The following is a 127,113-nucleotide window of genomic DNA, read 5'->3' as shown; positions in this document are numbered from 1 at the left end:
TTTAAGACCCGCCCTGATATTTTTGAGTGGGGACACTAGTTGTTAGGGCCTGGGGGGGGCAATGGATTCCCTTAATTTTAATAGATTTCCTCTCACTTCCTGTTTGGCTATGTGGCAGGAAGTAAAGGGAAATCTCCGCAATGAGACAGGGATGGTAAAAAATAAACTGACAGGGACTATAACCCTCCCTTACTATATCCAAAATGAAAAAAAAAAGTGTTTCCTATAGTTCTACCTTAAGCACAAATTTCTGATAATTTTATGGAGAAGACGAAGAAGATATAACCATGTCAATGGTGCAACAGAAAACATATAGCCCAGTGAGGAAGGTTTGTGCTCCAGGCTGATAGGACAGTCAAAATTAGAAGCAGCTTGCGTTACACTAACAGTGTAGCGCAAGCCGGCATGGGACTCTTTCCGTGCTGCCCCCCTGCAAAGTGCTGCCCTAGGCCTGGGCCTTGTTGGCCTAGGACAGGATACAGCGTTGGTATACCCAGTGAAGCGACTGTCCTAAGATGATACACAGAGATTAAAGCGGAGGTTCACCCATAGCGCAGACTTTTTAGCCTTAGGCCCCTTTCACATTGAGGAGTTTTTCAGGCGGTACAGCGCTAAAAATAGCGCTGCTATCCCGCCTGAAAAACTCCTTCACTGCAGACTCAATGTGAAAGCCCGAGGGCTTTCACACTGAGGCGATGCGCTGGCGGGAGACAAAAAAATCTCCTGTCAGCAGCATCTTTGGAGCGGTGAGAGGAGCGGCATGTATACCGCTCCTTCACCGCTCCTTCCCATTGAGAACAATGGGAAACCACGGCAATACCGCCCGCAATGCACCTCTATAGAGGCGCATTGCGGGCGGTATTAACCCTTTATCGGCCGCTAGCGGGGGTTAATACCACACCGCTAGCGGCTGAATCCCGCGGCAATCCCGGCGGTATAGCGCTGCTATTTTTAGCGGCGTTATACCGCCACCGCGGCTCCCGCCCCAGTCTGAAAGGGGCCTTAGATTCCTGCTCGTTTTGTCTAGGGGAATCGGCTATTTGTTTTAAAATATGAGCTGTACTTCCCCGTTTACGAGATGCATCCTCTCCGTCGCTTTCGGGTATGGGCTGCGGGAATGGGCGTTCCTTCTTGATTGACAGTCTTCCGAGAGGCTTCCGACGGTCGCATCCATCGCGTCACGATTTTCCGAAAGAAGCCGAACGTCGGTGCGCAGGCGCAGTATAGAGCCGCACCGACGTTCGGCTTCTTTCGGCTACGAGTGACGCGATGGATGCGACCATCGGAAGCCTCTCGGAAGACTGTCAATCAAGAAGGAACGCCCGCTCCCGAAGACCCATACCCGGAAGCGACGGAAGAAGATGCATCTCGAAAACGGGGAAGTACAGCTCATATTTTAAAACAAATAGCCGATTCCCCTAGACCGAACGAGCAGGAAGCTAAGGGGAAAAGGTCTAAAAATAAATAAATGGTTGAACTCCCGCTTTAAACAAATCCTCCTACATGAATTGTACCTGTTAGAAAAAGGAAGGTGAGCTGAAGTTACAATCTGCAGAGCTCAGTGAGGAGAGCTCTGAGAGATGATTAGAGGGAAGAGACACACCCGCTACATAGGAACAGAGATGAGACTGTCTATCAGCTGGAAGTCCCTCCCCGTCACCTTTTTTCTCTTGGTGTCTGGAAAACATGTTAGAAGTGATTCATGCTGATAGCAGAGGAATGAAGCAGCAGACAGAAATTACACTTACCCTTCATTTACACCTATACAGTCCATTTAACATGGTTTCCTATGGTACTAGTTCACATTTTTGGGTTTTGTGGCCGGTGCGTTTTTGGAAAAACTTTTTTCCTGCGATTTGCTGCTAACAGATTTCACTGGAGCACCAGAATAGCAAGTGGTGTGTTTGCGTTGCGATTTTTTATGTGTTTTGCGGTTCTTATTTTACCACTTTATGTATCTGGTTGCTAAGGAGGGGGCCGGGAAGCCAGCCGCCGCTTCCCTAACAACTGATGAGTCATCAGTTGTCAGCGGGGTTCCCGCTGAAAGCTGAATTAAAAATTTTTTACGGAATTTATTTTTGCTAAAAAAACTGTGTAGAGTTCCCGCCCCCAGGTCCTTCGTGTCTAGTATGGATTCGGAGGGGACCCCAACGCCAAAATAAAAAATCCATACCAGACCATTATCCAAGCATGCCGCCTGGTAGGTCAGAAAAGGGAGATGACATGCGAGACCCCCCCCCCCGAACGATACCAGGCTGCATGCCCTCAACATGGGAAGGTGGGGGGCTATGGGTGCTTTGGGGCAAGGGGGCTCTGTGTTTAAAGAGAAAAAAATTATAAAAATGCATGAAAACTGCATGCAAAAACGCATAAAAAACTCTTTAAATTACGGTAAGTGGCTATCTCTAGTCCTGTCCTCAACGATGCTCCCCTTTCCTGCCCCCGCCCATGATGAACATGCTACTGTGTCATTGTTACATTGCTCTTTTCGTTTTTTGGTTTTATGTTTTGTATATATATATATATATATTTCTTTCAATGAGTATGCAATTTTCCATTATGTGTTTTCTATTATGTATCTCTTTTGCTTTTTCGTTTTAGAACATGCTATGGTCAGTCCATCTAGATTACCCCTGATGAAGGGACCCTTAACAAGTCCCGAAACATGTCGGTTGGAATACTGACTGCATAAATTATCTCAATATTGTATATTGTTGTTTTTATGGTAAAATATATTGGTGGTGCTGTTCACACCTTATAAACTTGTTTATTTTTCATTAAATAATATCTATTAGTTAATCACTTTGTTTACATTATTTATCATTTCTGTTGCCTCAAAAGTCCTTAAAATTCATATCTTGGGGATATTTGCTCTTGTGTTGTACTTTTGGAAATCGGTGCGGTGCCACAAAGTCGGCATTGCACCGATTACGACAATGTCTGATGTGAACGTGGGCTTCATCTCAATGAAGGCCTACTTGTGTGTTTGGGACTAGAAGATATCTCTACCTAATAAATAAGGATGAGCTCCGGCGTGTTTGCAGAGCCCACGTGCAGAGCCCGCCAGGAAGTCGGCACTGCGCTGCGCTAATCACAGGCAGTGAGACATTGTCCCGATGCTCGGCTACAGAGATCGGGAAATGTTAAGGGTCCCTTCATCAGGGGTATTCCAGATGGACTGACCATAGCATGTTCTAAAACGAAAAAGCAAAAGAGATACATAATAGAAAACACAGCTCATCCTTACTAATAAACAATCACCTATTCCCTCTCAAAAACTCTTTGGTTTATGTGACTTTTAGCCCAGGTTCACACTGGGTACGATTTGCTTCGATTTGAGATGCGATTTCACTTGTGAAATCGCATCTCAAATCGGCGGCATTTGCTGGCAATTGTCGGCAATGACACTGTCCTAATCGGTGCGACACCGCACCGATTTCAAAAAGTTGTTCCTGTACTACTTTTTGCGATTTAGGGCCGCGATTTACATAGACATCTGTGCAGAAACCTGCACAGATGTCTCTTAAATCGCGGCCGAAATCGGGACTGCCGGCGGGAGTGAAATCGTGCGAGTTCAGCTGAACTCGCACGGCTTCACTCCCGCAGCCCAGTGTGAACCAGGGCTGAAGGTGTTAATTCAAACACAGAGAAACAAAATTATTTCAAATCTCAAAAGTTCATTTTAAAGCATCAAAAAATACATATACATATTTGGCCTCCTAAAGGCTGTTTTGGTACTTTGTGTATCTACAATGGCCCTGACATCAACATTAAAGTTGTTTCTAAACCGCAGCTGTTGTAAAAAAAAAAAAATCCCCACCTGCAAGGCAATGGCATAATGTGCTAGTATGCATCGCATACTAGCACATTATGAAACACTCACCTTGAAACGAAGCCCCCCAGCGATGTGCTGTCACCGCTGAGAGGGCTGACATCTTCCCCTGGTCTTATTAGTTTGCATGATCTGGGTATGTGTTTGGCCAGAGCAGCAATGACGCCCTCAGTCCTGGCACGTGTGCCGAACCTTCAGAGCGCATGCGCGGTGAGGTAACTGGCTGCATCCAGGGTTAATATCTCCTACACGGTGCCCGTTCAGAAGATATTTATCTTACCTACAGGTAAGCCTTATTATAGGTTTACCTGTAGGTAAAAATGACCAGGGGGGGTTTACTACCGCTTTAAGTACACATTGGCCTACACAGAGCTTAGGTTAAATACAGCCCTAAAAAAAAAATAACCATTCCCTGCTAATAAAAATCTGATTTTCCACTGGTGTCATTCTTGTCCTGTATGCCAGTTATGTGATGTGTCCCAGTCAGCTATATACAAACTGCGTTTTGCACCTTTTTTTTATCAGGTATCAGTGATGGCTTTATTATATAAAAGATAACAGACACGGAAATTGTTACGTACCAAAACTCAAAAAAATGAAAAAAAAAATACATAATATATTTATGGTTACATACATACATTAATAGTACAGTATTGACTGATGGATCAAGGATTAGAAACCTCGACCTTACCAAACCACCCCTCTTGGAGAGGAAAGCTATAGAATGGCATTGATATGATGACTCCGTTATTAAGTATTTGATATTGCACTTGTCCACAGCAGAAAAAAGTTCAGATTATCTGTTGACAACAGATATCATCTATATTATAATCCCAACGGGTAAGATCTGGATGTTAGGGATCATGCTTAGATAATATTTCATACACTCTGTTCTACACCCTGATGAAAAAAATGGTAAATGATTAGTATTAGACCTAGATCCTTGGTAAAAAAAAAGGCTCATGCCATTTAGGACTCTAAATTATGGCCCGGATTCACAAAGCACTTGCGCCGACGTATCTCGGGATACGCCGCGTAAGTGCAAATATGCGCCGTCGTATCTATGCGCCGGACTCAGAAACTAAGATACGCCTGAAAATAGGCTTTATCCGACCGACGTAACTTGCCTACGCCAGCATAGAGTGGGCGTATATTTACGCTGGACGTATTTGGCGCTCCCATTGATTTCCTATTCACATGTGCAAATGAGGGAGATACGCAGATTCACGAACGTACGTTCGTCTGACGCAGTGCGCGTAAAGTCATACGTCCGGCGTTAAGTTATGCCCCATAAAGGAGGTGTAACTCAGCAGCATCCATGCAAAGGGCTGCACCAGGGAACACAAGCTAACGTATTTTACGTAGGACGTGAATATGACTAGGCGTAGGTTACGTTCACGCCGTAGGCAGTGATCCGACGTATCTTAGGCAGTTGTTCCGACGTGATTGTGAGCATGCGCACTGAGATGCGCCCACGGGACGGCGCATGCGCAGTTGGCGATACGTATCTGTCTGGCGCTCGGCCCATCATTTGCATGGGGTCACGCCTCATTAGCATGGCTCACGCCCACTTCCACTTACGCCGACTTACGCCTGAGAAACCCAATGCAGAATTTGGAGGAAGTGCTTTGTGAATTCAGTGCTTGCCTCTCTGCGCTGCGTCGGCGTAGCGTAAAGGAGATACGCTACGGCGGCAAAAATATGCGCCAGTGTCTGTGAATCCGGGCCTATGTGTTCAGAAATCACTTTATATGCCTAGGATTAGAATAGTATATACCAATTGCATAGCTCCCAACTGTCCCTGATTTCGAGGGACTGTCCCTGATTTCGAGCAATGTCCCTCTGTCCCTCATTTTGGTCTGATCTATATAGCTGTATAGAAAATGCACTTTTTATCTGTCAAAAAGTGTTTCCCAGTGCTAAACCTTTCATCTAATTTCTAAATTGCTGCATCTGTAAATTCCAAAAGCCAATATAATGGAATAGTAGTGGTAAAAAAAGCACTTGTGGATTTAACCAATCTTATTTTTTTTACAATTCTCCTTTAAGGGGGCGTGGCAGGGTGTGTGTCCTATGCCTGCATACTTTTGCTGATAGGTGTCCCTTATTCCCATCTCAAAAAGTTGGGAAGTATGCAATTGCAGTGGTGGCTGGTGAAGTTTTAGGATGGGGGGGGCGCAAGACCCAGCCCCTCCACGTTTGGCCCCTTCCACTTCTCATAAGCCACACCCCTTATAGAATCCACCCACTCCGTCCCCTGTATTCCACTTGCTTCCACTCATAGTGTCAGGAGTATGTATACTCCTGACACTATGCTGTAGCTCAGCATCACAGCACAGAGTATATAGCCCCAGCATCACAAATCATGGTATATAGCGCAGCCTTACAGATCGGCGCAAACTAAAAAATTACACTGTTAGTAATGAAGGACTCTAAATGGGCATGAGATTACCAGAGACTGCGGACATACTGCACGAGATTACCAGAGACTGCAGACATACTGCACGAGATTACCAGAGACTGCGGACATACTGCACAAAATTACCAGAGACTGCGGACATACTACACAAGATTACCAGAGACTGCGGACATACTGCACGAGATTACCAGAGACTGCGGACATACTGCATGAAATTACCAGAGACTGCGGACATACTGCACAAGATTACCAGAGACTGCGGACATACTGCACGAGATTACCAGAGACTGCGGACATACTGCACGAGATTACCAGAGACTGCGGACATACTGCACGAGATTACCAGAGACTGCAGACATACTGCACAAGTTTACCAGAGACTGCGGACATACTGCACGAGATTACCAGAGACTGCAGACATACTGCACAAGTTTACCAGAGACTGTGGACATACTGCACGAGATTACCAGAGACTGCGGACATACTACACGAGATTACCAGAGACTGCGGACATACTGCACGAGATTACCAGAGACTGCGGACATACTGCATGAAATTACCAGAGACTGTGGACATACTGCACAAGATTACCATAGACTGCAGACATACTGCACAAGATTACCAGAGACTGCAGACATACTGCACGAGATTACCAGAGACTGCAGACATACTGCACAAGTTTACCAGAGACTGCGGACATACTGCACGAGATTACCAGAGACTGCGGACATAGTGCACAAGATTACCAGAGACTGCGGACATACTGCACGAGATTACCAGAGACTGCGGACATAGTGCACAAGATTACCAGAGACTGAGGACATAGTGCACAAGAATACCAGAGACTGCGGACATACTGCACAAGATTACCAGAGGCTGCGGACATACTGCACAAGATTACCAGAGACTGTGGACATAGTGCACAAGATTACCAGAGACTGCAGACATACTGCATGAAATTACCAGATACTGTGGACTTACTGCATGAGATTACCAGATACTGTGGACATACTGCATTAGATTACCCGTGATTCTGTGAATTGGGGCCCCCGATGACAGACTTTGCAGAGTGCACAGAGGACACAGGAGGTTGTATTTGCGTGCTAGCCAGCAGAGAGGGGGCAGGGCCGGGAGCTCCACTCGGAACAGAGCAGCTGTAGTGAGAGCCAGTGATCAGAGTGGGCGCATCAGTGGAGCTCCCGGCCCCACCCCGGACCTCTGTATTCCCCAACCAGTATAGAGGGGCGGGGCCGGGAGCTCCACTGACGCGCCCAGTCCGATCACTGCTCTTACTACAGCCGCTCTGCATACAGGCTACATGGGGCGGGGTCATCGCATCAGTGGAGCTCCCGGCCCCACCCCCTCACTGCTAGCTAGAGCCAGCCTCACGTGCCCTCTGTGCACTACTGCACTCTGCAAAGCCGTCATCAGGGCCCTAATTCACGGGTGGCACAGGGCCCCCTACAAATATTGGGCCCATGGCAAGTGCCCCGTTTGCCCTGCACTAAAGACGGCATTGACTAAATCGATGATCAGGTAGCAGCATTGATAAGGTGCTACAGACAACCTGAGGCCCTTTCACACTTGTGCGACTTGTCCTGCGACTTGGGACTGCAAAGTTGTATGACAAGTCATACCCCATGATTTCCAACAAGTTCATTTCATATCTGTGCGACTTCAAAGTAGTCCCTGTACTAATTTCGTCCGACTTTGATGTGACTTGAGGCAGAGACCTCAAGATTACACAGACATAACTTCAAGTCACGGCAAAAATCATGGCAAAATCACGTGACTTTCAAGTCGCACAAGTGTGAAACGAGCCTTAACGATTGGATTTTACTACCTTGGGTACTTCGCCCGTGGTAGTAAAATCTGATCATTATTTCTGCGCATGTGCTGTAAAGACTACTGACAAATCTGATGGCTAGCAATGTTAACTGTGCAGTTTGCTCATCAGAATGCAGTTCACATGCACAAAAACCCGCTTTTCATTTAGGCACCGTTTCCACTTGTGCAACTTGTCCTACGACTTGGGACTTCAATGTTGCATGACAAGTCCATGATTTCCAATGAGAATCGTTCATATCTGTGCGACTTCAAGTCACAGCGACTTCAAAGTAGTCCCTGCACTACTTTGGTCTTACTTTGATGCAACTTGAGGTCCATAGACCTCCAGAATACACAGGCATTGCTTTAAGTCGCATCAAAATTACAGCTGAATCGTGCACTTTTCAGGCTGCGTTAGCCTGAAAAGCCTGAAAGTCGCAAGATTCTGCCACAATTTTTTGCTGCGATTTTGCAGCGACTTGAAGCAATGCCTATGTATTCTGGAGGTCTATGGACCTCAAGTCACATCAAAGTGGGACAAAAGTAGCGCAGGGACTACTTTGAAGACTTGACGTTGCACAGATATGAACGGCTCTCATTGGAAATCATCGGGTATGACTTGTCATGCAACTTTCCAGTCCCAAGTCGCAGGACAATTTGCACAAGTGGAAACGGAGCCTAAATGAAAAGCGGATTTTGGTGCATGTGAACTGCATTCTGATGGGCCAACTTCACAGTTAACATTGCTAGCCATAGGTTTGTGGAAACCTAGGCTCAGGGCCGGTTCACACTGCTGCGTGGTGCAAAATCTCATGTGATTTGCACCGCACTGCAAATAACATGCGATGTCCATGCTGTCACCCAGCCCGCTTATTACAGTAAAAAAATGTATATGGAAATTCCGGCAATAATGGTGGCCGTCAGCACTCTTAATGCACTAAAAAGGTAATAAGCGGGGGGTATAGTTCTTGTTGAAAAGCGGCCATCCCACCCCTGGTTATTAGCTGAAATTTGTTTGCCCCAGTTTATTAACATTTCTGTTAATAAAAAAAGGTAGAAGTGGCCGGGGAAGGCATGACTTCTACTTTTTTTTAACAGAAATGTTAATAAACTGGAGGAAACAAATTTCATCTAATAACCAGGGGGGGACGGCCGCTTTTCTCCTAAAACTATACATATATAAAAAAAAGATAAAGATGGGGAAGGCATGGCTTCTACCTTTTCCAGATCCTCTCAGGCGGTGCGTTCTACTGAGCTGCAGAGCTGCCGACGTCACTTCCTGTGTTTGGAGTGGCACCCGGGCGCCCCCTATGGACGGGCCTGCCACTGTTTTATTTCAGCAATTGTTAGTTTCTGGATCCTCCCTATAGTAACAATTCTATGTACAGAGGGCCATATTCTCTCTAAATATCCGCCTGCTGCGCTTAGGGCACTTACACTCCGCTGTCCCAACTTACTGGAGCAGGTGTTGTATTCCCCAAACACTTGCTCCATAAGTTGGGACAGCGGAGTGTAAGTGTCCCGGCGTAGCCTGGCGGATCTCCAAGGGGGCGGCTTCTATTCAAATGAAGCGCGCCCCCGATGCGAAAGAACTGGGCATGCGCCGGGCTGCAAAAAGCCCAGTGCGCATGCTCCAGTTCTCGGCGGAAAACGTCAATGACGCCGAAGTGTGCGTCATTGACGTAAAGTCGTATTCAAGAACGACTTACGTAAACGACGTACCCGACGAAAAAACACGACGGGGACCCGACGCCATCCGTAACATGGCCTACGCGAGACTTGCGGAAACTTACCCCTCATATAGCAGGAGTAAGTTTCCGCTTACGCAAACGACGTTAGTGACGGTTACGCGACGCAAACTCGTTCGGGAATCGGCGTAGAAGGATCATTTGCATACGCAAATGACTCCTTCACGTAAATGCCATCTAGCGGCGGCCGGCGTCATTGCATTTAAGATCCGCCAGTGTAAGTGACTTACAGATGGCGGATCTTAAGTGTATCTATGCAAAAATGATTCTAAGAATCAGGAGCATAGATACACTGGCCAAAAAAGGGAGTTACGATGGAGTATCCTGAGATACTCCATCGTAACTTCTCTGAGAATATGGCCCAGAATTCCTAGGTCTATTTCTCTGCTATATACAACTATATTAAAATACACATATTCCCCTTAGCCTTCTTATTATATATCTAATAGGGCCACTTACAGATATAATTACCCCTTGTAATAAGGAGATCAGAAGCATCTATTCCATTCTCATACAGGTGTAGGTCCATAGATATAAAGAAATATATTTTCTTTGAGAGGAATGACAAGTATTACCATCTCATAGTCATTTATGTCCACTAGAGGGAGCATGTGAACCATACTGTACCAGTATCTCTCCATTCTAGCCTACGCACCAAACAAAGCCTAAAACAGCTAATCAAATAAAAAACTAAACACCTACAGCTGAACAGTTGCTTGTACATTATTACTTTCTAACTACATCCAATAAGTCCAGGTTCACACTAGTGCTGTGCGAATCTGATGCGATTTCTGATGTGACAGATGCAAATTTAGAAGCAATTTTTGAGTGGACTGGGCATAGCTGGAGATTAAATTTGCACCGCACACTCGCACAGGACACTTTTTTTAACCTGATCAAAATCTCACCTAATTGCAGTGAATGACCTTTAGGGCCGGTTCACACTGCTGCATGGTGCAAAATTGCATTTGTGATTCGCACTGCACTGCAAATCTCATGTGATGTCCGTGCAATGTAATTTCAGCCATACAAATAGTATGGCTGAGATCGCATTGCATTCGAACTAAACTCGCACAGCACCCCGTTTTTGGTCCGCACCAGAATCGGATTGCATGGGCGTTCACACCTATGCAATTTGATTCATGTCCGAACTGACAGTTCGCAGTGCGATATGCGAGCTGAAATGGGGGTGTCATTAACAATGTATTGACGCTCCCCAGTACGCAGTCACGCAACACGGTACCTATATGAAGTTTTTATTATTTTTTTTCTCACACAAATACAACTTTTTTTGGTGATATTTAATCACCACTGGGTCTTTAATTTTCTGCTAAACAAACGGGGAAAAAAATTCTTAGTTTCTGTTATAAAATTTTGCAAATACGTAATTTTTTTTCTTCACTGATGTGTGCTTATGAGGCTGCACTGATGGGCACTGATGAGGTGTAACTGATAAGCTGCACTGATCTGTATTTTGCAGGCATGTGGTGAGCTCGCTCCACTGTCAGCATGGGGGATGTAGTGATAAGCAGCTGCTCAAGGAATGTAGTGAGTCCTTTCCCTCTGCACCCTCAGGCAATCCTATGAACCGCAGGTTGCACCTTCTTAGTCTTTTCTCCCTATCGTCCTGTTTGGAGAACAACTGGTGAATCTGGCGCTGCATGCAGTCTGTGCTATCTTGCGGGGGGGGCAGCATCCTCCACAGAGCTCAGCCTGGTTTCAGTAGCTTGACCCGATCCCAGAGCTTATGTAGTTCTTGCCTAATCAAAGTTATGTCCATTTTAACCTCCTCAATCTGGGCTGTGAGTGGGGTACGACATAGGGTGATTGCTTCCAGCACCCTGTCTGTGTCTCTTGCCCTCTACTCTCCCCCCACCTTAATTGCGGCACTATCTTCGTCTGTCTTCTCTCTGTCCTGTCGGCGATATTGATCGAGTTTTGCCACAGCCGCAAACTTCTGGCGTTTCGGCGGACACATGCTGTTGGTGATCCCAGAGCGTATGCGAGTCAAGGCAGGAGTAATAGGGTCTTCTAGTGGTTACAGGATTTCGATATAGAAGGAGTTTTGGATGGAGCTCTTCTAGAATGCGTCCTACTCCATGCGGTGTCAAGCCACGCCCCCGCACTGATCTGTATTTTACCGCAATTTGTGATCAGCTGTGTCCAGCAGACACAGCTTTCACAGTGCGCCCAATGCACACCCCCAGGGGAATGCAGAAGGCAGGGTTCTGGTGGAACACCCATGGATGTTCTCCTATAAGGATGAGCTCAGGCACGTTCGAAAGTCCACGTGCCCGCGCCCGCCAGGAAGTTGACATACCACAGCGCTAATCACAGGAAGTGAGACAATTCCTGATCCGTGGCTGCACAGATCTGGAAATTTCTCACTGCCTGTGATTAGCACTGCGGATTGTCAGCTTCCTGGTGGACATGTGGAGTTGCAAACACGCCTGAGCTCATCCTTACTCTCCTAGAACTGAACAACCACACTGTAGCTGTCTTTCAGCTACAGCGCAGGTGGGAAGTAATTAATTTAGGGCTAATTCGCACCAGTGCGTTGATCTACATTTTAGCGCAGCGGTAAAACGCATGTCAACACAAGGACAGCTAAAAATAATATTTGTTTATTGTGTCCTGTTCACACTACAAAAGCTGCATTGACCTGCATTATGTTAAAATGCAGCATGTATGCATTTTATTGCAATGCAGGTCAACGTGTGTAAAACGTAGGTCAGCACAATGCAACTCGAGTATAGAACAAAAAAGTTTGCTTTGTGATTTATTGTTTCCCTGAGGCTAGGTTCACACTGCTGCTAATTCAAAATCGCGGTAAAATCGCGATTTTACCACGATTTCGCGGCTGCGGTTTTGCCGCGATTTTGCCGCTATTTCGGCCGCTTTCGAAATCGCAAAAAGTAGTACAGGAACTACTTTTTGAAATCGGTGCAGCGCCACAGATGCGGCGTCGCACCGATTAGGACGGTGTCATTGCCGACAATTGCCGCCGATTTGAGATGCGATTTGACATGTGAAATCGCATCTCAAATCGTACCAAATCGTACCCAGTGTGAACCTGGGCTCAAAGCAGTGGTTTTCAACCTCATTCCTCAAGTACCTCCAATGGACCATGTTTTGGGAACTTCCCTTAGATAAAATAGCTCTTATCAATACCATGTCATTGATATTGATTTAAAGCTGCTGTGCAAAGTAAAACCTGGTAACATGGACACTTTGGGGTACTTGAGGACTGAGGTCGAGAACCACTGCCTGAAAGTACCCATACCAGCGGCCATCTTGGAGAGTGAAGTGTGAGGAGAAGGAATGTGTGCAGAGCAGGTGCTTTCTAGTCAGCATTTATTGAATTTGTTGCCCATGTTTGGGCACACAAAATACCCCCCCCCCCCAACAAAAAAGGATCATCATAAAAAGGCTAGTGCAATCACATTGATTAGGGATGTTGTGCTAGACACCCTGTTTAGAAATGAAAAAGAAAACTGCGCTAGGTCCCAATATCATAAAGTAATCATCAGCTGCTAGCACTATACCTTAAAGCAGATGTGCCAGTAAAAAAAAAATATTAAAAGCCAGCAGCTACAAATACTGCAGCTGCTGACTTTAAATATTAGGACACTTACCTGTCCTGGAGTCCAGCGCCGTCCGCAGCAGAGGATGAGCGATCGCTCGTCTCTCTGCTGCTCCCCCCGCCATCCTCAGTGAGGGAACCAGGAAGTGAAGCGCTCCGGCTTCACTACCCGGTTCCCTACGGCGCATGCGCGAGACGCGCTGCGCCCGCCGATTGGCTCACACGCTGTGTGCTGGGAGCCGAGTGTTCCCAGCACACAACGGGGGACAGACGGGAAGTAAGGAAAAACCCGTCTTTTGCCCGAGCGTGTGGCCGGAAGTGGGTGCAAATACCTGTCTTTAGACAGGTATCTGCACCCCCCTCCCCCCTGAAAGGTGTCAAATGTGACACCGGAGGGGGGGCGGGTTCCGATCAGCGTGAGTTCCACTTTAGGGTGGAGCTCCGCTTTAAAGGGGTTGTAAATGTTTTTTTATTTTCTAAATAGGTTCCTTTAACCACTTGACAACTGGGCACTTAAACCCCCTTATTAATAACCAGACCGATTTTCAGCTTTCGGTGCTCTCACAATTTGAATGACAATACAACACTGCACCCAAATTAAATTGTTGTCCTTTTTTCCCCACACAAATAGAACTTTCTTTTGGTGGTATTTAATCAACGTTGGGTTTTTTATTTTTTGCGCTATAAAATAAAATAACTGAAAATGTTGTAAAAAACCCTACTTGCCCCCCGGGACGGCCCATCGTTAGTGGAATTGATTCCATTACCTCCCGGGTGGGCAAGTACATAGATTTTTATTTACAACCCTTGGTGCGCAATATGCCATCTTATGTCAAAGACACCCGACAAGTGATCAACTTACTTGCTGATTTGAGACCTTCTGCAAACCTTTGGATGGTTACTGCGGACGTTACGTCCTTATATACAGTAATTCCACATAGATTAGGTTTAGAAGCGGTGTCTTACTATTTGGAAAAGGATTCAGGCCTACCTAGTCAACAGGTTTCCTACATCATGGAGTTGTTAGAGTATGCAGCTACTCACAACTTTTTTTGGTTTAACGGTCGGTTCTACAGACAGGATAGAGGTGTCGCCATGGGGGCTAAATATGCCCCCAGCCTGGCGAACCTCTTTATGGCCAAGTGGGAGGAGGATGTTGTCTGTGTTGATTCTAGGCCCCAGATACTTCTGTGGGCCAGGTACATAGACGACATCCTCCTCCTGTGGGATGGCTCTGAAGTTGAGTTACAGCTTTTTATGGAATCCCTGAATGTGAATAACAGGGGGATACATTTGAGCCACGAGGTGAGTCAAGTCAGTATTAACTTCTTGGATTAGAACATTTCTGTCGATAATGGTCGGTTTAGTACGTCAACCTATTTCAAGGTGACTGACAGAAATGTGTTTATACCCAAAGATAGTTGTCACCATGCCTCCTGGCTCAAATCGGTGCCCAAGAGCCAATATCTTCGGTTGAAACGTAACTGCACTGAAAATGGCACATTTCTAGAACAGGCCGAAGTCCTCACCCAGAGATTTCTGGAAAAGGGATATACCACTGATTTTTTGTCCAACACTTTAGCCACTGTTGATGATGTGGACCGTAAAGACTTGTTGTCGGTTAAAACTAAGAGAGAGTCTGAGAATAAATTTCGCAGTCCCTTTATTACCAACTATTCATGCCAACACGCTAATGTTAAGCATATAGTGGGCAAACATTGGCATATCTTGACCAATGATAAAATCTTGAAGGACCTATTACCTAGTAGGCCTCAGGTGGTTTTCAGGGGAGCACCGTCTCTGAAAGAGAGGTTAGCCCCCAACATTTTAAATCCGCCTAGTATGGATTCGATGTTCTTTTCAGGCTTGACAGGATTTTATAAGTGCGGTAGGTGTCAGGTGTGTTCCCTTAACGGATGTGGATCAAGAAGAACCACTACGTTCAATTCAACCTGTACCTCTAAAAGTTATGACATCAAACCTTTTATCACGTGTTCTACCACTGGGGTGGTTTATATGCTCCAATTCCCTTGCGGCCTGCAATATGTGGGCAGGACTAAACGCCCCCTACAGGTCCGCTTAAACAAGCATATTAATAATATAAGACTTGGATATACTAAACACTCAGCGTCAAAACACTACTTGACTGCACATGCCAAAAACCCTCAAAATACAATCTTTTTAGGGATTGACAAATTCAGTCCCCATTGGAGGGGGAGTCATTTGGTTAGATCCATATCCAAACTGGAGATGTCGTGGGTGTATAAAATAAAATGTTACACCCCTTTTGGCCTAAATATTGATGTCGATATCAATTGTTTTATTGCTAATGCATAGACTTTTGATCATGTTTTCTTTTGGTCCCTTATAATGTTTGTCAACATATATATTTATTCTGTACTCAGCCCTACAAATTTGTTCTCACTGAAGATTGTATTTGTATGTACTCTGTTGCGGGCGAGATGTGGGTCTCACGCAGCCGACATTTAACATCTAAATTGGGATCTTATTGTATCAGTTTAACATTCTAGTCCAGTGAAGTCGCTAATTTTAGTGTTTTTTCATGAGACATATATCCTATGTGGGGATGCCGCAGGTTATCCCTGCATTTCTCCAACTGCAGGAGGAGGATTATTTCTGTTTATTTTTATTATTGAGACATCCAGTAGGATTCACTTTATATGTGTGTCACGTGTAGTTGCGACCTACAAGGGCAATACATGATAGATATTCACATATTTCTCGGCCATCACCTGACTATCAGGTATGGCCATAGATGATTTTCTAAAATATTTTTAACGTTTTTAATGTTTTTATTAGTTATCTGTATTTTACTTGTTTTTATTATTAAATATGAAATATTAAAAGTAAAATAATTTTTTCCTCCTTTCGATTTATATTGACTGGGCGGATGTTGATAACTTCAGGTTTGTCAATTTTTTATGGGAGGCAAACATGTATACTGTATTTATATATGTTTGTCTTCGTAACGTTATTTGCCGCCATGGATAAGTTTGCCCTTTTCCTATGATTTGGTAGTATTGCGCTTGTGTTCTAAACCTTTGGCCACAGCGCTTTTTCCAGCAGTTAAGATGGTGGGAGTAAGGCAGGGTGCGATCCACATCGAGGCTGCATCATGTGACTTCTATATAAATGCGGTGATTCAGAACGCCGCCCTATCCCGTGACCACGTCCCCTAGTGACGAAACGTAGGGAGGAGACGTTCTGACGTCACCGCGCATATCGTTGTAACCCGGAAGATACGGGCGTTCGTTTTTAAAGCTGGCCGGCTTGTTTTCATGTTGGATGCCTTGTTTAATCTGAATTGATGTAAGTGCATACCTATTTTTATCTATTAAATCGCGAGGATTTTACACTATTGTGAATCCCTCTTTTATCCACATATATCCTGTTTGGCTGAGATGACTGACCGATTCTGACAGCTTTGATTTGGATAAACTGGTGGGAATATCTGCTTTGAATACACCCTTACATGCTGTATTTGGTCTCCTTAAACAGAGACCAATAATATTCGGTAAGAGGCAGTGTTTGTCTTTGGTGGAAGTGCTTTCTCATCACCTTTCCTGGGATGTTTTACAATTTCTGCACTGGGGACATCTTCATTTGAAACTTCTGTATGGTGGACTTTTGGCTCACTACAAGATTCATCTATCAATATTTTTTTCATTAATATATTTTTTTCATTCACGTTTATATATATATAATTTTTTTTCATTCATGTGTATATACTTTTTTTTTTTTACTTTTCCTTCATTGAGGTATTTTTCACTAAGGACAATTTATTCATTTATCCATATATTTTTCACTGAATATAGTTTCACATGTCACAGCTCACTGTTTTTTGTTGTCACTCATATTTGATATATGATATTGCAGAGTATTGGCCAGGTATTGCAGTGTATTAGCAGGGTATTGCAGAGTATTGGCCGGTTATTGCAGAGTATTGGCCGGGTATTGCAGAGTATTGGCCGGGGGTATTTCAGAGTATTGGCCGGGGGTATTGCAGAGTATTGGCCGGGGTTATTGCAGAGTATTGGCAGGGGGTATTGCCGAGTATTGGCAGGGGGTATTGCCGAGTATTGGCAGGGGGTATTGCCGAGTATTGGCAGGGGTTATTGCAGAGTATTGGCAGGGGTTATTGCAGAGTATTGGCAGGGGTTATTGCAGAGTATTGGCAGGGGGTATGGCCGAGTATTGGCAGGGGGTATTGCCGAGTATTGGCAGGGGGTATTGCCGAGTATTGGCCGGGGGTATTGCAGAGTATTGGCTGGGTAATGCAGAGTTTTGGCTGGGTAATGCAGAGTTTTGGCCAGGGGTATTGCAGAGTATTGGCCGGGGGTATTGCAGAGTATTGGCAGGGGGTATTGCAGAGTATTGGCAGGGGGTATTGCACAGTATTGGCAGGGGGTATTGCAGGGATGGATGGATCTGTGACTCCAGTTGTCACAGATCCAGCCCACAGCGCTGCTGCCATCCGCTCTCTCCCTCTCACACTGTACAGAGAGGGGAGGGAGGAACCCGGCGTCATAAAATGACACTGGTTCGTTTACAAGTGATTTACCGCGATCCGTGACGGACACTTCCGTGTGCGTGCCCCAGGGCGCACAGGAGTGCGATTCTGGGAGAACGTCTATAGATGTCCTCCCAGAGTTAACGAACCACCCTGTAGACGTCTTTTGTCTATGGGTGGGTCGTTAACTGGTTAAGCTAGTGCATTGTTGGTTCACTAACCTTTTCCTTCGATTTCCCTTCTAAATGTTTTTTTTCTTTGTCTGAATTTCTCACTTCCTGTTTCTCCTCAGTAAGCTTGCCCCCATCATACGAGCTGCTCTGGCTGGGGGTTAGTCAGCCAGAACAGCTTACCGAGGAGGAAAAGGAAGTGAGAAATTCCTGAAAAAAGAACACAAAGAAAAAAACATTTAGAAGGGAAATGAAAGGAAAACCTAAGTGAACCAACAATGCACTAGCTTAAAGGAACCTATTTAGAAAATAAAAAACGAACCTTTATAACCACTTTAAGGCTGGGTTCACATATGTACCGCATGCGGCTCACAGCAGGCGTCTGATGACTCCTGGTTCACCGTTTCAGGTCTCATCTCAGCCCAAATTTTGGGCTGAATTCGGACCTGAAACGGACCAAAAGACCCGGTGCAAAACACACCGGACCTGCTGCAGAGATATGTGAACCGGCTCCATAGAGAGCAGGTCAAAATCTCTTGCTATTGCGAATTGGATGTAGGGAAACTGCATCCAATTCGCAATGGTGTGAACCAGGCCTACAGAGGAGCTCCAGTCGTTTCTATGTTTATTGAAAGTCAGTAGCTACAAAAAGTGTAGCTGGTGACTTGTAATAAAGACAGTACAATGAGAAAAATTGCGCTTATCCAGCTAAATAATTAATGCACATAAATTAATATATCACAAAAAAATATATAAACCAAAAGGAATATATATATATAATAGGGAAGGCAGCAGTTCTGGTGCCAAAGCACAAAATATATGAACAAGAAAAAAGGGGGGTTAGAACTGCGCCATGGCACCCAGACTTCGTGTATTATAAAGTCAATTTGTTAAAGTAGACATCAGGGTTTGGAAGGAAGAAAGTCCATAGGATTCTCCAGGGATTCCACGATCCTGATGTACGGAATAATGAATCCCACCCAGATGGTCCACAATTATTCCATATGTAACTTGACTACCAGAGTCATGAGCTGCTTACCAGATCATAGACTTAAATCAGCGGTCGACTGTGACCCAGCCGCGGCCTTTGAGGAAAGGAGGGGGGGGGGAGCCCACTTCCTAGATGTATCAATCTCTCCCCTGAGACGCAGAGTTTATGAGGGACGGTCCACCGTGATTCACAGCACACTAAGTGTGAAATCCCACCACCGATAATAGAAGCAGCTTACCAGAACTTCAATCATAAACCACAGTCGGCTGTGACCCAGCCGCGGCCTTTGGGGAGATCCCACTCCCTGGATGAAAGCACCACTTGCACCCTCGATAATATACAATGGTGTCACCGCACAAAAAAGAAAAATGGCAAATATAGCGTAACTCCGTGGGATAGGTTATTTAATAAAACAATAAAACGATAAAAGGTTTACTCACATATGAAGAAAACACAAGGAGCATTTGAAACGTAATGACGTCACCGCACGTCCTCCCAGACGCGTTTCGTCATTCGACGTTATCAATGGGATCCCATTGATAACGTCGAATGACGAAACGCGTCTGGGAGGACGTGCGGTGACATCATTACGTTTGGTATACGGGCTTCGCTCTGTTACATGCCGGCCGGCAATTTCAAATGCTCCTTGTGTTTTCTTCATATGTGAGTAAACCTTTTATCGTTTTATTGTTTTATTAAATAACCTATCCCACGGAGTTACGCTATATTTGCCATTTTTCTTTTTTGTGCAGTGACACCATTGTATATTATCGAGGGTGCAAGTGGTGCTTTCATCCAGGGAGTGGGATCTCCCCAAAGGCCGCGGCTGGGTCACAGCCGACTGTGGTTTATGATTGAAGTTCTGGTAAGCTGCTTCTATTATCGGTGGTGGGATTTCACACTTAGTGTGCTGTGAATCACGGTGGACCGTCCCTCATAAACTCTGCGTCTCAGGGGAGAGATTGATACATCTAGGAAGTGGGCTCCCCCCCCCCTCCTTTCCTCAAAGGCCGCGGCTGGGTCACAGTCGACTGCTGATTTAAGTCTATGATCTGGTAAGCAGCTCATGACTCTGGTAGTCAAGTTACATATGGAATAATTGTGGACCATCTGGGTGGGATTCATTATTCCGTACATCAGGATCGTGGAATCCCTGGAGAATCCTATGGACTTTCTTCCTTCCAAACCCTGATGTCTACTTTAACAAATTGACTTTATAATACATGAAGTCTGGGTGCCATGGCGCAGTTCTAACCCCCCTTTTTTCTTGTAATAAAGACACATTGGGTCAGATTCACATAGACGGGCGTATTTTTGGGTGGGCGTAACGTATTTGATTTACATTACACCGCCTCAAGTTTTTCAGGCAAGTGCTTTATTCACAAAGCACTTGCCTGTAAAGTTGCGGCGGCGTAGCGTAAATCACCCGGTGGAATTCAAATTCGGCGGGTAGGGGGCGTGTTTCATTTAAATGAAGCACGTCCCCGCGCCGAACGAACTGCGCATGCGCCATCCCTAAAAAATCCCGGCGTGCATTGCTCCAAATGACGTCGCAAGGACGTCATTGGTTTCGTCGTGAGCATAACTTACGTCCAGCTGTTTTCTGAATCAACGTACGCAAACGACGTAAAATTTCAAAATTCGACGCGGGAACGACGGCCATACTTAACATTGGCATGCGCCTCATAGACCCAGGGGTAACTATTCGCCGGAAAAAACCGAACGCAAACGACGTAAAAAAAATGCGCCAGGCGGTCGTTCGTTTCTGAATCGGCGGAAATCCTCATTTGCATATTCGTCGCGTAAAAAAAACAAAACGCCACCTAGCGGCCGGCCTGGAATTGCAGCCTAAGATCCGACGGTTTAACACAGTTACACCTGTCGGATCTTAGGAATATCTATGCGTAACTGATTCTCTGAATCAGTCGCATAGATACGACTGGCAGAACTCAGAGATACCACGGCGTATCAGGAGATACACCGTCGTATCTCTTTGTGAATCTGGCCCATTATCTGTCCCACGATCCAGCGATGTGCTCATCTGAACCATTGCTTAATCCCCCTCTTCTCTCCCTGGTGCCAGCATTTCAACTGTGAGCACCCAGCTGTGAGAGCTTGCGGCTTCACAGCCGGGTGCGCATGCGCGAGTCACGTTGTATGTCCTCAATGATCCAGCAGTCATCTGGGACCTGTGATGTGTCCCAGAAGACTGCAGGGAGGGATGGGGGAGAGGAGAACTTTTGCTCACATCCTCTAGGCGATCGGAGCGGAACACACATTTACATGCGCGTCAACACACAATAAACCGCGCATTAGCGCGAATCAACACATGTTAAAATGAACAATAAATGGATGGAAATGTACATCTATTTTCCCTGCATGTCAGTGTGAAGTCAGCCTTACCCAGGGCCATCTTAATGCAATGGCACTCCTGGGCACTGCCCAGGGGCCCCAGGTACATGGGGGCCCCACAATAATCTTGCATTACATCAAACTTGCCAAGTGTCCAGGATTTGCTGGGACAGTCATGTTTTTTACTAAACTGTCCCAATATGGTCATGCCCTCCTGAGCCCAGTATTGTGCCCTCCTGACCCCCCCCCCCCTACTGTGCCCTTTGTGTTAACTAGTCTTTGATTTGTGGAATGTTTTCCTTTTGTAAAATCGATTTTATTAAATATATGTGTAATTCTATCAACTATTTACACTTTATTTCTTGAAAGTAGGTGCGTAAATTGGGGCAAGCTGGTAGGGGCCCCAGCGCATTACTTTGCCTAGGGGCCCTTGATGCTTTTAAGACATTCCTGGCCTTACCAACTATGTAACTAGAAACACAGGGCTAGATTCAGGTAGCCGGGTGCATTGTTACGGCGGCGTAGCGTACGTATTTACGCTACGCCGTTGTAAATCAGAGAGGCAAAAGTTGTATTCACAAAGCACTTGCCTCCTAAGTTACGGCGGCGTATCGTAAATGGGGCCGGTGTAAGCGCGCCTAATTCAAATGAGGATGAGGGGGGCATGTTTTATGTAAATGGGTGGTGACCCGACATGCGCCGTCCGTGTACATATCCCAGTGTGCATTGCTCAAAAGTACGCCGCAAGGACGTATTGGTTTCGACGTGAACGTAAATTATGTCCAGCCCTATTCGCGAACGATTTACGCAAACGACGTAAAAAATTCAAAATTTGACGGGGGAACGACATCCATACTTAACATTGCGTACGCCTCATAGAAGCAGGAGCAACGTTACGCCGGATAAGCCTTACGCAAACGACGTAAAAAAAAATTCCGCCGGGCGCACATACGTTTGTGAATTGGCGTATCTAGGTCATTTGCATATTCTACGCCGAAAACTACGGAAGCGCCACCTAGCGGCCAGCGTAAATATGCACCCTAAGATACAACGGCGTAAGAGACTTACGTCAGTCGGGTCTTAGCCTAATCTTGGCGTATGTTGCTTTCTGAATACAGAAAGAAGATACGCCAGCGCAGCTTTGAATTTACGTGGCGTATCTATAGATACACCGGCGTAAATTCTTGCTGAATCCGGCCCACAGTTCTTTCAATTAAACAAGCAAATTTTATTCACAAAATTCTTCCAAACTGTAAAAAGATTTTCTTTTATTGAGTTAAATAGACAGCGATCTGATCCTGGTTGCTAGAGGCATTGTTATTGCAAGCGGAATCCAAAGACGTGTAGGAAGGTTTGCTAGTGGTTGCAAACCTTTTTCCTTGTTCGGAGACTTTACTCTGTTTGTTTCATCTGATGAAACACCTCCATGCCTGTACCTCACGGTGGCCATTTTGGAGAAGACCAAAAACAATGCTTGGCTATGGAGTGTCTTCAACTCTGGAGGCGGCCATTTTTGGTGTGTCGATATTTATGCCGGAGAGCTTGTGATTGGCAGAGAGAAGCGGAAAAGGGAAAGAGGAAGCTCACGTGAAAGAGAGGAGACTTGACTGCTGGAGCCAAGGTGGAAATTTGTATTCCCTTCTTGCAGAGAGGTAAAAGAGGGTCTGGCTGGAGTACTTCCAGTCCCGGGTGTGACTGTTGATTTCTAGGGGAGGAGAGGAACTACAAGCCCCCAGCCTGTCCCTAGTTGACTGCATTGCGTTTCCTAGAAGAGATACTCTGCAGGGTCCCTGGAGTGAGTGACTGTCTGTGAATAGTCTGCTGCTTCACCTTGAGGGGCTGAACCAGAGCAATGTACTGTGAGTGCTAATAGAAGGTGGAAATCCCTCCTAGCACAGAGATGAGGTGTCTATCATGACTGCCTGCCAGGTGTGTCCAAGGAGGGGCACATTTATTTTTGTTGGTTAAAATTCCACCCCAAAGGACAGGTTTTCTAGGCAGAAGTCATTTTTTTCAACTTTCCATCTATTAAATCTTCTACCCTTGTTGTTGTTTTTTAACTTTTGGGTAGTAAAACATTTTTTTTTTCTGCCAGTAAATGCCTTATACAGCCTACTTCCTGTTTTCTTGTCTGGTCATTAGCGAGCGAGAGAGTTTTCCAGGAAGGAAGAGGGGATGAGTCATAAGAGGGCCAATGAGAGCTGAAGGGTGTTTTTCTGTGTAAATGCAGGAAGTGAACAGGCAGCAGCTTTAGCTGCCCACAGTTAAAATGGAAGCAGCCAGACTCAGGGGAGGGAGGTTTCTGCAGCATATTTGGCAAGTACAAAATCACAGTGTGTGTATATATAAAATAATAGGCAACGTGGTTGGAGGGAAGCTTCAGAATGGCAGATATTTTTATTCCAAATTATGTGCAGTTCGTCTTTAAGGTGTGCTTTTTGGAAAGTGTCAACAGTCAAGGTGGGTGACCCTCTGGATGACAGCAGAAGTGTGTGTGTAGAACACCCCTATTTTTCTAGTTTTGATTGAAATTAACACTGCTTAACCCAGGGTTTGACAAATTTGCTTGGAATCTAGGAGCCAGCTAAAAAAGTTAGGAGCCAGAAAACGCACCCCGTCCCGACGAGCTTGCGCGCAGAAGCGAACACATACGTGAGCAGTGCCCGCATATGTAAACGGTGTTCAAACCACACATGTGAGGTATCGCCGCGATTGGTAGAGCGAGAACAATAATTCTAGCCCTAGACCTCCTCTGTAACTCAAAACATGCAACCTGTAGATTTTTTTTAAACGTCGCCTATGAAGATTTTAAAGGGTAAAAGTTTGTCGGTATTCCACAAGCGGACGTAATTTCGAAGCGTGACATGTTGGGTATGAATTTACTCGGCGTAACATTATCTTTCATAATATTAAAAAAAATGGGGATAACTTTACTGTTGTCTTATTTTTTTTAATTAAAAAAAGTGTGATTTTTTCCCAAAAAAGTGCGCTTGTAAGACCGCTGCGCAAATACGGCGTGACAAAGTATTGCAACGATCGCCATTTTATTCTCTAGGGTGTTAGGATAAAAAATATATATAATGTTTGGGGGTTCTAATTGGAGGGATGAAGATGGTAGTGAAAAATTACATTAGAATTTCTGTTTAACTTGTAATACCAACGGCCACCACCAGATGGCGCCAGCTCACACAAGGAAGAGCTGGGGACTTCACAAAAAAAATATATAATTTTTTTTTTTTTGCCCACCTTCCAAGCCAAGTCGCCAGGATGCTATTTCTAGTCGCCCTGGCGCCCGGGATTTGTCGAGCCCTGGTTTAACCAGTTCCAGTCCAAACCAATTCTAACATTTCTCTCCTACATGTAAAAAAAAAATGCATTTATTTGCTAGAAAACTACTTGGAACCCCCAGACATTTTATATATTTTTTTTAAGCAGTGGCCCTGATAAATAAATTGGTAGGTCTTTATTTTTTGTCACATATTTGCACAGAATTTTTCAAACGAAAAATACCCTTTTTAAAGTGGATGTTAATCCTCTCCTATACCCAGTGAAGTGAACAGCCTCCGCTGATACAGAGATGAAACAAATCTTCCTACATATGTTTTACTTGTATATCTGTTGTCGTCCCCTCTCTACGCCCTTTGAAAAGTGCAGATTGTTTCAAAAATCTGTCCATTATTCAGCAGTACTTCCAGATGGATGGAGAGACTGTATTTTCACTGTGTGAGAGCTGATTGGAGGAAAGGGACACGCCCCCCCCCTTCTCTACATAGGCAGAGGAATGAAGCAACATGTTGAGCTGTAGTCTAAATAGACAAGCTCTCTGCTTATCTCCTCTTAGCTCCCTCCTTCTACTGCTCCCTCCTTCTACTGTTCCCTCATGTGTCGGAGAACTTGTCAGAAGTGACTTTGCTGACCACAGGGGAACGAAGCATCAGAGAGAAACAGCACATAGAGCTTTGGAGGTAACACTACAATTTTATATATGCTTACTTCAATTTCAACCACTTTAATGTGCAAAAATGAAATATAATGCCCAATTGTTTGGTAAAAAACTAAATAAAAGATGTTCTGTTGAGTAAATAGATACAAGAACATGTCATGCTTAAAGGATCACTAAAGGAATTTTTTTTTTTTTTGCTGAAATTACTGTTTACAGGGTATAGAGACATAATAGTTAACTGATTCCTTTTAAAAACAATTACAAATAGATAAAAATCAATCATATAATGTGCCTCCTAGATGCAAAAACTAAACTGAAAGTAGTTTAGTCTTTGCAAGTTATTTCAAGCCTCTGTGCTGGACAGTGCCATAGAGAGTCATGGCTAGGAAAACGAAACTAAACGCTCCCATGACGTTTTTCATACGGAGCCAGACAACCAGGAAGTGTCCAGAACAGAGCAGTTTTACAGCAACATCAGAGCAAAAACGAGCAATGAGGACATGAAACCAGGACTGCAGTAAGGTAAAGGAAGCTATTTAGCTAAAAAAAAAATTCCTTTAGTGACCCTTTAACAATTCTGCACACCTACGTGTACCAAAAAAATATATAAAAAATCACGAAAGGTGACACTTTACAGAATTTACAGGTTTTCAGAGTTACTCAGGAGGTCTGGTGCTAGAATGATTGTTCTTGCTCTGATGTTTGCAACAATACCTCAGCATGTGTCCTGCGGTCGCCGTTTACATATGCATGCGGAACCTACATGCTCGTTCGCTCGTTCGCGCAGGGAGATTTTATTTTTAAAATTACATTTATTTCACTTTTTTTTTTTTTATATTAACTTTATTGCTAAACTCTAAAAACACATAGGTGTGAGCCTAGGGTAAAGGAGTAGTGTATGCACATATTGATTTCACTGTAATTTTAAAGGGACAGCACAACACATTTTCTGCATGCATGTCTCTAGGTATTTTGAATGCTAGTGAGTACTGCTGTCATTTTGAACTCTTCATTCGCTAATTATTTTAGGGGACACCAAGTGCAAATTTTTTTCACTGTTATATATATATATATATACATGCGTTTAATAGTTCATTATACTTAACATGGGTTGTTTTTGCTGCTTGTATAGTTTTGTTTATAGAAAACAATGTAATTGTCTGCTTTTTTATTTATTTTTTATATATAGGTACACAAGATGTTTACCATAAACGTTATCTGAATTTACTCTTCAGTTTTCAGACGGAGCACCACAATGACTTCAGCTTGTTGGATCCTGAAAGCCTGTACAAGGAGAAATTGGTGTAACGGACGAAGGTCTGCATTTATGTTTTATGTGCTTTTTGTAGGTCATCAATAATACATTGCTTGAAATTCATCTTTAACCCTAACCTTTTGGGTTAACTATGAGTTGGGCGACAAGGGTGTGTGTGTGGCAAGCAGAGTTTCATCCTCATCCGATGCCTGTCCCAAATGGCTAATGAAAATGAGAGCTTAGGACTTAGTACGGTGGGACACAACCTACTAGGGATCCATATTAGGGCAGCGATCGAGCATGCAGAGAATGAAAGTGCTTCCGTATCAACCCAGTGTGGAGGCAGACCTTCAACCATGGAAGTGCTAATTGAGCTATTTATGCTGCATAGTGGTAGGATGTAAAGTTGGGAATCCCTTGGCCTCAATAGTTTTTAGTAGGGTTGTCCCGATACCGGTATCGATACCGAGTATTTGCGGGAGTACTTGTACTCGCGCAAATACCCCCGATACCTAAATAGAATACTCCCCCATCCCCCCCCCCCGCCGCATCACGCCGCTGCATCGAAAGCCGCCGCATGGGTTAAACGGCGTGCGGGAACATCACAGCTTTCATTTGAATAGCTGTAGTGTTCCCGCGCGTATAGACACTCCCCCTTGCTCGGGATTGGATGGGTGATCGTGATCTGTCCAATCCCGAGCAAGGGGGAGTGTCTATACGTCTAAAACAGCTATTCAAATGAATGCTGTGATTTTCTCCATGCGGCTTTCGGCGGCAAAGGTATGGGGGAAATGGCTGGAGGGACATGGCTGCATATGTGGGGGACATGGCTGCATTTGGGGACACATTTAAAAAAAGTATCGGTATTCGGTATCGGCGACTACTTGAAAAAAAGTATCGGTACTTGTACTCGGTCCTAAAAAAGTGGTATCGGGACAATCCTAGTTTTTAGGGGTGTAAATCGTAAGCTTATTGCTTCTAGGACGTTTATTCCTAACCCCCCCCCCCATACAAAAACCAACAAAATATTTTTTTTGACATTCGGCCTGTGTACTGCTCAGACAAAAGCTGGCTTTTCGGCCAGCTTCTGTCCAAGGGGCACGACCAAAAAAGGGCCTGCTGATCATCTCTCAGCCAATGGCTAAGAGCGCTGACTAGAGTGTTCTGACAGGGGAAAATAAATTAAATCGGCGCAAAAATATATAAACAAACCCTTTTATAGCAGCTGAACACCAGGGTCAATAATCACAAACTCCCTATAGGTAAACAAATGCAGATGGTGCAGCGCTCAAATAAATGTAAAAGTCCATATAAAGTGCAGTACACCTCCAGTGAGTGGTCTAGTAGATGACGGACAAATACAGATATCAGTGACTCCACAGGTGCGTAACACAACTCTACCACCACATGAAATGGCCTCTCACCTAACCAAGTGCACCCTTTAGTTATGGAGGGTCACATGCGCTTCTAAGGTCCACTTGGTTAGGTGAGAGGCCATTTCATGTGGTGGAGTTGTGTTACGCACCTGTGGAGTCACTGATATCTGTATTTGTCCGTCATCTACTAGACCACTCACTGGAGGTGTACTGCACTTTATATGGACTTTTACATTTATTTTAGCGCTGCACCATCTGCATTTGTTCTAAAAGGGGGACTGCCCTTCCGCCAGAACAGGTCCCCCCCCCCCCCCCCCCATCAGATCTACAGTGACTGCACTTCCAAGTGTACTTGCAGTGCACAGTGGATTTGCCTTTAGTAAATAAACCCCAACGGCTTTTATGGAGTTGACTTTGGGAGCTTTTTGCCAAAGCTCCTAAACTCAACTTAAAGAGCGGCTAGTGTACATGAAGCGTAAAAGCGAAGGCGGAACTCCTGTGCTACCACTTAATAAGTAAATAAAGAAAATAAAAAATAAAAGTTCAATGAACAAAGGAATGGTTGCTGCAACACCTAAAGTGTTTCCACAGTGATCAGTGTATAATGCTCCTAATACTTTGTCATATTTTTTGCTCCAAGATGAACCAAATATTTTCAATTTATGAAAGAGGCTTTCTTGCATGGAGTATAACACTCTTAAATCGGAGGTTCACCCAAAAACACAACTTTGTACCATCCAAACTAGCATACTAGCATCAGCTACAGTATGCCTTTTTTTTTTTTTTTTTTTTTTTTGGCGCTGTACTTACTGTTTAATCCGTAACTTTCGTTTCAGACACCCGCGGGGAGTAGGCGTTCCTATGAAGAGTGGAACATGATTGACGGCCGGCTATAGCGCGTCACAAGTTCCGAAAATAGCCGGAGTAGGACTCTGCTCTTCACGGCGCCGTGAAGACTAGGAGCTGACTGCGCAGGCGCCGTATATGTTTGCGTCCTATTTCGGCTTTTTTCGGAAGGCATGACGCGCCATAGCTGGACGTCAATCATGTACCCCTCTTCATAGGAATGCCCATTTCCCGGCCGGAGTCTGAAACGAAAGTTACGGATTAAACCGTAAGTACAGGGAAAAAAAGCAAAAAAAAAAACATACTGTAGCTGATGCTAGTATGCTCGTTTGTATGGTGGATAAAGAAATTTTTTTTTTTTTTTTTTTTGGGTGAACCCCCGCTTTAACATTTGTTTTTTAACAATGTAATAAAACTGAACTTGCAGTATGTCTTTTATTGAACCCTTGCTGACAGGAAAGCTCTTATTGCAGGAGAGGCCATGGAATGTATTTGTAATAAAAGCTCTTGTATGTATTATAATGTTAACACTTTTTTTTGTTTTTTTTTGTTTAACCTTTTAACTTTATTGCTAACGAGCCTCCTAGGTCAGGGATATGCAATTAGTGGACCTCCAGCTGTTGCAAAGCTACAAGTCCCATCATGCCTCTGACTCTGGTGTCATGCTTGTGGCTGTCAGTCTTGCTATGCCTCATGGGAATTGTAGTTCTGCAACAGCTGGAGGTCCGCTAATTGCATATCCCCGTCCTAGGTGACAACATGAGTGGTTGACAGGTCTCCTGTTAAACCCTTATTGTTTCCCCTGCCTTCTACAACAGCTAATACCACACAGATAATGCTTGATTAGCTGCTTCCCTGGCTACAGGCCCTAGGTATGATGGCTCTGAATCTGGAAGTGACATAATACACGTCACTTCTGGGTTCATTAGTCACAGAATGTATGTTCCCCAATCTTCTGCTGTCAACGTTGCAGCACTTTAACATGGCTTAATGCTTCCCAGAGGGGTAGGAGAGCCTGGAAACCACTAGGTGTCGCTATTGGGGACGTGGGTCACCTTCAGCCTCTTAAAACTGATTGGTCAGCTGTAGTGCTGCCTAGCTCACTTTTTTACCTTTTTTAAGCCCGTAATCAAAAATGTTAAATAGATTAAAATTCATTACCAAGCTTTCTTTACTCTTTGAATATTAGGACCGTTTTTTGAACGTACTTTGGTAGGTAAGGGGTGAATGAAAGCGGCTGCGTTGCTGTATGTGTTTTTCATATTTACTGGGGTTCAGCTTTAAAAAGTTATTCCTTAAGAATAGTTGAGTGCAGTGTCGTCTAACTGTTAATTCCTTCCTATAGTTTTCTTATTGAACAAAGAAATGGATTCAGACGTGCACCAAAGAAACCAGAGGGAACGGAAACTGAGTTAAAGAATAGCCATGGTACCCCAAGTCGAAGTAGTTTTACTCCTCCGATCGCAGAACCAGTTCACCCTGCTCGTATACATATAGCGAAGCAACTTTACAAGCCGTTTCTATTTACTGTTGGGGTATGTTTTTTAATTGATGTTTTACTTTATATTGCTATAGAACTAGATATGCCATTAAAAGCAGTATTTTGTTGGGGAATTTGGTCACAGTTGTCCCCTTTTTGTGAAGGTTTTAGTGTGTTATGGAAGAGAGTGGTTTTAAAGTAGAATTCTGGTAAATACCCAGCTAATCTTCAAAATGCTCCCTACCCCCTCTTAAGACCTATGCTGACTAACCATGTTGGAAAGATTGGTTTACTTACCTATTTTCAGGCCACTCCAGTCCAGTGATCCAGTTTCCCTGTGGCAGCTGCAGGAGAAAGAGGGTGCTGACAACAGGTAGTAAGTCTATGGCAGCCGTTGTCAAGTGCACTCTCCTCTCCTCCTCTGTAAACATTGCTGGCTGACGCGGGAGATCGTCTGACCGTATCGCCCTGAAATAGATAAATCTACAGATCTTTTCCAGAGGTTGGGGTACTTTCACGCTGTGGCGTCACGGGCGTTGGCTGTAATGTGCCTGCTATTTTTAGCGGTGCTTTACAGTTTTTGGCGCAATTTTCACTCCCTAGCCAATGATGGCAATGGTCTGCGCTGTACAGAGACCCATCAGAGCTATGTGGAATGTCAGAGGCATGAGCCAGGCTACCTGAAGAACTGTTGCAGGAAATTCATTTAACCTTCATTCAAATAGCACTCGCACACATACCATACAAAAAGCAAAGTGGCTGTCAGATGACATCGGAATAGCCAAGCAAAAAAGCATCAAAAGCGGCAGGATGCAACAAGCTTGAATGAGGATTTCCAAGTGCACTACCTCTAGAAATGCAGAGAGCTGGAGGAGGACAAAGGCATCATCAAACACAAGCAAGGGAAAGAACTGTCTAGCGGCTCTAGCCAACAAATGTGATAATATGCAGGAGAGCTATATGCCATTCTTGGACAAGAAGTCGCATGGGTGATGAGGCAACTGCCAAACAAGGCAGTCCTAGGGATGGACACAACGCCTATGGATTTGCTGGGGCCTGTCCCTCCCAAAACCTTCACAGCCTTTTATCGGTAAGACCCCTTTCACACTGAGGAGTTTTTCAGGCGGTACAGCACTAAAAATAGCGCTGCTATACTGCCTGAAAAACGCCTGCACTGCATACTCAATGTGAAAGCCGGAGGGCTTTCCCACTGAGGCGATGCGCTGGCGTGAGACAAAAAAAATCTCCTGTCAGCAGCATCTTTGGAGTGGTGAGAGGAGCGGCGTGTATACCGCTCCTCCCCATTTAAAATGGGAACCGCGGCAATGCGCCTTTGCAGAGGCGCATTGCGGGCGGTATTAACCCTTTATCGGCCACTAGGGGGGGTTAATACTGCACCGCTAGCGGCCGAATCCCGCAGAAATGCCGACGGTATAGCGCCGCTATACCGCCACAGCGGCTCCCGCCCCAGTGTGAAAGGGGCCTTAATCCAGGAAACCAGCACGTGACCATGGGATTGGAGTTTTATCTGTGCAAATGTTGTCTCCCAGCACTGGGAGGAATGTGATTTTTCAGGGTGACAGTTAAATGCATACATGAAAGCTAACCACGACACAGGTAGACAACCAGTCACAGCTAGCTATAACAGTTACTAAACTGTACCAATGACATACTGAGGGGGACCGGTCAGGTAACACAGCTGAACATTTAGAATACCTGCAGAGTTAAAGCCATCTTGTTTGCAATTGTGCATGAACCTTTACTAATAAATGATCACTGCTTATATTGCTGTTTTTGAAGGATTCCACCAGAATCTCACATTTCTGTATACCTGTGCACTATTCAATTATAGATCCACACTGTTTAATTGCATTTAAGTTTGGTTGTTTTGAATACTCTTCAAATATAAACACTTTCATGGTTTAAAAAAACAAAAACCTTAACTTCTTCCCAGCATTAATGTACGTTGTATAAATGGTATGCTGTAAGAAGCCTGAGCAAAGACTGAAGTATAGCTCATTTCTGTAAAAATAAATTAAAATTTACTAGGGGGGGAAGCATTTATTACATACAGTGGATATACAAAGTCTACACACCCCTGTTAAAATGTCAGGTTTCTGTGATGTAAAAAAAATGAGACCAAGATAAATTATTTCAGAACTTTCTCCCCCCCCCCCCCCCCCCCCTTCTTCTTTTTATTTTTTTATGTGACCTATAAACTGTACTTGAACAACAAACTGAAATCTTTTTTAGGTGGAGGGAAGTAAACATTTAAAACTAAAATAATATGTTTGTTGATCTTTGAAGCACCTTTTTGATTTTATTACAAGTCTTTTTGGGTATGAGGCTGAGGCTATCAGCACGGCACATCTTGACTTGGCAATATTTGCCCACTCTTTGCAAAAACACTCAAAATCTGTCAGATTGTGCGGGCATCTCCTGTGCACAGCCCTTTTTAGATCACCCCAGATGTTTTCAATGGGATTCAGGTCTGGGCTTTGACTGGGCTATTCCAAAACTTTAATCATCTTCTGTTGAAGCCATTCCTTTGTTGATTTGGATGTATGCTTTGTTTTTTGTTTTTTTTAAACAATAGATTTTTATTGAAAGTATTTACTTAACAGTACAGATTAAAATTGTCACATTAATCCTAAGTAACCAACCGAGTTACCTTGGTTCATAAGATTGTTCTTATTGGATGTATGCTTTGAGTCGTCATGCTGAAAGATGAAGTTGCTCTTCATGTTCAGCTTTCTGACGGAAGCCTGAAGGTTTTGTGCTAATATTGACTGGTAATTGGAACTGTTCATAAATTCCCTCTACCTTGACGAAGGCCCCTGTTCCTGCTGAAGAAAAACTGCCCAAAGCATGATCCTGCCACCACTACGCTTCACGGTTTGTATGGTGTTCTGCGTGGTTATGTGCAGTGTTTTTGCTCCAATCATTTTTTGGAATTTTATGGCCAAAAAGTTCAACCTTGATTTCATCTGACCAAAACACCTTTTTCTACATGCTTTTGGGAGTCTTCAGATGTGTTTTTCCAAAATTGAGCCGGGCTTGGATGTTTTCTTAAAAAAAAAAAAGGCTTTCATCTTGCCACTCTACCCCATAGCCCAGACATATGAACAATACGGGAGATTGTTGTCGCATGTACCACACAGCCAGTACTTGCCAGATATTCCTGCAGCTCCTTTAAAGGAGTTGTAAAGGAAAATGTTTTTTCACCTGAATGCAATCTATGCATTAAGGTGAAAAAACATCTGCTACTATCCGAGCCCCCCTTATACTTATCTGACCCCTCGAAAGTCCCGCGATCCTCTTCGCCGCTCAGCCTGGTCGCTGATTGGCTAGAGCGGATGGATTGAGAGCAGCGCAGCCATTGGCTGGCGCTGCTGCCAACCACATCCAGTGACGCGGCGCGCCGAGGGGCGGGGCCGAGTGATACAGTGAGCGGCTATGGCCGCTCGCTGCATCACGGGAGCGCGCCTGCAATTGGTGACCATGCGAGCTCTCGCATGACTGTGGTGACTAATTGCGGGGAGGACCAGAGACAGCCGCAGAGACATGGATCGGGACCACTCTGTGCAAAATTAACTGCACAGTGTTGGAAAGTTTGAAAAAATGTCCTTTTAGTAACGCTTTAATGTTGCTGTGGGCCTCTTGGCAGTTGTGTGGTGTGTGTTTTTTTTTTTTTTTTTTTTTCAGTTGTGCCATATTTTCTCCCACTTAACTGTTGTCACTGTGTTCCATGGTACATCTAATGCCTTGGATATTTATTTTGTAACCTTCCCCTGACTGATACTTTTTTAACAATAAGATCCCTCTGATGCTTTGGAAGCTTTCTGTGGACCATGACTTTTTTTTCCTGTAGGATGCGACTAAGAAAATGTTAGGCAAGACCTACTAGAACAGCTGAACTTTTTAATTGGGGTTAATCTGAGCCACGTTAAATGATGGCAGGTGTGTACTGATTTAACACAAGTTTGAAAGTAATTGCTTAATTCTGAACTCTACTACATCCCCAGTTTTATAAGGTTGTGCACACTTGGAGCCGGTTCACACTGGGGCGACTCGTCAGGTGACTCAGCCGCCTGACAAGTCGCGTTCCATTCAATAGAACCGTTCTAATAGGAGCGACGCAAGTCGCTCCGACTTAGAAAAAGGTTCTTGTACGACTTTGGGGGTGACTTGCATTGACTGACTTCTTTACAGAAGTCATTTTGTAAGTTGCCTCTGAAGTCGTCTTCGGGACGCCTTGCCGAGTCACCCCCGAAGTCGTGCCGCCCCAGTGTGAACCGGCTCTTGTGCAGCCAAAAGATTTTAGTTTGTTTTTCAATTGAGTTGTACAGTTTTATAGGTCACATTAAAGGTGGAAAATTCTGAAATGATTTATCTTATTATATATTTTTTTTACATCACAGAAACCTGACATTAATGGGGTTTTTTTTTTTTTTTTTTTTTTTTTATATCCACTGTACAAGGAGAGGACCGCAAGAGTGTTTGTGTTAGGCTGTTTGATTTAAGTTTCTGTTGTAATTATGTATATAAGTTTTTACATATGTTGAATATGACTGATCAGTTTTCAGGATGCTCTTTTGGAATTGCGGCCATTTGGCAGTACGAATCCTTGAAAAGCCGTATGAACCATTACCTTGAAGATATCCGAGCAGATTGGCTAGAAAAGATAAGGCCTCCAAAACATGGGAACTTTAGGAAACAGGTAAAGTGGATCCCTCTCTAAATAGTGTTATGCCCCATGAGTCCAAGACTAGGAGTTTTATGTCTTTCAAATGTCAGGTGGTGTGTTTGGGTTGTGTTTGTTTTTTTGTTTTTTTTTTCTTCTTTGAACTGTGGTCAGAGTGAAGTCAATATTTTATTGGTTGACTAGACAGGAGAGAGATGGTTATTTTAAGACAAGGGTGAATAATCCAGGTTTGGTGGAGAGTTTCAAAGGTGATCATGTTTAAGTCCTAACATGCGGAGAGGAATCGGTCCGTAAGACATTCAGGTAATTTTTAGATTATATTTGTAGCAGAAGGTTATTGGTGTAGAAATGTTTACTAATAGTTTCTAGATTGAGAAGTTATTTTAGGAAGCAATGGCCCATTACTAAAATGTATGAGAGGTGATGGGGTGCATCCCTGCCTGGTCTCATAATTAAGTGGTCTTGCATAGCAAGAGCACTTATTGTTATCTCACATATATATTATTAACCACTTTCCCACCGGAACATTTGTCAGCCTTAAGACCAGAGGTGTTTTTACAATTTTCCACTGCGCTGCTTTAACTGGTAATTGCGCGGCCATACAATGTTGTACCCAAACAAAATTTGCGTCCTTTTTTTCCCACAAATAGAGCTTTCTTTTGATGGTATTTGATTGCCTCTGCGATTTTTAATGTTTGCGATATAAACGGAAAAAGAGCGAAAATTTTGAGAAAAAATGATATTTTCTACTTTTTGTTATAAGAAAAATCGAACAAACTCAATTTTAGTCATACATTTTGGCCAAAATGTATTCAGCCACATGTCTTTAGTAAAAAAAATGCCAATAAGCGTATATTTATTGGTTTGCGCAAAAGTTATAGCATCTACAAACTAGGGTACATTTTCTGGAATTTACACAGCTTTTATTTTATGACTGCCTATCTCAATTCTTGAGGTGCTAAAATAGCAGGGAAGTACAAAACCCCCCCAAATGACCCCATTTTGGAAAGTAGACACCCCAAGGAACCTGCTGAAAGGCATGTTGAGTCCATTGAATATTTTTTTTTTTTGTAACAAGTGATTGAATAATGACAAAAAAAAAAAAAAAAAAAGAAATTACAAAAAGTTGTCACTAAATGATATATTGCTCACACATGCCATAGTTATATGTGGAATTGCACCCCAAAATACATTCTCCTGCTTCTCCTGAGTACGGGGATACCACATGTGTGAGACTTTTTGGGAGCCCAACCACGTACGGGGCCCCGAAAATCAAGCACCGCCTTCAGGATTTCTAAGGGCGCAAATTTTTGATTTCACTTCTCACTACCTAAGACAGTTTTGAAGGCCATAAAATGCCCAAATAGCACAAAATCCCCCCAAATGACCCCATTTTGGAAAGTAGACACCCCAAGGAATCTGCTGAGGGGCATATTGAGCCCACTGAATATTTTTTTTTTTTGTACCAAGTGATTGAATAATGACAAAAAAAAAAAAAGAAATTACAAAAAGTTGTAACTAAATGATATATTGCTCATACATGCCATGGTTATGTGGAATTGCACCCCAAAATACATTTTGCTGCTTCTCCTGAGTACGGGGATACCACATGTGTGGGACTTTTTGCGAGTCTAGCCGCATACGGGACCCCGAAAACCAAGCATCGCCTTCAGGATTTCTAATGGCGCAATTTTTTTATTTCACTCCTCACTACCTATCACAGTTTTGAAGGCCATAAAATGCCCAAATAGCACAACCCCCCCCCCCAAATGACCCCATTTTGGAAAGTAGACACCCCAGGCTATTTGCTGAGAGGCATGTTGAGTCCATGGAATATTTAATATTTTGCCACAAGTTGCGGGAATATGACAATTTTTTTTTTTTTTTGCACAAAGTTGTCACTAAATGATATATTGCTCACACATGCCATGGGCATATGTGGAATTACACCCCAAAATACATTCTGCAGCTTCTCCTGAGTACGGGGATACCACATGTGTGGGACTTTTTGGGAGCCTAGCCGCGTACGGGACCCCGAAAACCAAGCACGGCCTTCAGGATTTCTAAGGGCATACATTTTTGATTTCACTCCTCACTACCGATCACTACCTATCACAGTATTGAAGGCCATAAAAGGCCAAGATGGCACACAACCCCCCCAAATGACCCCATTTTGGAAAGTAGACACCCCAAGCTATTTTCTGAGAGGCATTTTGAGTTCATGGAATATTTTATATCTTGCCACCAGTTGCTGGAATATGACAAACTTTTTTTTTTTTTTTTTTTTTTTTTTTCTTTTTTGCACAAAGTTGTCACTAAATGATATATTGCTCACACATGCCATGGTTATATGTGGAATTGCACCCCAAAATACATTCTGCTGCTTCTCCTGAGTACGGGGATACCACATGTGTGGGACTTTTCGGGAGCCTAGCCGCGTACGGGGCCCCGAAAACCAAGCACCGCCTTCAGGATTTCTAAGGGCGCAAATTTTTGATTTCACTCCTCGCTGCCTATCACAGTTTCGGAGGCCATGGAATTCCCAGATGGCACACAACCCCCCCAAATGACCCCATTTTGGAAAGTAGACACCCCAAGCTATTTGCTGAGAGGCATGGTGAGTATTTTACAGCGCTCATTTATTTTTGAAAATGAAGAAAGGTATATATATATATTTTTTTTTTTTTTTTTCTTTTTTCAATTTTCAAATCTTTGTGACAAAAAGCAAGATCTGCAAAATACTCAACATACCTCTCAGCAAATAGCTTGGGGTGTCTACTTTCCAAAATGGGGTCATTTGGGGGGGTTTTGTGCCATCTGGGCATTCCATGGCCTCCGAAACTGTGATAGGTAGTGAGGAGTGAAATCAAAAATTTACACCCTTAGAAAGCCTGAAGGTGGTGATTGGTTTTTGGGGTCCCGTACGCGGCTAGGCTCCCAAAAAGTCTCACACATGTGGTATCCCCGTACTCAGGAGAAGCAGCAGAATGTATTTTGGGGTGTAATTCCACATATGCCCATGGCATGTTTGAGCAATATATCATTTAGTGACAACTTTGTGCAAAAAAAATAAAATAAAATAATAATAATTCTCTTTCCTACAACTTGTGTCAAAATATAAAATATTCCATGGACTCGAGATGCCTCTCAGCAAATAGCTTGGGGTGTCTACTTTCCAAAATGGGGTCATTTGGGGGGGTTTTGAACTGTCCTGGCATTTTATGAACAACATTTAGAAGCTTATGTCACACATTACCCACTCTTCTAACCACTTGAAGAAAAAGCCCTTTCTGACACTGTTTGTTTACATAAAAACATATTATTTTTTTGCAAGAAAGTTAAGTTGAACCCCCAAACATTATATATTATTTTAAAGCAAAGGCCCTACAGATTAAAATGGTGGGTGTTGCATTTTTTTTTACCACGCAGTATTTGCGCAGCGATTTTTCAAATGCATTTTTTTGGGCAAAAATACATATTTTTTTATTTTAATGCACTAAAACACACTATATTGCCCAAATGTTTGATGAAATAAAAAAGATGATCTTAGGCCGAGTACATAGATACCAAACACGACATGCTTTAAAATTGCGCACAAATGCGCAGTGGCGACAGACTACATACATTTTTAAAAGCCTTTAAAAGCCTCTACGGGTTACCACATTAGATTTACAGAGGAGGTCTACTGCTAAAATTACTGCCCTCGATCTGACCTTCGCGGTGATACCTCACATGCATGGTACAATTGCTGTTTACATATGACGCCAAACCGACGCTTGCGTTCGCCTTTGCGCAAGAGCAGGGGGGGACAGGGGTGCTTTTTTTTTTTATTTATTTTTTTTTATTATTATTTAATTTGCTTTTTTAATTTTATTTTAAACTGTTCCTTACTTTTTTTTATTATTTTTATAATTTTTATTGCCATCTTAGGGCATGTAAATATCCCCTATGATAGCAATAGTTAGTGACAGGTACTCTTTTTTGAAAAAATTGGGGTCTATTAGACCCTAGATCTCTCCTCTGCCCTTAAAGCATCTGACCACACCAAGATCGGTGTGATAAAATGTTTTCCCACTTTCCCAATGGCGCAGTTTATATCCGGGGAGGGGACATACCCTCCCACTGCTTGTAAAAGCAGTTTAGAGGCTAATTAGCCGCTAGGACTGCTTTTACATGAAAGCCGACCGCTGGCTGAAAAGAATGATACCAAGATGATGCCTAAACCCGCAGGCATCATTCTGGTATAACCATTCAAAGTCCAGCAACATACCAGTACGTTGATGGTTCTTGTTGGACATGTATTGTAATCTTTTTTTTTTTTTTTTTCATGCAGCCTGTTGGCTGAACGAAAAAAAGATTGATCGGTGGGTATGCCCACCATTAGAATACCTCCCTTCATCCACCCACTTCTAATGATGGGCATACATGCACCATTTATATATGCCAAAGCATGGGGGCATCCTCCCGCAAAAAAGTTATGCCGCTCACACACGTATGTACGCCGCATAAAAAGTTATGGCGCATACACACGGTCGGACTTTTCCACGGGCAAGCTTCCGACGGAATTTCGACCGTATGTACGCGGCATTAGGAGCAAAATCGCTCCTCCGCCCCTAATGCCCCCATGCTTCGGCATATATGCTCTTTTTTTAACTGTGGTGGTGAAATCACCTCCCACAGTGTTGGAGTCGCGGCTTTATGTATCGTGGGAGCAAACGCTGTTGCTGTCACGCTAAATAAATCCGCGCTGCAACTGAATGGCGTACCTGCTAAGCAAATGATGGTTAACATTATAACAAAGTAACATTACATTTTAACAGTAAGATCTTACCATACCATACCTGCAAAGCAAATATCAAAAACAAAACAAAACATTTTTTAACGCAACCTGTGCCTAAAAAATATATATGCCGAAGCATGGGGGCATCCTCCCGCAAAAAAAGTTATGCCGCGTACACACGGTCGAACTTTTCCACGGGCAAGCCTCCGTCGGAATTTCGACCGTATGTACGCGGCATTAGGAGCAAAATCGCTCCTCCGCCCCTAATGCCCCCATGCTTCGGCATATATGCTCTTTTTTTAACTGTGGTGGTGAAATCACCTCCTACAGCGTTGGAGTCGCGGCTTTATATATCGTGGGAGCAAACGCTGTTGCTGTCACGCTAAATAAATCCGCGATGCAACTGAATAGCGTACCTGCTAAGCAAATGATGGTTAACAATAAAACAAACATTACAGTATAACATACCATACCTGCAAAGCAAATACAATAAAACATTGTAAAAATAGAGAGAATAGATATAGAACAATAGTGAGTGGACAGTAGAGAGTGAACATAAGAGAACAATAAAGAGAGGAGAAAAATACAACCACAACTATTTTTGGATTTTTTATTTTATATTTTTTTTGTGTTTTTGTGTTTTTTTATTTTTTTTCTACTTTTTTTTCACTTTTATGAAAACTATAAACTGAACGTTGCAGATTATGGTCTCTCAAAATGTGATGGCCATCACATATTCCGAGACCCTGTGTTGGTGTGCCTAGGACTGTGTGGTGCTGTACCCTACGCTAAAACTCAATTAGTGTGTGGTAGCGTTTGAAACATACACCAATGCAGAGACCAGGTTGGTCAGGACAGTCGGGACAATAAAAGCGGGTGTCACGCCTAAATCCGAGTTTGCTGCAGACACGACATCTTTTTTGGCGGGTTCTTTGGGTAGGGGTACCAGCGAGGACAAAAGGAAAATGCCTCTCATACAGCCGGCTCACTGCATTTGCGTTGGGAAGGTGGGGCACAGCACCATCTGGAAACAGAAGGGCTTCGACGATCTCTTCCTGGAATTTTAGGAAGGATCCAGTCCGTCCTGAAGCTCTGTATAGCACATGAGCGTTCAGCAAAGCCAATTGAAACAAATACACTGATACTTTTTTGTACCAGCGTTTGGACCTCCGGGCAATTAGGTACGGCGCCAACAACTGGTCATTGAGGTCCACCCCTCCCATGTTAAGGTTGTACTCGTGGATACAGAGGGGTTTCTCCACAACACCAGTCGCCGTAGGAATTTGGACTGCCGTGTCTGCGTGAAGCGAGGACAGAACAAAAACATTCCGTGAATCCCTCCACTTCACTGCTAACAAATTATTACACCGTAAGCAGGCTCTCTCCCCCCGACTAAGACGGGATTCTACAAGCCGTTGGGGGATGCCCCGGCGATTAGGTCGCACGGTGCCACATGCGCCAATTCCATAATCAAAAAGGTGACTAAAAAGTGGCACGCTTGTGTAATTGTCCACGTACAAGTGGTACCCCTTTCCGAATAAGGGTGACACCAATTCCCACACTATCCTACCAGCGCTCCCTATGTAATCAGGGCAATTCTCCGGCTCTACGTGACTGTCTTTTCCCTCGTAAACCATAAAGCTAGATGTATAGCCTGTTGCCCTGTCACAGAGCTTATACAACTTGACCCCGTATCTGGCACGCTTGCTGGGAAGGTATTGTTTGAATGACAAGCGGCCAGAAAACTTAATCAGGGACTCATCAACGCAGACAACTTGTTGGGGATTATACAAGGCTGCAAACCGTTCGTTGAAGTGGTTTACGAGGGGCCGAATTTTGTAGAGCCGATCGAATTCAGGGTCTCCCCGAGGACGACAGAGTTCATTGTCACTAAAATGCATGAACCGCAAGATCTGCTCGTATCGTGTCCTGGCCATGGAGGCAGAGAAAATGGGCATATGGTGAACTGGGTGCGTGGACCAATATAACCGCAGCTCACTCTTTTTAGTAATGCCCATATTGAGGGAAAGGCCCAGAAAGATCTTAAATTCGGAAACCGTAATTGGCTTCCAATCTCTGGCAAGGGACAGCTGGGGATTAGCGGCGAAGAATTGACCAGCGTACAAATTGCTTTGGTCCACAATAGATCTATAGAGATCTTCGGTGAAATACAGCGAATAAAAATCCAGTGACGTAAAATCAACTGTATTCACCTGAATTCCGGGTTGGCCAGTGAATGGGGGAAGTACGGGTGCTGCAGAAGTGGTGGGTACCCAATCAGGATTGGCGAATGCAGCAGGAAGGACACTATGGGGACGGGCCTGTCTTTGTCTTCTTCTTCTTGGTGGCAGCGGGACACTACTAGTGCTTGCCACCTCTCCAGCTTGAACTGCACTTATGGGACTCGCCACGTCACCAAGTGTTACTGCAGTGCTGGATATATGACCAGGATGTACTAGGCCGCTGGTGCTTGCCAGTTCACCAGAAGGAATAGCGGCGCTAGTACTTCTCTCCTCCATACGAGAGCCCTGCGGTTCTTGCACCTCAGCGACAGCAGAAGATCGGGGTCTGGTACGCCTGACCCTAGCAGGGACCACTCCGTCGTCAGAGCTATCTGTCAGGGAGCCACTGTCGTCTACAGGATCGTATTCTGAGCAAGAATTTGACAGATGCGTGACCTCCTCATCACTATCTGACAGGCTCATAAACAAGTAGGCCTCTTCATCACTGTACCATCGATTTGCCATTTTGGGCTCTAAATTTAGGGGTACAGTGGTGAGATTCACAGGCAAAAAAGCACCTGACCTGTTAGCGACTGAGTCAAGCGCTACCAAAAAAACTGTTAGCGATCGCAGAGATCAGGCCTGACTCTGCGAACGCTGCAGTTATGTGTTTTTGTGTTTTATGTCAGTGATCGATCGATCGATACTGCACTTCGGTGGGTTGGGCTGGGCGAAGGGGCTAAACGCAGGTGCTAGCAGGTATCTGGGCTGATCCCGCTAACAATGCGTTTTTGGGAACCCTAAACTGCAGGGGACGCTAGTATAGATCTGATCAGATCAGGTATCGATCCGATCAGATACTATACCACTAAAGGGAGGCGTATGGTGCGTGCGTGGGTGTTAGCGCTACTGGCACTAATCTGACGCTGCCTGGGGCGACGCAGACCCTATCTGGCGCTAAAACCAAACTTTTATCACACGCCGGGCGATCAGGGGGTTAAAACTTTATTTCAAAAAATATGGCGGGTGCCCTGATGCTATAGAAAATAAACTAAACTGCGTCACCTGTGACACTTATACTGTGATCACTGGTGACAGGGGGTAATGAAGGGGTTAAACCTTTATTGGGGGGGTTAGGGGGGGTCCCTAGACTTTTTATGGCCTAAGACTGATTACCTAAACACTTATTTTTGTCACTAATGACACTAGTACAGCGATCAAAAAAAAATCTGATTGCTGTACTGGGTGACACAGTGACAGGCAGTGAATGGGTTAATTTGGGGGGTGATCAGGGGGTGATCAGGGGGTTAAATGTGTGCCTATGTGACCTGGTGTTAGAGTAGTGTTGTGCAACTCACGTTTCAGATGCTCTCTCCCTCTCGGTCTGGAACGGAAAGACCGACACGAGGGAGAGAGCAGTACTTCCCCTGCCAATGTTTACAAAACATTGCCAGGGGAAGACAACCATTGGTTAGTGTGATCACCAGGTCCAGGCCAGATTTTATTGGCCTGGACCTGGTGATTGATCAGTTCTGAAACGAATCTGATCATCGGGAACGGCGGGGGGGCGCGCGCGCGCGCCCCATCGCCGGTCACGCGCAGGACGTATAGCTACGGGCTCTCGCCTGGGAGAGCCGACCTGCCGCCGTATTATGACGGTGCGCGGTCGGCAAGTAGTTAAGTGGTCTTGCATAGCAAGAGCACTTATTGTTATCTCACATATATATTATTATTATTCTTATAGCCAAATTTGCCCCCCCTAACTCCTCCCACAGTTTTTACACTACATAGACGAGTAATATATCGAATCGTGCGGATTGTTCCCGATCGGTGGGCTATTACTGTGTGGAAAATTTCGCCGAATCGTTCGCGAAATATTGTAATTTTTGCGGCAAAATTTTCCCATAGGAATGAATGGGGAGCGGTAGAGTGTGGGATTTCTAAAAATGAAAAATCATTACATGATTTGCAAACTGCGACCACACCCTCATTTTCAAGCCGACCTACACAAATCTTATATCAAAACGTTCAGCTATCCCTGCTGCCTCCACACGTGTTCACGGCTAAGTGATTGATCAAACCGTTTTCACAATATGATAATTTGTTTGCAACCTACGCCATCCATTATTTCAATGGAAGTCAATGGAGGTCAAAGTTTAGAAAACTAAAATCATCTTTGGAATTTGTAAACTGCGACTGTGCCTTCAATTTTATTATTTCAGAGACATACTATACATCAAAATGTAGGTCTGGGTCTTGTGATTCGTAAAATATAAAGATATTCGCTGTACGATTCATAGTTTTTAAAATACAACCATTTGAATAGGACAAGTATTTAAGAAAAATCCAGGATCTGAGTCTCTGCTTAGAGGCTGCATGCTTATGTTTACATTGGTTTCCTAGGAGACGCTGAGGTAATTAAAACTCCTCACGCACAGCTGTAAGGGGATTCTATAGCTCCTCCCACACAGTTGTGAGGTGTTTTCTGTGAGGTAAACACCTTCATACACACAGTTGTGAGGCGTTTTCTGTGAGGTAAATACCTTCATACACACAGTTGTGAGGTAGCTGTGAGGTGTTTTCTGTGAGGTAAATACCTTAATTTGAAGGACAAGTATTAAAAAAAAATTCCTCAATTTCTGCTGTGTTTACAGAGAGCCTGCAAACCAAACAATTGGTTTCCTAGGAGACGCCGAGGAGTTTAATAACACCTCACAAACAGCTGTGAGGTGAGTTGGCTCCTCCCACACAAGGCTGAGGGAACTTTCCTCTGCTTGCAAGGGTCTCAAACTGGTGGCCCTCCAGCTGTTGTAAAACTACAAGTCCCATCATGCCTCTGCCTGTGGGAGTCATGCTGGTAACTGTCATTCTTGCAATGCCTCATTGGACTTGTAGTTTTGCAACAGCTGGAGGGCCGCCAGTTTGAGACTCGAGTGTGTTTGCATATGTTTACATTGGTTTCCTAGGAGACGCTGAGGTAAAATCCTTCATACACACATCTGTGAGGGCTTTCTTTTTTTTTTTTTTTTTTTTTTTTTTTCATTCAAATTTATGTTTATTTTCAATAAAAGTACATACATTTGTACTAAAACAGCAGTATACCTTTCAGTAATACACAGTAAATAATAAATCCAATGCATTGCTTTACATAGAAGATGGTCTTGTCATAGAAACTGACTATCATATACAGCCATATCATATGCTATCACCATACGGTGAGAGTATAACAGATTGTAATAGTTAAAAAGAAAAGCTAGGTATAACCAATAATTTATAATTAAATAAATAAAAGGATATTTCTATATACTATATAATTCCTTAGGCTTATTGTTGTCACACAATAAAAAACCCCATGTGTGTACTGGGTCTAATTTCATGGAACTAATAAAGGACAGGATTTCTGTATAACAAAGACTTCTCTGACACCCCCACTGGGAACAGTCTGTGTCCAAGAGGTTAAGCAAACCTTTAAATCCCCCTTCCCTCCCTCCAATAATTATCACCAATACCACCCAGTCACTGTAAATATATATTTTCAAAACCCTTAACATACCTAACATCCCCAAAAATTTGGTGGAATCTTTTGATAACCCAAACATAGGCTAATACAAATGTTTATATATATCTTTTTTTTTTTTTTTTCTAAACATAACACTCTGAGAATGAGAAATAACAAAGATGTTATCCTCGTGTAAAAAAAAAATAATTATCAAATCAAATAACAATCAATGAAAAGAAGAGAAAAAAAGAGAAGAAAAGAAAGGAAAAAAAAAAAAAAAAAAGATCAGGGGAAAGTAAAAGGAAAAAGAGATGGCAGCCTGCCTGTCAATGAACAACATCGTCCTAAGGATATAAATATCACCACAGCCTTTATGGGATAAAAGATATTCCCATAAATTTCATCCACGGTTCCCATATTTCATGGAAAAGAGTAGACATATCCAACATGGAACAGACCCTCTTTTCTTGTTCCATAATCCATGTAACCTTTTGTTTCATATACCGGATGGAGACAGTAGATTTTTTCCACGCAGCTGCAATTGTGATCCTGGCACCTGTCAGAATGTATAGGATGAGTTTTCTAGTAACCTTGGAGGTTTGGGGTAACATCCCGTTAAGTAAAGCGATAGTGGGGGATTGATGCAAATTACAGCCTGTGACACGTCTTATTATGTTGAACACCTTATTCCAGTATCCACGTATTTTGGGACATTCCCACCATATATGTACCATAGACCCCAATCCCTGACAACCTCTGAAGCAAAGGGGCGAAATTGACGGATACATGGAAGCCAGTTTAACGGGAACTAAATACCACCTAGTATAAATTTTTACATTAGCCTCTACAAGGGATATATTCACAAATCCTTTAATGGATCTAGTATAATTACTGCACCAGTCAGATAAATCCCAGTTGTTATTAAGTTCCCTTTCCCAGGCCAGCATATGAGGTAATTTGGTGCAATTATTAGCAAGCGATTGATATATGATTGAAATATTCCCCTTCCTGATCAAACCCTGATCACAATTACTTTCATAAGGTGTCAATAGTCCAGAGATCGAGCCACTATCCCATAGGCTTTGTGCATAGTCATGTAGTTGAGAAAATCTTAATTTTTCTGAGACAGGAAGACCTAGCTTGTCAATGAAGTGTTGTTTAGGAAGTGGACCCGAGCGCGAAAAAAAACGGCCTATACGATGCAACCCTTTGTCATGCCACCATTTGAACGAATCTACTTCAATTTTAGAAACAAAGAGTGGGTCTAGAAAAATACTCGATAAAGGTCTGCCTTTAGAAATTAGAGAGGGATTGTTTTTAAGTGAATCCCATAAAACAAAGGTTTGAGAAAGAGTCGGAGATAAAATAGAAGGCCTATTCTTGGTAGGACTCCACATTAATTCCTCTATCGTTAGATTCGGGGTCGCCTGCTCTTCTATATCTAACCAGTCAGGGCGTTCATGTTTAAGAAAAGTTTCCGATAACTGTGCCAATCTTGCTGATTGATAGTACCATAATAAGTTGGGTACCCCCAGACCCCCCTGTTCAGGCAAGTTATAGAGAGTGCGAGATGGAAGGCGTGGACCCTTATTGTTCCAAATAAACTTGATAATCTTTCCTTGAAAGGATTTTAGATGACTTTTAATTATCGGTATGGGTAATGATCTAAAAAGATACAAAAGCCTAGGGAGAAGAGTCATCTTAACCGAGTTAATTCTACCAATCCAACCTATATTCTGAGTCCCCCAATCTCTCAAATCTTTCTCAAGTTTTCTATACATAGGTGGATAATTGGCCAAATACAAGTTTTGGATGTTGGGAGTCAAATAGATACCTAGGTATTTGATATAAGAGGTGTCCCATTTGAATCCATAATTTTCCTTTTAGTAGAGAAACCGTGGATTCAGAAAGAGAAACATTGAGGGCCCTAGACTTGGCCATATTCACAGTTAGACCTGAAACTATAGAAAATTTGTCTAAAAGAGAATATAATTCCGGTAGGGATGTATCTGGAGCGGTCAAAAACAGTAAAAGGTCATCTGCAAACAAGGCACATTTATGTTCCGTTTTGGCACATCTAACTCCTCTGATGTTTGTGTTCTCACGAATAGCTATAGCCAAGGATTCCATAACTATTGCAAACACCAGGGGAGACAGAGGACAACCCTGCCTAGTACCCCTATGAATCTCAATAGGTTCCGAAAAGATACCCTGAAAGCGTATATTAGCTTTAGGATGAGAGTAAAGTGCAGATAAGATTCCAAGAAATTTCGTGCCAAACCCCCAACGTTTCATCACTTCTAACATGAATGGCCATGATACTGAGTCAAATGCTTTCTGTAGATCAATAGAAAGAAGCATTCCCCTTTGATTAGTATCACCAGTCCAACCCGAGTTCAAAATGGAGATCAGATCCACAGCCCTCCTAACCTGATCAGGACCTTGCCTTCCAGCGATGAAGCCTACTTGATCTTTACTAACATACTGGCCAATGAAAGAGGACATTCTATTGGCCATTACCTTAGTGAGTATCTTAAGATCGTTGTTAATGAGGGATATAGGTCTATAGTTTTCCACCAGGCTATGGTCTTTTTCTGGCTTTGGGATAACCGAAATATAAGCTAAATTAAGTTGCCTGTCTATGGGAACTCCACCGGTCATGTGGTTGAAGAATTTAACCATGTAGGGTGTTAAAATGCTCGAATATGTTTTATAATAAGCACTTGAAAACCCATCAGGGCCCGGGGCTTTATCTAATTTTAGGTTTTTAATTACTAACAATACTTCTTCAGCTGATATGGGAGACTCCATCATTTCTCTATGAACTTCAGTCAATTGAGGTAGAATCAAATTGTCTAGAAAATCATCCATTCCCTCTGAAGAAGAATCATCAGTGGATGCATAAAGCTTAGAAAAAAAATCATGAAAGGCCTCCATTATCTTCCTAGGATTCAGGGTAAGAGAACCATCAGTCATCCTTATTTTAGGGAGAGACCGCGATTGAAATCTGGGTGAGAGTTTATGAGCTAGCATCGGGCCTATTTTATCTTTAAATTTATAGAAATTAGCTCCAGTCCATTTCATATCTTCCCCAGCTTTGGTGGTAAGTACCAAGTTTAGGGCAGATCTAGCTGCATCAAGTGCCTGAGTAGGAAAGTTAAGAGGATCAGATTTATGTTTTTTACGTAGCTCTATATAGTTGTTTTCCAGCTTCCTTATGTCTATGTTTCTTTGTTTCTTGAGGCCAGCGGCCACTTGTATAATTTTGCCTCTGATAGAAGCCTTGTGGGCAGCCCACAGAGTTTCAGGGGACACATCTTCTGTATCATTATGCTTAAAGTATTCTAGAAGAGATCGCTCAATATCCTTCATTAGGACAGGGTCCTTCAAAATAGACTTATTTAGTGTCCAATGAGACACTTTAGGAGAAGTGTCCTCTCTCCTCAGTGACAATAGAACCATCGAGTGATCTGACCAAGAAACATCAACTATATGAGACTTAATGGCAGCTGGGACGTGATGGTTAGAGATTAATATATGATCTATACGCGAATAAGAGTGGTGAGGGTTAGAATAGTGAGTATAGTCCTTAATTTTGGGGTTCATCTCCCTCCAGATGTCAGTTAATCTAGACTGATGTAGAATGCGTGCTACTTGTAGACTAAGTTTAGTCGGTCTGACGATTCCCTTGACAGAAGGTTTGGACTTATCCAATCCCGTGTCGAAAGCTAGGTTAGAGTCTCCACCCATAAGAATGATCCCCTCCATGAATGGTCGGAGGGTATCAAGCATCTGTGAGAAAAACTTTTTCTGACCTCTGTTAGGAGCATAATAAGAGATAAATGTGTATAGTCTGCCATCAAGGGTACCTTGTAACAATAGAAACCTACCTTCCGGATCTCCAAATTCTTTAGTCAGGTTAAAATTACAATACCTAGAAAACAAAATGGCCACACCCTTAGTTTTGTTTTCTGCTTTAGCTAGGTAAAACAATGGAAAGTGGGCATGCATAAAGGAAGGGTTGTATCGTTTAGGAAAGTGGGTTTCTTGAAGGAAAACCACATCCACACGGAGAGACTTGTATACTTGAAAGGCTTTGCGCCTCTTAACAGGAGAATTCAACCCCTGAGTGTTGTGAGTAACAACACTAAGGGGTTTAGATACATCATTCGATCCAGCCATAAGTCTTTTCTACATCTATGAACATGCGGGACCGTACAGATATCATCAATAGTCTCGCAAATACGAACAATGGCAGGCAGGCTGAAGAAACGAAGAGAGTATGAAGAAGAAAGAAAAAGGAGAGATAAAAAGAGAAAAATAAAAAAACATATGGCACAATAAACTATTAGATCGTGCAAGGTCAATTCGTGACCCAGAATGGGGGAAGAGAATGATTCTCCTTCCCTCATTCAAACAAGAAATTTTTGTATAGTCCCTGAAAAGGACTATATTCTTACCCATTGGGTCGACAAAGTGTCGACACAAGAGGTAAGTTGAGGTTCAATACCTCACCGTCGTCAGTTGCCGACAGATTAAACATTACACCTTAAAACAAGTTTAAGATAAAAGGCAAGTGAATCATAGGATGGCCCAAAAACAGTAGGAGAATAATCTAAAGAAAAACGGCATTAAACTAGACATGTAAACCCGGAATCTTCTTTGTTTTTAAAAAGCATCCGGGATAAAAATTCATCTGAATTAAAGATTAAGAGATACGTCCTGGATAAGTCTATTCAATATCAGGGTGCTTGGTCCCCTCCAATTTTCCTGTACTTGACCTTGTTCCAAGGATTTTGAGTCGGACTAGTAGGTGTGTTCCTCTTGGCAGATGGAAGTTGAGGCGGATTAGTGTCCATGACAGGATCAAGAGATATAATTTTCAGATCATACAGAAGTCGTTCACCTTCTTGGAAATTATGTATTATATGGTTTCTACCATTATAATTGAATTTTAAGGCGAAGGGGAAAGCCCATTTATACTTGATGTTTTTGTTGATGAGGGCAGACAATAACGGTTTCATTGCTCTTCTTTTCTGAATGGTATATGGTGAAATGTCAGAAAATATTTGTATATTAGTACCTTGGTATTGAAGATTCTCCTGTTGTCTGGACCGTTTCATAATGTCTTCTTTGGTGGAGAAATAATGAGGCTTGACCACCACATCTCTGGGCAAACCATCTCTTCTCATTGGACCTAATGATCTATGAGCCCTATCAATTTCCAATTTTATATCAGGTGCAGATGGAAGGAGGATTCTCATAATGTCTCGTATTGCTGAATGAACGTCCATAATGGACTCAGGAAGACCCCTAACCCTGAAGTTTTCTCTTCTTGACCTGTTTTCCAAATCGTCAATCTTAGTTTGAGCAGCCTCCAGTTGTTCTTGTAGGAAATGGATATGATCATCATGTTGTTCAGTTTTAGAGACGTTAGTGTCCAATTTATGCTCAACTGAGTCTATCCTGTTGCCAAGACATTGGAAGTCTGCCCTAATATCTTTAGTAATTTTCTCAGCCGTGTGAGCTAAACCCCTTTCCAGCATTTCAGAGATCCTGTTATAGAGATCAGCAACATTGAAAGAAACTTCTGGAGCAGTTTCAACGTTAGTAGTCACTTGTATAGGGTCATGTGATGGAGAAACCATAGGAATCCCATGATCAGCCATTATAGGTGTTATACCCTCCCTTACTACAGATGAAAATAAAGCTGAAGATGTAGTAGAACTTAAGGTAGGAGGTGATGAGGAGGGTGTCACATGAGACGAGAAATGTTCAGTAAACTTAGGATCCACCACAGGTACCTGAGGACTTGTATGAGGAGGGGTGTCCATATCAAAAAGACTCTCCTTGATAATTGAGTTCTTATTTTTTTTGCCCTGTTTCCCCTTCATATAAAATAAGTGTTATAGTGAATTCTTATCAGCAGGGGTAGAGTTGTTCTATATCGTAAAATCAACAGTTCACTCCTATATCAGCTCCTATAGGCATAACAGTCCTTATAACCACCATCTTACAGTGGGTATTGCTTATGTGAACTGACCAGGTCCAGATTTGAGCCTTTACAGTAAGTATTGTGAAAAGATCAGCATCATAAAAATGTCTCAAATTACGTATCATGCAGGTGTCATATTAGTGGATAGGTCTGCAGCTATCTTCGACTAACATCGGACGGTGAGTAGGAACCCCTCAGTAAGTTTCCATTGCAGGAATAATCATAGGATAATCCGATATTGTATAACGCAGGCCCTGGGGACCGTATCGAGTTGGTAACCAATCTCTGACTACTGTGATTAGTCTATTATTGCAGTCAGGTATCCAGTGTACAAAAAATTACCTCAGTGTAGAGAAGGAATAAATATAATAAAAATTCCAAATAGTGTGATATAATGGATTATTTAGGTTGCAAGATGTTACGGTGAACTGGGGATAAAATCCATCTACACTCTATCAGATCCTCGCAGTAGTTTTGCAGGATAATGGTCACAAGTCACCACACACTGAGTTTTAGTCACTGAGGTGGATTATAAGAGAAAAGTGTTTAATTTCAGCAGTTTTCGCCTCAGAAAAGCAGTTACACTTTTTTTTTTTTTTGAAATCTGTGGTAATATACTTGTAGGCCACAAGATGGCGGCGTTGCCTCCGCAGTTGAATTGCTTATGAATTCTGTGGTAATATACTTAGTCTACAAGATGGTGGTGTCACCTCTGCAGTTTAGTTATAAAATCTTTCCAAGGTATTTCATCCAGTTCTGAGGTGATAATTTGACACCCCACAGGGTGTAAGGATCACTGTCACAGTTTTAGCTTTCAATCCACATAACGATCGGAAGCTGTGTTCGTTTAGCCCGCTGTCACAGTACTTTAGATCGAGGGGTATAATGTTTACTGGGCCCCAAAATGGCGGCAGGTCTCCAGGTTAAAGATCTGCTCCCGGACCTAATAACCGCTTCAAATCGCCGCTCAGGCTTATGTCTCTGGGCCACCACGTAGATCGCTACACATATGAGGAGGATGACACTATGATTGTGTCTTTTTCTGCCGTTTTTACCTCACTTGAGCACGGCTGTGATCAAGGCTTCATAGGCCCCAAGATGGCGGCGGGACGTCTGCAATTGAACTCTGTCACGGACTGATTTACACCGCCGGCAGACCATCAAAAGGCACAATAATGGTATGGGGCTGTGCAGGGAGATTCCCCGAGTCAGGATGGAAGGGTTAGAAGTTTAAATTCCCGATCCTCGGTACCGGATGGCTTCGGATTCAGTTCAGCTAGGACGGAGCTCCCTCAGAGAGCATCCATTGCCATCAGCGTCCGGCCACGCCCCTGCCTCATGTACTTTTCAACCCTTCTCCTTCAGCTGAGAGCACAGCCAATCCTGAGCACTTGTATTTCCGGCCTTTACAAAGCGAACAATACAACATGATTACATTGTCTCCTCCAGCAGGGACAAATAGAAACCCACACACACGTCTCACACAGCTCTGAGAACCATACGGCGTGTATAGGAGCAGCTATATATCCAGTGTTGTTAAACAGCTGCAAACTCGGAGCTACAAAGAAAGGGACAGGCGGGGAGCAAACCACCACATGCTCAGCAGCAGCCCATTGTGACTGAATCGTGAGGGCTTTCTATAGCTCCTCCCACACACTGTGAGGTGATATGGCTCAGTTTTTTTTGGCTCTGCGTAACTTCTGCATGCTCTGCATATAGCAACCAGTCCATAGCAACCAGTCCATAGCAACCAGTCCATAGCAACCGGTCCATAGCAACCGGTCCATAGAAACCGGTCCATAGCAACCAGTCCATAGCAACCGTCCATAGCAACCCATCCATAGCAACCGTCCATAGCAACCACTCCGTAGAAACCACTCCATAGCAACCAGTCCATAGCAACCCTCCATAGCAACCAGTTTTTGATGGGGCAAATAGGATGGTGCAGTTTTGATGGGGTAGTTTTTAATGGAGCAGTTTTTGATGGGGCAATGGACCGAACTGGCTCGACACACTGTTGGATCACATTTACATCTCCAGGGGCACCGTCTCCAGTCAGGAGTATTGGTGGAGGCAAGACCACGCCGCACAATTTCCCCAGAAATTGTATCTTTTCTAGTATTATTATTATTTTTTTATGGAGGGTAGGTGGCTGTTGATGCCAGTCTGGCTGTGGGGTTACTATGCAGGGCCATCATTTTAAGCACAAAGATGTTACCCAGGTCTAGTTGGATAAGAGTGGCTTTAAAAAAAAAAAAAGAGAGATAGATATATATATATATATATATATATATATCTCTAACTCAACGTGTGTGTGTGTGTGTGCGTATGTATGTATGTGTTCCAGAATCACGTCCAAATGGCTAAAGATATTAACATGAAACTTGGCACACATGTTACTTATATGTCAGCAACAAACATAGGATAGGTGGTTTAACCCTTACCCACCCCCATTTGCCATGGTCGGGGTTTTCCTTTAAAGTCCCATTCAACTCTATGGGAAATACATGTTACTTCATAACTTCCAAACGGCTGTAGATATTTCGATAACACTTGGTCACATGTTACTTATATGTCCACTTAAACTATAGGATAGTTAATTTATCCCTTAACTACCCCCATTTGTGAGGGTCGGGGTTTTTGTTTAAAGTCCCATGCAAATCAATGGGAAATGTATGTTCCCACATAACTTCTGTACGCCTGGAGATATTTCAATAATACCTGGTACACATATTACTTGTATGCCAAATAAAAATGACAGTTAAATTAACCCTTACCTACATAACCCTTATATAAAAGATGGGTATATTTATATTACTATGATTTTCCTCCCCAAAAGGTTAAGATAGGAAGACCGGGCAACGCTGGGTATTCAGCTAGTATGAAATAAATGTGACTGTTGTAAACACTCCAGTCATTGTATCGTGATTTGTCCCAACCCTGCAGCTGCCAATTTTGTTGGACATCTGTTACAGGAGGTGGAAAAATAACATCTGATGACAGAACTGGTAATAAAACTGTTACAGGTGGTCTCAGAAAAACAAACTGCTGGCAATGCTGTCATTTTATTCTATTTTCTAATTTACCCATTGTTGCACTGTAATTCAAATTTACAGTACATGTATTGGTGTAAAATAAAATGCTTGATTACTTGTGCGATGTTAAAATTCAATGAATGAATAAAAAGTTTGCAAAAGACCTAGTATGTCAGATGTTTTGTTAACCACTTCACGCAAAATGACGTACTTGTACGTCGGTACTTTGACGCTAAATCCTGTTCTGGCAGGAGCTAGCTGCCATAACCCCGGTATTTTCGGGAACGCTGTGCGTTTCTCTTTAGAATAAAAGTGGTCTCCACATGGGCTGCCCGCTATTTTTATTATTTACGTGTCAGTATTCTGTAACACCAGAGCAAAGTAGTTGTAAGAGGACGGTAAAATGTCACTATTGGACATTCCATAATGAACGTTAACTGTAATGATGTATGTTATTACCTATTGTGACTTATTGCTAGGAGGCTGCGACCTCCACTGTTTGATGGCTACTATATTTTGTGGGCTTGCCCTATTTTAGAAAATTGAATAACTATATTTGGGGGGGAAAGTTGTTTCTGCAGTGGATTTGCTGCAAGATCACTTAGCGGCAGAGGTGCCCTCCCGCCACGCTCCGGTTGTCCGCTTACCGGAACCAGCGATGACAGTGGAGACTATCTCGTCCTTTCCCATGGATGCCTGGCTGCCGAGTTAGGGGAAGATGGCCCCCGCTCGGCTCCCTAACATGGGAGGGCGGAAGCGATGTCGAATGTCACTTCCGCCCATAGCTCTTAAAGGAGAATTTATTTTAGTGTAAATATGAGATCTGAGGGTTATTTTTTTTTATTTATTTTTTTTTTTTTACCCCAGATTTCATATTTAAGAGGTCCTGTCATGCTTTTTTTTCTATTACAAGTGATGTTTACATTCCTTGTAATAAGAATAAAAGTGACCCAAATTTTCTTTAAGACAGTGTCAAAATTAAAAAGTCAAATAAAGCGTCTCGTCCCGATGAGCTTGCATGCAGAAGCGAACGCATATGAAGACTGTTCAAACCACACATGTGAGGTATCGCCGCGATTGTTAGAGCGAAAACAATTCTAGCCCGAGACCTCCACTGTAACAACTGGTAACCTGTAGAAATCGCCTATGGAGATTTTTAAGGGTAAAAGTTTGTCGCCATTCCACAAGCGGGTGCATTTTTGAAGCCCGACATGTTCGGTATCAATTTACTCAGCGTAACATTATCTTTCACAATGAAAAACATTTGGGCTAACTTTACTGTTTTTTTTTTTTTTTTCAAAAAGTGTATTTTGTCCAAAAAAAAGTGCGCTTGTAAGACCGCTGAGCCAATACGGTGTGACAAAGTATTGCAACGACCACCATTTTTTTCTTTAGGGTGTTGGAACCCCCGATATATTTTTCTAAGTAATTTTGGAACCCCCAAAGCAAAAAAATTTACTTGTAAACAAGTGTCAGAGGCTCGGTCCTTAAGTGGTTAATGTGCTTTCATAAAATAAGCTGGAACTGTATTTAAACTGACCTTTATATTACCTACTATACATTGAATTATAGATGTAAAATTTATATTTCAGTTGTTTTGCATTATTTATATAATCTTGTTTGGATGAGAAATGGTACTTCAGTGGATTGTGCACATGTTTCCTTAGGTGAATGAATGGTGGAACAGTCTTAGCGAGGGACAGAGGACTGTATCAGGTAAGCACAAACATGGTTAACCAGTTGCTGATTGCCCCATGGCAGTCTTGCTGCTACAGGGCAGCCAGCTTCTGCTGTGATTAGTCACCACCTAAGCTGAACAGTGGGTGCCGACCAATGGATGTCTGCCGGCAATCGTCAAGCAGAGAAGCGATGATTTTCTTTCAGGGAAAGAAAATCCATCATATCCCTCAGTGAGAGCACCTCGCATAGTAAAAACAAACACTGGTTCGGTTTGATCGTCCAGGATGTTTAACCCCTTCCCAGCCAGTGTCATTAGTACAGTGACGGTGCATATTGTTAGCACTGATGACTGTATCAGTGTTACTGGTTCCCACAAAGTGTCAGATTGTCTGACGCAATAACAGTCTTGCTATAAGTAGCTGACCGCCACTATTGGTAGTATAACAAAAAAAACTTAAAATTCCATTAAATTTAATTTGTGTACAGTGTTGCATGACCACGCAATTGTCGGTTAAAGGGGTGTTCCAGTAATTTTTAAATGTTTATTAAAGTCAGCAGCTACAAAAAGTGTAGCTGCTGGCTTTTAATAAAACATACTCACCTGCTCCACGTTCCAGCGACGCGCCGGCCGGGGCTTCGCTTCTCTTCTTCCAATCAAGCCACCCCCCCCCCCCCTCTGGCCGGCGTCTTCATTCCAAGTGTGGGCTCCCGGCCGTGACAGCTTTCGGCTTCACGGCCGGGCACCCACGCTAGTGGCGCTGCGGCATCCGATTGGACAGGTGATCGCCTGGGACCTGTCACGTGTCCCAGGCGATCGCCTACATATGACGTATCGCCTTAGTAGCCCCTCGGAGGAAGTGGGACAGGAAGTCCCACTCCCCCCAAAAAAATGACATGCCAAATGTGGCATGTAAGGGGGCTTGGGTGGTACTCCGCTTTAAAGTAACGCAGTACTGTATCGCAAAAAATTGCCTGGTCAATGACCTTCATCTTCCATACCCAGCTCCACCAAAACAAACAAAGTACTGTGTAAATTAAAAAATCATAACTTTCAGACTTTTTCCCACTGGCGGGCCTTTCATTTTCTTTGCAACTCTCTTTTTAGGTATTATTGCTGCTAATGTATTGGTATTTTGCCTTTGGAGAGTTCCTTCCATGCAGCGAACAATGATCCGATACTTCACATCCAACCCTGCATCTAGTAAGTGTTTTTCTTGTTTAGTAGGAAATGTATATAGTATAAGGCTATACAGCCATTAGCAAGTATGTTCGTAGATATCTTGGTATACAGATCAGCCAATATATAGTGGTAGCAGGGCCGGATTAACATAGGGGCTATTGGAGCTGCAGCTCCAGGCCCCTTCCTCAAGATAGACCCATTTGCCCAAAAAAAAAAAAAAAATCATACCCTACACACTCCTCTCCTGTACATGCTGTAATCCAACCTTACTCTACATACTATCTTTCTCTCCACATTCCTCTCCTGTAGATACCGCCCCCCCATCATACTCTCCACACTCCTGTCCTGTACATACTGCCCAATTTCATACCCTCCACACTCCTCTCTGGTACATACCACCCTCTGTCATACACTCCTCCTCTCCTGTACATAGTGCCCACTGTTAAACCCTCCACATTCCTCTCCATCACCTGCACGCACATCTCAGTTTTATACCATCCATACTCCTCTCCTACGCCTCTTACCCACAAAAACAGTTCTTTAAAATTATACTGACTATCCTTAATATTACCAGCTTTAGAATAGGCACACTTTTGTTAGTTCAACTAAAGGAAATCTTCTCAGTCCTCATATTTGTTCTATAGAAATGAAAAGTTTGCGCCAATTAATTAAACTAAGTGTATAATTAATTACTAAAGTAAATGGGTGGAGCTGCTCCCTAAAAAATACAAAGTGCTGAATTTTCATAGGATGTGATATTAGGTGAGGGGCGCTACATAAAATTACAGTGCTAGATTATATGATAAAGAATACAGTAGGAGAGCAGCCTAACTGTATACACAATCTTGGTGCTAATAATCTAACATACCAGCTGATGATTAGTGTCCATATGTGAAACCAAACAATAAAATTAATTTAAATAATTCATTGTGATAATATGTCTGATGATTGAAATAAGTCCATGTACAAACTATTCCAACTAAACAGTCCCGATTGGATAAATAAAGTGCAACGTGCTCAAATATCTTCCAAATCCAGTGTGCCAAAAGGAAGTGGTCCACCTTCACCAATAGGTTACCAGAAATAAAGGTAGATGGCTCCTTGCCAAACGGTGTTGACCAAATTAATTAAAATAAGGTCAATAGTAGCTTGTAGTTATTATGGGTCAGCAGGATCTCTTATGGTTCCAGTGTCAGCAGCAGATAACGAAATGGATACCAAAAAGAAGAGGAAATGCCTCCATAGTGTAAAACGTTTATTTAAAACTTGCAATAAAATCAGTGCCGAGTGGCCGCTTACGTTTGTTGGTGCCCGTATCCCGGCACTGAGGCTGTACGCTTATTGGGACAGATGGTGTAGAGAGAGAGAGAGAGATGGTCGTTTCCTGGAGAGCTGGCGTGCGTTCCACTGCTAGCCGCTCTGTTACCAGTGAGACCGGAAGTGCGTGGCTTGTGCGTGCTCAGGTACTGCCTCGACGTACGTTTCGTCTAAAACGTCATCAGGAAGCGTACCTGGAGCACGCACCAGACGTTTGATATAGGTCTGTCAATTAGCCAATGGGAGGGGCGATCGGATCAAAAGACAGACTCTGTCCCGGTTACCAAAGCTGCAATAATGTTTACATTCGATTGCACAATTCCACTCTCGTGACATATAGTTATATTTGTACATTATCTGCTTCTATGCGTACTAGCTAATAGACATATATGTTAAATACTTGTGCAATCCAAGTTTTATATTGTGCAATCGAATGTAAACATTATTGCAGCTTTGGTAACCGGGACAGAGGCTGTGTTTCGATCCGATCGCCCCTCCCACTGGCTGATTGACAGACCTATATCAAACGTCTGGTGCGTGCTCCAGGTACGCTTCCTGATGACGTTTTAGACGAAACGTGCGTCGAGGCGGTACCTGGGCACGCACAAGCCACGCACTTCCGGTCTCACTGGTAACAGAGCGGCTAGCAGTGGAATGCACGCCAGCTCTCCAGGAAACGAACGACCATCTCTCTCTCTCTCTCTCTCTCTCTCTCTCTCTCTCTCTCTCTCTCTCCATACCATCTATCCCAATAAGCGTACAGCCTCAGTGCCGGGATACAGGCACCAACAAACGTAAGTGGCCACTCGGCACTGTGATTTTATTGCAAGTTTTAAATAAACGTTTTACACTATGGAGGCATTTCCTCTTCTTTTTGGTATCCATTCCGTTATCTGCTGCTGACACTGGAACCATAAGAGATCCTGCTGACCCATAATAACTACAAGCTACTATTGACCTTATTTAAATTAATTTGGTCAGCACCGTTTGGTAAGGGGCCATCTACCTTTATTTCTGGTGACCTATTGGTGAAGGTGGACCACTTCATTTTGGCACACTGGATTTGGAAGATATTTGAGCACGTTGCACATTGCACTTTATTTATCCAATCGGGACTGTTTAGTTGGAATAGTTTTGTACATGGACTTATTTCAATCATCAGACCTATTATCACAATGAATTATTTAAATTAATTTTATTGTTTGATTTCACATATGGACACTAATCATCAGCTGGTATGTTAGATTATTAGCACCAAGATTGTGTATACAGTTAGGCTGCTCTCCTACTGTATTCTTTATCATAATCTAGCACTGTAATTTTATGTAGCACCCCTCACCTAATATCACAACTCATATTTGTTCTGCCTATTATTAGTACTTATTTAATTTTGTGATTACTACTGTGATGTATAGAGGAACATCGGGGATCTCAGCTACTCTAAATATAGCACTTGTAAAGTGTCCCTTAAAAATATTTTTGAAATGTTGGCAACTATGCATTTAGGCACTGCCCAAGGGTCACCGGATCAGTAGGGGGCCCCATGAGGGGCTCCTGGGATCCTGTCATAATAAAGCGGAAGTAAACTTTGCTAACATTACTACCTTTTCTTTTCTTCACCCGGTCTTCCTTCTGGGCTCTGTGCCTTCGGTCACTTGCCTTGGCTGGGGTGCGTTGACGTCAATCCAATGCATGCTCATGCACATCCTCTCTCACCCCCCCCCCTCTCTTTCTCTCTCATCCTCCCTCTCTTTAATTTGTTATAACAAAAAAATTGTTTGTATATTTATTTTTTATAAAAGGCCCACCAAAATCCTCAGCACCAGGCCCATGATCTTAATCTGGCCCTGAGTGGTAGTATTCTTCCCCTTCCTTTTTTTTCTTTTTTTTTTTCTCCATTTTAGAGGTTTGTGATTTATATTGAATTGTTTGTGTTGTCCATGTTAGTCATTGCAGTCTATTTTCTACAGTGTCCACCTGCTTGCCAATGACTTTATCTACATTTAGCCACTTCTCCTTTTTCCATTTGGCTGCAAATATGTATGTCCTGTGGACATTTTCCTCCAGTATTGTCTCCATTCTGGGCCAAGAACAATTTTTGGCTGTCTATGTGTCGGCAGGTAAGAGTCCATGTTGTGTCCCTTCAACGTACGTACGTGTGTGTGTGTGTGTGTGTGTGTGTGTGTGTGTGTGTGTGTGTGTGTGTGGTTTGTTAATGTGAACATAAATGGTTAAAGTTTTGTGGTCCTCAAAATGCTAAATGTTGTGGGTGTAGGGGGCAAGCTGACTTCTCATCTAGGCAAGAATTGCAAAAGTGAAAAGAGGAACCTATCGAAAAAAGGCAGGTACCTGCTTTCTGAAAAGGGGAGGGGGGGGGGGACAACGAAATATGTTGGGAAGGTCTTAATTCCTGACACTTATGGTTTTTTTTTTTTTTTTTTTTTTTTTGAAGAAACTTATTTCAGCTCTGATTTTAAAAGCTGACTAAACTAATGTTTTTTAATTCCTTCCTGCTGGAAAACTGATTTAATGAAAACGCATTCATGCATGCACCAATAAGTTTAAAAAGAGCACATACATACCACCAGGAGCATCTATATAATTTTTTTTTTTTTTTTTTTGTAGGCAGGCATCCTGTCAACTGGTGCCTGATTGTCTACTGATAACAAATATGACTTGTATTTCTTATCTGTGTCATTTTCTGCCTGGAACTATGCAGGCCCATTCACACTATGGAAGTAAAGTAACGCGTACTTTACCACAGCACCTCTGAAATGCATTACATAGTTGCATAGTTAGCCAGGCTGAAAAAAGTCCATCCAGTTCAACCACAAAAAATAAACAAACAAAATAAAAAACACAGTACAATCCCATACACCCAACTCCATACCCACAGTTGATCCAGAGGAAGGCAAAAAACCCCAGCAGAGCATGATCCAATTTGCTACAGCAGGGGAAAAATTTCCTTCCTGATCCCCCGAGAGGCAATAGGATTTACCCTGGATCAACTTTACCTACAAATCTTAGTACTCAGTTATTTTATGTACATTTAGGAAAGTATCCAGGCCTTTCTTAAAGCAATCTACTGAGCTGGCCAGAACCACCTCTGGAGGGAGTCTGTTCCACATTTTCACAGCTCTTACTGTGAAAAAAACATTCCGTATTTGGAGGTGAAATCTCTTTTCCTCTAGACGTAAAGAGTGCCCTCTTGTCCTCGGTGTTGACTGTAAAGTGAATAACTCAACACCAAGTCCACTGTATGGACCTCTTATATATTTGTACATGTTGATCATATCCCCCCTTATTCTTCTCTTCTCAAGAGTGAATAAATTCAGTTCTTATCTTTCCTCAAAGCTGAGCTTCTCCATGCCTCTTATCAGTTTGGTTGCCCTTCTCTGCACTTTCTCCAGTTCCCTGATATCCTTTTTGAGAACTGGTGCCCAAAACTGAACTGCATATTCCAGATGAGGTCTTACTAATGATTTGTACAGGGGCAAAATTATCTGTCTCTGGAGTCCATACCTCTCTTAATACAAGAAAGGACTTTGCTCGCTTTGGAAACCGCAGCTTGGCATTGCATGTTATTATTGAGCTTATGATCTACCAAGACCCCCAGATCCTTCTCCATTACAGATCCCCCCAGTTGTACTCCCCCTAGCATGTATGATGCATGCATATTCTTAGTCCCTAAGTGCATAACTTTACATTTATCAACATTAAACCTCATCTGCCACTCAGTCGCCCAATTAGACAGAGCATTGAGGTCGGCTTGTAAATTGGCGACATCCTGCAAGGACGTTATTCCACTGCATAGCTTGGTGTCATCTGCAAAGACAGAAATGTTACTTAAAAAATAATAATTTATATATTATAATTTATTTATTTTGGGTACTTTTTTGTATAGTGTTGTCAATTTACACAGCGCTTTTACATCATGCAGTGACATTCCTTCGGAATGGTGCCTGAACGCACATATCATCCGTTGCATGTCTTGGTATGCCATTCTAAATGTCTGGCACCTCATTGCACCAATGTATGTAATGTGGTTGTTAAGCCACTTGGACCTCTTTATAAATTCTCTTTCCTAATGCCATGTGCCCCAGTCTGTGTTTTTATATAAAAAATAAAAAAGTAAATCTGCGCTATCAGGGTACAAAAGCAGCTACATACAATCCGGTGAAAATAGGAAAGAAATACAAACAAAAAATCCAAAAATGCAGCGCTAAGCAATGACTAATAAAGACAGTGATGTCTTATGTTGAACACACATATAAATAAACAAAAAAACGTGAGTCCATGATAGGTGTATAATTCATATAAATAAATAGTGTGATGAGACACCTTAGACCTAAGTCTAAATGTTTATAAAATTAAAAGTCCATAATGTGAACGTGAAATCAGAAATCAAGATGGTCAATCAAACGACAGTGATGAGACACCCACGGTGATTCTAATTAATCTGGAATGTTTATTTATATGTGTGTTCAACATAAGACATCACTGTCTTTTTATTAGTCATTGCTTAGCGCTGCATTTTTGGATTTTTTGTTTGTATTTCTTTCCTATTTTCACCGGATTGTATGTAGCTGCTTTTGTATCCTGATAGCGCAGATTTACTTTTTTATTTTTTACTTTTGTTCTGTGATTTAATTTTTGCTGCTATCTACTTCTCTGAGTCTACGTTCCACATGGATATATTTGATTATAGAGCTTCCCGTACGGTGGACACTGATGGGGTCTTCACCATTACGGGAAATGACTCAGAGATAGGAGGTTTGTTCACCAGACTTAAAAATGTCATGTCATCAGAGTTGCACCTTCAATGGGACCTTGTATTTTTGGACCAGTACATCACTGATCGAATGGTACCAAGGAGTCTCAGGTGGGAGGTTCAACCGCAACAGGGGGATCTAGAAATAGACTCCTGGTTCAAGTATTTTAATGATGCTGGAATAGCCTTTTTAGGCGTCTTACTCTCCAAAAAAAGGATTAGATTGGCTGCTCTTGATAAAGAGATAAAGGAGCTCAAGGAGAAATTGTTGTCACACAAGAAATCCTTAGAGTATATTTCCCTTTCAACCAGCCTTCAGTCCTTTTTAGAAAAAGAAGACCGAGATCAAAAACTAAAAAAACACAAAAAGTATGCCAGGGATGCAGGAGATTATAGAAATCACACCGTTTTCAACTGGCAAAAACGTTTTTCAACATCTTCTGGTACTGATATGGACTCCACTCCAGTCTCAGCATCTTCCTCTGGTATTGTTCCTAATATGAATGAAGGCCCCTCTACCAGTCAAAGTATAATAGGTTCTCTAAGAGTTCCATCTATGCAAGTGACCCGGGCGGGTGAGGCATGTTCCTCCCAACCCAGGGTTCAACATTCCTCCCCTTATGCCTCTGGCCAGCCCCACCGAGGCAGGGGCAAATACAGAGGCAATAGAGTAAGCAGAGGACAATCTAGAGGTAATTCCCATCAATCTTATCCTCAACACAATTATGATAACAGATTGTATGGACCTTCCCCCGCAAGACATAGGGAGAGACCAGGTCCATATAGAGAACCCTCTCCCTATTACGGGTTTCCACATATCCCTGTTCATAATAGGTTTTCTCCGTTGGGTGAAGTGCGTAACGACAGCTACTACAATCGTGGCTGGGACCACTATGAACCTCCTAATCGTGGTTTCACCCCAAACCATCATGATACCTATGTGGAACGGGATTTTCACGTGGAACGGGATTTTCACGTGGACCAAACAATCAATCCAAGGGATCCCGATCAAAGAGAGGGACCCGAGGGGGCAAGAGTTCAGAAGAGGAAAACGAAGGCGAACATAAAAGGACAAGGAGTTTTTAATTTGAGTACCAAAGTTTTCTCACAGGATGAACTATCAGTCTTGGATAAGGGCCTTAAATTTGCCCCTCCCAAACGTTTAGATAAATTTGGAACGTTCATCGATATCCAAAAATACATCCGTAAGATTAACATACAACGGTACTTAATCACTAACCCCATTAGAAACGAACCTAGAGTGGCTACATCTGGCACAGTACACTCAGGGCTAAAGAACCCCTCACTGTTCAATCCATCTGTCCCAGCTGCAGCCGCAGTTAATATTTTTAAAGATCTAGTCCTGAAAGATCTAGCAGAGATACCGGATAGACGTAACTCTCATCATCCGGTGTCAAGTGTCGGTTTAAAATCCTTATGTCAAAACAAGGACATCATTATCCGCCCTGCGGATAAAGGAGGTGGCATAGTCATTCTCGATAAATCCGACTATGAAACTGAGATGTTTCGATTACTTGAGGAGCCTAATACTTACCAAAAATTGGCCTCTAATCCTACATCCCGGTTTAAAGCAGAGTTGCAAACACTAGTTAATAGTGGCTTTGAAAGAGAGATTTTAAATTTGAAAGAAAAGAAATATTTAGTTCCTACGGTACCTAGAATACCGACGATATATTATTTACCAAAGGTTCACAAGGATCCTGTACACCCACCGGGTCGACCTATTTTAAGTGGGATCGACTCAGTTACCTCCAGGGTGGGTCGTTACATCGACAATTTTTTGCAACCTTTGGTACAACGCACTCCATCTTATCTTAGAGATACGAGGGCAACTATCAATAAATTAGACAATGTCGAGATAAAGAGTAATTTCATTATGGTGACAGCTGACGTAGCGTCACTTTATACGTGTATCCCTCACGATATAGGTTTTGAAGCTGTGCACTATTATTTAAAGAAAGATCATACATTGGCCTCATTTCAGACTGACTACATCATGGAGTTGTTAAAATTTGCCACCAAACATAGTTATTTTTGGTTTAATGATCAATTTTATTTACAACAGAGAGGTGTTGCTATGGGGGCAAAATATGCCCCAAGCCTCGCTAATTTGTTCATGGCCAAATGGGAGGAGGATGTCGTCTACACCTACAACACTACTTCATTGGTGTTTTGGGCTAGGTACATTGACGACATCCTCCTCCTATGGGATGGCAGTATGGCAACACTCGAGATTTTTATGAATCATCTGAATACCAATGACAGGGGGATATCCCTTACTCATACAGCCAGTTCAGATACCATCCAATTTTTGGATTTGGAGATTAGCATTGTCAACAACCGGTTTCAGTTTAAAACATTTTTTTAAAAAACTGACCGGAACAGCTTTATCCCAACTGACAGCTGTCATCATCCGTCATGGTTGAATTCTATACCTCGAAGTCAGTTTCTGAGGTTGAGAAGGAACTGCACAGATTTAGATACCTTTTCCATGCAAGCCAACATTCTCAAGCACAGGTTCATCGAGAAGGGATATGATCCTGCCAATATAGAATTGGCTCTTAAATCCTCCCTCGAAGTTGACAGAAGTTCCCTATTAGAGGTAAAACCCAAAAGAGAACAAGATGAAAGTTTCAGATGGGCTCTGCTCACATCATTCTCCACACAACATAAACTGGTCAAATCCATTGTTGCTAAGCATTGGAATATATTAAGAAATGACCGAGTTTTAGGAATCGTTCTACCTGAACGAGCCAAAATTGTATTTAGGGGTGTACCAACACTTCAGAGCAAAATTGCCCAGAATATCATCAACCCCCCTATACGTCCTTCCTTCTTTTACCAGTTAGTTGGATACCATCCTTGTAAAAAATGTACAGTATGCAAATACAATGTTTCAGGTAAGACCAAGAACCTTGAGTTTCGCTCCACCACAACTGGGAAAGTTTATCCTATAAAACAGTTCTGTACTTGTTCAACTAAGTTTGTGGTGTACCTCATTACCTGCCCGTGCGGCCAACAATATGTCGGTCGTACCATCCGGAAATTTTCCGTCAGAGTTGCTGAGCACATAGCGCTCATTTTAGCTGGCGATGTTTACCACACTGTACCCAGGCATTACAGAAACCATCATGCTCGGAATCCCGCTGGTACACAATTCCTCATCATAGACCAGTATGTGCCCCCTTGGAGGGGCAGCCCAAAAACTCGCGGGGTGTCACAACTCGAAACATTCTGGATATATGAATTGGGCACACATACACCATCAGGTCTTAATGTAGAGTGGGACATCAACTCTTTTATCAACAAATCCTAATAAGTACATGACGTCCCAATCCATGTTTTATATCTGTACATGTTTGGCATATTCAGTGTCAATTAGAAACATATCTGTTTTTAATTTATGTTTCATCTAATATGTTTCTGTGCGGTAACCTTAGCTTATTTCTTTTCTTTCAATTTTACATATATTTTTTATGTATATTTTTATATATATTTTATATATATTTTTAATCCAAAATCTCTATCTCTCTTTTATATATATATATATATATATATATATATATATATATATATATATATATATATATATATATATATATATATATATATATATATAATATATATGTGTAACAGAATGTATTGTATAATTATTTATCTTATAGCTTGTCATGGGGGTTCGTCCAGTGTAGAGTCACTTTCTGGACTTACTGTACTTTTTTGTTATATATATATATATATATATATATATATATATATATATATATATATATATATATATATATATATATATATATATATATATATATATATATATATATATATATATATATATATATATATATATATATATATATAGCTTAAATTTTTGATTGGATGCACATCCATTTAAGTGAAACTCATTTTCATTGACATTCTCAGTCAATATGTGTTTCCCCACAAAGATTCCCTCCCGCCCCCTTTTTTATAATTTTTCATAATATAATTAATTAGGCATGTCTTAATTGTTTTTAATGTACATAATCATATTAGCCTAGATATATTATAATCATTGGGTGGTAATTAATGTTTTACCCATCATTTCTTTTTCCTTCCTCCGCTGTTCAATTACACCGGATAATATTTATAAGGTCAGGGCTGTGAGGCAATGCACACATCCTGAAACGCAGAATGGAGCGCAGCGCTGCGTTCCATTCTGGCACGCAACGTGTGTGTACATACACGTGCACCCACGTGTTGAGGACCTTTATCATTGGTGGCGCGCTCATTGTGGGCGTCTTCCCACCAGGCTACGCCAGTCTAAGCGTTTAGGCTCGGCGGTGTATGGAGTGACGCTTTGTTTATGCGCCCTCTGTCAGCGTGGTCATGTGACCGATGGCGCTAGCCCACACAATACACGTCGAATACTCGGCTGATCTATGACGTTTCCCTTGACGTGGATGCATATGATTGGCCCTAACCAACGGCTTAGACACACATGTGACCCCACCAAGTCCGATCATTGCGGACTCCTTGCCACAGTCCACACACGGACCAGGTTAGTTTGCTTTCATTAACTATTTATTTTCAAGTGATTTTATTATTTATTTTTTGGACCTAGATTATACATAATTTGTTTCATACACTTAATTATTGTACTATACATCAGAGTGACCCGGAAGTGCATTCTCATTGGACGACCCCCCAGGGGAGTGATCCTAGGGAGGTCACAATTTACATTTAAGCATGGTGGCATCAGTAGAGTCTTACCCCAGACGATGCTAGTTGTAGCGAAACTAGTCGGGACTCTACTGCTGCCATGCACTTTTCCACATTGATGTCCTTTTTATCAACTTAATTTTTTCCAACTCCCATGAGTCATCTCCCAGCTGAGGTTATTCCTTCCACCTGTTACTAAGCGAAGATTCCATCGTTACCTGCTGGTCGCTCTGTTTGGTGTGTCCTGGTATATCTCTCCATCTCATATACAAAGCTTTACTGATCCTTTGGGCATAAGCTCACTTGGATCCATCGCATCTGGTAAGCCTTCCCTCCTGGTGGTGGGCGTTATCACTAACATTCCAGATTAATTAGAATCACCGTGGGTGTCTCATCACTGTCGTTTGATTGACCATCTTGATTTCTGATTTCACGTTCACATTATGGACTTTTAATTTTATAAACATTTAGACTTAGGTCTAAGGTGTCTCATCACACTATTTATTTATATGAATTATACACCTATCATGGACTCACGTTTTTTTGTTTATTTATATGTGTGTTCAACATAAGACATCACTGTCTTTTTATTAGTCATTGCTTAGCGCTGCATTTTTGGATTTTTTGTGTTTTTATATAAAAGTAAATTATAAAAAAAAAATGTCTTTACCTAATTTCAGAGTGGTGCTCATGTGACCGGCCGCCTCTGTCCCCTCTTGATCTGGCAGCTAGAGTGGGAGGGGCTGAGATTCCCCCACTGATGCCAGTCGGGAGGAGAGAGAGAGGGGGGCCAGTCACGTGATTGGCGCTCTAAAATCGGGTATAGCTGAAATATATATATATATATATATATATATATATATATATATATATATATATATATATTTTTTTTTTCTCAAATTCTACAAACAATACCACATAATGACAACATGAAAGAAGTTTGTTTGAAATCCTTGCAAATAAACAACGAAAAAAAAATCCAAGTACATAAGTTTTCACAGCCTTTGCCATGTCACTGAAAATTGAGCTCAGGTGCATCCTGTTTCCACTAATCATACTTGTAATGTTTCTAAAACTTGATTGGAGTCCCCCTGTGGTAAATTCAGTTGATTGTACATGGTTCGGAAAGGCACACACCTGTCACAGTTAACGGTGTATGTCGGAGCACAAACCAAGCCATGAAGTCCAAGGAATTGTCATCTGTAGACCTTAGACAGGATTGTATCGAGGCACAGATCTGGGGAAGAGTACAGAAAAATATCTGCAGCATTGAAGGTTCCAATGAGCACAGTGGGCTCCATTATCCATAAATGGAAGAAGAGCGGCCCGCCAACCAAACTGAGCAATCGGGGAGAAGGGCCTTGGAAGTGACAAAGAACCCGATGGTCACTCTAACGGAGCTCCAGTATTTCTCTGTGGAGAGAAAAGAACCTTCCAGAAGAACAACCATCTCTGCAGCACTCCACCAATCGGGCCTGTATGGTAGAGTGGCCAGTACTCCACCAGTCGGAATACACTCCTTAGTAGAAGGCACATGACGGCCCACCTGGAGTTTGCCAAAAGCCACCTGAAGGACTCTGACCATGAGAAACAACATTTTTTGGTCTGATGAAACAGTTGTCTTCGGTCTGAATGAACCTCTTTGGCCTGAATGGCAAGCATCGTGTCTGAAGGAACCCAGGCACCGCTCATCAACTGGCGAATACCATCCCTACAATGAAGCATGGTGGTGCAGCATGATGCTATGGGGATGTTTTTCAGCTACAGGAACTGGGAGACTAGTTGGGATTGGTGGAAAGTTGATTGCAGCAATGTACAGAGACATCCTCTCTGAAAACCAGCAATCTGGACCTTGGACTGAGACGAAGATTCATCTTCCAACACGACAACAACCTTGTTGTCGGCCAATAACTGGAGTTGGGAGTGAAGTGGATTTCTAGCGGATCAACTGGTACTTTTCTCTACTTGCAAAGTTTTTAAAGGCATAAAACATGGTGAAATGTGCGTGTATTGCCGAGATGTACTGCCTTTTTTTTTTTTTTTTTGCCCTGACATAAACTTTAATGTTTAAAAAAAAAAAAATGGTCTTCTGTTTGCTTTTAACAAAATAAGGATTACAGCTTGCTGACATGGTATAGCAGTACATATCTTTACATGGCTTCACTGATTTTTTCCTTTTGACCTTACAGGTGTTATAGCTTCATTTGCAAGCTATGTCTCCAAAGTAGCAACAGGACGGTTTGGACCATCCCTCGGAGCTGTATGTATTTTTATTTTTTTATTATGAATTTTCCTTGCTTTAAAATATATATATATATATATATATATTGTGAACTTTGGGGGTCTTTAAGCTCCGCGAGACAAGTGCGTAAAACCGTGTCAGTAAAGCAAAGGGTCTTTATTGGTGACCAAACAAAGCAAAATAAAGCTTTTCTTCAGCATCCAAAACGTCACAACAAAAGTCCTGCTTGTTTCCAGCATAAATGGGAAAAAAAAGTCTTTCTTCAGAAAAACAACCAAAAGAAAGGCACATACGTTTTTAGTAAGAAGTCCTCCAGACCTTCCCTGCAGACACAGCTTCACTTCCAAACTACTCAAAAGTCCTCTCTGAGCAGCTAGCAGACTTCCATCTTGTCCTCACAGGTGCACTCTCCCAACTCACTCACTCCAGCATCACTTACTGCTTTAATGGGTGGTTGTCTGAGAGATTTTAACCCCTTGTGCGCTGGCTTCCAGGGTTTAGGAGTGGAGGCTCCATCCCACCCAAATAACACTTTGGAGCCTCCAAAATTCCAGGCCCCAAACTACTTTATTAAGATAGAGAAGACTGCAAGCCAGTCCTCTCTGAATTAGCGCCTGCCTGGAACTTTTCACCCACTTTTGGGTGACCCCCTGAACCTTCTACCTCTATTTAAATGGACCATAGTCCAAACAGTGGTGCCGTATAGCACCCGTCCAGGACCCACCCCCGGTGTCCTGTACATATCCTCCCCCTCTGCCTCAACGCGGAGGTGTTGGAGGCAACAGTAGACACCATACAATGGACTCGGGAGAGGGCATCGGCATTCTGATGCTGTCTCCCGGGTCTGTGCTCTACCATGAAATTGAACTCCTGCAGAGACAGAAACCACCTTGTTACCCTGGCATTGGTGTGTTTGTTCTGTCTCATCCACGTAAGAGGAGCATGGTCTGATATAAGGCGAAACTTCCTACCTAGGAGAAAATAACGTAGGGAGTCCAAAGCCCACTTGATGGCAAGACATTCGCGCTCCACCACCGCATAGTTTTTCTCAGCTGGCGTCAGTTTCCTACTAAGAAAAACTATTGGATGCTCCTCTCCGTTGATTTCTTGAGACAGAACTGCTCCTAGCCCTTCACTTGAGGCATCTGTCTGCACTATAAAATCCTTAGAAAAATCTGGCGCCACAAGCACCGGATCCTGGCAGAGTGCGGTCTTAAGCATTTGAAAAGATTTTTCAGCCTCGGCATTCCATTTAATCATGACCGACTTTCGGCCTTTGGTGAGGTCAGTTAGCGGTGCCGCAATGGTGGCGAAGTTTGGGACAAACCTCCTATAGTACCCAACTAGGCCTAAAAACGCTCTGACCTGTTTCTTTGTTAGGGGGCGGGGCCAGCCCTGTATGGCCTCTACCTTGCTCATTTGGGGCTTCACTAACCCTCTACCTACAATGTATCCTAGGTACTTGGCTTCCTCCACCCCAACCGCACACTTCTCCGGATTGATGGTGAACCCCGCTCTTCTCAAGGAGTCTACCACTGCCTGTACCCGGGGAAGATGGGAATCCCAGTCCGTGCTGAAAATGACTATGTCATCCAGGTAAACGGAGGCATACCGTAGGTGTGGACGTAAAGTTTTGTCCATGGCCCTTTGGAATGTGGCGGGGGCGGAGTGAAGACCAAACGGCATTCTTTTATACTGGAAGTGACCTTCCGGGGTAGAGAAAGCTGTTTTCTCTCTGGCCTCCTTAGTCAGGGGAATCTGCCAGTAACCTTTTGTGAGGTCCAGCGTGGTGATGTACCTGGCAGGACCCAATCTCTCAATCAGCTCATCTACCCGTGGCATTGGGTATGCATCGAACTTGGAGACCTCGTTGAGTTTTCTAAAATCGTTGCAGAAGCGGAGAGTACCATTGGGTTTGGGCACCAACACGATCGGACTGGACCACTCGCTCTGCGACTCTTCGATGACCCCAAGTTCGAGCATCCTTTTAACCTCTCCAGACACTGACACTCTATGAGCTTCTGGGATACGGTAGGGTTTAAGCCGGATTTTCACCTTGGGCTCAGTCACAATGTCATGCTCAATGACGTTGGTGAGCCCTGGCAACCCTGAAAACATGTCCCTATTCCTTTGCAGAAATTCTTTTACTTGCTGGGTTTGGGGCCTAGTTAGGGTAGCCGCAACCTGCACCAGGTCGATCCCTACATGGTCCCCTGACTGTACCGCCACCACCGCGGACACCGGTTCTCTGTCTCTCCAGAGCTTCAACAAATTTATGTGATAAATCTGGTAGGGTTTTCTTTTTCCTGGTTGGTGTACCTTATAGTTTACCTCACCCACTTTCTCTACTACTTCAAATGGACCTTGCCACTTGGCCAAGAACTTGCTCTCCACTGTGGGTATTAGGACAGCTACCCTGTCTCCTACTTGTAACTGTCTCACTTTAGCCGACCGATTATATACCCTTCTTTGGGCATCCTGAGCCTTCTGCATGTGCTCTCTCACCATCGGCATCACTTTAGCCACCCTTTCTCGCATTTGAGAAATATGCTCTACCACGGTTTTGTGCGGGGAGGACTCGCTTTCCCACGTTTCCTTTACCAGATCAAGCAACCCCCGGGGCCTTCGTCCGTACACTAGCTCAAATGGCGAGAAACCCGTGGATGCCTGTGGTACCTCCCGGATAGCGAACAACAGGGCAGGGAGTAACATGTCCCAATCTTTCCCGTCTTTCTGGACCACTCTTTTTAACATGGACTTTAGAGTTTTGTTAAACCTCTCAACTAGGCCATCGGTCTGCGGGTGATAGACGGACGTCCGCAACTGCTTAATCTGAAACAGCCTGCACAAGTCCGCCATCACCTTTGACATAAAAGGGGTGCCCTGATCCGTTAGTATTTCCTTGGGGAACCCAGTACGTGAGAACATTTGAAATAACTCCCGGGCAATGGCCTTAGAGGACGTTTTTCTCAATGGGACTGCTTCTGGGTATCTAGTGGCGTAGTCTAGGATGACCAATATGTATTGGTACCCCCTTGCCGACTTTACCAGGGGTCCCACAAGATCCATAGCGATCCGCTCAAATGGGACCTCAATAATTGGCAAGGGTACTAGGGGGTTTCTATAGCGGGGCACTGGGGCAGTTATCTGGCAAACAGGACAAGACTCACAATATCTTTTAACCTCAGCCTTCACCCCTGGCCAGTAAAACCGATCGGTTATCCTGGCCTCCGTTTTCTCCGCCCCCAGGTGTCCTCCCAGTGCGTCGTTGTGGGCTAGATCAAGGAGCATCCGCCTATACGGTTGAGGGACCAGCAACTGCTCTATGGGTTCCCCTCGGCTCTCAGCCACACGATAGACTAGGTCCCCCTTCAACGCAAAATGAGGAAACCTCTGATCTGCACCTGGTATTTGTGAAACCCCATCAGTGAACGCTCGAGAGCAGGTTTCTGTCATTAAGGTAGGATCCTGTAACTGGGCGGTGCCAAACGCACCCCTGGGTACATCCAGGTCTGGATGCACTGGCCTTGGGGATGTTTCCCCCTCACCCTCCTCAATCGGGGAGAGCTCCTCGTCATCCTCCCCCAGCATGACTTGTAATGGGGAGACTCCCCCCCCCCCCCCTCAGAGTTCAACTCGGTTTTGAGACCTGACACAGGACCACTATTAGAACTAAGATTCTCTGCAACGTCATTATCACCAACAGGTATTTCCACATTAGAGGGGTGTGTTGTGGAGGTTTCAGGCCCGGATCCCCCGGACTCTGTCCCTTCCAAGCTCAGTGCCCCCAGTTCTCCTGGCAGACCCGTCTGTACCTGGTCCCATAGTTCCAAAAATAGTGGACAGTCCCGCCCCACTATGATGTCATGTATCAAGCTTTTTACCACGCCAACCTCCTGGGTAACCGAGGTATGGCCATAGGACACAGTTACCGGGACCAAGGGGTACTCCTTGGTGTCCCCATGGATACATACTACCCGTAGAGTCTTAGTTACTGGGCCTATCCTCCCAAGCACCCTGGCATGTACGAGTGTGACCATGCTGCCGGAGTCCAGTAGAGCCCTGGCAGGAAGGTGGTTCACCCACACTTCGCACTCAAACCGTCCTGCAGCCAGGTCAAGATGAGTGGTACACACACTTCGCACATAGAAGGAGCTTCTCCGACCAGTTCCGCACTCCATAGGCTCCTCCTGCAGTGGGCATTGTGCCCGGGTATGCCCCCAGGACCGACATCGCCAACATTGTATGTCTCCCATCTTTGGTACAGGAACCGACCTCCGTGGTTCTAGGGCAGATGGTGTAAACCTGCGGACGCCAACATCTGGCAAGGCTTCTCTCCTCAGGTTGGTGACTGGTCTGGGTGTCCTTGGCGTGGGTTCTCAACGCTTGGTAGGCCCAAGCAGGTCCTCCACCACGGTATACCGTTCAACCAGCTCGACCAGCTGGTCAGCATTAGTAGGGTTTCCATGGCTTACCCAGTGCTGTAGGTCATCTTGTAGGGACCGTAGGTACCGGTCCATCACCACTCGTTCCACCATTTGTGGACCTGACAACTTTTCTGGCTGCAGCCATTTTTTAACCAACTGAATTAGTTCATGCATTTGGGACCTGGGGGGTTGGTCAGGTTTGTACCGCCAGCGATGCACCCTTTGAGCCCGGACGGCTGTGGTCACTCCCAGGCGGGCCAGGATCTCGGTTTTTAGACGCTCATAGTCCCTGATATGCTCAGCTGGGAGGTCAAAATAGGCTTTTTGCGGGTCACCAGTGAGGAAAGGGGAGATGATGCCAGCCCATTGGTCCCGGGGCCACCCCTCTCTCTCTCTGCTATCCTTTCAAAGGTGGTGAGAAAGGCTTCCACGACATCGCTGGGCATTAGTTTTTGCAAAAAATGGCTGGCCCTCACAGACACTGGGTTGCTAGTGGCAACGACCGCTTGCACTTGTCCCTGAGCCAGCTGCTGTACGGCCTCCTGCAAGGCAGCCACCTGTGCTTGAGTGGACTCCTGCTGGGCCGTAAACTGGGCGGATAGCAGCCGTGTATTTTCCTGCTGCGCAGCTATAGCCTGTGCCAGGGCCTGCTGCTGCTGAGCCATCGCTTCTTCATGGCGACGGTTTGACTCTGCTGACGCTTGCTGTTGGGCCACAGTGGCTTGCTGCTGGGTCACAGTGGCTTGTGCCAAAGCCTTAACGACCTCCTCCATGCCTTTGTCTGCTGTTTGTAACGCCTGGGCAGACTTCACCCAAGACATGCCATAAGTATACTGTCTCTTTAAATGTCAGTTTTAAACGGTTTTTGCGCCTGCAAATGCACTTTGCCCGCATTCTCCACCAGTTGTGAACTTTGGGGGTCTTTAAGCTCCGCGAGACAAGTGCGTAAAACCGTGTCAGTAAAGCAAAGGGTCTTTATTGGTGACCAAACAAAACAAAATAAAGCTTTTCTTCAGCATCCAAAACGTCACAACAAAAGTCCTGCTTGTTTCCAGCATAAATGGAAAAAAAAGTCTTTCTTCAGAAAAACAACCAAAAGAAAGGCACATACGTTTTTAGTAAGAAGTCCTCCAGACCTTCCCTGCAGACACAGCTTCACTTCCAAACTACTCAAAAGTCCTCTCTGAGCAGCTAGCAGACTTCCATCTTGTCCTCACAGGTGCACTCTCCCAACTCACTCACTCCAGCATCACTTCCTGCTTTAATGGGTGGTTGTCTGAGAGATTTTAACCCCTTGTGCGCTGGCTTCCAGGGTTTAGGAGTGGAGGCTCCATCCCACCCAAATAACACTTTGGAGCCTCCAAAATTCCAGGCCCCAAACTACTTTATTAAGATAGAGAAGACTGCAAGCCAGTCCTCTCTGAATTAGCGCCTGCCTGGAACTTTTCACCCACTTTTGGGTGACCCCCCTGAACCTTCTACCTCTATTTAAATGGACCATAGTCCAAACAGTGGTGCCGTATAGCACCCGTCCAGGACCCACCCCCGGTGTCCTGTACAATATATATATATATATATATATATATATATATATATATATATATATATATATATATATATATATATATATATATATATATATATATATATATATAATTAGTTTTTTTTTTTTGTTTTTTAAATTGCGTGCATATTGGATGGATTTCACCTGCCAGTGCCTAGTTCTCTGGTAGAGGTGCACAGATTTCATTTCCTTTTTATCTACATGTTCTTTTGTTATGGCATTAATATTTTCTTCTTTGACATGCTAAATGTTTTGCCATTTGCTATCATTTCTCTACTTGATGTTCAACTGCTACTGACTTGTAAGTCAATTTATTGAAAGAGGAAATAAACTAAAACAAAAAATCTGATGCAAATAGATAAGACTGGAGCATGCTACAGCTTATCGTAAATGAAAAGCGCTCAGACATTAGTGGAACATGCAGCCAAAAAAACAGCTCTACATTACTAGTTTAGTTTAACCCTCTTTTTAAAAAAAATATTTAAAATGAAAATACGTAGTGTTGTTTTTTTTTTTTTTTCCAAGAGTCTCTTGTGTATAAAATCCGTAGGCACTTCCTTTTAATTTATTATGGTCATGCAGATTACATTTCATTGTAGATATTAGGAAGTACATCTCTTTTGGTGCTCCTGTTACATGTTTCCGTGAAGCTCATTGCCGATCGGTAGAAAATACACTGAATGGTAAACTCCTCTCCACTTGGCTGATTTGTTTGCTAGCACCTGTGTCTTTATCTACATTTGCACAGTAAAAAAAAAAAGGGGGGGGGGTGTAGAAAAATGAGAAACAGATGGCTGGGTTCAGCAGCTGTCCCTATACTGTCTGTGTTGGGTATACCCAGCTGCACATAGAGGGGTGTCAACCCCAGGGGATTTGGGGCTACAGATGCAGCTGGTGCCTTTCATCTGCTTCAGGGTTGTCCCTTCCAGTAAATACATAATTATGTCTATTAATGAAGAAACAAAATGAGGGTTAGAAAAGGGAATATATGTATTATAATTTTATAAATGTTAATTTTAAAGATTTTTTTTTTTTTTATCTTTAACCATTGATTTGCATGCCTTATGTTGTATGCCTGCAATGGATTGCTTGGATTTTTTTTTTTGGATTTTTTTTTTTTATGACAAAAAAGTTAGTAAAAATGTATGTGCTTTTTGCATCTTACACATTTTAATAGGTTAAATGATGCATGTATGAAAATATTTATTCTTATTCCCCCCCTCCAGTCTGGTGCAATCATGACAGTTCTAGCTGCGGTGTGTACAAAGATGCCTGAAGCCAAACTAGCCATCATCTTTCTTCCAATGTTCACATTTACTGCTGGAAACGTATGTACAATTTTTATATTCACTTAAGTTTTACCATTTCTACTGGCTTTTATACTTTCAACCAGAAAAGAGCTATTCTGAGCTTGTACAGTACATCTATTATAACTGTGGGTGATATCCTTAAGTGAAAGGTGCATGCATATTCGTGCTGACAGTACATGGGGAGACTAAATGATATTAAATAGTAAGTGCAGTTGAGTTCTATTTTTTTCTATTGTGAATAAAATAGGGGTTTGAGATTTGCAAGTCATCGCATTCTGCCTGAAATATTTCAAACTATAGCAGTGTATGCAAACTACAGATGTCGTAAGTGATCCATTTGCTCAAATCCTGAAGAAATGTACTACTCTACTGAAGAATAAAAATGCCTTTTAGCACTCATACCTTAATTATCTATTCTGGGCGCAGTTGGGGTCCAAAACTTGTAATGTATTGGAGGACCTCTTATTAGTATTTTATGATCACCATAATAATGGAAAATTATCTTAGTAACTTTGTTTTGCCTTTTTAAGTGTGTGTTGGTGTTATATTTTTTTTTGGGGGGGGGGGGGTTGAGGGGAGTTTAAGCTGTATACATGAGAAATACTGTATCTGATACAATCAGAAAGCTTTTTTTTATTATTCAGATGTTTTTGTGACTGGTCTTTTTCAGGCTCTCAAGGCTATCCTTGCCTTAGATGCAGTTGGTGTGGTTTTGGGCTGGAAGTTTTTTGACCATGCAGCACATCTTGGTGGAGCTCTGTTTGGAATGTGAGTAGTTAATGCCAGTACCCCCCCCCCCCCTTTTTGTGCCCCTTGACATTTGTTTTTGTTTTTTTTAATCCTACAGTGTTTACTTGTAACTAGTAAATTAAAAACTACTGCACAGTCTGTTTTAGGTTTTGACCATTATGCCAAACCTGTTCAAGATTCAGCTGTTCCTCTGGGACTCAAGTGACTACTAACCATTGTTACTTTTGTACATGTTAGGATTTAGAAGTGCTATGAGCTTCCATGCTTTTGGTTCTTTTTCTGCGGTTGATAAACACTTTTTAAAGGTATACACCTTTAAGCAATAACTGACTTAAATGGTTCTTGTTAAAGTGCATTTTAACTAGAACTAGTGTACCTACCCAATTTGTCTTCAAATTTGCTACAGTGCAGATCGCAGGCTTTTTCAAATCATTACAACTGTTTTATGCAGGTATCTGTTCAAAATATTAGACACTGACAAATGAGCTGCAGGCGCCTATCACTCCTTGCTAGTCTTTATATTTTTGCTAGTGTCCTTAGGTGCTGAACCGCTTCTCTCTGCTTCGAGAAACCTACCTCTTTCTATGGAGTGACCCAAACCTAGAAGATGCAGCACTGGCCTGTAATGTTGCTCTGCACTGGATCCTGCTGTGGACGCTCCTCTTGGCATGTAGTGGAGTTGGCCGCATGATACTTTACAGATCCAGCTCTTTGGTCTTCTTGATGTGAAGCTCAGTCTCTAAAGACCCCTGTGTGGGTATGCCCATCGTGGAAGGCAAAGCCAGCTACTGATGTGGCGAGTACAGGGCAGAGGCCCTATAAGCATTCATCCCAGGTTGCCCAGTTTTTCTCCTTTGGGGTGAGGTACAAACTGCTGTTCATTTTTTAAATGGCATTGTTGCTCAAAACTTTATAAACGTCCTAAAGTGGGTTTGGCCTATGTTGTATCTGAAAACTTGTTCTGATGGGTTCAAAAGCCTTGCATGTTAAATGCCAGAAAGATAGTTGCCACCCTCCTTTTACTTTATCCTAGAGTCAGTTACAGTGCAAGAGTAGGAGGTGTCGGCTAAGGAAGATTCCTCACCTTCTGAGGCGTTGGCTGAGGAGGATGAGGATATGCATGCTACAGACATTTCTCCGAAGCTAAAAGACTATTGCTATGCTTATTGAAGATGTGTATGTTCTTGTTTTGCATTGGAGCAGTCACTCAAATACATCCAGTATGGGGGTCTCTAAAATTCCTTATACCACCTAAGATCTTCCTACGCTATTCACTGGTTAAGCTGGTCCTGTATGAAGGCAGACCTCCCCTGAAGAAGAGGTGTGGTGTGTGTGTTTTTTTTTTTTTTTTGCTCCTCCCAAACGTTTCACCCATCAATAATTTCTTGAGGAAAGAAATGGCCAGATCCACAACAGGGATTGCTTATTTCCTAACCAGGGCCCCTTTTCCCCTGTGTTCAAAGACCCAGTAGACAAAAGGTTAGAAGCCTTCCTTGAAGCTATCTTGCCTTGGTGAGCACTGCTAGGCAATCTGTGGTTGTGTCTATGGCAGTCAGACCATTGTGTTCTAGACTAAACGTATGTCCAAGAACCCCAGTTCCATACTTTATGGCTTCCTCTGTTCTTGGTCCACTGGACCTTTTTGAGATGGAGGTCCCCAGAAGTTGTATGAAAGAAAGATGTACTCTTGCCTTCTGAATTTGAGGCTGCATTCACACCTGAGCGTTTTCAGCTCATAAAACGCTTGTTCAACTCCCGAAAAATGCCCAACAAGCAAAATCCCAATTATTTTAATGGCTCCTGCTTACCTGAGCGTTTTATCACCTGAAAATGCCTTTAAGCTTAAAGAACATTTGCTTCTTTGGGGCAGATTACAGGCGTGGTTTTTGCTTTTACACTGGTGACCTGTACAAAATTGCTGTAAAAGAAAACGACTTTAAAACGCTCAGGTGTAAATGCAGCCTAAGGCCCCTTTCACGCTTGTGCGACTTGGGACTGCAAAGTTGCATGACAATTCATACCCCATCATTCCAATGAGTACCATTCATATCTGTGTGGCTTCAAAGTATTTTCTGTGCTACTTTGGTCCAACTTGGATGCAAGTTACACAGGCATTTCCTGAAATCGCGAGCCTTTGAAGATGCGGTAGTGTGAAAGGGGTTAAACACTCTTGTACTGATTCATTTGTGCTTTCATCCATTCATTAAAGTGGTAATAAACTCAAAACAACAAATGTATTCTATTACAGCTTGCTTACCTACCAATCATTAGATGTGGTGCCTGCACACCCCCCCCCCCCCTCTGTTTTTCCCTGGTGATCTGATCAGTAACACCCCACCTATATTAGTGAGACACAGTTCTGGAGGGGAGGGTAGTTATTCAATGTATTAGCAGATTTAGAACCACTTACAAAGTGAAGCCAAACTTCAGCTCATACTTCATAAGCGGTTACAGCAACGTGTTTTTTTTTTTTCCCCTCTGATACATTCTGCTGGAGAGTTTGCGCTGTGAAAAACGCCAGACTTGCTGGATTACCAAAAAAAAAAATACTCGCCTTTCCTTGGTGTACACGGGATCATATTCTAATGTTGAGTTTTTCTTTCGATAAGCTTTTCCTGCTGACTATAGTATCTAAATTTATTAACCTTTTTCTTAAATACATTTTTACAGCTGGTATGCCTTATATGGACATGAGCTCATCTGGAAAAAGAGGGAGCCTTTTGTAAAAATGTGGCACGAGTTCCGAAGCAAGCCCCCAAGAGATGGAGGAACCTGACTTTAATCCAGAACAAAAATATAATCGCACTTAAATTGCAGACAACAGACTGGCATCTTTAGGACTTTAGCATTCTGACTTTTATTAAGACAAGTTGATAGAATTTGGTGTTTAAAATTCAGTAAATATGTCATGTATAATGTCCAGTGAACATCTCTATTACAAAAATAAGAGCATTTTGTCAAAATTATTTATTTTTACTTATTGGAAAATGTATTGTACATTAAAACTGCAGGGAACCATTTGTATTCAAGTGTAACAACCATTTATATTTATGTGCCCTTGTCCTAAGCCATTTTAAAGTTGTCGGAACGAGGGCTGCCATTTCTGCTCTTCTCCTCCTTCTCTTTTTTTTTTTTTTTTTTTTTTTTTTTTTAAATGTACAAGTTTTCCTGCCCGTTTTTCAGACCCACCAACCTTGGTGCATTAAGTTACGTAACCGGAACAAGCTACACACTTAAAAGGCAAGATGACCTTTTATAAAAAGGATAAAGGAAATCTTACCCTTTCCCTAGTCCCCACTGAATCTAGCAGGTCAATTGCCACTCTAACCAGATGCTATAACGGGCCATACAATCAAAATCCAAACTGCACTGCCCCAGTGGGTTGTGTAGCATAATAATGCACATAATTGTGAGCAGTGATTGGTCAATTTTGACCTCATTGACCATAAGAATCTGTTGCTCATGCCTTCTTCAGAGACCTGGTGCCTGAGGAAGAGGATATTTTCATTGGTCAGGATAGTCACGTGGATGTGTTGACCAGTCACCGCTCAATATTGCTTGCATTATGATTCTACACAGGGCTGTGTAGGGACAATTTTGAGTGTGCCGCCTGTCATAGTGACTGGCGGGGAAGGTGAGGGAGTGGCATATGATTGGTGAAGGGCAGCAGGGTCTGGGGATGGGAAGGGTTTTCAGAGTTGGTTCCCCATTTTGTAGTTGGTGAACTTGCCCTTCAAGTAAAAAGGGCAATATTGAAGAAGGTCAGCATGACAGCCAGGCAGCTAACATTTTCAGAAGTAGAGCTCTGTAATTGCAGCCTCCATGTGTCTTATGACAATTCTCCTTTTAATAATCAGAAACCCCAAATTAAAGACGCAAGAGGGCATGCAGGGGTGGTTTACTAAAACTGAAGAGTGCAACATCTGGTGCAGCTGTGCATGGTAGCCAATCGGATTGTAACCTCAGCTTGTTCAATTTAGCTTTGACAAAATAGCTTGGAACCTGATTGGATTCTATGCAGTGCTGCACCAGATTTTGCACCCTCCAGTCTTGGTAAATAAACCCCACAATTTTACATTTTCTTTTTTTTGGCAGTCAGTATTTTTTCTTTATAAATATTTGCTTTTTTTTTTTTTTCCTATGAGCCTTAATTGTAATTAAATTTAAATTTTTATGTACAAGAAAATGTTGTCTTTTTCCTTTTTTTTTTTTATTTTTTTTTTTGTTTATCTGCTTTTATTCTGAATTTGCATCCAGTCAAACTCAAATGTCAAATGACCACACAAGTTGTTTAGTGCTTTTTGTTTTTCCTATTGTCATTACTTGGGTATGTTAGGCCACCCCCACAATGTACAATATTCTGGTGAAATAACATGGCTTTGTGGGAACACATAATCAAACCTGTCAGCAAACAAACTCCCAATAAAAGATATTGGATACCTCTTCTACTGCAGGTACTCGCTGCAACAGATACTGTGTATCTCTTAGGCCCCGTACACACATCCGAGAAAATCGACGGGCAAAACACATCGTTTTGCTCGTCGAGTTCCTTGTGAAGCCGCTAAAGGATCTCGGCAAGCCAAATTTTCCCATTGCCCAACGAGGAAATAGAGAACATGCTCTCTATTTGGCTCGACGGGTTTCTCGGCGAAAAGTGTACACACGACCGGTTTTCTCAGCAGAATACGTCTCCCATCGAGTTTCTTGCTGAATTCTGCCGAGAAACCCGGTCGTGTGTACGGGGCCTGAGAGTCCCTGTCAATCTATCTCCTGGTCATCCAAAGCACTCTGAAGATCTACATTTTACTACATGGTTACATAGTAGGTGAGGCTGAAAAGACACATCAAGTCCAACCTATGTGTGTGATTATATGTCAGTGTTACCTTGTATATCGCGGTCGTTTAGGTGCTTATCTAATTGTTTTTTTTTTTGTTTGTTTAAACTATTGATGCTCCCCACTGTAACCACCATCTTATTAAACTGCCTTCCGCAAAGAAGTTTTTATCCCTATTGTGGGGTCACCAGTATGGTATTTTTGTAAATTGAAATTATATCCCCTCTTAAATGTCTCTTCTCCAGAGATAATAAATTCAGTGCTTACAACCTTTCTTCATAACTAATGTCCTAGACCCTTTATTAGCTTTGTTGCCCTTCTTTGTACTCGTTCCATTTCCAGTACATCCTTCCTGATGACTGGTGCCCAGAACTGGACAGCATACTCCCAGTTCAGATCTTCTTGCAAGGTTTCCACATCCTGCAGAGAAGTTATTGCCCTGCTTGGCTTAGTATCGTCTGAAAATACAGAGATTCAACTGTTTACCCCCATCCGCCAGGTCGTTTATGACCAAATTTAAATAGGATTGGTCCCAGGACAGAACTACTTTGTCAAAGGACAGGACCACAGAGCACTGCGGGGGGGTCCAGGAGGTAGGCATTCCAAAAGTGGTGGGGTGTTTGAATCCATAAATCTTCAACTTATGGGTAATGATGCCACTTCTAAGAGGTTTAGTGCTAGGCAAAGCAAACTGCACAGCCACATCCAGTGACTTTACCTCTGCATGTATTGAATAAGCCTATATTCGTTAGCATCCCTGTATGCACTCGGCTTCCTCTACTCCCCCCCCACCTGTATGCAATAAGCTGCCTCCCCTCACACCTGTATGCACTCAGCTGCCTCTCCCCTCACACATGTACACAAACGGCCTCCTCCCTTGTACTCACGGCTAGGGTTGCCACCTCATCCCTTTAAAACAGAACACATATTAATTACACAGGTTCTGTGGCTAATTAAGGTGGTATGTAGACTCATTTGGTGCCTTACCTGCATTAAATTAGCCTCAGAACCTGTGTAATTCATATGTGTTCTGTTTTAAAGGGATGAGGTGGCAACCCTACTCACGGCCCTCACTTGTAAGGCGGTCTTCCCAGATCTTGATTCACATGTTCCTGAGAATATGCATTACTGTACAGCACACACGAGGGGCGCATATAAATTAAGCAGCAAGAGGTGGCAGTATAGCGCTCTATGTGAGCTCAATGACAGAGCAGACGACTCACACAAATGAGAGCCAGCACAGCTACAGAGCACCTCTTGCACCCGCCACTTCCTTGTCCTGGCTCTGATATGCAGCCTGACACCCCCCCCCCCCCAATGTGTGGCAACCGGAGGCAGACCTCCCCTGTAGGTACACCACTGTGTGTGGTCTAAGTTTAGGTGGCCATTGTAAGATATACATGGGTACAAAATCTTGAATAATTTGGCTTGGGTGTTGGAGAGTATAAAAAATGAGTAACTTGTGGACCATAGCACCCATGAGTCTCTGTTTAACCACAATAAAATTAACAGTTGTTGCCAGGCTAGGGTTGCCACCTCATCCCCTTTTAAACCAGAAGACATATGAATTACACAGGTTCTGAGGCAAATTTAATGCAGATTAGGCCCTTAGTGAGTTTATTACCACCTTAATCAGCCACAGAACCTGTTTAATTTATATGTGTTCAGGTTAAAAGGGATTAGGTGGCAACCCTACGCCAGGCTCTGGCTATTGTCTTTTGGGCTGCTAGCAAAACAAATCCCACCAACCTCCTCCTGAGCCTTGAAGAGGATTAGGATCTGTTTGTGCAATAAGGCTTCCCAATGATTACGTGCCAGGGTGACATTTAGTGTAAACTCGTCTAGAATTTTATTGCTTTCAGACAGGACCACCCAGGGCTTTTTTTTCAGGGGGAACTCAGTTCCACCACCTCTGGCTCAGACCCTTTGGTGCCTGCTCACCACAATCACTTGTAAACACAGAAGTCTGGTTTCTGTGTTTACAAGTGACAGCTCTGCACTCTGTGTGTAACCCCCTGAACTCTGCATGTAATGCAATCCTGGTATTTAAGGCCACTTTAAGACCCTTCTACTGTTTGTGAAATTTTAACAGGGTCGTGGTTGAGTTCCTGCACCTATTTTCTGAGGAAAAAAAGCTCTGGGACCACCAAATATAAAAGAAGAATGCCTTGTTCCCTAAACCCCCAGAGGCATGAAGGAGATGCAGAGGGGACACACTTGGCTATGCAAACAAGGGTCGTGTACCATTGTGAAAACAGTTTGTAGGCATTCTCTTGGGCCAAAATATTGTGCAAGCAGAATTGTTTCCAGGTAGCTTGGTCTAGGGTTGTTCTGAGGTCATGTTCCCACTCCATAATGTAGGGAAGTGTGGGAGAGCCTGTTGAGTCAGTACGTGAAACATGGAGATCTGAGACTAGGCCCTTTTGGGTTGGGGGTCTTTCTGCCAGAGATTTTCTAATGGGGTAAGGAGCTTGGGGCATACTGCTTGGTATCTGAGAATAGTGCGGTGCTGGATTTGGATATAGTGAAAAGCCTTGTCTGCTGATTTTGTTGACTTTAGTGTCACTTTAACTTCTTACTCAAGCCTGGATTTACATGCGGCATCACGCTATACTTAGTGCTTGGGAGTGGGAGAGCTGCTACAGGTTTGTTGGTAAAAGTCTTGTTAAAAAAGAAAGTCAAGAGAGTCAAAATGGTACAGGAGCATAAACAGCAATTTCTGGAGGTGACTTCTGGGGGTGGTTATGCAATTACATTTTGAAAGATTTTGCCAAGGTGGACCTTTCTTTCATCTATTATGGTGAAGCTTCATCCCCGTGACCAAGTCTTCCTGAAGACGAAACGTTGGGAGGCTGACGTGCTGACGTCACCGCGTTCGTGTTTGCCGGCCGGCTGCTTGATTTTATTGCCTTTTTAAAACATCTAAGTGTAAGTGTTCTACTTACTTTTTTATAATAAATCCCTGATGGTATTTCACTATGTGAGCCCGTTTATCTTTTATTGGTACTTGGCCATCTGATCCCTGTTTTGGAAAACGCGCTTGGAACGCTATACTGCTGACAGCTGCATCACACTGCTTCTATGTTTGATTGATCCCTAGAGGGTCGTTAAGTTCTGGTAAGGGTCAGTGTGTTCCTATGGTGGTGGTCTCCTATCTCACTTCACATCGTTTGTCAAGTACTGACGGGGGAAAAGTCAGAGTGTTTATGTCCTTTGCCATATGATTTTGCACTATTTGCTTTTTCCTCTTTTTCTCATGTTATGCTGTGACTAAATGACGTTGGAGCTTCTTGGCTGAAGTATATCTGGTCTGGACCACTCATTGGTTACTACCTTTTGCCCAGCTTGATCCTTCTGGATCTACACTTCTGGTAAGGGTCAGCTTGAACTTCGATCAATTCAACCATTGTCCCAGCAACATTAACAGATTTGGATTTATTTTTATTGGACATTTTCTATTTTACTGATTTTGGTGTGTTCACATCACTGTGGGACTACACATATTATTGATCTTATGGTTATCATACCCATAAGGCTTTATAGCGCAACTCCTTCTTTTTATCATTTGTTTTTATGTTGTATAACATTTAGAGTTTGCTGCTTATATATTAGGTTATTTTGGTACACGCATTTTTTTTCACTTCTTTATATTCATGGAGAAGTGTTGACCTTGCTGTCTGCCACTAGAGGGAGTCCACATTTCACTCGTGGAGAGATTAAATTACCTCTTCACTACAGACATTGTAATTGATTAAAGAAAACAAAGTAGCGACTATCAGTCTGTCTGATACAGCAGTATAAACCTGAAGATACAACTAGAAACCATGTTTGTGGAGTGTAAGGCCAGCCATACATGGGTTGAATCTCAAAAGAATTTTCTTTAGAAAATCTTATCTAAGAATTTTCGTTTGAATTTTGCACCATTAGTGGGCGGCAACAACATCCGATTTTTGTGCAACCATCGAATATAAGTAATGGGGCATGTTGGAATTTTTATTTTTAAACAAACGATTTTCCAATCAATTATGGGAAAATCGTGCGAGAAATGTAATCAAAAACGAAATACACATGAGTGCAGGAAAAGAAGATTCCCAGTCACAAAAATTATTTTCTGTAGCAACATGAGGTGAAATTGAAGGCTTGGTTGGTCGAATTTCCAAATCAACGGCGGCACCATCAGATCACAAAACGCATTACATTTATGACTTATAAAAGAAAATTCTTTCAAAATGCAAACCAATCTGGGGGTGTCATTAACTTTCTATTGACAGAACTTATTTTATTTGAGCGCTGCACCATCTGAATTTGTAACTTTCTATTGACACCCGCAGCGGTTCGCATATGGCAGTGTGAACTGCCTGCGAGTCCAATGCGATGCGGGAACCGCCACTAGAATCGCCCTGGTTCCCACATCTCGCTAGTGTGAACTGTCACTGAGAGAGTGAAGGTCTGCTTTAATGTGTAGACTGAGTGGCATTCTTGGTGGGATACCTTCTGAAATCTTTCAATTGTGGTAAATCGAGAACAGAGTGGCCCAGATTCAGTAAGCAATTGCGCCTGCGTAACCATAGGTTACGCAGCGCAATTGCTTACTTGCGCCGGCGTTGCGAATGCTCCTGATTCAGGAACATCGTAACGCCGACTGCAGCCTAAAATCTGCGTGGCATAAGGCTCTTATGCCACGCTGATTTTAGGCTGCATTCTTGCGTTGGCCGCTAGGGGACGCTCCCATTGTGATCAGCGTATAGTATGCAAATTGCATACTAACACCGATTCACAAAGTTGCGCGGGCCCTGCGTACGCAAGTTACGGATTTTCCGTACGGCGTCTTTAGCGTAAGTCTGCCCCTTCTAATAGTAGGGGCAGCCAATGCTAAAGTATACCGCCCTTCCCGCGTCGTTCAAATTTTACGTCGTTTGCGTAAGTGATTCGTAAATGGCGCTGGACGCCATTCACGTTCACTTTGAAGCAAATGACGTCCTTGCGACATCATTTGCCGCAATGCACGTCGGGAAAGTTTCCGAACGGAGCATGCGCGGGAGCGCGCCTAATTTAAATGATTCCCGCCCCCCGCGGGATCATTTACATTGCGCGCGCTTACGCCGGGCAATTTTGCCGGCGCGCCCTCGCAATTTACGGAGCTACTGCTCCGTGAATCGAGGGCAGCGCAAAATATTTGCGTGGGCGCAGGGCAAAATCGTTGCCCTGTGCCTCCGCAAATAAAACGCAAATGTACCTGAATCTGGGCCATTGTTTCCATAGAAAAAAGCAGCTTTCTAGGGACCAGTAATGCATCCCTGCCCAGCTCATTCAGCTGTCTGCTGGGGATCCCTAGCTGATCGGTAAATGCACACTCAAAGGGGTGGGGACGGTAGCTGATATAACTAACTAAATATGACCATGGTCAATAACACTGACCAAATATGGGCATGGCCATATCTGTCAAAGACATCAGCCACCATCCTTGCCCCTTTTGTTTGTATTCCTCTGTCTGGAAATCTGAAATACAGCGAAGAATAGCGACGGGAGAAGACCGCAGCAGATTACCCTTTTGTTTTCTCTTTGGGGGTCAGCAGGCATCGTTCAACAATATTTAAGAAAATGTGCATCGCTGGGCAACACTTTTTTTTTTAAACTACTTTTCTCCCATCCACCCATAGAAGTTGTACTGCGAGTGGGTGGCAGCTCTGCCTTCCTTCTGTGTTCAGGGCCTGCATGCGCACACCCCCTGTTGACCTGTGTTGTGTTTGGACACAGCAGGAGTTTGGCATATGATTTCAGCCAATGATTTTGGCTGAAGCCAGCTGATCAGCTGTGGCCAATCACACCCAAAGTTCTGTGCTTACAGTGTGTATAGAAAAATAGAAAAAAACCCCCCCCCCCCCCCCCCTTCAAAAAAGAATTTCCTGACAGACTCCATGGCAGCATACTGAGGGCAAGATTCTCGTAGAACGGCGTATCTTTGCGCGGGCGTAACGTATCCGATTTACGTTACACCTCCGCAACTTAGACGGGCAAGTGCTGTATTCTCAAAGCACTAGCTCCGTAAGTTGCGGCGGCGTAGCGTAAATCAGCCGGCGTAAGCCCGCCTAATTCAAATGTGGGACAGGGGGGCGTGTTTTATGTTAATGTTCTGTGACCCGACGTGATTGACGTTTTTCACGAACGGCGCATGCGCCGTTCGTGGAAATCTCCCAGTGTGCATTGCTCCTAATACGCCGCAAGGAAGTATTGTTTTTGACGTGAACGTAAATTACGTCCAGCCCCATTCACGGACGAGTTACGCAAACAACGTAAAATTTTCTAATTTTGTCGTGGTAACGACGGCCATACTTAACATTGGTACGCCGCACTTGCGCCACCATATAGCAGGGGTAACTTTACGCCGGGAAAAGCCTAACGTAAACGGCGTAACTGTACTGCGTCGGCCGGGCGTACGTTCGTGAATTTGTGTATCTAGCTGATTTACATATTTCGACGCGTAAATCAGCGTACACGCCCCTAGCGGCCAGCGTAAATATGCAGTTACGATACGCCTGTCGGATCTAAGGGAAATCTACACGTAACTGATTCTAAGAATCAGGCGCATAGATACGACGGCGCAACTCAGAGATACGACGGCGTATCTGGAGATACGCCGTCGTATCTCTTTTGAGAATCTGGCCCTAAGGCTTCATGTACACGGGACATTGTTTAACCTCTCCTGAACGATTTAACTTGACAGCTAGAAACCAGTGTCTAAAAATGGCCATCTAGCTGCGTTGTTTTCTAGAAGCATTTGAATAAAAAAATCTAAATATTTTTTTTAAAATGAAAATGAAAAACGCCTATAAACAAAACGCGGTTAAACGCGCCGCCCCCTCTCTGACCAATGGATAGCATAGCATGAATCTATCTATGGCCACCGATGCCACCTCCTATTCAGGCGCCCGGCCCCTTTTAGGGGTGCCTGAATTACAGCGGCGGGGGGTGTATTTGAAGCACCTGATTAGGGCCATAGGCTCTAAAATAGTTGAACTGTGAGCGCAATGCTTGGCGTTCGCAGTTCACCCAAATGTGTTAGAAAAGCGAATGATTATTCGCCTTCATAACACTCAACCGCCTCTCCACTAATCAGGTGCTCGGGTCTGTTACCCGTCACCTGATTGGCTGAAACGACAGGCGCGGCTATTGGACACCTAGCAGGAGGAGACGCATGAAGGACCCCACCGAGACAGGGAAAGTTCAGGGTGGGGTCACAGTGGCAGCATTTGTTGGGCACACTGGCTGCTTTTGATGGCACAGTGGCAGCATTTGATGGGCACAGTGGCTGCTTTTGATGGCACAGTGGCTGAGTTTGATGGGCACAGTGGCTGCTTTTGATGACCACAGTGGTTGCGTTTGATGGCACAGGTGCTGCGTTTGATGGGCACAGTGGCTGCATTTGATGGCACAGGTGCTGCGTTTGATGGGCACAGTTGCTTCTTTTGATGGCACAGTGGCTGCGTTTGATGGGAACAGTGGCTGCTTTTGATGGCACAGTGGTTGCGTTTGATGGGCACAGTGAGGCTGTAATTGATGGGTTTTTTTTCCAGAATTTTTCAGTTTGTTTGCGCCCCAAAAAAAAATTTGAGCACGAGCTGCACCGCCACTGGAGCTATGCATTTTTGTCGCCCCAACCGGCCATCGAAATGAAGCCTCACTAAAGAAGCTGAAGCTAGAGGCTGATTACTGCCCGAGGTTCAGCAGTATCTTGTACAGAGAGCACAATGTCTGGCATTAGGAGGACCTGGTGAAGGTGTAATGAGCTCAGCCCTGCTAGAGTGCCAGGCTGCCAGCCACCTCTCCCCGCACTCTTCATTCAAGCCTCCCGCTCGCCTCTCATCTCGGCTTCCTCCCAGGTTGCTCGGTATCGGTGTCACGTGACCGCAATAGCCACGTGTCGTCGTGACGTCACTTCTGGATGTTTTGGTGAGGTGTACCAGGAAGACTGCTGGCAGCCAAGTTGTGTCCATATTCACCATGACTAACGGTGAGAGGAAGGTTCAGGGGCCGGGGGACGGTGGGTAGGCTTGTGTTGAGAGCCGGGTATGCTCCTATTACTTCTCACACGGGTGGCCGCTCATTGCAATGGGTGCTGGTGGCACAGGACTGTATGACTACAGAATATACACTGAATAAGCTGGAGCCGCAACACTACGTTTTTATACAGCCGGTGCTGAATGGAGCACACACAGGGGCGATGTGTATAGGAGCCAGTGTGAGGAGAAGGTGTTGGTATCCCAGTTTGGAGAGACCAAGGATTAGTGTGCCAATGTGGCATTGGGGGTGACAGATTGTGTGACAGTTCAATGATCAAGGCATGTTAAAAGCAGATTCCTCATTACTTCAAGTACATGACTGGAGAATCGAAAGGGACTATTTACAATTTGATGTGTAAACATTCTCAGCTCCTTTAGTAAATCAGCCTCCCAGGAGGATGGACACAAAGGATGAGCTCAGGCGTATTCGCAAATCCACGTGCCCGTGCCCGCCAGGAAGCTCACACTTTGCAGCTCTAATTGCAGACAGTGAGACATTTCCCGATTTTTGCAGATTTGGAAATGTCTCTCTGCCTGTGATTAGCGCTGCGGAGTGTCAGCTTCCTGGCGGGCGTGGGCACGTGGAGTTGAAAACACGCCTGAGCTCATTTTTATTGGACACTACACTTAGCACCTGACAGTTTAGGATAGCGATGTCTCGTGTCCCTTTTAGGTAGGGGTGGCCACTGTGGAGCCCTCTGAAGTGGCCTGCAACCTCCTGCTCAGGGATGGAGGGTCGCTAAAAATGATGCTCTGGGATAGAGGGTCGGCAACCCACGATCTGGGCTTGCTGACACTATCACGGAGCATCAGGGTTGTGAATGAAGCTGACAGTGCTGGCTCCTATCACAAGCCGAGTAGCAATAGCTGGCGATACCTGAATGGAACGCGGTTATTAAAGGTACGTTTATTACTAAAATCAGTGTATATATGGGCATAGCTGTTCTGCGTGGTTACTGGGCTGCTTTCAAACTGATCCACAGGTGCAGCTTAGTGCAACTGCGGGTTATCTGCACTGAGCCATAGACTTCTGTTATTATCTGCGGGTATGGTGCGATTTCAGAAAGTGCACTCCACCTGCAGGATATAATAGAAGTCTATGGCAAAGTTCAGCTAACCTGCAGAAAAGCCACAGGTACATTGCGCTTTACACGCGGTGTGGGTAAACTGCAGTGCATCAGTGTGAAAGCAGCCTTAGGCCCCTTTTACACAATCAGTCTGACCCAATTGGATCCTCTATTCACCACTATAGAGCGGCACATGTAAACGGACTTTACACCCGCCTACCTCCAATTTGATCCTCTAAAAGAAAACAGAAGGGGATCCTTCACCTTCCATCTGGGCGTATTGGATCGGAGGTCCTATAGAGTCGAGTGGGCTGTATCCATGTCCTCTCTGAATATACAGAGTGGACATTGACCTGTCATCCACCCGTTCCGCTTATTGTAGCCCGTGACCGTTTACCAAGTCACTTAAGTGGTCCTCGTTTTTCAAAAGGTTGGGCTCCCTTTCTTTAGGTCCAGCAATGACAACCTGACAGGGAAATCTTTCTCCTTCCCCAAAAAGGGGAATCTCTGCTTGTTTGCCCCCCCCCCCCCCCTCTGCTGCCATTTGGCACATTTCAGGGGGAGCAGGTACCCACCCCCCCTTCCGGTAGACCGCATTGAGGTCCCTCAGAATTTTGGCCCCCCTCCTCCTTCCACCGCCGCCAGGCCAATTTACAAAGCGCAGCAGGGAACCGACTGTGAAGCCGCAAGGCTTCACTGCCTGTTTCCCTTACAACAGATGGTAATGGCAGCACCGGAGACTTGAAAAAAAAATCGACTGAGTAGAGCTGCGCGATTATACATACCGCTCCTCTCACCGCTCCAAAGATGCTGCTGACAGGAGATTTTTTTGTCTCCCGCCAGCGCATCGCCTCAGTGTGAAAGCCCTCGGGCTTTCACATTGAGTATGCAGTGAAGGAGTTTTTCAGGCGGTATAGCAGCGCTATTTTTAGCGCTGTACCGCCTGAAAAACTCCTCAGTGTGAAAGGGGTCTTAGGCTCCGTTCACATCTTGGCGTTTCGAATCGCGATTCAGAACGCCAAGATGTGAACGGAGACTTTATTTCTGTTTTAAACAGAAGGGATTGTTGTACAAGGTAATTGTTTACAATCACTTTAGAGGTACAAACATAATTTATATTAAAATATAAATAAATGTTTTAAAGCACTCATTTGCAAATGCAACCGCACACGTGGGTCCTGCACGCATATGTAAACAGCAATCGTACCACATATGTGAGAGATCGCTGCAAACGTCGGAGCGAGACTAATAAAATTAGCGCCAGACCTCCTGTGTCACTCTAAACTGGTAACTTGTAAAGCCTTTTACACTGTTATTTGGCGCTGTTCCACGAGCGGATGCAATTTTACAACATGACATGTTTGATATCTATTTACTCTGCATAACATCATCTTTTATATCTTACCAAACAATTGGTTATTGTATTGTGTTTTTTGTGCATTAAAATCCATTTAAGTGCATTTTTTCCCAAAAAATAGCATTTGAAAAAACCGCTGCGCAAATATCGCATGACATAAAAATATGCAACGCCCACGATTTTATTTTCTAGGGCCTTTGCTAAGAAAATATAATGTGATCTAAATAAGAGCGCTACCTCGTGCTATGCTAACGAATCATTACCACAAACCATAATGAAAATATCATGACCATAATAAATATAAATAATTGCTAATAATACTAATAGTCCATTGAAATTCAAAAATAAATAAAGTTTGTGAACTTCAAAAACTTTTGCAGTGCAAGTTCAAAATTATTCAGATGTGCAATATAAAGTGCCAAGTGCTGGAAAGATCATCTGTGCAATCCGTGCCCCCCTCTGTGTGCCCTCTCACTCATCAGAAATCCAGGACTCCCATAACAGAAGTCACAGATACTTTAGGGGGTAGCCACCCTCTCCTGGAGTCCTGGATTTCTGATGAGTGAGAGGGCACACAGAGGGGGGCACGGTTGGCACAGATGATCTTTCCAGCACTTGGCACTGTATATTGCACATCTGAATAATTTTGAAGTTTCACTGCAAAGTTTTTGAAGTTCACAGACTTTATTTTTGAATTTTAATGGACTATTAGTATTGGCATTATTTATATTTATTATGGTTTATTGTTTGTAGTAATGATTCATTAGCATAGCTCGAGGTAGCGCTCTTATTCTGATCACATATTTAAAGGCCACATGCACCTTGAGAACAGCAATCTTAGTAGATAGTGTAATTTTAGTCATTTATTCAAACCGCTTATTTAGCGCAGAAATTCACAGGTGTGTTGCACACATCCACATACTCGTCTATCAAAAAATATATAGGCCCAGATTCAGAGAGATCTGCCTATCTCTCGGCGGGCGTAACGTATCTCAGATACGTTACGCCGCCGTAAATTAGGGCGCAAGTTCCGTATTCAGAAAGAATTTGCGCCCTATGTTACGGCGGCGTAACGTATGTGGTCCGGCGTAAGCCCGCCTAATTCAAATGTGGATGATGTGGGCGTGTTTTATCCAAATTTAGTGTGACCCCACGTATTTGACGTTTTTTACGAACGGCGCATGCGCCGTTTGTGAAAGAATCCCAGTGCGCATGCTTGAAATTACGCCGCAAATCGTCAATGCTTTAGACGAAAACGTAACTTACGTACAGCCCTATTCGCGAACGACTTATGCAAACTACGTAAAATTTTCAAAATTTTACGCGGGAACGACGTCCATACTTAACATAGGATACCCCTCATATAGCAGGTGTAACTTTACGCCGGAAAAAGCCTAACGTAAACGACGTAAAAAATGCGCCGGGCGGACGTACGTTTTTGAATCGGCGTATCTACCTAATTTGCATATTCCTCGCGTAAATATACGGAAGCGCCACCTGGCGGCCAGCGTAAATATGCAGCCTAAGATACGACGGTGTAAGACGCTTGCGCCGGTCGGATCTTAGGGAAATCTATGCGTAACTGATTCTATGAATCGGTCGCATAGATACGACCCCGCAACTCAGAGTTACGACGGCAGTATCTGGAGATACGCCGTCGTATCTGGTATCTGAATCCGGGCCATAATGTTTGGGGGTTCTAAGTCGTTTTCTAGCAAAAAATGTGTTTTTATTTTTTTACGTGTAGCACATTTTGGAAATATAACGTTTTATGAAACTGTTAAACCGATGTAGTTCCGCTTTAAGCCGGCCAAAAGTTTATACAGACAGTATTGATGGGGGGGGGGGGGATCCTTACTGTAGGGCTATTGTACTCTGACAGTCAAGGTTTTCATTCTGTCAGAATACAATGATCACTGCTGGCAGTGATCACACAAAAAAAACCTGACAAGCTGGTTGTACTAAAGTCAAGCGATAGATCAACTTCAATACAAACAGCCTGTCCATAGACGGATCAAAATTCAGCCAGTTCCTGCTAATTCAGCCAAATTTTGATCCGTTCGTGGCCGGTTTTAACAGGATAGCAATCATGTGATTCAAAGGTGATGTTAAACGTGCACAATGTGCTGACCAGGGCATTTATTTTTTTCAGCCAGAATGCGCCTTCAGCACTAAATGTATGTAATGGCAAGTGATCCTGGGGTATGCTGGAGGGTCTATTGATGTTTGCAGTAGTAGTACACCAAAATTTTGGCTGAAAACTGGGTTTTCGGCATGTTTCCGAAAGAAGAAAAGGTGCCGAAAAGGGGGCAGGGATGTCGGGACATTGAATCGGTGTGACGTATCACAGGAGGTGGGACATTGTTACTGCGCCCGGAAATTCAGATCCAGTTCCGTGACACAGCAGGAGATTGCCGCTCTGATCCGGGCACTGGTGAGGCTGTATCTGACGGGCACTGGCGAAGCTGCATTAATCTCTTCTATCATGTCTGCAGTCTCTGACCATCTCCTTTATCATGTTTCTAGAGGTGCACCGTGTTTAACCTATTTCCAACCGCGCTATAGACAAAACACCTCTACAGCGCGGTCGAATTGTTCTGGGAGGACGTCCCTGGGACGTCCTCCCAGAATCTTGCTCCCGCGCGCCCCCTGGGGCGCACTCCCAGAATCATTCGTGAGCGCCGGGTCTAGAAGAGATAGCGATCACGGACCAATCACTTCTAAACAAACCGGCGTCATGTTATGACGCCAGTTCTTCCCTCCCCTCTCTTTGCCGATCGGTACAGTGTGAGAGGAGAGGGGGGGGGGGGAAGAGCGGAAGCAGAAGCACTGTGGGCTGGATCTGTGACAACTGCAGTCACAGATCCAGCCATCCATCCCTGCCCATTACTCTGCAATACCCTTTGCAATATCCTGCGCAATACTCTGCAATATCCTGCGCAATACTCTGCAATACCCCAATACTCTGCAATACTCTGCAATAGGGCTGAAACAACTAATCGATTAATCGACAACTAATCGATTATGAAATTAATCGATTACAATTTTCATAATCGATTAATCGGCCAGTAACATAATGGGGTTAAAAAAACTAAAATTAGCCCTTTATAGTACGAAAAAGCAAATCGCTACTGTAAATATTTCTTTCATTGTCCCACAGTAAAAAAATGAACCCCTTACAGTAGCGATTATTTGCTCTTTTTGTACTTATTTTAGTTTTTTTAACCCCCATTATGTTACTAAACATCTCAGGCCTGGGTTCACACCTCTGTTTTTTTGGTGCTTTTTGCAGAAACACACTACAGTTCATTTACATGTTTTCCTATGGGACACGTTCACATCCATGATTATTTTTTCAGAAAAGCATGCAATGTGTTTTTGCGGCAATTTGTGTTTTGTAATTTGCCCAACAACAAATTGGCCCAATTTTTTTTTTTAAGGCTATTATCCGATTAATCGAAACAATAATCGGCCAACTAATCGATTATGAAAATAATCGTTAGTTGCAGCCCTACTCTGCAATACCCCAATACTCTGCAATACCCCAATACTCTGCAATACCCCAATACTCTGCAATACCCCAATACTCTGCAATACGTCCTCCTGCCACCCTCCGGTGCTTTTACAGACTCACTGCTACGATCGAAGCCAGGATACATTTTTTTTTTTCAGTCTTCCCAGCCTAGAGGTGTGATGTGGGGTCTTATTGACCCCACATCTCACTGTAAAGAGGACCTGTCATATTCCTATTACAAGGGATGTTAACATTCCTTATAATAGGAATAAAAGTGATCAAAAAAATTTATTTTTGGGGAAAAAGTGTCAAAATCAAGTAAATAAATAAAGCACCCCTGTCCCCGTGCGCTCGCATGCAGAAGCGAACGCATACGTAATTTCCGCCGACATATGAAAACGGTGTTCAACCTACACATGTGAGATATCGCTCCGACCGTTAGAGTGAGAGCAATCATTTTGGCCATAGGCCTCCTCTGTAACTAAAAACATGTAACCAATAAAAATAATTAAAGCGTCGCCTATGGGGATTTTTAAGTAGCCGCTGTATGGTCTTGGCCACCGTGCTGCAGCTCAGTTTCAGGGTCTTGTCTGAATCTTCTTTCAGCCTAGGCCATCTTTTTTTTTTTTTTAAGATCGTTCTTTGCCATGAGGTGCTATGTTGAACTTCCAGTGACCAGTATGAGAGAGTGAGAGCGATAACACCAAATTTAACACATCTGCTCCCCATTCACACCTGAGACCTTGTAACACTCACGAGTGACACCGGGGGAGGTAAAATGGCTAATTGGGCCCAATTTGGACATTTTCACTTAGGGATGTACTCACTTTTGTTGCCAGCGGTTTAGACATTAATGGCTGGGTGTTGAGTTATTTTGAGGGGACCACAAATTTACACTGTTATACAAGCTGTACACTCACTACTTTACGTTGCAGCAAAGTGTAATTTATTCAGTGTTGTCACATGAAAAGATATAATAAAATATTTTTGTGAGATACTGTATATAATGTGTGTGTTTTTAACCACTTAAGACCCGGACCATTATGCAGGTTAAGGACCTTGTCCCTTTTTGTGATTCGGCACTGCGTCGCTTTAACTGACAATTGCGCGGTCGTGCGACGTGGCTCCTAAACAAAATTGGCGTCCTTTTTTCCCCAGAAATAGAGCTTTCTTTTGGTGGTATTTGATCACCTCTGCAGTTTTTCTTTTTTGCGCTATAAACAAAAATAGAGCGACAATTTTGAAAAAAATTCAATATTTTTTACTTTTTGCTAGGGGTGCAACGGATCGTCACCGATCCGTGATCCGAACGGGCCACCCCGTTCGGATCGGCACACCCCGCGATCCGCGGAGCGCTCCGGAGCCTAGGCCTAGGAAAGTCCCCGGCTTCGGCCTAGCTCCGGAGCGGCGGCCAGTCTGCTTGCCAGAGCCCAGCGTGACACGCCTCCCCGCCTCCCCGGGGAGGCGTGTCACGCTGTGCACTGGGCTCTGGCAAGCCGACATGGAGAGGGAATATTAGCAGAGAAGCACTAGTGTGAGAGGAGGGGGGGAAGAGCACATTTCAGGGGTGGATTAAAGAGGAAGCAGGTGAGGCTGTTTGGGACTTGTTAAAAGTACAATCTTGATGTTTTTACAGCTATATATAATTATATATATATATATATATATATATATATATATATATATATATATATATATATATATATATATATATATATATATATATATATATAGCTGTAAAAACATCAAGATTGTACTTTTAACAAGTCCCAAACAGCCTCACCTGCTTCCTCTTTAATCCACCCCTGAAATGTATGTGTGTGTATATGTATATATATATATATATATATATATATATATATATATATATATATATACATACATACATTATTTTTTTTTGGACCAATGAAAACACCCTTTTTTTTTTTTGCGCTGATCCGAAAATGATCCGATATATATATATATATATATATATAAAAAATTTCCCTCAGTTTAGGCCGATACATATTCTTCTACATATTTTTGGTAAAAAAAAATTGCAATAAGCGTTTATCGATTGGTTTGCGCAAAATTTATAGCGTTTACAAAATAGGGGATAGTTTTATTGCATTTTATTTTTATTTTTTTTCTACTACTAATGATGGCGATCAGCATTTTTTTTTTTTTTCATGACTGGTGGACACTTCGGACAATTTTGACACATTTTTGGGACCAATGTCATTTTCACAGCAAGAAGTGCTATAAAAATGCATTGTTTACTGTGAAAATGACAATTGCAGTTTAGGAGTTAACCACTAGCGGGCACTGTAAGGGTTAAGTGTGACCTCATATTTGTTTCTAACTGTAGGGGGCGGGGCTGGACGTGTGACGTCATTGATCGCCTCTCCCTATATCAGGGAACAGACGATCAGTGACACTGCCACAGTGAAGAACAGGGAAGGTGTGTTTACACTCACCTCTCCTAGTTCTTCAGCTCCAGCGATCGGGTCCGCAGGTCCCGCGGTCACGGAGCTTCGGACCCCACGGCTTAAAGAGACACGTACAGGTACGTGATTGTGCCCAGCCGTGCCATTCTGCCGACGTATATCGGCGTGAGGGGGTCCTTAAGTGGTTAAAGCGCTGTTTAAATTGACGGCGCTAGTACCTATAATAAATATTGTGCTTCAAGCATCATCATTTTGTGCTCAGATGTGGACGAGGGAGGTATATATCCAATATCTCCAAACTACTAGCAGGGAAGGAGTTAAAGCTGATCCCCCAGCTTTTAGTGAAACTTAAGGCCTCATGCACACTGGACGTTGTAAAAACGCCAGTAGCGTTTGCTGTAGAATGCTGCGTTAGAAACGCAAGTTTTTGCAGCGTTTTTTTTGCATTGGTGTTTTGCCGCGTTTGAGTTTTTTAGCAAAACTATACTCCTACAAAAGCCTGAGGCTCAAAAACGCTCAGAACCGCCGGATAGCCAAGTTTTACCGTGTTTTTCCGCGTTGTAGCATTTTTACAGGTGCATATAAGATAACATGCTGGGGAGATTACTGGCTGTAGAAAAGAAAACGCCTGGCACCCAAAACAGCAGCTGTAAAAACACCCAGTGTGCATAAGGCCTAAAACTGGATATCTTTGATATTGCCTGCTGTTGGCTAGGCTGACTCCTGTATATGTTTAGTGTTTTTGAGCCTCTTGTAATATTTACATTGTAAAGGCAATTAATGTTTTACTACATATTTTGTTTACTTATTGTTATTGTTATTTTTAGTCAAGTAAAAGATCTGCAGTATTGGTCAATAAGTGCAGAGCTAGTTCTGTGTTGTCTTTTTATATAACCCAGCACATAGTCCTCAGGAAGGATGTGCTGGAACTGGAGAAAGTCCAGAGAAGGGCAACAAAACTACTGTAATAAAGGGACTGGAGGACACTGTAACGGAACCCCAAATGGGACAGGGGTTAACGCAGGGCTCGACAAAATCCGGGTGCCAGGTTGCAATTGCGACAAGAAATTGTGACCTGGCGCCCACGCCCGCCGGTAATTGAGGCCACGGCTTTGCGGCCTCAATTACCGGCCGTCGCAGGCCCGCTGCGATCGCGTGATGGGGGAGGTGGTGGCGCACGGAGGCGCAGGATCCTGTGTCTCCGTGCGCCCCCACCTCCCCCGCCGCACGATGGCCGTTAATTGAGGCCGTGGCTTTGCGGCCTTGTGAAGTCTCAAGCTCCCTTCTGTGACCTGGCGCCATCTGGTGGTGGTAAAACAGCAGTTCTAATGTGTTTTCTTCACTGTTGTCACTGCCATCTACTTCCCTCTAATTAGAACCCCCAAACATTATATATATTTCTCTTATCGTCCATGGACGGACACAGCTCCTTAAATCTTGACAAGTGGGTTATGTTCCCTGTTTACAGGAGAGGACTAGGCAGAAACATGTTAAATAGTTAAATACATGTTACATTAACAGAGTTGAACAGCCCCGCCCAGGGGGCGGTCCCTCCAGACATAACCCTCCTCACTGCAGCTTGCAGCCTCAGTTTCGTTCTGCCTAGCAAAGGAGAAGGACGTATGGCTTCCTTTGGGCCCATCGCCCTGAGGAGAAATTTTATTTTATTTTATTTTACTTTTTCTTGAAGAATCTTCTTTCAACTGTTGGCTGAGAGACAGGCTGGATAATATAGATCCTTGTAGTCTACTCAGTCCGACCAGCAAGCGTGGGCACACCTTTGCAAAGAGGCTTGGTCTGCCACGCCATACCCCATGACTCCTGGGGTGGCCGGTGAGCTTTGCTCCGAGGTCCACATATGACTGGGCTGTGGTGTTGTCTCACTCACAGTGGACCGGGCCGACAGCTACCTCCATTGCGGTTGTAGTTCTGTCAGGAATGCGTCAGCGAGTCCTCGCTTGGACGGGTAAGTACAGTCCCTCCTGCTTCGGTGGGTTGGTACGGCTGGGCATTCCTGGGGTTCGGGGGTCCCTTCCCCTTACTTCCCTGCTCCTTTCCCTTGCTGCATTGCTAACATTGCCGCTGTCAGGGGGGAGGGGGCCTTCCTGAGGGGACTGTGTTATCTGGCCTGTGTTTTTTCTTTTTTGTATTGGCCTTTCCTGTGAGGTAAAAAGCCCTGTGATGAGCACAGATGTTTATGATTATACTTCAGCAGACGCTGACTGATTGGTGACACCTGTAACGGTTTTGCTTTTTATGCTGTATCTGTGTCTTATCCTTAGATAAAACAGCCCTGGGAGGCTTTCCTGTTTAAACTCAGGTCCCTGCAGAAGTTACCTCACGGTTCTTTTCCTCTCACAGGCAGCGCTGGGCAGTCTCCTCCTGAGGGAGTCCCCTGGTTACCCCTGGTCAGCGCAGCAAGTGGGTGAGAGGCCCTGAATAGGGCTCTAGAAGCTTTTGTCTATTTGTATGGACAGGTGTGCATATTATAATACACACTATGTAAATATTGGAGTCAGTATCTGGGTCCTTCCCCACATGCTGGTGGTGGCAGCAGGTGTTAGCACCTGGGATTCCCACAGAGTTTTTATTGTTAGTCCTGGACACAGTTTGTGCCAGGGTGGGGGTGGACTGCGGGCGGGCGGTAAAAGAGTGCCCCCTTCCCCCGTTATCCCCTGGGGAATGCTCTGTTATGGAGCCATGGACCAGGTACCTAGTTAAAAAAAAAAAAAAGGCAGAATAAGGCATTTATGGGTGCGCTTTTTACTGCTGCAAGGGACTCTCCTAAGCTGCATAGTGCAGCTGGGTTTCCGCCGAGGGCTCTGTCTTTTTTGGATCACACAAATCAGACCGCTGTGTAGGTTTTTTCCTTCTGTGCCCTTCTTTGATCATTTCTGAGATGCGGAATGAGAAAAGCCACTGAGGGCTTTTGTAGTCCCTCACCGCCGGGCGGGAACCCCCGCTTGCATGGATCTGACTGATAGAAGATCTGAAGTACTGACCCGTTCCATGTTTACCATGCTGGGGTCTGGCTTGCGGCCTATTGTGGCCAATACACTGGGGTCTCAGTGGTCGATGGCGCTATTTTTTGGGAGGTTTTTCAATTACATTGAAAACTCCCATTGGCGCCCATTTTGTCGTAGCCATGCTATGGCGCAGCTTACATTGTGCTGGCCATTTTCCTGTGGCCGCGTTCTGAACGCTCGGCGGCCATCTTGGAGTAGTCCTGACCCCTAGTGCTGTATACAACTCACAGAGTGAGCATTTTGCACCAGACAGTGGAGGAGCACTGACTCTCTTCTGAGGTTATTAGCCTAGCGGACCAGCTGGTCCAGGGCCTCATATAGGTCTGTGATGCTTCATTGAATGCTGCGCCCTTGTTATCCAGGACGTCTGTTTCAGAATGGTTTTATGCACACGGTGGTGTAGTGCTTAACTCCATTACTTGGCAGCAAAAGAGTCATTGGTTCGAATCTGCACACTGACGCCAATCTGCCTGGAGCTTGCATTGTCGCTCCCTGTGTCTGCGTGGGTTTCCTCCGGGTACTCCGGTTTCCTCCAAAGACATGTGTGCATACACCTACATAATATACATACACACTATGTGTGTGTATTATTTAGGGGCAACCCTCCCAGGCCGTCAAAGGCCCAGCTGGGGGACTAATCTGTCCCTGGGTGCATAAGCCGATCACGCCGGCACCCAAATCCTGCCAATGTATATAGCCTTCCCTCCCTGTCTCTAGGTGGGAGGGGCGGCTTGCAGGTTCACAATTCAGTCAAACCTCCCTGCTCTCCGACTACTGGTTCTGCGAGGTGGTCTCTTCGGAGTACTAGATAGGGTTTCCTCCTATCCACAGAACAAAGTTCTGTCCTTGTGTCTTCCCCTCCCGGCCCGTCGGTCTGCCTTGGGCAGTGTGGGATTTGCTAAGCTGCAAGGTAATTTTACCTTTCCTGCAGGACGAGAGTTTTGGGGTTTTCTATGGGCCTCAGGCCCTAAATACCTTTGTGAACGTCGGGTAGTTCCGCATGGAATCCATTTGTTCGGTGGTAGCTGCGCTTCATCCGGGGGATGTCCTGACGTCCTCGGACATCAGGGACGCATACATGCATGTCCCGTTTTGCACATGTCACAGTGTTTTTTTCTGTGCTTCGTGATGAGAGAAGGGTCTCTGTCAGCCTGTGGCCCTCCCTTTTGATCTGGCGTCAGCACCATGGGTTTTCAGCTAGGAGCTCGCACTTATTTGAATTTTGTTGGGACAGCGAGGCTTTGCCTCATTGGCTACTTTGACGACTTTCTTCTGAGAGCAGCTTCTGTCTCCGACCTAGTGGATGGGTTATTCCCATTCAGACCCTCCGAAGATTCGGGTGGATGTTAAACGTTTAGGCCAAGAAAGTGTAGCTCAGTGGCAGCAAGCCTGCCCTCCATGTGTGCGACCCAGGGTTCAAATTATGGGCATGCTAGGTTCCGACTCAGCGTTGGAGTATCTAGTGTTGATCCAGACTCCTCTGTGGCAAAGTCCTTCTTCCCCTGGAGAAATTGCAGACTCTTCAGTCTGCGGAGAAGGTATTGGCATCACGCAATCGGTCTTCTCTCCGGGCGCCTGCTGGTTCGGGGTCTGTGGGTAGCCTCCTTCAAGGTGGTACTGTATGCCCAGTTCCACACCCTGGTTTTCCAGTGGAACTACTGTCCAGGTGGTAAAAATCTCTTGTCTCTGAAATCATTAGATTCCTGTGCGCCACCTAGTCAGAGTCTCTCTGAGTTGGTGACAGAGATTCCCGACTCTTCGGTCCGGGAAGTTGTTCCTTCCTTCCAGTGGTCGGTGTTTACGACGGATGCCAGCTCACGGGTTGTGAACCTGGAGGTTCACAAAACTGGGGGGTCCAGTCGGCCCTGAGTCGCTGGACTTGCGTGGACCTATGACCACACCTCCTTGAATGTGTCTGGTCTCGGTAGCTACCCAGAGTCGGGCCTGGCTAGTGCCTGGTGGGAGACCACCTGGGAATACCAGGTGCTGTCTACTGTTCATTGTCCTACTATTTTAGGCGATCAGGCTATGCTTCTCCTTGTGGTCGACCGATCTGGTTTCAGCCGGACAACGCCACGGCCGTGGCTTCAGTCTACCATCAGGTATGCCGGCAGGCGGACTACTGGAGTCGCCAGATGCTGGACCAGGGCGACTGGTCTTTGTGCTTGGGGTGTTTCGGCTCCCTTGCAGGAGGTGAGCCTCACATGGCATGGATCTCCTGGCAGCTTGTCTCCGCCGCAAGGGTGTCAGTTAGTGGCCAGGTCTAGTGATCTTGTACAGACGCGTCAGTCGCGCTGGTGGCCCTGTGTTGTCTGTATCGGTGATTTTTTGCCATTCCTCCATGGTAGTTGCTTCCTCGGCCGCTCCACAGAGTGGATGCTGAGGAGATCCCGATGATTCTAATCGCTCCAGATTAATCTCGGCGTCCTTGGTACGCTGATATCGGGCGCCTGGTAGCGGAGGCACCCTGGCGATTGCCAGGGCAGGAGGTTCCTGTCTCAAGGTCCCATACTTTCTCCTGTTGTACAGTCACTGACTTGCTTAACATGGTTATTGGAAGCCAGACTTTAGGTGACCAGGTTCTGTCTGACTCGGTCATCTCAACAGGGCACCGTAGTCTTCTTCCGGAGGATCTACCGTCGCACCTCTCTTGGTGCGAAGGGATGGAGTGACGTCCACGGGCGTACTCTCGGTGTCCAGGGTCCTGCTGTTTTTAAAGCTTGGATTGGATCTAAAAATTCCTTAAAGCACCGTTTGGGGGCAGATTTCAGCCTTGGCTGTGTTCTTTTAGTGGCCTTTTTGCGGCCCATTCCCTGGTGGGTCCCCTTTTTTTGTGTGCAAGGGGTTTGTCATATACTTTCCCCTTTTGGCCCATCTCTTCCCCCATGAGTTTTAAATCTGGTGCTCTCGGTTCTTCAGGAACCTTCCTTTTGGAAACATCAGAGAGATTTTCTCTTGACACTATCTCAGAAGGTGGCCCCTTTAGTGGCCTTTACCTCTGTTGGGTTTCTGAGTTGGCGGTCATGTCTTGCAAGCCGCCATGCTTGATCCCCCATAAGGATTAGGTGATGGTGCGCCCGCGACCTTCCCTTCTTCCGAAGGAGGTTTCGGCCTTTCATACTTTAGGCGTGGTACGCGCTTTGCGGGTATACCAGCCTACTACGGCTCCATTTCGGAGCTTCTGACTCTCTTTTGTGTCGGTGTCTGGTCCACAAAAGGGCCTAGCGGTCTCGTCGACCACCATTTCTCGGTGGATCGGGCAGGCCGTCATACAGGTCTATGCTCCTAAGGGCGGGCCCCCCTTTCCGGTCACGGCACTTTCGACCAGGGCAATTGGTGCTTCCTGGGTTTTTTTGGGTTTTTTTCGACATCATGCGTCGGTCTCACAGGTGTGCGAGGCGGCGATTTGCTCGTCCGTTCACGCTTTTTCCAGAATTTACATGGTTGCTGTGAGTGCATCTTATGATGTTTTTTTCAGCCGCTAGTTTTTGCCGGCGGCTGTTTAAAGTTGCACCTCCTCCGTTGAGGAGCTCTGCTTGTTTTGGGGTGAAGTTAAAATTGTTTTTACTGATATATTTCCCACCCCTCGTTTTTTGACACTGCTTGGGGACGTCCCACTTGTCAAGATTTAAGGAGCTGTGTCCGTCCATGGACGATAAGAGAAAATAGGATTTTTTGTACTCACCGTAAAATCCTTTTCTCTGAAGTCCATGGACGGACACAGCTCCCACCCCTCCTTTTTAGGTTTGTACTGCTTGTTACGAACTGAGGCTGCAAGCTGCAGTGAGGAGGGTTATGTCTGGAGGGACCGCCCCCTGGGCGGGGCTGTTCAACTCTGTTAATGTAACATGTATTTAACTATTTAACATGTTTCTGCCTAGTCCTCTCCTGTAAACAGGGAACATAACCCACTTGTCAAGATTTAAGGAGCTGTGTCCGTCCATGGACTTCAGAGAAAAGGATTTTACGGTGAGTACAAAAAATCCTATTTTTTTATTCTAACACCCTAGAGAATAAAATGGCGATCATTGCAATACTTTCTGTCATGCCGTATTTGCGCAGCGGTCTTACAAGCACAATTTTTTAGGGGAAAAATACACTTTTTTTAATTAAAAAAAATAAGACAGTAAAGTTATCCCAATTTTTTTTTTATATTGTGAAAGATAATGTTACGCAGAGTAAATTGATACCCAACATGTCGCGCTTCAATATTGCGTCCACTCGTGGAATGCCGACAAACTTTTACCCTTTAAAATCTCCATAGGCGACGTTTAAAAAAAATCTATAGGTTGCATGTTTTGAGTTAGAGGAGGTCTAGAGCTAGAATTATTGCTCTTGCTCTAACGATCACGGCGATACCTCACATGTGTGGCTTGAATACCATTTACATATGTGGGCGCTACTCACGTATGTGTTCGCTTCTGGGCGCGAGCTTGTCGGGACGGGGCGCGTTTTCTGGCTCCTAACTTTTTTAGCTGGCTCCTAGATTCCAAGCAAATTTGTCAAACCCTGGGTTAACACCGTTTAGGTTATTCCACTCCGAACCCAAGACAGCTATCGACACTCCACAATCCGGCAAACATGACCCATACGAATTCCCCCAGTAACGAGACACAGCTCTGTTTGAGGTTCAAAACGAATAGCCCCTTTAATGAGAAAATCAGGCTCTTATATACAGTTAGAGGAGGTAACCAGAACATAAATTAACATGAGCTAATAACTAATCATTTACCCAGACAAGGTGACTCTGAGATATGACCTTTCAAGGTAGACATCCTGGCTCCTCTCATCTGCTATACAATACACATTCTTTTAGTAGACATTATGACTCCAGGTCTGACATACTTTACATGAGCTAATTAACTACAGCTGATAAGTCAGACATCTGACATTTAGACTGTCTGTTAACTTGCAATACACACACTATCATCAATAGACCTTCATACAATACAGGGTCAATTAGCACAACACAATGACAGATCCTTAGAAGCCATACTAGACGACATTAACACCTAACAGTATGTGTTCCCACATTGAATGAGTCACTCTTTCAATTAACCTGTTGAGTTCAGAATCAACAACCAGTAATATATCAAGATATCCTGGAATATATTGTGAATTACCGACCCATGTTAAAGCAATCCAAGATATGTCCATTATTTCCTGGCTTATACTTTGTAAGAGCTTCTGGATTCCACGGGCCCTCCTGTTACAGACACTAGTTATAAGGAAAGATTACAAGCATTGAACTTATTTTATCTGTAGAGGAGATGTTTAAGAGGATATATGATTTCAATGTACAAATACTGGTGACCCCACAATAGGGATAAAACTTTTCTGTGAAACGGAAATTAAAAAGATGCACAGCCGTTCACTAAAATTAGAAGAGAAGTGGTTCAACCTTAAAATGTGTAGGTTGTTCTTTACTGTAAGAGCAGTAAGAATGTGGAATTCTCTTCCACAAACAGTGATTTCAGCAGGGAGCATAGATCATTTAAAAAAAACTATTAGGCACCTAAACGACAAGGATTTACAATGCAATACTGACATAAAAGCACACATTCAAGGTGGAACTGTCTTTTTTTAAACCTCGCCAACTATGTAAAATAGTGCAAGCACCTGCTAGTAATTGGTTCTTTCAGTACCTGTCAAACATCCCCCAACCACCAAGGTTGAAAAGCTTGGTATACGGTTCTCTGTTCTGTACATCTGGGCCACATTTAGCCTTTCACTTAAAATAATTTTTTAAGGCATTTTTTGAATACACTATATTAAAATCTAGAGTTGTCGTTTAAGAGCATATTCACGTTGAAGGGGGGCGCAGCAGAGAAATCAGTGTCTGTATTGTAAAAGGTTCCAATAGGATGTTTGTTTTCCCAATGGAGAATCTGCCAGGAGAGACTATTAAATAATTAGGTAGCTAAGGCCTGCAATACTCAACTATCTGATGCTTTCTAAAGCAAAGCTTGAGCTGGGCCTTAAAGATTTGTTGTAAAATTTGTATTTTTCTTTCTTGTTAGCGTACTCTCTGGATGGACTTCTGGTCTTCTCTTTGCTCTTTGTCTGCACCTGCGCTTATTTCAGGAAGGTTCCACGATTACGCACTTGGCTTTTGTCTGAAAAGAAAGGTGTATGGGGAGTCTTCTATAAAGGTAAGTGAGCCTTACAACAACAGTCATTTATGGTAGGTGTTGCAGTACTTGATCAAGCAGAATCTTGGTTACTAAGTTATTCTACCATTAAGAAATTGCCTAATTAATGGTTAAACTAAGCCACATTTATTATATGTCTGTATTGCCTTTACCAACCAACCACATTCTTCCTCTTATCTTCCAAATGTCTAAGTAAAAATTAATGTTTGGAATTGCTTTTTGTAGGCAGTACAGGTAATTCAGAAATTATCGTTTGTTGCAATAGCAAACAAAGATCATTTATTTGCACCTTTTTAAGTTTCTATGGATGGCTTTCAAGATGGAGACATAAAAACGTATGTTGTCAACACGTTTGTGAGGATTTCCAGCTCTGGGGCCATCACTTTCAGCTTGTTACTACTTGCTCAGTCACTCATCTGGAAAGTTTGCAGGTTAAGATTATTCTCTTCTTGGGCAATCTTGTTTTGGACATTTTGATTGATGAAGTAGTAAAGCAAAGGTGATGATGATGCATGAGCTTCCATCATTTAGCCCAGGTTCACACTGGGCTGCGGGAATGAAGCCGTGCAAGTTCAGCTGAACTCGCACGATTTCACTCCCGCTTGTCAGTCCCAATTTTGCTGGCGATTACAGAGACATCTGTGCAGTACAGAAACTACTTTTTGAAAACGGTGCAGGGCCGCAGACGTGGCGTCGCACCAATTAGGACGGTGCCATTGCCGGCAAATGCTGCCGATTTGACATGTCAAATCGCATGTTAAAATGCACCAGTGTGAACCAGGGCTCCGGAGCTTATTCATATTGTGCTGTGAGGAAATGTGGGCTGTGCTTGGGCCTCTCCCTTCTGTCTGTATTTGGGAGCTGATACAGAACACGCTCCCAGATCAGACCATGTAGGATTTAGTTGCTGCCTCCTACACACAATTTCTGCTGTCAAGGGGGCGGGATTGAAACGCTGCACAGTCAGATCAGAGAGCATTCTGTGTTGACTCCTGTATACAAAAAGGAGGGAGGAAGCTTAGCTCGTACCTCCTCCCGCTCTCTGCTGCTATCTCTACTGAGTGAAGATTGGACCTTCAGCTGGATTGGTGAGTGTCTCTGATTTGTGGAACAGCATGGCGGTTTCCCACCCAATGATGTTTGCTCTGCTTTAAAACATTTTTCTACTCAGTTTTCACAGTGACGTAGTGCGAAAGTAGCAGTCCGGTGTGCCAATTTTAGCTCCCAATGCACAGTGCGCATGCATTGCAGCTTCTGAGCCTACACAGCATAGGATACTGGTTAAACTGCTCTGAAAGCAGCGCGCTTGTCTTTCCGCCACTAGCCCTGCATATCAGTTGTCACAGCTTCCCTTATCCAGACACAGGAACAGCAAGTATTTGGACCTTGTTTAAAGGATGTTATTGCCACATAGGTGTTCTGGATTAGGTTAACGTTCCACTCAGCTGGGTGGCCTGCTTCCCTCTGAGTTCACAGGCCATTTTTAACCATCAGCAAGAATTAGCATCATACAGGCAGAGAGGTTGGGGTTAGGATGATGGGGTGGGCTTCCAAATACCTCTATCAGGTAGGGAGGACCCCCTACATTGTTCACCCTTCAATGGCTCCCCAAAGGGCTAGCTTAGTTCTGAATCTCTGCCCTTATCTGCTATTTCCACTGTTTCCCAATGAGTGCTGCCCCCATAGACTCAATAGCTAGCTCATGCAGCAAGGGAGAAACTTTCTGTGGCCATATTTGGGTTGCACGACCAGCTTTCAGGGGTTCCCACTGTCATGGAACACCTGGGACACAAATCTGGGCTCTCTCCTTCCCCTCCTTTACTTTGGGAGAGGATGAGGCGTTGAAGGGGATGCTGTTGAGGATCAGTAATCCTCTGTAAACAAGTCCTCCTCCTAGGAGGAACCTCAGGGCCCAGGCTCATCTCTGACTAAAAAGACTGCAGCTTACTTCCTTGTGGATGTGATAGCACTAACCTTAAAGTGATATTAAAGGTTCATTGTTTTTTTTGTTTTTTTTATATATAACAAACATGTCATACTTGCCTCCACTGTGCAGTTAATTTTGAGTGGCCCTGATCGTCCTCTTCTGGGGTCGCATGGCGGGTCTCACGTCTCCTCTCTGCAATAGATGACCCTCTCTGGGAAGCTCTCTCCCGAGGGGGTTACCTTGCGGGCGCGCTCCTGAGTGATTCACTCTGTGTCTATAGCCGACGTGTGTATGACTTGCCCCCGTTGGCCGTGTCATTGGATTTTATTGACAGTAGCAGGAGCCAATGGCTGCGCTGCTATCAATCTATCAAATGAAGAGTCGAGAAGCCTAGGAGAGAGCGAAGCAGGATTGCGCCCATGGAAATTTGGGGCTTAGGTAAGTAAAACGGGGGCTCGGGGGTGGGGCACACAAGGTGTTTTTTTTTTTTTTTACGTTAATGGATAGGATGCATTGTTTACATAGGCAGAACGCTGTGCTGCCAGACTCTTAAAGTCTGGGTGAAACATATGCTCAATTCCAGGGAATTGGGCCTGGAAAATCTTGCCATTTGTCAGATCCTGGAAGACTTTCTAAAAGCCCTGAGTTCCAGAGTGGATGCCTTGAAAGATTACATACATCGGCTTTCACAGAGGGGCACAATGTCTGTCCACATGAGAAGGATCCTGTGCCTCAATGGTGTTTCGCGCTTTAGTGACACTATTGCAGTTATCAGTGTATAAATGACACTGGCAGGGAAAGTGTTGACATATGGGGCAATCTAAGGGTTAAGTGTGCTCATAGGAGGGCTTTCTAACTGTGGGTGGAATGTTGTGACTGGAGAAAAACAAAATCTCCATTCTCCTCCCTCACAGAATGATGGTCTGCCTTGTTTATATAGGCAGACCGTTGTGCTGCCTCTCCTGTAAACGATCGCGGGTGGCGGGCAGCCCAACACAGTGGGAGCGGGTCTCTGTCGGCGCGCCCCAGAGCTGAGGAGCGCAATCGCATACAAGTATGTGATTTTGCGCCTAAGGCCCTCCCTGCCGTAGTATATGTACGTGAGGTGGTCCTTTAAAAAGTTAAAGATGCCATGGATAAGAGATTAGAGGCCCTCTTTAACATTCTCTCTGGTGAGAGCAGCTCTGCAGCGGGAGTTTGCCAGACTCTTAAAGTCTGGGTGAAACATATGCTCAATTCCAGGGAGTCAGGCCTGGAAGATCTTGCCATTTGTCAGATCCTGGAAGACTTTCTAAAAGCCCTGAGTTCCGGAGTGGATGCCTTGAAAGATTACATACACCAGCTTTCACAGAGGGTCACAATGTCTGTCCACATGAGAAGGATCCTGTGCCTCAAGTGTGTTTTGCGCTTTAGTTTGTGAATGGCCCCACAGCCTCTTGGGACCTGTGACGTGTCCCAAGAAGTTGCAGGCATGAAGAAGAGGGGGGACAATTTGGCATTGGCAATTCCAGCGGAATTAGGAGGGGATATCTGCAAAAACTAGGTACCCCTTTAGAAAAATAAACCTCTGATATTGTTAGAGGAGGGAGAGGATTTTTTAAAAGCGGAACTTTCCATTTAGGCTGAAGTTCGCTTTAACTTAGTTTTGTCTGTTGTTCGGGAGATTCTATTGTCGCGTCTTACACCATTTCCTCAGCTTTTAAGGTCTAAAGCCGCGTACACACTACCATTTTTAATGTCCTAGAAAAAACGATGTTTTTTCCGACGTGATTCTTGTCAAGCCTGCCTTGCATACACACGATCGTGAAAAAAAATGCTTGAGCAAAGCGCAGTGACGTACGACGGCACTATAAAGGGGAAGTTCCATTCAGATGGCGACACCCTTTGGGCTGCTTTTGCTGATTTTGTGTTAGTAAAAGTCTGGTGAGAGACGATTCGCGCTTTTCAGTCTTCGTGCTTTTTTAGTCTGTTACAGCGTGACGAATGTGCTATCTCCATTACAAATGATAGTTTTACCAGAACGAGTGCTCCTGTCTCATAAGTTGCTTCTGATCATGCACGTTTTTTTCACGTCGTTAAAGCCTACACACAACGTGAAAAACAATGCGAAAATTTAGAGCATGTTCTAAATTTTTAATGCCCATTTTTCATGTCGAGAAAAATGCTCTGGAGCCTACACGCGGTCGTTTTTAATGACCATTTAAAATAATTGCATTTTTCACGTCATGAAAAACGGTCGTGTGTACGCGGCATAACAGTGGCTTGCTTTCCTCCAAGGAACCTTTTTACTGGTTTTTAACCAGGATAAGGTGGTGTTGAGGCCTTCTCCCTGATCAGACCTCCGATGTCTTCATAAGGAAAATGTGTCGCCACAATAACTCCACTCCTTTCTTCCTATTCCTTACATAATTTGTATAGTGTATACTTGCTCTCTCCGCCATCTCTCCCAAACATTGGCTCCGCAGTCATACCTTCTGCACTCCTCTCCTGCACATACTGCCTGCAGGCGTAACCTCCACACTCCTCTCCTACCTGCCAATGGCATACATTTGCAATGTTCTCCTTCACCTTTTCTCTACTTTTTTTTTTCTTTTTACCCTCCACATTCCTCTCTTAGATAATGTCATACTCTTGCATATACAGCTCACTATCCTACTCTCCCGCACTTTCTGCCTGCTCTCATACCTACCATTCTCCTCTCGTAACCCTAATCTAAATGTGCACTAATTTACAACTATGCTGATCAGACATGAAAAGAGGGATACTCTTTCCAATAATGATAAAAACTTGACAGAGAATCTAGCCCATCTCCACTATCTCTAAAACTGTTCTGTTTTGAGGTGCATGCTGTTTTTCTCTAGTAAAAGTTGTTATTGTGGTCTACTTTGGGTAGATCCACTCTATTTGTCCTGGCTACTGTTGTCGCCAAGAAAAAACGCAGGGAGAAATCCAAACTGCCCCCCCTTAAATGAGAGGTAAGGGGAAATATTCCAAAGGGGACGATTGTCTAACAGGGTGATTCCCCCAACATAGGGAGATTTCCTCTAATTACTCCCCTTACTTCCCCTTTCCTTCTTCCTACTTCTCCCTCCCCCTCCCCCCTTTTCCTTTCCCCATCCCCCTCCTGCGGCCCCCCCCCCTTCCTTCGTGACCCCAACCCTGTGCTAATATAAAGTCACTCTCATTTCTTGGAGGCTCCCCTTCCCTACCCTCCTGGTCCCCCTTTTCTCCCCGTCTATTCCTTACCTTATTGACCTCCCCATTCAATCCTTCTTTCCCCCCAGTCTTTCTTTCCCCCCCCCCCCTTTCCCTTTTTTTCTTTCTTTCTCCTTTCTTCCTCCTTCTTTCCTCCCTTTTTTCTTCATTCCCCCCCCCCCCCCTTCTTTATCCTTTTTGTCCTGTTTGGTCACTTACACACCTTATTCACCCCCTGGTGATCCATACCTCAATAATTAACCGACCATCCCCCCTATACATATTACTCATTCTATTCCTTATCCTAATAGAGCCCGTCTAAAATAAAAATATCCCCCTCCACGCGCCTTTGCCAGGCTCCACGTCCGACCATATGACCAACCTGGGTGAGTGCTTTGCTCCATTGTATAATGCGCTGTTTTGAATTATACACAATGTATACATATTTTGTATGTTCTGCTTGTTTATTCATTTGTTTATACATACCTTTTAGAACATAATCTCCTCCTGAAGAAGCGGTAAAACCGCGAAACCGGTCGAGGTCATCGATTCCACTAAAACACAGTCTGTTAATTACTTTCTGATGTATAATGTGGGGATTGTTCTTAAATTTTCTTTTGTATTATATTTGTATTTTCTTTGTTAAATAAATATCGATACCTTTTACCAGATTGTTTGTATCAGTGCCGCGAAAAGTCCCCCCCAAAAATCCCCTTCCCCCCAACCCCTGACCCAAATGTTGACCTTTATTGGCCCCAAGCACCTAAAAGTTGTCAAATATTTGTGGTCATATCATTTTCTATATTCAATGGGATGTAGGCACAATTTTTACTCCTTGTACCCCTATTTTTAAAAGAGGCGACACTCTCCCCTTTTTTCAGATTTCCTCTAATGTTCTCTTGCATCTCTAGGACAGGAAGTGAAGGAATATGTCTCCAGTTTTTAAACAGACAGAAACAAATACTTTAACCCTTCCCTACTGTATCAAAAACAAAAAAGCTTTTGACTATAGATTAAATTTAAGTTGTCAGAATAAGCCAAATCAATTATGATTCGAATATGCATGCTGCATTTGCTGACCACCTGTGCTCTCATTTTGATTCTGTTATGTAAATGCCAAATCTGCATACGTGAATGACTCAAAGTGTTTCAGCAATTGCCTAGTCAACAGGATAAATTTTTTTTCAGTGGACGTGAGCATATTTCTCTCAGTACAAGATTCATATAAGGAACTGCCAGATGGGATAACATTTTTGTTGGGTACTTTTTTCAGATGTTGTGAAAATACAGTTGAAATAATCATTCATGGATTTTAAAAGATCCCAATGTAACCCATCTTTTATGTTTGTTTTCTAGCTGCAGTCATCGGCTCTCGTCTACACCTGGTTGTCGCTCTGTCTTGTTTTTCCATGGCCTTTTATGTACTGTTTATAAAGTGAAATGATGCTCCCGTCACCTCATCTCTATGTTGCATCCCCAGCATATTGGGACCAAGAGCAAATAAAACCGGAACAGATGGAATCATTGCAACATTTGACTGTATATATACTTTCCTGTTACTGCAGTAGTTTGTGGTGCTGGGAGTATAAAACGAAGAGTAAAATGTGGCTGATTGGAGACATTCTGTTTAAATGCTCTGCTGATTTTTCTTTTATTATTATTATTTTATTTTTTTCTTATTTTTATTAGACCGTGTTCTGCAGTTTGGTATAATAACAGGATAAGAAGTTACTAGATTTTTGCACTTTTTACTCTTGCAATGTTATTGACAAAACTGCGGTTGAATTACTTCCTTCTCTGTGACAATTTTAGAACCTTTTTTAGGGACACAAATTAGCTTTATCCATGCCTTTGTGCACTATGAATAATATTGTTATTAAATATGAAAACACAGTTTGTAGAGCCTATTGTAAAAATCTGGTAAATCATGACAAACCTTGAAGTGGACCTGAATTCAAGAGTTTCCATATTATAGGGAATATTTAGAATTGTTAATTGTGCCTGAGAAGTACATTAAAATGTACCTTTTTGTCTCTAATTCCTCCTGAGAATTAGAAATGTTTTCTGGTATGTGAGTGTGCCTAGATACTCCTGTGCCCACAGCCTGAGTTCTGTATCTGCAGTATGAATTCTAAGTCACTGCTGTCTCTGACTGCTAGAAGTTTGGAGTAAGATTTGGCAATGTCACTTCACTGCTACCTATTATTTTCTTGCTTATGGTTCTGATGTGAAGAAGTAAAGCCCTGCCTCTACCAAGATGGCAGCCCCCACACAGATAGACAGTGCAGAATAAGGTCCACTTCAGTCTGTCTCCACACAGACTGTAACAGCTCAGTCTCCTGGCTATGACTCTCCTACCTTCCTCAACAAGATAGTTTGCTTGATTTATTAAAACTGGAGCGTGCAAAATCTGGTTCAGCTGTGCACGGTAGCCAATCAGCTTCTGACTTCAACTTGTTCAATTAAACTTTGACAAAAAAACTGGAAGCTGATTGGTTACTACGCAGAGCTGCACCAGGTTTTGCACTCCCCGGTTTTAATAAATCAATCTTGTGGTTCCACCAATGGCAGGAATACATAAGAAAATCAAGCGAAAATTTCTGTTCTGAAAATGATCGGCTGATTTTTTTTTTTCTTGTTGATGCCCAGCAAGTAATACCCAATATTGATATTGTGAACGAAAAAGATCGATTGAAAAAATGGAAAGATTGTGTTGTATTGTTTGCGAATGAACGATATTCTATTTGTTGGTGTGAAGGTCTTCATAAAACATTTCTTGAACATTATAACGCATGAGCGGCAATAGTAGACGACCCCACTTGTATGTGAGTCGTCAACACTACGTATGAAATCGATTGCTCTTTTAAAGATATATTTTTTAATGTTTTTAGGTTAATGTTGGCTGCGATTTCGACCAACAAGCGCTGTTTCATTGGTCGGCGGTCGATTTTCTAACAGTGTGTTCCTGATATTAATTTGATTTAGACACCAGGGCACAGGTACATAAGTATTCACAGCTTTTGCCATGACACTCAAAATTGAACTCGGGTGCATCCTGTTTCCACTGATCATCCTTAAAATGTTTCAACAACTTGATTTTGGTTCATCTGTGATAAATTCAGTTGAGGACATGATTTGGAAAGGCGCACACACCTGTCTATATAAGGTCCTACAGTTAGCAGTGCATGTCGGAGCACAAACAAAGCCATGATGTCCAAGAAATTGTCTGCAGACCTCCCAGACAGGATTGTTTCAGGGTACATAAAAATGTCTGCAGCATTGAAGGTCCCAATGAGCACATTGACCTCCGTCATCCGCAACTGGAAGAAGTTTGGAACCTCCAGGACTCTTCCTAGAGGGGGCCAGCTGGCCAACTGAGCGATCAGGGGAGAAGGGCCTTAGTCAGGGAGGTCACTAAGAACCCAATTGTCACTTTGACAGAGCTCCAGTGTTTCTCTGTGAAGAGAGGAGAACCTTCCAGAAGTACAACCATCTCTGCAGCACTCGAATCAAACCTGTATGGTAGAGTGGACAAAAACGGAAGCCACTCCTCAGTAAAAGGCACATGACAGCCCGCCTGGAGTTGGCCAAAAGGCACCTGAAGGACTCTGATCATGAGACACAGAATTCTCTGGTCTGATGAAATAAAGATTGAACTCTTTGGCCTGACTGGCAAGTATCATGTCTGGAGAAAACCAGGCGCTGCTCATCACCTGGCCAATACCATCCCTACAGTGAAGCATGGTGGTGGCAGCAGCATCATGCTGTGGGGATGTTTTTCAGCAGCAGGAACTGGGAGACTAGTCAGGATCAAAGCAAAGATGAATGCAACAATGTACAGAGACTTCCTTGATAAAAAAAACTTGTTCCAGAGCACTCTGGACCTCAGACTATGGCGAAGGTTAAGGGACAACTCTGTAAATGTCTTTGAGTTGCCCAGACTTAAACCCGATTGAACATCCCTGGAGAGATCTGAAAATGGCTGTGCAGCGATGTTCCCCATCCAACCTGATAGAGCTTGAGAGGTCCTGCAAAGAAGAATGGGAGAAACTGCCTAAAATAGTTGTGCCAAGCTTGTAGCATCATACGCAAAAAAAACTTGAGGCTGTAACTGGTGCCAAAGGTACATCAACAAAGTATTGAGCAAAGGCTGTGAATACTTATTTTTAATAAATTTGCAAAGATTTCAAACAAACTTCTTTCACGTTGTCGTCATTATGGGGTATTGTTTGTAGAATTTTGAGGAAAATAATTCATTTAATCCATTTTGGAATAAGGCTGTAACATAACAAAATGTGGAAAAAGTGAAGCGATGTGGATACTTTCCAAATGCACTGTACATCTGCTGTCTCTTGCAGCATTATTTACCTAAGGAGGAATACACTGGCTACAGTGAACCCTTCTTTTGTGTGAGTCCATAATGCCTGCCTCCGTTGAGTCTTAAGTTAAAGGATCACTAAAGGAAAAACATTTTTTAGCTAAATAGATTCCTTTACCTTACTGCAGTACTGGTTTCATGTCCTCATTGTTCGTTTTTGCTTTGAAGTAACTGTAATTCTGCTGTGATCTCCACACTTCCTGCTTGTCTGGCTCCTTATGAAAAAACTCATGGGAGCTTCTCACTGTGGTCTAAGCCAGGGGTGTCCAAACCTTTTTCAAAGAGGGCCAGATTTGATGAAGTGAACATGCTCGAGGGCCGACCATTTTGCCTGACATTCTTTGAACCATTAAAATTTGATCTAAGTGTGTTTGCCCGAGCACTAATACACTGCCCAACAAGAATTCTCTTGCCTTTGTGGCTGTGTGTGGTGGAGAGATGAGCTTGAGCGTGTTATTTGGATATACTGTATATATTTCTTTTGTGGCCCCAACGAATTCCCGAGCGCTGCTCAGGACTAAGGATGAGCTTGGGCGTGTTATTTGGATATACCGTATTTATCGGCATTTAACACGCACAGGCTTACCACTGCAGCCTCACCACTGCAATCAATGCAGGCTCACCACTGCAATCAGTGCAGCCTCACATGTGCCCTGAATGCAGCCTGATCGATGCCCATCTGTAGCCTCGGAGGGGAGGGGGAGGGACAAGTGCCGTCAGATTACAAACAGGAGAATTTCTTGTTTACTTCTTGTCTTTAATACAAAGTCCTGCCTCCTATGATAAACAAAACAGTCATCCAATGGCATCCCAGGAAACAGGACTTCCTATTACAGATGCTGCCGAGTAAAAAGGAGATTCTCTTTATGTAATCTGACGGCGCACGTCCTGTCCCCTCTGAGGCAGCGCCGATAAATATGGCATATATCTTTTGTGGCCCCAGGGCACATGTGAGGCTGCAATGGCATATATATATATAATCTCCAAATCCCCAGGGGGGGCCATATTAAATCACCAGGGGGGCCACAATTGGCCCCCGGGCCGGACTTTGGACATGCCTGGTCTAAGCTGTGTGTCTAAAACTCCTCAGAACCAATCAGATTCATTTTAAAAACAAAACACTGCCCTGGATTTTTTTTTTTTTCTGTGGGTCTCTTTACTTCACCTAAACATGAAACCAGTTTAAAACCAAAAGTGAAACTAGAGGCACATTATATGATAGAATTTAATCTATTTTTAATTTTTTAAAAGGAATCTGTTAACTTTTATGTCTCTATACCCTGTAAACAGTCATTTCAGCAAAAAATATTTTTTCCTTTAGTGACCCTTTAAGCACATACAATGAGAAAACTGGTCTGTTTTTTTTTTTTATTTGCATGCTAGTCTCCTATTGAAAACAAGGGGGTTACTAAAGGCACAAAAATGTTCCAGCGTGGAATCAGAAGTGATGTAATGTACAACAAAATATGGGGCGCTATGAGACCATAATGTCCTTTTCACAATGCAATTTGCTACTAGCTTATGGATAGCACATACAGTGAGGGGGAAAAAGTATTTGATCCCCTGCTGATGTTGTATGTTTTCCAACTGACAAAGAAATGATCAGTCTGCAATTGTAATAGTAGCTTTGTTTTAATGGTGAGAGACAGAATAGTCTAAAAAATAATCCAAAACACGCATTTCAAAAAATTTATAAATTTGATTTGCATTTTAATGAGTGAAATAAGTATTTGATCCCCTATCAGTCAGCAGGATTTCTGGCTCCCAGGTGTCTTCTCTATAGGTAACAAGCTGAGATTAGGAGCACTTTCTTAAAGGGAGTGCTCCTAATCTCAGTTTGCTTTTGTGGACAGGTGTCTTATACAGATAACAATCGATCAGATTCCAATCTCTCCACCATGGCCAAGATCAAAGAGCTGTCCAAGCATGTCCGGGACAAGATTGTGGACCTACACAAGGCTGGAATGGGCTACAAGACCATTGCCAAGCAGCTTGGTGACAACAGTTGGTGCGATTATTCGCAAATGGAAGAAACACAAAATAACTGTCAATCTCCCTTGGTCTTGGGTTCCATGAAAGATCTCACCTTGTGGAGTTTCAATGATCGCGAGGAATCGGCACAGAACTACACAGGAGAATCTTGTCAATGATCTCAAGGAAGCTGGGACCATAGTCACCAATAAAGCAATTGGTAACACACTACGCCATGAATCACTAAAATCCTGCATCGCCCGCAAGGTCCCCCTGCTAAAGAAAGCACATGTACAGACCTGTCTCTGAAGTTTGCTAATCATCTGAATGATTCAGAAGAGAACAGGGTGAAAGTGTTCTGGTCAGATGAAACCATAATCAAACTCTTTTGAATCAACTCAACTCGCTGTGTTTGAAGAAGGCGGAATGCTGGAATGACCCCAAGAAACACCACCCACCGTCAAACATGGAGGTGGAAACATTATGTTTTGGGGGTGTTTTTCTACTAAGGGGAGAGAACAAGTTGACTGCATCGAAGGGACGATGGACATGGCCATGTACTTTCAAATCTTGGGTGAGAACCTCCTTCCCTCAGCCAGGGCATGGAAAATGGGTTGTGGATGGGTATTCCAACATGACAATGACCCAAAACGCATGGCCTAGGCAACAAAGGAGTGGCTCAAGAAGAAGCACAGTAAGGTCCTGGAGTGACCTAGCCAGTCTCCAGACCTTAATCCCATAAAAAAATATGTGGAGGGAGCGGTTTGAGTTACCAAACATCAGCCTCGAAACCTTAATGTGAACCTTCAGTACATTTTTTTTTTTTCCATCTACTAAAATGTTCTGCCCTGTTGTTTTAACCTTGGATAGTAAAACCTTTTTTTTCTGCCAGTAAATACCTTATACAGCCCACTTCATGTTTCTTGTCTGGTCATTAGCCTAGGCTTATATACACAGCTCTCTAAATCTGGTGAGAGTTTGCTAGGAAGGGAGGTGGGATGAGGGCTGCAGAGATGGAGGTGTGCCTCTGTGTAAATCCAGGAAGTGAACAGGCAGCAGCTTCAGCTACATGCATTTAAAATGGTTGCAGCCAGACTTAGTGGAGGGAGATTTCTGCAGCATATTTGGCAAGTACAGAATCACAGTATATATAAAATATGTAAAGTGGTTGGAGGGAACCTTCAGAATGGCAAAGATGGTTTTTATTACAAAGTATGTGAGTAGACGGCAGTTCCTCTTTAATGACTTGGAGAGGATCTGCAAAGAGGAGTGGGACAAAATCCCTCCTGAGATGTGTGCAAACCTGGTGGATGGCCTCTGTGATTCCCAACAAGGGTTTTGACACCAAGTACTAAGTCATGTTTTGCGAAGGGTTCATATACTTATACAAATCAATTTATAACTTTTCTGAAATGTGTTTTTCTGGATATTTTTGTTATTCTGTCTTCCACTGGTAAAATAAACCTCCCATTAAAATTATAAACTGATCCTTTCTTTGTCGGTGGACAAATGTGCACAATCAGCAGGGGATCAAATCCTTGTTCAATGCTAGCTGGAAACATATTGGAAACATACACAATTGATCTATTGATTGCTTTGCAGATTTATTTAAAATTAGTAATAGTTAATTTTTTTTTTTAAAGAATAAAGAAATAATAGTCCACAGGGCTATCAACATAGCAAAATATCTTTATTGGAAGGTCAACTGATATGCGAAGGAAACAAAGTTGCGCTGGATCACTAAAGTATCGAAGTTTATTTACACAACTTCTAACCAACCCAATACTGAGGCAAGGGATAGAGCAGCTCCTAGGTAGAGGGTGAACATCGACTCCACAGCAGCAAGGACCGACGGATCGATGAGCCAGGTGCTGGAGAGCTGGACCCACCAAAAAAAAAAATGTCTGTACTCAGGGCAACCATCAGAAAATCCAGGGCCCCTTACACAGCTTTAGGCCTGGCCGCCAACATTCCCCTGTGCCCGCCCACTGGCAGTCCCACTGCATCCTTTAGGGCACCCGTTTTTTTTTTTTTATAACACTCATACAACTTAAAGGGGTTGTAAAGTTATTTTTTTCCCCCCTAAATAGCTTCCTTTACCTTAGTGCAGTCCTCCTTCACTTAACCCATCCTTCGATTTTGCTTTTAAATGTCCTTATTTCTGAGAAATCCTCACTTCCTGTTCTTCTGTCTGTAACTACACGCAGTAATGCAAGGCTTTCTCCCTGGTGTGGAGAAAGCCTCTTGAGGGGGCGAGCAGGCAAGTCAGGACACTCTCTACTTTGCAGATAGAGAAAGGAGCTGTGTGTTAGTGGGCGTCCTGACACTCCTGCTCGCCCCCTCCCCCCTCAGGAGGCTTTCTCCACACCAGGGGAAGCCTCGCATTACTGCGTGTAGTTACAGACAGAAGAACAGGAAGTGAGGATTTCTCAGAAGAAATAAGGACATTTAAAAGCAAAATCAAAGGATGAGGTAGGTGCACTAAGGTAAAGGAAGCTATTTAGGGATTTTTTTTTTTACCTTTACAACCCCTTTTAATATTTCCTCCATCCCATGTCCTCATTCTCCTCCAGTCCCATCTCCTCCATCCTATGTCCTCCTCTTTCTGTCTTATCTCTTCCTTCCTATGTTCTTCTCCAGTCAATAGAGAGGGAAGGAAAAGGGGAGAAATAAGGAACAGAGCAAAAAGAGAAAGGGGGGGGGGTTTGAGTGCGGAAAGGCTCACTCACTAACTGTACCCCTTTATCAGTATGCCAGGCTGTCAGTGACTGTAAAGAGAAGTAGCTAGAAGGGTATAGCTGCTCTCTCTACACTATCCGAGTGGGTCATGGTGTCGGAGGGAGATGATGCTCCTCCGGCAGCTGCACAGACTCTGCCTCCTGCTCATCCATATGGCCTTTTTACAGGGCATCAGTGGCCAAAGGGGGCAGTTCGCTGCTGCCTTTGGGATGCCTGAGCCCCCTACATGTGTATGGGTTGCCCCTCCCCCTAATCGCAGCCCTGTCTGTACCAGCCTCCCTCTGAAACCGATGCAGAGAAAAGTGGGTGGACAAACACGCTTCGGGGCTCTGCCCATTTGTCTAATTGAAGTGATATGCAAGCTATGATTTTTTATGTGTTTGAGAAAGTTTTTCATTTTACACAATAATTATTCCCATTACCCTTTTCTTCTTTCGGATCATTCTTTAATTTCCGATCATGCAAGGTCTTTGTCATTCAATTTTTTTGGTATGAATACTATACAAATTTACACTTAAATCATTTGTTCAGTTATCAAACGAGAAAAATTTTCACAAATTTGTCATGAGCGGATGTTGCAAGCTGTGTACTAACAATTTGATTATCAAACAATTGCTCTGAATAGCGGTTATTTAAGGCCGATTTTCTCATTGTGTGTACTAGGCATTACACCTGACCTGGCATCCTTTCCCACAGGATCCCGACCTGTCGGCCCTGTAGATCCAGGGACCACCTGGCAAGGCAAAGCTTGATTGCTCGGAGCTCCAGAAGGTTGATCAGTAGGCAGGACTCCACCTGAGTCCAGTGCCCCTGGGCTGAATGTGTGCCCCCTCCCCAACCGGAGAGGCTGGCATCCGTCGTGACCACTGTCCAGAAAAACGACTTTCCGGCCCAAAGCACCGGAAACGCCAGCCACCACACCAGGGGAGACATGAGCAGATGACTCAATTAAATCTGGTAATCCAGAGATGACAGAAGCTTGTCCCAACGTGACAGCAATTCCCACCATAGTACCCTGGTGTGGAATTGGACATACGGAACCGTCTCGAAAGAGGCCACCAACGGACCCAAAACCTTCCTGCAGAATCGCAGAGATGACCGCTTCTGGGTCGGCAACTGCTGCACAGCAGATGGCAGAGTCTGAAGTTTTTCCGTTAGGAGAAAAACACTCCCGCCCCGGCGGAATCCAGGACTAGTCCCAGGTATTCCAGTCCCTGAGACGGAATCAACCCTGATTTCAGGACAATCCAGAAACCAGCCGAACACTCGGAGAGCCTGACACGTGATAGACACGGCTCCACCAATGCAGAGCTCGAAGAAGCTCGTAGGAGAATGTCGTCCAGACATCCCATGATAACAAACCCCCGCTGTCACAGCCGGGCCAATATCGGGACGAGCACCTTGGCGAAAACCCGCCGAATGGGAAGGACACCAGTTGAAAATGGTCCCCCCCGACCGCAAAGCACAGAATCTCCGGTGCTTTGAGGTACACGTTCATGACACCCAAGGATGCCAGAAAATCCCCCTGATGGAGTGCCGTATTACCAAGCGAATCGACACCACCGAAAAGTTTGCACCTTGACAAAACAAACAAGGGACTTGAGGCCCAGGATTGACTGGGCCCCATCCTCCGTGGGGACACAAACAGAATGAAGTAAAACCCAGAGACCGTTCCAACGAGGGAACTGGCACAATCACTCCCCTGACCAGAAGATCCTGGACAGCCCCTGACCCACCACCGTGAATAGGGAGCGGGCCACGGCCTCCACTCTCCTATCAGCGGAATCCTGAAATGCAGGAGCCCCTTCCACAGGCAACGTGGTGGCCTTGCGCAGTCTGGACACAGGGGTCCACTGGCGGAGGAGAGACCTACTTTTTTTTTTTAAAGCCCCCCTCAAGGGGGTAACGGGTTGCAAAGTTTTTTGACAAACTTTTTGCGGTGCATCCCATTCCTTGTATAACATATTGTCCAAATAAGGAACACAAGGAAACACTTCAGCGGTGCGTGGCGGTCTGCGGAAACCTCAAAAGGTATTGACACGGAGGTGTTCCGCCACATCCTTAATTTTTAGAGTCTCACGCACCGCAGAAACAAGAGCTCCAAGAAATTCTTGCCAGCAACTGACTGCAGCAGAGTCATCCTCACTATCCATAAGGGTTAAGCCCGCAGCCTCTGACATAACAGAACCAGAAAAAAGAGCGATTCTGTGTCAGAGACATCCCCAGAAGCAGGCTCAGGGAGGGGGCGATTTTTACCCCCCCATCCGGCCACTAGCTGCTTCAAACCTGGCAAGAAACCCAGGACAGCCAACATAACAGATGTGGCAGGGGAAGGGGCGTTAAGGGTTAACTCAGGCATAGCTGGAGAGGGAGACCTGGCTCAGGTTCCATAGTGTCAGCGCTGAGTCACCCACCCTGCAAGGCAGGACAAAAAAAAAACCACTGGACACCTCCTTGCTGCTATTGCAGAGCATGGGGGCCCCTGGTACTCACCACCCCACCCAGCTGCAGAGAGAGCTGAAAACCTGAGGTGTGCTCTGATGTGCTGGCTGTGAGGTGTCTGTCACCTCAGGGAAGAATCACAGCGTTTCACAGCACTAAAACTGTTACAAGAGACCAGAGGCTGTGCTGTGTCTGTCACCTCAGGGAAGAATCCAAGATGGCCGCCGTCTCAGGTAAAAATCACCTCATAGAACACAGCAGCACCCCCCAGAGTAACAACACAGTCCCCCAACAACACACGGGCCCCGGTGGTAATAAAGAAAACCCAGGAAGCCCCCCTTCACAGCCACTACCCAGTCAGGGGAAGGAGGGAGAGGAAAGCAGGGCGGACCCTCAGTCGACCTCCCCAGGGAAAACACCAGCCAGACCACTTACCTGAGTAAGGGGCCACTAATTACCCGTCCTGCGACTACCCGGCTGGAGGTATCCCAGACAGAACCAACGTCTGTAAACGGCATGGCTGTCGGCCAGACACACTGTGACAAAGCCATAGAGACCGGTCATATGTGTGCCCTAGAACCGTTCCCCGGCCGCCCCTGGAGCAACGGGGCCTGTCGTGGACGTCCCAAAGCTGAGCCAAGGGCCGGCACACGCTCGATGGCCGAACATGGGGGGACTACAAGAGTCAAGACCCAGCCTGTCACCCAGTCGGCTGTTGATAGAAGAATCACAGGATTCAAAAATGCAGGAACAAAATAATAAAAGCGAGAAAAATCGCAAGAAAAAAAACTCCAGAAGTGCCTGACTCCTCTCCTGTCGTTAGGCAGAAAAAGACTGAGGCTCCTAGAGTAGGGTGTGGGTTATGCCTGGGGGAGCCACGCCCTCTGGGAGGAGCGCACGAAGGAAAGGTTTTAACACTTTAAGTGCTGTTAAATTCTGCCTAAACTCTCCTGGTAGGAAGAAGCATAACCCTAATGTCAAAGAAGGCTGTGTCCGTCTATGAACGGAAGAGAAACACATATTACATTAACAAGTCTTTGATGCATTTGCTGTATTCCTGACTCCCAGCATGCAACTGTTAGAGTTGGACATGTGACTCATTTCATAGAAATCAATGGGATGTGCGCTTTTGAAAAGGGCACCAAAAATACAACATGAAGGAATATTCAAAACGCAGTTCAGCAATGTAAACATAGAGTTTAAAGGGGAATTATTTTCAAGCGCTTTTGTCGCAAAGGTGTTGCATAGGTGTGCTTTAACATGGCAAAAGCGCACCAGTGTGAAAGTGAATGTGCGAAGGCCGGACATGGACAGTTCAGCAGGGACCAGTCGAGATTCAAAACCATCTATGATATGAGCAGGCTAATTGTACCCAAATTTATCCATCGATTGACAACCAGCATGCTGGATTTTTACATGTGATAATTGCCAGTGACTATAGCTGCTGGCAGTACAATCCCTGTGTTCTCCCAGCG

General features: G+C 43.8%; 2 protein-coding genes across 3 annotated transcripts; both read left to right on the top strand.

The window, feature by feature from the left end:
- Window positions 1-23,006: 23,006 nt before the first annotated feature.
- Window positions 23,007-81,501, top strand: PARL (presenilin associated rhomboid like). 2 transcript variants are annotated; one of them, XM_040337758.1, is made up of 11 exons: window positions 23,007-23,105; window positions 26,586-26,713; window positions 30,219-30,408; window positions 34,933-35,073; window positions 56,257-56,305; window positions 57,375-57,470; window positions 60,737-60,886; window positions 70,446-70,516; window positions 77,716-77,817; window positions 78,470-78,567; window positions 81,220-81,501. In XM_040337758.1, exons 2-11 carry the CDS (start codon window positions 26,652-26,654, stop codon window positions 81,323-81,325), a joined length of 1,065 nt encoding a protein of 354 aa, XP_040193692.1. In that variant the 5' UTR covers window positions 23,007-23,105; window positions 26,586-26,651; the 3' UTR covers window positions 81,326-81,501. The 2 variants fall into 2 exon arrangements, with proteins under 2 accessions (XP_040193692.1, XP_040193693.1); XM_040337759.1 differs by having other exon boundaries at window positions 23,015-23,105; window positions 26,632-26,713.
- A 9,744-nt stretch (window positions 81,502-91,245) lies between these two features.
- TMEM167B (transmembrane protein 167B) lies at window positions 91,246-116,146 on the top strand. The gene is made up of 3 exons (XM_040337757.1): window positions 91,246-91,395; window positions 108,855-108,986; window positions 115,465-116,146. The coding sequence occupies exons 1-3, from the start codon at window positions 91,386-91,388 to the stop codon at window positions 115,545-115,547; spliced, it is 225 nt and encodes a 74-aa protein (XP_040193691.1). The 5' UTR covers window positions 91,246-91,385; the 3' UTR covers window positions 115,548-116,146.
- Window positions 116,147-127,113: the final 10,967 nt, after the last annotated feature.

This window comes from Rana temporaria, chromosome 2, assembly GCF_905171775.1.
Source record: "Rana temporaria chromosome 2, aRanTem1.1, whole genome shotgun sequence".
Taxonomy (NCBI): Eukaryota; Metazoa; Chordata; class Amphibia; order Anura; family Ranidae; genus Rana; species Rana temporaria.
The sequence above is the reverse complement of the archived record's forward strand: the minus strand, read 5'-3'. Positions and strand labels throughout refer to the sequence as shown.

What these genes read in the sequence shown, in the direction of transcription:
- PARL (XM_040337758.1), top strand. Translation starts at nt 26,652, where the DNA reads ATGACTTCAGCTTGTTGGATCCTGAAAGCCTGTACAAGGAGAAATTGG. An exon ending in GGGACAGAGGACTGTATCAG is followed by an intron (nt 56,306 to 57,374) that starts GTAAGCACAAAC and finishes CTCTCTTTTTAG; the next exon opens with GTATTATTGCTGCTAATGTA. An exon ending in TCACATTTACTGCTGGAAAC is followed by an intron (nt 77,818 to 78,469) that starts GTATGTACAATT and finishes GGTCTTTTTCAG; the next exon opens with GCTCTCAAGGCTATCCTTGC.
- TMEM167B (XM_040337757.1), top strand. An exon ending in ATGGGGAGTCTTCTATAAAG is followed by an intron (nt 108,987 to 115,464) that starts GTAAGTGAGCCT and finishes TTTGTTTTCTAG; the next exon opens with CTGCAGTCATCGGCTCTCGT.